The sequence below is a fragment of the Elephas maximus genome, chromosome 27, assembly GCF_024166365.1.
Source record: "Elephas maximus indicus isolate mEleMax1 chromosome 27, mEleMax1 primary haplotype, whole genome shotgun sequence".
NCBI lineage: Eukaryota > Metazoa > Chordata > Mammalia > Proboscidea > Elephantidae > Elephas > Elephas maximus.
Window position 1 is genome coordinate 1802006 of NC_064845.1, and position 119125 is coordinate 1921130.

At 48.2% G+C, this 119125-nt stretch overlaps 2 protein-coding genes across 5 annotated transcripts; both read right to left on the reverse strand.

The window, feature by feature from the left end:
- Positions 1-1025: 1025 nt before the first annotated feature.
- XYLB (xylulokinase) lies at positions 1026-70309 on the reverse strand. 4 transcript variants are annotated; one of them, XM_049870883.1, is made up of 19 exons: positions 70202-70309; positions 68743-68825; positions 63702-63771; positions 61961-62041; positions 59907-59993; positions 59199-59327; positions 57988-58053; positions 54389-54461; positions 49942-50060; positions 46326-46407; positions 42216-42256; positions 41520-41635; positions 40407-40522; positions 39648-39721; positions 36476-36572; positions 14290-14348; positions 11239-11326; positions 8367-8461; positions 1026-1489 (listed from the first exon to the last, which is right to left on the reverse strand). In XM_049870883.1, exons 1-19 carry the CDS (start codon positions 70253-70255, stop codon positions 1412-1414), a joined length of 1608 nt encoding a protein of 535 aa, XP_049726840.1. In that variant the 5' UTR covers positions 70256-70309; the 3' UTR covers positions 1026-1411. The 4 variants fall into 4 exon arrangements, with proteins under 4 accessions (XP_049726840.1, XP_049726838.1, XP_049726839.1 ...); XM_049870881.1 differs by lacking the exon at positions 1026-1489 and adding an exon at positions 3776-4710; XM_049870884.1 differs by lacking the exon at positions 1026-1489 and adding an exon at positions 6013-6547.
- A 15725-nt stretch (positions 70310-86034) lies between these two features.
- SLC22A14 (solute carrier family 22 member 14) lies at positions 86035-101537 on the reverse strand. The gene is made up of 11 exons (XM_049870688.1): positions 101414-101537; positions 100386-100886; positions 99604-99707; positions 99289-99443; positions 97821-97989; positions 91821-91941; positions 91456-91553; positions 90995-91209; positions 88767-88920; positions 87978-88187; positions 86035-86212 (listed from the first exon to the last, which is right to left on the reverse strand). The coding sequence occupies exons 2-11, from the start codon at positions 100884-100886 to the stop codon at positions 86035-86037; spliced, it is 1905 nt and encodes a 634-aa protein (XP_049726645.1). The 5' UTR covers positions 101414-101537.
- Between the last annotated feature and the right edge of the window lie 17588 nt (positions 101538-119125).

Here is a 119125-nt window from a genome sequence, read left to right on the forward strand (position 1 = left end):
AGAGTGGGGACATGGGGGGTGTCAGGCTGTGTGAAAGGCAGCTGGGGGATACGGTGGGAGTGGAGGGACGGGGGTGTTTGGCGTGTGGGTGACTGTGGGCCAGAGCTTGGGAAGTGATGGTCAGAGTCAGGGTTGGAGAAGGGGGTGGGCTGGGGTCAGGGTATGGAGGGATGGCTGATGGGGTCAGGGTATGGAGGAGGGATGGCTGATGGGGTCAGGGTATGGAGGAGGGATGGCTGATGGGGTCAGGGTATGGAGGAGGGATGGCTGATGGGATCAGGGTGTGGGGGAGGGATGGCTGATGGGGTCAGGGTGTGGGGGAGGAATGGCTGATGGGGTCAGGGTGTGGAGGAGGGATGGCTGATGGGGTCAGGGTGTGGGGGAGGGATGGCTGATGGGGTCAGGGTGTGGGGGAGGGATGGCTGATGGGGTCAGGGTATGGAGGAGGGATGGCTGATGGGGTCGGGGTGTAGGGGAGGGATGGCTGATGGATTCGGGGTGTGGGGGAGGGATGGCTGATGGGGTCAGGGTATGGAGGAGGGATGGCTGATGGGGTCACGGTATGGGGGAGGGATAGCTGATGGGGTTGGGATGTGGGGGAGGGATGGCTGATGGGGTCAGGGAGTGGAAGAGGGTGGCTGATGGGGTCAGGGTGTGGGGGAGAGATGGCTGATGGGGTCAGGGTGTGGAGGAGGGATGGCTGATGGTGTCAGGGTGTGGAGGAGGGATGGCTGATGGGGTCAGGGTGTGGAGGGGGGATGGCTGATGGGGTCAGGGTATGGAGGAGGGTGGCTGATGGGGTCGGGGTGTAGGGGAGGGATGGCTGATGGGTTCGGGGTGTAGGGGAGGGATGGCTGATGGGTTCGGGGTGTGGGGGAGGGATGGCTAATGGGGTTGGGGTATGGAGGAGGGATGGCTGACGGGGTCACGGTGTGGGGGAGGGCTAGCTGATGGGGTTGGGGTGTAGGAGAGGGATGGCTGATGGGGTTGGGATGTGGGGGAGGGATGGCTGATGGGGTCAGGGAGTGGAGGAGGGTGGCTGATGGGGTCAGGGCATGGGGGAGGGCTGTCTCCCTCCATTCTAATATCTCTGTATTTGCCTTAATTCTGCCTTCTGAAAGGGGAAATGGCACAATTTTTATTGGATGTATCTCAGACTCAGCAGTGCCCTGCCTCCTGGAATAAGACAGGAAAAGAGAGCTGCTTTCCTGCCCTGGGGCATGAGGGCACAGGGCAAAGGCAGCCCGTCTGTCTTCAGGAAGACGCGCTAAGGCCAGGTTCCAGGTGCTCCTGGCCAGGGCTGGGGCACTGGAGGAGTCAGCACGGGCAGGCAGCGCCCCAGAACAGGGATGGTCTCTGCCGTCCAGGGCCACGTCTCCACGTGGGCTCAGTGAGTCTGGGCAGGCAGAATTTACTCAGGGGGCCCCCGGGTCTGGGACAAGATTCTCTGCTCCAGTTTGGCGTACTGTGGGAGGAGGGCCTCATAGACCTGGAGGGCAGAAAGAGCAGGTTAGAAGGGAGGGGACATGCCTCCCGCATCTGTTTGCAACTTAAAATTTTAAAATTTTACATCCCATTTACTTGCAATTTAATCTTTTTGCTGGCCCAAAGAAAGGAAACATCGATTCACAAAAAAGGCAATAACAGTAGATCTCAAACCTGTAGTGTAAAAACCCTCTTTTTAAACAATGCAAATTACAACAAGAAACCCATTTTTGTTATCGAATCCACAAAGGTTAAAAAATATTCCAGCGGTCGTGCAACGGTGATGGAGTTGGTGGTGCAGCCCTTCTGGAAATGAACTTGACTTTATGTCTGTCTGTGTTGTTTCTGTACCGTTGTCAGCTGCCATTCAACTGGCCCCCGCTCATAATGACTCCATGCACAACAGGACTGGACAGTTGTGGTCCACAGGGTTTTCACTGGCTGGCTTTCAGAAGCAGATTGCCAGGCCTTTCTTCCTAGTCTGTCTTAGTCTGGAAGCTCCACTGAACAGCATCATCGCAACAAGCAAGCCTCCACTGGCAGGTGGTGGTAAGTGTGCGTGAGGTGCACTGGCCAGGAATTGAACCCAGGTCTCCCACATGGAGGGCAAGAATTCCACCACTGACCCACCGCTGCCATCACACCTGTTACAAGGGGATTGAAAACATCCTTTGACCCAGTTATTCTACTTCTGTGAAGCTCTCCTAAGGAAATAATCCTAAATGTAGGCTGTCTTGTCCACCAGGGGTCTTCTTAAACTCCACTCAACATTCAGACTCAAGACTATCATGGACTCCAGACCTTGGTCCTCAGGACACACTCTACAAACAGCCTGTGGGCAGGGTGGCTGCAGGCGCATCTCTTCAATGGAGACCACCTAGCAGTCCAAACAGCCGTGCACACAGCTGTCCAGGAGTGTGTTTCTGACTCCCTGCCTTCCTCCTTTCCCCCCAGGTTACAGCTCAGGTGCAAAGCAGGGCTTCAAACCGGTTTGTTACGGTTTGAACCCCTGCTGAGAATTTGCATGTCCACCCAGATACACTGAATCAGAATCTACACCTGAACCAGACCCCCAGGTGATTTGTATGTATAATACATTCTGAGAACCACTGCTCTACCAGTGACTCTCAGAACTGGTCCCTCACCAGCAGCATCAGCGTCGCCTGGGAACCTGTTAGAGATGCAAATTTTCAGCAGGTGCTCGAAGCCCTCATGCAAAGTGAGGAGACCCACATCCAGGTGCAAGACCCACCGTGGCTTCCAAACGTCGTCGTGCCCTACAGGAGTATCTTTGTAACAACTCCACAGGCAAGAGACATGCCCATTATGAGGCAGCGTACTCAGGGAAGCCTTCAGCATGACTTCCCATCAGGTGTTTATAATGTTCCCAGTGTAGGTGCAGTTTTCCAATCAAAGCCCATTTCTACATAAGCCACGTTGCCTAGAAATACTTCTCACATTCCATTCATATCAGGTCTCCAGGGAGATAAGAGCTAGACAGTTAACCAAAGGTCAAATTCTCAGGCAGACTAGGAAAGGGTTTTGTTAAACTTTTACTCACATGGGGTTAGTTGCAATAATTGAAAAATGAGAAGCAACTGGGAAGACTTGGGAAATGGTCAAGTACATGATGGTTCCATTCACCAGACAGAATATTATGTAGTCATTAAAAGTAACGTTAGTGGTTGCCGGAGTGGGCAGGAGGGAAGGGGTTAAGGAGACTCACTGTTTAGGAGACACTGAGCTTCTGTTTAGGGTGATGGAAAAAGGTAGAAATGGATAATGGTGACAGATGCACACAATAAACAACGTCACTAAATGGTGAACGTGAAGAACGCTGAAATGCGAAATGTTTTGCTGCACACATATGTACCACAATTTATAAAAATAAATAGACTGGACTACAAGACATAAGATGATACTTGTGAAGACCTAGTTCAAGCAGATGCATGAGACTAAACGGGCAGCTCCCGTCCAGAGCCGAGATGAGACGGCAGAAAGGGACAGGAGCTGGTTGGACACGGGAAACCCGGGGTGGAAAGGAGGCGCGTGGGGTCACATCATAGGGAGAGCAACTGGGGCCCCATAACAACGTGTGTATAAAGTTTTGTATGAGAAATCAACTTGGGCTATAAACCTTCACCTAAAGCATAACTAAAAAACAAAAATACAGAAAAAAATAATGTACGTGTGTATGATAATATTTATGTTGTAATGTTGAATTGGAAAAAAAAAGCAGGCTACAAAATTATATACACAGCATGCTGTGTAATAAACCCAAACCTCAGAAACCACCACAGGAAAAAGGCTCAGAAAGAAACACAGCCCCACAGTCTTCCTCTTCCTGCCCCTTGTTTTAAGTGGTTTTTGCCCGTGGCTCTGTGAGTGTTGCCTCAGAAGGTTACACAACCAGGTGAGCACACGCTGTATTCAACACCAAACAAAAAACCCACTGCCATCAAGTTGATTCTGACTCACAGGGACTCCCCAGGGTTTCCAAGGCTGTAAATCTCTGCCGGAGCAGACTGCCACACTGTTCCCTCACACAGCTGCTGGTGGTTTCAAACCGCTGACCCTTCCGTTCGCAGTTGACCGCTTTAACCACTGCGCCACCAGCGCTCCTCGTATTAAAGACAAATGGTACTTGAGACCAAGGAACCCAGATTTTTTGCCCCACCGTGGGACTCACAGGTTAACAGCAGTAGTAACTCATGATAATCCCATTCCTCCTTAATCTGACTGAATTAGCTCCAGCCAGTTCTAATAACTGATTATGGAGCAAGGGCCTGATCTTGTGCAGCTGGGGCAGCTGTCAGCGGACGGCTCAGGAAAGGCCTCGCAGGCGATCAGACCCAGGGAGGAGGTGCCTGCTGGCGTCCAAAGCCGTGAAGAGTCTGAGCTGCCGGGGGGGCCTGGAGAAATAACCCCGTTGTTCCCCCAAACGGAGATGACACAAGTGAGGTTTTGATCCTGGACGTCCACCTGTGAGGTATGCTGAAATCTCCCAGAAAAACGGACTCCATGGGTAAAATAACGCAAAGGATAACAGCTGGCCCTTCGTGACGAGGCCCCCAGGAGAGGCGTCTTAAGGCCGAAGATGAAGGAGTCAAAAGAATAAAGTTGAGGGGGCTTTGGTTTCTTCCCCGTGGAGGCAAGTGCAACGTTCAGCTGAGCCAAGGAGTAAATGCTGTTACTGTTTGCGTTTCCACGTGAGCACAAGCACAGCTGTAGGTGAGATAAAAGAGAACAAGACATGGTTCTGCTCACAAGGAGCTTACAATCCAGTCCACACACAGGTCACTGTGCCAGCAATCGCAGGCTGGCACCGATTACAGCCCGGTGTTGGGAAGGATTCTGAGCTTACACTGGGGTTCAATGGTAGAGTTCCATGAACTATGAGTCATTCTTGTCGTGGGCAGGACAGGAAGGGTGCGGTGCACACACCGAGTAACCAGGCAGGTGGAACTGTTGGCTACCCTAAAGCTTTGCCAACTACCTTCTTTGTTGCTGGCCTCTAGAGAGCGGAAGAGTCAGACTCCTCCCCAGCCTTTCCTATAGTGAGGGCTGACCCTGTGACCAGGTGGCAGTCTGGTGGGGGCTTTGGAAGGAACAGACATGTATTTCTCTCCCTGATAAGCAAGAAGAGAATCTCTGCTCAAACCAACGAACAAAAAAAAAGTTGCCATTGGGTCAATTCTGACTCATGGCGACCTTGTGTGTTTCAGAGTAGAACTGTGCTCTACAGGGTTTTCAATGGCTATAATCTTTTGGAGGAAACCCTGGCGGCGTAGTGGTTAAGTGTTATGGCTGCTAACCAAAGGGTTGGCAGTTCGAATCCACGAGGCACTCCTTGGAAACTCTACGGGGCAGTTCTACTCTGTCCTACAGGCTCGCTATGAGTTGAAATTGACTCGATGGCACTGGTTTTGGTATTTCTTTTTTTTTTTTTGGAATCTTTTGGAAGAGCCCTGGTGGCACAGTGGTTAAGAGCTACGGCTGCTAACCAAGAGGTCAGCAGTTTGAATCCACCAGCCCTACTCTATCCTATAGGGTCGCTATGAGTCATGATCAACTCGACAGCAATGAGGATGGTTTTTTGCTATTTTAAATCTTTCTGAAGTAGATCACCAGGCTTATTCTTCCAAGGTGCCTCTGCACGGATTTGAACCGCTAACCTTTTAGTTAGCAGCCATGCACGTAACTGTTTGGGTTACCCGGGGTCTCCTTCTCTGCCCAGAGCCACCCTCTAATTTCTGCCGTTGAGTGCTGATTGTGTTGTGTGAGGACGTGATGTCCGGAGCAGCTGCAGACATCCTGTGACCACCCAGAGAACATCCAGAGTTGCACGTGTGTCTCTGAGCAGCTGGAGTGCATCTAGCGTGTAACTACAACATGCACACCAGATTTCAAACACTTTCAAAATAAAAAAGCATCACATTAATAATTTTTCATACCGCTTACATATTGAAATGACACCTTTTGGGTCTACTGGATTCAATAAAACATTATTAAAACTAATTTCACCTATCTCTATTTTTACTTTTTTAAAACACGAGACCACCAGAAAATGTTTACATCTGTGGGTCACACTAGGTTTCCACTGGACACCGTTAACGTGGAGAAGCAGCTCAGGGAGAAGACCCAGAGCCAGACGTGCTGAACCACTGAGCCAACGCTGGCACCACCTGCAGGCTTCCTGTTGTGTGAGAACTCTTTCTACTGCAGAGCCGAGGATTCTGCTTGTTTGTTTTTTTTTCTTTGGTGGCTGAAGGCATTCCCATCTGACCCACGTGATGTGGTAAAAAAGCCAACCCTGACAGCTGCCGTCTCCAGCTTGTACCCGCCTTCATGTTTACAAAGCACTTTTGCCCTCACCGTCCATTTCAGCCTCCCCATCAGTGGGTTAAAGGCGGCAGAACAGATGTTGGGTACACTTCACAGGCTCAGAGATGAGGAGTGTTGCTCAAGGTCACGTGAAGGTCACATGGTAAGGGACAGGCAGGAGGAGGAAGAGAACTCACACATCCTTGGTCACAATGCTGGGTCTCCCCACCGCATCCAGCTGCCTCTCAAACATAAAAAAGAACAAACCAAACCCATAGAGTTGATTCCGACTCATAGCGACCCTGCAGGACAGAGCAGAACTTCCCCGTGTGGTTTCCAAGGCTGCACTCTTTACAAACCACCGACCTCTTGGTTAGCAGCCATAGCTCTTAACCACTACACCACCAGGGTTTCCCTCTCAGACATGAGAACCCCAAACCAAACCAAACTCACTGCTGCAGCGTCAATTCTGGCTCGTGGCGACCTTGCAGGGCAGAGCAGAACTGCCCCGTAGGGTTTCCAAGGCTGTCATCTTTACAGAAGCACACGGCCACATCTTTCGCCCACAGAGCAGCTGGTGGGATTGAACCGCCGACCTTTCAGTTAGCAGCTGAGCTCTTAACCACTGCACCACTAGGGCTCCTTAAACATGAAGACACAACAGGGAACAGGAGCTCAGGCACCGCTACAAGTGTGGGTGTCTGGTCACTGATAAGTATGAGTAGCTGCTTCCAAGGTGTGTTGGCAGACAATTCTCCAGGGCGTGTCTGGAGACAGCTGTTGTTTCAGGCCATCTTGTCAAGGCTGTCTGTAAGCAAACAGCCTCAGAAGATAGAAGGAGTCTCCCTCTGGGGCAGAGGGCAGATCTGTTTGCTGTCCAGGAAAATAAAGACAACGTCTCCTTTGGGGGCAAAGGTCGGGCAGGTTTGCATGCAGCTCCTTTGTATGGCTTCCTGAGCTTGGGGGCCCTCACCTGGGACGCAGACACACTGTGTACACAGTCCGCACCTGCGTCCACTTCACACCACCCCATGGGGCTTAGGGGACAAGGGGAGCCAGTGAGGGCACCAAGCTCATGCAGCCTGCTGGGCTGTGAGAAAGTCCTTGTCTCCGACCCAGGAGTCTTATGTCTTCTGCCAGCAGCTAGGAAACTGTGCAGGCTCATTTGTTAGCTTGCAGGTAGAGTGGACTCTCAGACCCTCCGTGGTTCCTGACAAGGTGCATCCACCCTGCTCCTGGGCAGCGAGAACCTTCAGGTGTGGTGGAGGCTATGGTGCACCGCCCAGACGCTCCTTCAGGAATGAAGCACTTCTCTCAGCTCCTGGGAGCGCTGCTGGCAGACAGCCCTCAGCTGTCAGCCCCCTTTGGGGATTGCTTTGGCTATAGAGAGCTGCCTCACCCCATCCTGGGGAGGCCCACATGCAGTGACTGGTTGACATGAAGTAAAAAGGTCTAGCCCCCTACCCGAACTGGGTAAAACCCAGCTTCAGAATTGGCTGAAGGTACCACTGAGATGGCACGGCAGCTGGCCTTCTCCCTCTTCTCCGCCTTCTCCCTTCCACAGGTGTGGATCCCAAGAGCACCTCCAATGAACCTCCCACATCCTAACTGACATCTCAGGACCTGCTCTCCGGGGAACCTAACCGGTGACAAGTAGGGTCTGTCTTCACTCCCGGCCTGGGTCACTGCACGGCTATCTTGGATCCAGGTTTGAGATTTGAGTGTTAGGAGCCCAGCATATGTTGTGCCTAGGTGACAGCCTTTCAGTGGCTCCTGTCACCTGGTGAGGTGGGGGGGTCCATCCTGAGGGACACAGAATAATGACGATATGCCCAGCAATCGATCTGACCCTGGGCTGAAAGATCACCGATATTCATGAATCCGATCTTGTCTTCTTTTGCTCAGTTTTCTTGATCATCTCAAAAAGGAAGGACTGCCCCTTTAGCACATCAAGTTAAATGTGCTGACAAAGAAAAACTGACCTTTTGGGGGAAAAAAAAAAACCCAGTCGGCTTTCACAATGCAAATGCTTTGACCAGAGTCCGGTGGTCTCTCACCTGAGCGGCTCCTGGGGTCGGGGTCACAGCTAACCTGGGCTGTGGAGCTAACTTCACCACGTCTGCAAAGGGCACCGCTGCTCCAGCTGCAAGGCCTGGAAGGGAAGGCTCATGTCACATGGCTCTCATTCCACAGGAAGACGTCAAGGCAGGAAGCAGGACAAAGGAGCTCACTGGGGGTGAAAGGGCACTAAGACTGGATTAAGGTGAAGGTCGCATGACTTGGTGAGTTTACTAAAAACCACTCAATTGTTCATGTAAAATGGGTAAATTTCACATCTTGCAAATTATATCTCGATAAGGTTGTGTGGTGCAATTAATTACTTTTGTGTGTGGACTGTCTAGCCCTGGTCTTGTAACCCCAACCCAGGTGACTGGGCGGGACTGTGTGACAGGGTAATTGCAGCCCACCAAGGGGATGGGTCAGTTTTGCCTTAAAAGAAAGCCAATTCCAGAGCAGAGAGGAGGAGCCTACCACCACCAAGGAAGGAGAACGGGAAAGCTGAGTGCCTTTGGGCAGAGACTGAGGACCAGGGAGAAGCCTACACCTGACCCACGAATTTGGGACTTGCCAGCTCCACAACCTCATGAGCCATTTCCTTTATATGGTCCATGAGCTCTGTTAGACGTTGCACGAAGTTAGGAAACCCAAAGACAGGAGAGGGAGCGGTTGATTTTAGAGATGATGGAGTGGACAGCAGCTTGGAAAGGTTAGACATTTGGGACGCCTTTAACCTCAGCCTCGTAGGAACCAGCTTTGTGCTGATCCTTATAAAAGACATTATTCATCTAGTTGTTCAGAAAAAGAAAAAAAAATTCAAGCCCAGGTGTCTCTTTGTTGTTAGGTACCATTGAGCTGGTTCGGACTCACAGTGACCCCACGTGACAGAGCAGAGCTGCCCCATAGGGTTTCCTTGGCTGTAATCTTTACGGAAGCAGATTGCCAGGTCCTTCTTCCACAGAGCCGCTGGGTGGGTTAGAACCACCAACCTTTCAATTAGCAGCAGGTGCTTAACCATCTACACCACCAGGGCTCCCCAGGCCTCTCTTTAGTAGGGGCCTAGTTTGTCTTGCTCACTGTGGTAACGACTTTCACAGAACAGGCCAGTTAACCCCAGAAGGAGAAGGAGCACATGCCACCCTCCCGGTTACCCGCCACGTTCGAGCCACCCTGGTCTTTTCAATTCGTTCTGCCTCAGAGCTTTTCACCATATGGAATGTTCTGCTTTCGATGGCCTGTTTCTTTCCCCTCCTGTAAAGATGCACCTAAAAATACCACTTGTTCAGGAGGCTCCTCCTGACCTGCCAGCCCTAAGTACCATCTACTTTTCCTCAGTGTCCTTTTCACAATCTGTGGCCACATACTTGTACGACTGTTTACAGGCCCTTCTTTGCTGAACTGTAAGCTCCATGAGGCCAGGGACTGCGTCTCCCTGGGTCACCTCCCCAGTGCCAATGCCCAGCACATCGCCTGGCACACAGAGGCCCTTGATAAACACCCACTGCTGTCAAGTTGATTCTGACTCATAGTGACCCTACAGGACAGAGCTGAACTGCCCCATAGGGTTTCCAAGGAGCGGCTGGTGGATTGGAACTGCTGACTTTTTGGCGAGCAGCCGAGCTCTTAACCACTGACCACCAGGGCTCCTGGACATATATATGGCCTCAGAAAATTATCGTCTACCAAACTCCTGGTTAAAAATTAATGTAGGTTGTATATTCTAAACAACTAGCACAGAAACAAAGGAGAAAAAATTGAGGGGAGAAAAAAAACAGAAACATTCATAGTTAAGTGCAAATAAAAGCCAATGATATAAAATATAATTAAAAACATAACCACCTGGAAATAAATTCCCCACGTGATCTTGATATAGAAGGTGGCGTGAGGTGGAGGGAGGCGCACAGGTAGGGAGGCAGAAGAGGAAGAGGTTAACCCAACTTAGAGAAGGAGACATACGTTCACTGATTAATTTTCAACGTTGAAAAAAATACCTCAGTTTAAATGCGTGTGTTAAGAAGTCAAGACTCTGGGCAACACTTGCCCCAAAGCAAAGATGAAAAGACAGGAAGGGACAGAGAAAGTGCATGAATGGACATAGGGAACCTGGGGCAGATGGGGAAAGGGGGAGTCCGGATGCATTGCGGGGACGGCACCCATGTCACAACTTGTGTATAAATTTTTGAATGAAAAACAAATTTGTGCTGTAAGCTTTCAATTAAAATGCAATAAAATAAAAAAGATGTCAAGAGTAAACCACTCTAAGAGTGCAAGCACTAGAGAGAAAGGACAAAAACCCTGAGGTACGTGGCAGCCTGAGGGGCTCCCGGAGCGGGCAGCGGACACAGCAAATGGGTCCAAACTGGAGGAAGGATGCCCTTGAGGGCAAGCGCCCTCCCTGGGGAACTCCCGTAGGCGGGGCGATTCCCTTAACATCTGAAGTTCTGGGGAGGCCGTCGTGAGAACAAAAGGCCTCTGTGGAGCTGTCCAGGGTCCTGGACTGTTTGGGTCTGAAGCCTTCAGCTCCGTCTCAGCTTCCTGCTGAAAAGACTGCTCCCGACTTCGCCGCCTTCCCTCCCAGCAGCTGTGAAGCCCATGCCTGGGTGCTCTCAAGCTTGTCCACGTCCTTTTCCAATATCTGCTGAGCCTGACTCTGACCAGGCCTCGTTCTGGACAGGTCCTTTCCCCCTTTGCCAAGGTATGTGGAGAATAAAGGAACAGAGGGTTTGGGTTGGTTTTGGCCTCGGGGGAGGGAGACAAATGAAGCCAAAGCCCCAAAGACTGCAACAGCCTATCCTTACCCTTCCACCCTCCTCAGCCCAGCCAGTGCCCCAAGGCCTTGCAGAGGCAGCTGTCCCCCAGCCATCGACCTACCGTGAAAAGCTCGGTACGCGGAGCCCACACAGGCCGAGTTGGCAGTGTCTGTGACATACACCGGGGCATCAAACACATCTGCGAGCACCTGGAGAGGACACGCTGGTTTTTACTGTCCTGAGTCATTCTCAGAAGGAACGTGGACATTTTGGGGTGTGTTTTCCAGACTCCCCTTCCCCATATGTCTTCCTATCCCTTCCATTCCACCTCTACTGCTTTAAAAGTGTGCTTGGCCACGCCGCCAGATCCCACCACACTGGTGACAATAAGGCCAGGATGACCTGGGGGAGATCCTGGAGGGAGAATGCCTCAACATTTGTGAGGTTCTGATGACGACAGGACACAACACAACGATCTCCGGACAGATGAAGGGCAGGACTCTGTTACTTACAGCTCCAAAGGCTGTCACGTGGGGGCACGCTGGGGGTCCTAACCAGGGGACAGGGAATAGCGAGCTGGAGCTGTGGAGGGGGGGCTTATGTGTGGAAAGTGGGGTGGGGTTAGCTAGGTTTCAAAGGATTCCCAAGGATTGGGTATTTTGAATGATTCTGGAGACCCAAGGATCTACAATCAACGCCCACGGAAGCAGCAGTCAAGAAATCAAACAACGTAATTGCACTGGGCAAATCTGCTGCAAAAGATCTCTTTAAAATGTTAAAAAGCAAAGATGTCGCTTTGAGGATTGAGGTGTGCCTGACCCAAGCCATGGTATTTTCTATCACTTCATATGCATGAGAAAGCTGGACAATGAACAAGGAAGACGGAAGAAGAATTGGTGCCTCTGGATTATGATGCCGGCAAAGAATGTTGAATATACCGTAGACTACCAGAACAACAAACAAATGCGTACTGGAAGAAGTACACCCAGAATGCTCCTGAGAAGCAAGGCTTCATCTTATGTATTTTGGACATGGTATGGGAAGGGACCAGTCCCTGGAGACCGACATCATGCTCAGTAAAGTAGAGGGTAGGCAAAAAAGAGGAAGACCCTCAACAAGATGGACTGACACGGTAGGTACAACAATGGTGTTATGGATTGAACTGTGTCCCCCCAAAACGTACACCAACTTAGCTAGGCCATGCTTCCCAGTATTGTGTGACTGTCCACCATTTTGTCATCTGATATGATTTTCCTGTGTATTGCAAATCCTCCATGATGTTAATGAGGTGGGATTAGCAGCAGTTATGTTAATGAGGCAGGACTCAATCTACAAGATTAGGTTGTGTCTTAAATCAATCTCTTTTGAGATATAAAAGAGAAAAGCAAGCAGAGAGACACGGGACCTCATACCACCAAGAAAGAAAAGCCAGGAGAATAGCAAGTCCTTTGGACTTGGGGCGCCTGCGCTGAGAAGCTCCTTAACCAGGGAAGATTGATGACAAGGACCTTCCCCAGAGCCAACAGGGAGAGAAAGCCTTCCCCTGGAGCTGGCACCCTGAATTCGGACTTCTAGCCTCCTAGACTGTGAGAGAATAAATTTTTCTTTGTTAAAGTCATCTACTTGCGGTATTTCTGTTACAGCAGCACTAGGTGACTAAGACAAATGGGCTCAAACACAACAATGATTGTGAGGAAGGTGCAGGACCAGGTAGTGTTCCATTCTGCTGTATGTAGGGTCGTTGTAAGTTGGAGCAGACCCGACAGCACCTAACAACAAGAAGGAAGAAGGGGCCGTCCCTGGTGATGGGCATCTGGGGGCCTCTAGCAGTTGGGTGTGTATTTTGCAGCCCAGGCGTGTTACAGAGTCTGATTAAGGAAGTGGTTGGGGTGTGGGCTTAGCAAACTACCCGTGAACGGGAACCTAAAACTGTTCAAGACAGCACTCGTGAAGTATATCGCAGAGGGCCACAGCACTCCCGCTGTCCCTGCGCTGTTTTACTGTTTTATTAAAAATAGGATGAAGACTCAGTATGTTTAATAAACGGTCTAGAGCTGGGAACGGTAGAGTATCAGGCTAATATTAACAAGCTCAAACCAATTCAAATGAAAAACGGTATGTTTCATAGGGATAAAAATAAATTTTCCATCCAAGTCTGAAAGTTCTATCACATAAATGTAGAATGGGAAAGACTTGGGGGTCCTGGCTGAGCAGGGGGATTGCAGGAGGTGGCACTGTTGTCCTGTCCAGACCCCCTACTCCGAGACAGGTGCGCGTCCTTCCCCAGCTGCTGTGAGCACTGGCTGTGAGCGGCTCAGAGCTGCCCCTCCTGGAGAGAACTGCCCTCTGCTGAGCAGTGGCCACCTCTCACAGGAGGCTGTGCCCATCCCTCTCCACGGCAGCCAGCTGGTTCTCTTGACCCAAGGCAACCCTGTGGAGTCATTCATGCTCCAAGGCTCCCCATGGGATCAGGCCAAAGCAGACTCCCACCAAGACCATATCCCTCCTTTTCCTTCTTCGGCTGACCTATCCCAATACCCTCATTGCCATTCTCCTGGAAGCATTCTGAAATCACTTCCTGAGAATTCTCATTCCAGACTCTGCCTCTAGAGGACCTTACACAGGACAGGTATATGACAAGCCAACAGCTGATGCAGTCACTCCAACAGCTGGGGCAGCCTCGGGCTGTATCTAAAACACGGGATGTCCCAGTGAGAACACACACACGATGTGACGGCCCTGAGTGTCAGATATCTACAGGCTGAGTCCACGTTTGGTCATGTATTTCTAGCATGATGGAGGATCAGAAGGACAGTGACAATGTCTGGCAACTGTGTTACAAGAGGAATGACTGGCAGATAACCAGAGATGTTCACAGTGGAAGGGAGGGGAATGGAGGAAGACAAGAGCGCTGATGTTAAACGCCAGAAGGTTTGCTACTTGGAAGGAAGGGTACTTTCCATGTGACTCCAGAGGGCAGCACTGGTGTCAGAGCGCAGACCCACAGGGCAGCAGATATCACCTGAGTGTAAGACAGAACCTGCTTACACTGTGAAATGCAACTGAGCTGGCTTCCTGGGAGTCTGGGAACAGCGGTGGCCCTTCCTTTCGAGTTGGTGGCTCCTCCAAGTAACAGGTGGAAGACGCCACAGGGCCTGCTACCCGCACTTACCTGCAAGATGTCTCTGTTGTGAGACGCTCCCCCAGTGGCCAGAATCTTTGTCTTAGGCACTGCAAGGCAAAAAGACACAAATGAATGGCTGTGGCTATTCCCCAAGGGAGAAAGAAGAAAGGGCTATTTTCCAGAATTGTTCAGCCACACAGGGCTTGGGGTGGGCTAACGCCTCCTGTGTACGACACAGACTGGGGGGCTGGAGGGGGGGATCCAAAGCTCGCCTCTGTCCATGCAGGCCTGTCAGACATTATCTGCTTGTGAGGCTGTTGCAGAGGACTGCCCCATTTGCCTCTTATTAATAATAATAATAAAATTCTCAATGAACCAGGAATAGAGAGGAGCTCCTTAAACTGAAAAGGGTCATATACCCAAAGCTTACAACCAACACCACTCTTACGGAGACATGTAGAAGCTTTCTCTGTGTCTGAAGTGTGTCCCTCAAAAAGACATGCAGGCGTTCTAACTCCTGGTACCTGTGAATGCGACCTTGTTTGGAAATAGGGTCTGTGAAGATGTTATCAGTTAATAGGAAGTCATGCTGCAGAAGGGTGGGTCCTAACCCCATCTGAATAGTGTCCTATAAAAGAGAAGAGACACAGACAGACAGAGGAAAGATGGCTGTTATGGTCTGAATTGTGTCCCCCCAAAATGGGTGTCGACTTGGCTAGGCCATGATTCCCAATATTGTGTGTCTGTCCACCATTTTGTGATCTGATGTGATTATCCTGTATGTTGTAAATCCCGACCTCTGTGATGTTAACAAGGCCGAATTAGCGCCAGTTACGTCAATGAGGCAGGACTCAATCTACAGGATTAGGTTGTGATCTAAGTCAATCTCTTTTGAGATGTAACACAGGGAAGCAAGCAGAGAGGAAAGAAACCTAATTACCACCAAGAAAGAAGAGCCAGGAGCAGAGCACGTTCTTTGGACCCAGAGTTCCTACGCGGAGAAGCTCCTAGACCAGGAGAAGACTGATGAGAAGGACCTTCCCCTGGAACTGATAGAGAAAGCCTTTCCCCGGAGCTGGCGTCCTGAATTCAGACTTCTAGCCTCCTAGACTGTGAGAAATATACTTCTGTTTGTCAAAGCCATCCGCTTGTGGTACTTCTATTATAGCAGCACTAGGTAACTAAGACACAGCCACCTACATGACAAGATACGCCGGGGGCTACTAGAAGCTGAGACAGACAAGAAAGGATCTTTCCCTACAGCCCGCAGAGAGAACAGGGCTCTGCTGACTCCCTGAATTCAGACCACTAACTTCCAGAACTGTGAGACAATAAATTTCTATTGTTAAAGTCACCCACCTGACTGTATTTTGTTATAGCAGCCCTGTGAAAGTAATACAGATTTTGGCACCGGGAAGTCTGACGTGTAACAAACACCTGAAAATGTAGAAGTGGCTTTGGAATTGGATAAGCAGAAGATGGAAGAATTTTAAGGTGCTTGATAGTAAAAGCCTAGATTGCTTTAAAGACCAAAACCAAAACTCATTGCCCTCGAGTCAATTTCGACTCATAGCGACCCTATAGGACAGAGTAGAACTTTCCCCATAGGGATTCCAAGGAGTGGCTCGTGGATTTGAACTGCTGATCTTTTGGTTAGCAGCCAAGCTCTTAACCACTGAGCCACCAGGGCTCCACGCTAAAGACATTGTCGGTAGGACTGTGGATATTAAAGGCAATTCTGATGACAGCTCAGAAAGAAGAGAGGAGAGTCGTAGAGAAAGTTTCTATCACCATGAACAGAATGTTGCTAAAAACATGGACAGTAAATGTGCTTCTGGTGAGGCCTTAGGGGGAAATGATGAACACGTCACTGGACACCAGGGGAAAGGCGATCCTTGTTATCAAGAGGCAAAAAACTTGGCTGAATTACGTGCAATCGTTTTCTGGGAAGTAGAACTTGAAGATTCGGAACATTCTCAGCCTATCCATATCGTAAAAACTGATAAAGCGCGCTCTGAAGAGGACACCACGGCTGTGGCTGGATCTTCCCCGGCACACTCTGGGAGAACATGGCCCTACCGGGGTTTTGTTACAGTGGTAGTAGGAAAGTCAGACAACTGATATGTCAGCCAGATCTAAGATGCCCTCAAGTGATCCCTGCCTCCCGTTCTTCGCGCCCTATTGTAGCCCCTTCTCTCATTTGATAGAGTTGACTCGTATAACCAGTAGGCTATTGTGTAAATAATGGTGTGTGAATTCCAAGACTAAGTCATAAAGGTCTTGGAATTCACACACCATTGTTTTCCAAGACTAACTCATAACAGGGAGCTTTGGTGGTGCAGGGGTTAAGAGCTCAGCTGCTAATCAAAATTCAGGCCGTTTGAATCTACCAGCCACTCCTTGGAAACCCTGTGGGGCAGCTCTACTTTCTCCTATAGGTCGCTATGAGTTGGAATCGGCTCGAGGGCAACAGGAAAAAAAAGTCATAAGACACTGAGGTTTCTATCTGCTCTCTCATAAATCACTCTCTCTCGGCTGTCAGTTTACTAACAGTGCCTATTAAGAGGCAAAAAGATGGAACGAAGAAAAATCACCCAAAGACATTTACAAAATTATTCATAGCAGCACTGTTTATAATAGCAATGGCTATCACCGTAGATTGGATAAATAAATCCTGGCATAATCACGTAATGCAATACTACACTGCGATGGAAGTTAACTCCTAATAGCTAGGCTATTTAACATGGATGAACTCATAACACAACATTTAGTTAAAAAAGCAAGTCACACAAGAACACACACAGTATTATTCCATGAATTATGAAGTTCAGAGGAAGGCAAAACAAAACAAGGTAAGGCTGGGGATGCATACAAAGCTGGCAAAAGTATTAAGAACCCCTGAAGAATGATAACACAAAATCAGGATAGAAATTACCCCACGGGGGATGAGGATGCAACGGAGGAGGTACACACAGAAGTTCTGTGGTTCTGGCAGTGTTCTTTCTTCACCAGAGTGCTGGATAAACAGGTATTGGACTTATTAATAGCTTTACGATTAGCCATATGATGTATAAACTGTACGCATGATATTTTTCACAATAAAAAATATTAAATCTCAACCTACTAAAAGATATATAGTTCAGATTCTGGTTAAGACAGAGTTGGTCAAGAAAGAATACCACTTGTGCTGTAACAATGACAGAATGCTGAATAAACAAAAATATCCATATTTTAATTAAAGCTATCAAAAAGTTGTGGATGTACAATTGGTCTCAACCCACCTGGATCAAAGGAGAATGAAGAGCACCAAGGACACAAGGCGATTACAAGCCCAAGAGACAGAAAGGGCCACATGAACCAGCGACTACATCATCCTGAGACCAGAAGAATTAGATGGTGCCCAGCTACAACCGATGACTGCCCTGACAGGGAGCACAACAGAGAACCCCTGAGGGAGCAGGAGGACAGTGGGATGCAGACCCCAAATTCTCATAAGACCAGACTTAATGGTCTGACTGAGACTAGAAGGACCCCAGTGGTCATGGCCCCCAGACCTTCTGTTGGCCCAGGACAGGAACCATTCCTGAAGCCAACTCCTCAGACATGGATTGGACTGGACAGTGGGTTGGAGAGGGATGCTGGTGAGGAGTGAGCTTCTTGGATCAGGCGGACACTTGACACTATGTTGGCATCTCCTGCCTGGAGGGGAGATGAGAGAGTGGAGGGGGTTAGAAGCTGGTGAAATGGACATGAAAAGAGAGAGTGGAGGGAGAGAGCAGGCTGTCTCATTAGGGGGAGAGTAACTGGGAGTATGTAGCAAGGTGTATATGGATTTTTGTGTGAGAGACTAACTTGATTTGTAAACTTTCACTTAAGGCACAAAAAAAATTATTAAAAAAAAAATTTGTGGATGTAGTCCAAAGGACTAATGGACCACAACTACCACAGCCTCCACCAGACTGAGCCCAGAACTAGATGGTGCTCAATTCCACCACCAACTGCTCTGGCAGGGATCACAACAGAGGGTCCCGGACAGAGTGGGAGAAAAATGTAGAACAAAATTAAAAAAAAAAAAAAACAGGCCTGCCAGACTGACAAAGACTGGAGAAACCCTACAAGTATGTCCCTTGGACACCCTTTTAAATCAGTACTGAAGTAGCTCCTGAGGTTCGCTCTTCAGTCAAAGATTAGACAGGTTTATAGGGTCAACAATGATACACGTGAGGAACGTGCTTCACAGTTCAATCGTGTATACGAGACCAAAGGGCACAGCAGCCCCAAAACAAAGACGAGAAGGCAGGAAAGGACAGGAAAACTGGACGAATGGAAACAGAGCCTGGGGTGGAGACGGGGAGACTGTTGACACATCGAGGAGTTGGCAACCAGTATCACAAAACAATTTATTAACTGTTTAACGAGAAACTAAATTGCTCTGTAAACTTTCACCTAAATCACACACTAAATAGCTGTGAATCCAGGTAAGACTAAATAAACTATCACAGAATGAGATGAGCCCTTACGTGCTGATTCATCCCTGTAGTATGGAAGGGGTCGGGGAGTAAGTCTCCAAAGGCAGAGAAACTCCACCCAGGATAAGAAGAAACCCGTCAGACATTGAACAACTGCGTTTCCGTTGGTGTGGCAGACTGGAATCTCCAGGAGATTCTCTCTCAAATGTAGAGCTACGTCTCCCCACCCATCAATTCTCCCATAGACATCTACTGTTTAAGTGTGATGTGGAAACTAGGGGCAGGGTTGGAAAGCAGAAAGAGATTTCTATAACATCACAGTGCTTAGATCCCAAAGACCTGATTGAGAAGGGGGCCTGATCCCAACCTCAAGACATTGTAACCACTGGTGAACTAAAACTAAGTAAAGTGGCAATACTATGTTGACCCAACTCACAGTTAGATTTAGAAAGACCACACTCTCACCCTAGCAGGCTGAAGAAGAACAAGCAAAACCTTTCTACAGTTAAATGCCGTATTTTTACACAAAGAACGTGTGCCTTCTACATTTGCCAACTGCACCCTCCCCGTGAGGTATTTTTGTAAGCGTCATGATGCCAACGTTTTTACATGTTGCTGTAAAAGATTAGCGTAGCGCACTTATGAAAACACCTCTCGAAGGAAGGTGAGGTTGACAAACAACCACAGATGGTGCGCATTATTTGCATAAAAATACCGTATTAGACACTTATTACAACTAAATGTGAATCTATAATTATCTCAAAGTGAAAGGTTTTGAAAGTAAAAAAAAAAAACTAACTACTTCAGTTACCACTGTACTTTAAATACAATGTCCAGCATTTAATCAAAACCACATGACATTTTAAGAAGCAGGAAACAGGGGCAAAATAGTCAATAGAGGCAGGCTCTCAGCTGAATTAGCAGATAAGAACTTCACAGTAATTATAAAAATTCAGAGGAAAAGATGGATAATATGGCTAAAATATGGGCAACTTCAGCAGAGAAATAAGAAACTATAAAAGAACCAGATGAAAATTCTAGAACTGGAAAAAAACACAGTATCTAAAATGAAGAATTTGTTAGATGGGCATAACAGCACGTTGTCTACATCAGGAGAACGGGTTAGTAAACAGGAAGAGCCAATGGAAATTATCCACACTGAAGAAGGGAGATAAAAAGAGAAAACAGAGAGCCAAAGGCCTATGGGACAATAACAAATGTGTAATTTACGTCCAGAAGAAAAGAAAAGAGGTAACAGAGGGACAGAAATATTTCAAGAGACAATGGCTAAGAATTTTCCAAAACGGGTAAAAGATATCAACCTACACATTCAAAAAGCTGAGTAAACCACAAGTAGGACAAATACAAAGGAAACCATATGTAAACCCAGTGCCGTCGAGTAGATTGTGATTCATAGCGACCCTACAGGACAGAGTAGAACTGCCCCATAGAGTGTCCAAGGAGCGCGTGGCGGATTTGAACTGCCAACCCTTTGGTTAGCAGCCATAGCACTTAACCACTATGCCACCAGGGCTTCCAAAACCATATGTAGGGATGCCATAATCAAACAGTCAAAAATCAGAGATAAAAAGAGGGGGCGGAGCCAAGATGGCGGACTAGGCAGACGCTACCTCGGATCCCTCTTACAACAAAGACACGGAAAAACAAGTGAATCGATCACATACATAACAATCTACGAACCCTGAACAACAAACACAGATTTAGAAACGGAGAACGAACTAATACGGGGAAGCAGCGATTGTTTCCAGAGCCTGGAGCCAGCGCACCAGTCAGGTACGGCACGAGCACAGAGAGCTGCTCCACCCCCATGAACTAACCCCGGGAGGGGGACCAGCCGGTTCCGCGGGCGGCGTGGGACGCAGCCGGTAGGAGAAGTCCCCGGGAGGCAGTGACTGGTCTCAGAGCAGGAAGAGCAGTGTCCCAGCCAGGCAACCGTCCCGCCGGGATTTGGACTGGACGCAGCGGATTTTCTGGAAAAACTAGTTTCCCAGTGATGGCTCGGAGACAACAATCCATATCAAACCACTTAAAGAAGCAGACCATGACAGCTTCTCCAACCCCCCAAACAAAAGAATCAAAATCTTTCCCAAATGAAGATACAATCCTGGAATTATCAGATACAGAATATAAAAAACTAATTTACAGAATGCTTAAAGATATCACAACTGAAATTAGGATAACTGCAGAAAAAGCCAAGGAACACACCGATAAAACTGTTGAAGAACTCAAAAAGATTATTCAAGAACATAGTGGAAAAATTAATAAGTTGCAAGAATCCATAGAGAGACAACATGTAGAAATCCAAAAGATTAACAATAAAATTACCAAATTAGACAACGCAATAGGAAGTCAGAGGAGCAGACTCGAGCAATTAGAATGCAGACTGGGACATCTGGAGGACCAGGGAATCAATACCAACATAGCTGAAAAAAAATCAGATAAAAGAATTAAAAAAAATGAAGAAACCCTAAGAATTATGTGGGACTCTATCAAGAAGGATAACCTGCAGGTGACAGGAGTCCCAGAACAGGGAGGGGGGACAGAAAACACAGAGAAAATAGTTGAAGAACTCCTGACACAAAACTTCCCTGACATCATGAAAGACGAAAGGATATCTATCCAAGATGCTCATCGAACCCCATTTAAGATTGATCCAAAAAGAAAAACACCAAGACATATTATCATCAAACTCACCAAAACCAAAGATAAATAGAAAATTTTAAAAGCAGCCAGGGAGAAAAGAAAGGTTTCCTTCAAGGGAGAATCAATAAGAATAAGTTCAGACTACTCAGCAGAAACCATGCAGGCAAGAAGGGAATGGGACGACATATACAGAACACTGAAGGAGAAAAACTGCCAGCCAAGGATCATATATCCAGCAAAACTCTCTCTGAAATATGAAGGAGAAATTAAGATATTTACAGACAAACACAAGTTTAGAGAATTTGCAAAAACCAAACCAAAGCTACAAGAAATACTAAAGGATATTGTTTGGTCAGAGAACCAATAATATCAGATATCAACACAACAAAAGGTCACAAAACAGAACGTCCTGATATCAACTCAAATAGGGAAATCACAAAAACAAACAAATTAAGATTAATTAAAAAAAAAATACACATAACAGGGAATCATGGAACTCAATAGGTAAAAGATCACAATAATAAAAAAGAGGGACTAAATACAGGTGGCATAGAACTGCCATATGGAGAGTGATACAAGGCGATATAGAACAATACAAGTTAGGTTTTTACTTAGAAAAATAGGGGTAAATAATAAGGTAACCACAAAAAGGTATAACAACTCTATAACTCAAGATAAAAGCCAAGAAAAACGTAACGACTCAACTAACATAAAGTCAAACACTATGAAAATGAGGATCTCACAATTTACTAAGAAAAACGCCTCAGCACAAAAAAGTATGTGGAAAAATGAAATTGTCAACAACACACATAAAAAGGCATCAAAATGACAGCACTAAAAACTTATTTATCTATAATTACCCTGAATGTAAATGGACTAAATGCACCAATAAAGAGACAGAGAGTCACAGACTGGATAAAGAAACACGATCCATCTATATGCTGCCTACAAGAGACACACCTTAGACTTAGAGACACAAACAAACTAAACTCAAAGGATGGAAAAAAGTATATCCAGCAAACAATAAGCAAAAAAGAAGAGGAGTAGCAATATTAATTTCTGACAAAATAGACTTTAGACTTAAATCCACCACAAAGGATAAAGAAGGACACTATATAATGATAAAAGAGACAATTGATCAGGAAGACATAACCATATTAAATATTTATGCACCCAATGACAGGGTTGCAAGATACATAAATCAAATTTTAACAGAATTGAAAAGTGAGATAGATACCGCCACAATTATAGTAGGAGACTTCAACACACCACTTTCGGAGAAGGACAGGACATCCAGTAAGAAGCTCAATAGAGACACGGAAGATCTAATTACAACAATCAACCAACTTGACCTCATTGACTTATACAGAACTCTCCATCCAACTGCTGCAAAATATAATTTTTTTTCTAGCACACATGGAACATTCTCTAGAATAGACCACATATTAGGTCATAAAACAAACCTTTGCAGAGTCCAAAACATCGAAATATTACAAAGCATCTTCTCAGACCACAAGGCAATAAAACTAGAGATCAATAACTAGGGAAAAGAAATCAAATACTTGGAAAATGAACAATACCCTCCTGAAAAAAGACTGGGTTATAGAAGACATCAAGGAGGGAATAAGGAAATTCATAGAAAGCAACGAGAATGAAAATACTTCCTATCAAAACCTCTGGGACACAGCAAAAGCAGTGCTCAGAGGCCAATTTATATCGATAAATGCACACATACAAAAAGAAGAAGGAGCCAAAATCAGAGAACTGTCCCTACAACTTGAACAAATAGAAAGTGAGCAACAAAAGAATCCATCAGGCACCAGAAGAAAACAAATAATAAAAATTAGAGCTGAACTAAATGAATTAGAGAACAGAAAAACAATTGAAAGAATTAACAAAGCCAAAAGCTGGTTCGTTGAAAAAATTAACAAAATTGATAAACCATTGGCTAGACTGACTAAAGAAATACAGGAAAGGAAACAAATAACCCGAATAAGAAACGAGAAGGACCACATCACAACAGAACCAAATGAAATTAAAAGAATCATTTCAGATTATTATGAAAAATTGTACTCTAACAAATTTGAAAACCTAGAAGAAATGGATGAATTCCTGGAAAAACACTACCTACCTAAACTAACACATTCAGAAGTAGAACAACTAAATAGACCCATAACAAAAAAAGAGATTGAAACGGTAATCAAAAAACTCCCAACAAAAAAAAGCCCTGGCCCGGACGGCTTCACTGCAGAGTTCTACCAAACTTTCAGAGAAGACTTAACACCACTACTTCTGAAGGTATTCCAAAGCATAGAAAATGACGGAATACTACCCAACTCATTCTATGAAGCCACCATATCCCTGATACCAAAACCAGGTAAAGACATTACAAAAAAAGAAAATTATAGACCTATATCCCTCATGAAAATTGATGCAAAAATCCTCAACAAAATTCTAGCCAATAGAATCCAACAACACATCAAAAAAATAATTCACCCTGATCAAGTGGGATTTATACCAGGTATGCAAGGCTGGTTTAATATCAGAAAAACCATTAATGTAATCCATCACATAAATAAAACAAAAGACAAAAACCACATGATCTTATCAATTGATGCAGAAAAGGCATTTGACAAAGTCCAACACCCATTTATGATAAAAACTCTTACCAAAATAGGAATTGAAGGAAAATTCCTCAACATAATAAAGGGCATCTATACAAACCCAACAGCCAATATCACTCTAAATGGAGAGAACCTGAAAGCATTTCCCTTGAGAACGGGAACCAGACAAGGATGCCCTTTATCACCACTCTTATTCAACATCGTGCTGGAAGTCCTAGCCAGGGCAATTAGGCTAGACAAAGAAATAAAGGGTATCCGGATTGGCAAGGAGGAAGTAAAGCTATCACTATTTGCAGATGACATGATTATATACACAGAAAACCCTACGGAATCCTCCAGAAAACTACTGAAACTAATAGAAGAGTTTGACAGAGTCTCAGGTTATAAAATAAACATACAAAAATCACTTGGATTCCTCTACATCAACAAAAAGAACACCGAAGAGGAAATAACCAAATCAATACCATTCACAGTAGCCCGCAAGAAGATAAGATACTTAGGAATAAATCTTACCAAGGATGTAAAAGACCTATACAAAGAAAACTACAAAGCTCTACTACAAGAAATTCAAAAGGACATACTTAAGTGGAAAAACATACCTTGCTCATGGATAGGAAGACTTAACATAGTAAAAATGTCTATTCTACCAAAAGCCATCTATACATTTAACGCACTTCCGATCCAAATTCCAATGTCATATTTTAAGGGGATAGAGAAACAAATCACCAATTTCATATGGAAGGGAAAGAAGCCCCGGATAAGCAAAGCACTACTGAAAAAGAAGAAGAAAGTGGGAGGCCTCATTTTACCTGACTTCAGAACCTATTATACAGCCACAGTAGTCAAAACAGCCTGGTACTGGTACAACAACAGGCACAGAGACCAATGGAACAGAATTGAGAACCCAGACATAGATCCATCCACGTATGAGCAGCTGATATTTGACAAAGGACCAGTGTCAATTAATTGGGGAAAAGATAGCCTTTTTAACAAATGGTGCTGGCATAACTGGATATCCATTTGCAAAAAAATGAAACAGGACCCATACCTCACACCATGCACAAAAACTAACTCCAAGTGGATCAAAGACCTAAACATAAAGACTAAAACGATAAAGATCATGGAAGAAAAAATTGGGAGAACCCTAGGAGCCCTAATACAAGGCATAAACAGAATACAAAACATTACCAAAAATGATGAAGAGAAACCCGATAACTGGGAGCTCCTAAAAATCAAACACCTATGCTCATCTAAAGACTTCTCCAAAAGAGTAAAAAGACCACCTACAGATTGGGAAAGAATTTTCAGCTATGACATCTCCGACCAGCGCCTGATCTCTAAAATCTACATGATTCTGTCAAAACTCAACCACAAAAAGACAAACAACCCAATCAAGAAGTGGGCAAAGGATATGAACACACATTTCACTAAAGAAGATATTCAGGCAGCCAACAGATACATGAGAAAATGCTCTCGATCATTAGCCATTAGAGAAATGCAAATTAAAACTACGATGAGATTCCATCTCACTCCAACAAGGCTGGCATTAATCCAAAAAACACAAAATAATAAATGTTGGAGAGGCTGCGGAGAGATTGGAACTCTCATACACTGCTGGTGGGAATGTAAAATGGTACAACCACTTTGGAAATCTATCTGGCGTTATCTTAAACAGTTAGAAATAGAACTACCATACAACCCAGAAATCCCACTCCTGGGAATATACCCTAGAGATACAAGAGCCTTCATACAAACAGATATATGCACACCCATGTTTACTGCAGCTCTGTTTACAATAGCAAAAAGTTGGAAGCAACCAAGGTGTCCATCAACGGATGAATGGGTAAATAAATTGTGGTATATTCACACAATGGAATACTACGCATCAATAAAGAACAGTGACGAATCTCTGAAACATTTCATAACATGGAGGAACCTGGAAGGCATTATGCTGAGCGAAATGAGTCAGAGGCAAAAGGACAAATATTGTATAAGACCACTATTATAAGATCTTGAGAAATAGTAAACCTGAGAAGAACACATACTTTTGTGGTTACGAGGCGGGGAGGGAGGGAGGATGGGAGAGGGTTTTTTATTGATTAATCAGTAGATAAGAACTGCTTTAGGTGAAGGGAAAGACAACACTCAATACATGGAAGGTCACCTTAATTAGACTGGACCAAAAGCAAAGAAGTTTCCGGGATAAAATGAATGCTTCAAAGGTCAGCGGAGCAAGCGCGGGGGTCTGGGGAACATGGTTTGCGGGGACTTCTAAGTCAATTGGCAAAATAATTCTATTATGACAACATTCTGCATCCCACTTTGAAATGTGGCATCTGGGGTCTTAAATGCTAACATGCGGCCATCTAAGATGCAGCAATTGGTCTCAACCCACCTGGAGCAAAGGAAAATGAAGAACACCAAGGCCACACGACAACTAAGAGCCCAAGAGACAGAAAGGGCCACATGAACCAGAGACCTACATCATCGTGAGACCAGAAGAACTAGTTGGTGCCCGGCCACAATCGATGACTGCCCTGACAGGGAGCACAGCAGAGGACCCCTGAGGGAGCAGGGATCAGTGGGATGCAGACCCCAAATTCTCATAAAAAGACCAAACTTAATGGTCTGACTGAGACTAGAGGAATCCCGGCGGCCATGCTCCCCAGACCTTCTGTTGGCCCAGGACAGGAACCATCCCCGAAGACAACTCATCAGACATGAAAGGGACTGGTCAGCGGGTGGGAGAGAGATGCTGATGAAGAGTGAACTAATTATATCAGGTGGACACTTGAGAGTGTGTTGGCAACTCTTGTCTGGAGGGGGGATGGGAGGATAGAGAGAGAGGGAAGCCGGCAAAATTGTCAAGAAAGGAGAGACTGAAAGGGCTGACTCAAGAGGGGGAGAGCAAGTGGGAGTAGGGAGTGAGATGTATGTAAACTTACATGTGACAGACTGATTGGATTTGTAAACGTTCACTTGAAGCTTAATAAAAGTTATAAAAAAAAAAAAAAAAGATTACAGCCTAGAAAACCCCACGGGGCAGTTCTACTCTGTCACATAGGGTCACTACGAGCCGGAATCAACTCAACGGCACCTACCAACAACAGTATTTTTCTTGGAGATAATATATGTGAACTATCTATAAGTAATCAGAATGGACCTAGTTTTAACTATTATAGTTTTTATGTTACTTAAAATATTTAGCCAGATCTGTCATTTGGAAATTACTGAGTGCATTGGTAGGAGAGCGTGCTTGTTGAGAGAAAGAATGTAGGTTTTAGGCAGGTGTTTGGAGAAAGGGAAGAAATGAATCACTACAGTAAGTTTATAAAACCAAGTCAGATGCAGAAGTTTTGCAGAGGATTAGTCCTCAGATAATATTGCCTTTTTACGACCTATAATAAAGAGAATATAAATTTAAAAAAAAAAAAATCAGAGATAAATAGAAATATTTTACATCAGCCAGAGAAGAAAACTATATTATATTCAGGGGACCAGCTCTAAGAATGACAGCTGTCTCTCATCTCGAACATTACTAGGCCAGAAGACACTGTAATGACATTTTGAAAGCGCTAAAAGAAAAAGTGTCAACCTAGAATTCTGTAGCTAAAAACAACAGGAAAATAAATATTCTTTTGGACGTGAAAATAAATACATTTTCAAACAAACAGAAACTGCGAGAACCCACTGCCAACATATCTGCACTCTTAGAGTTGCTCTATATTTTTCCTAAAGATCTGACTTTCCATCTGGTATGATTTTTCCCATTTGCCTGAAAAAAACTTCCTTTAGTCTTTCTTCTAGTGCAAGAGTACTGGTAACAAATTCAAGAGTATAACATTAATTAAGGTAGACTGTTTTAAGGACTTCACTTTAAAACTTATTACAAAGAAGCGTAGCTAAAAGGGAAAAAAAAGAAATACTAAAAATTACTCAGTTAATTCAAAAGAAGGCTAAACTAAAAAGGAAGTGTGCCTTTGTCCAGCCTAGCTCGATGCATATATTTGATGGTGTCTGTAAACATCGAGAGAGCCATCATTCCTTAAACAGAGCAGATTGGCCCAGAGGTTAAGAACCAGGAGTCTAGGGACAAGTTGGCTTGGTTCAGATCCCAGTTCTGCCGAACTTGAGCAAGTCACTTAACTGCCACGAGACTCGTTTCCTACTTTGTGAAGTGAGAGCAATAACAGTACCTACACCTCAAAGGACTGGTTAATAAGGATGACAGGCTTAGGAACAAGGCCAGGCACACAGCAGGCGCTCACTAAATGTTGGCTGTATTATCACTCATGAGTTCCTGGGTGGTGCTCGACTACTAGTAGAAAGTTTGGTGGTTCCAACCCACCCAGAGGCACCTCAGAAGACAGGCCTGGCGATCTGCTTCCAAAGATCACAGCCTTGACAACCCCGCAGAGAACAGTTCTACTCCATACACATGGGAATGACAAATAACAACAACAAATTATTAGTACTATCAACAATCTTCGTGAATTACACCTCAACATACAAAAAAACAGAAATCCTCACAGCTGGACCTATAAACGACATTATGATAAATGGAGAAAATACTGACGTTTTCAAGGATTTCATTTTACTTGGATCCACAATCAACACTGGCAAAGGCAGCAGTCAAGAAATCAAACGACGCACTGCGTAGGGAAAATCTGCTGCAAAAGACCTCTTTAAAGGGTTAAAACGCAAAGATGTCACTTAACGGACTACGCTGTACCTGACCCAAGCCATGGTCTTTTCAATCGCCTCATGTGCAAGTGAAAGCTGGACAATGAATAAGGAAGACCGAAGAAGAATTGATGCCTTTGAATTATGGTGATGGCGAAGAATATCGAATATACCATGGAGTGCTGGAAGAACGAACAAATCTGTCCAGGAGGAAGTGCAGCCAGAGTGCTCCTTAGGAACAAGGATGGCTAGACTCTGTCTCATGTGCTTTGGACACGTTATCAGGAGAGACCAGTCCATGGAGAAGGACATCACGCTTGGTAGAGTAGAGGGTCGGTGAAAAAGAGGAAGACCCTCAATGGGATGGGTGGACACAGTGGCTGCAACAATGGGCTCAAGCGTAATGACTGTGAGGACGGCGCAGGACAGGGCAGTGCTTTGTTCTGCTGTACACGGGGTCGCTGTAAGTAAGAACATTATCACCATTCTTAAGGAGCTCTGGTGGCACAGTGGTTAAGTGCTTGGCTGCTAACCGAAAGGCTGGAGGTTCGAACCCATCCAGTGGCTTCATGGGAGAAAGATGTGACAGTCTGCTTCTGTAAAATTACAGCCTTGGAAACCCTATGGGGCAGTTCTACTCTGTCCTACAGGGTCACTGAGTTGGAACTGACTGGATGGCAACAGGTTATCATTGTTCTTATGTAAAGTGCCTTTTTATCCTTTTTAGACACTCATAAAACAGAGTAAGATTATGATCAACCACGAACAAAACAAGAGCTGGTCAACGCACGTATGTGCCCTCGTGTAGGTCTTTGTATATGGTCTCGTACGTATTTTCTCATGTACATCTTTGGTGAACACACGCATGCATTTCTGCTGGACACTGACCTAGCAGTGAGGCCGTTGGGTAGGTGTATATTCAGCTTTAGTAGATGCTGCCCATAAGGTTTTCAAAAAGGTTTACCTAATGCATATTTTTATAGTATTCTCTTTTTTTTTTTAATAACTTTTATTAAGCTTCAAGTGAACGTTTACAAATCCAATCAGTGTGTCACATATAAGTTTACATACATCTCACTCCCTACTCCCACTTGCTCTCCCCCTCTTGAGTCAGCCCTTTCAGTCTCTCCTTTCTTGACAATTTTGCCGGCTTCCCTCTCTCTCTATCCTCCCATCCCCCCTCCAGACAAGAGTTGCCAACACACTCTCAAGTGTCCACCTGATATAATTAGTTCACTCTTCATCAGCATCTCTCTCCCACCCGCTGACCAGTCCCTTTCATGTCTGATGAGTTGTCTTCGGGGATGGTTCCTGTCCTGGGCCAACAGAAGGTCTGGGGAGCATGGCCGCCGGGATTCCTCTAGTCGCAGTCAGACCATTAAGTTTGGTCTTTTTATGAGAATTTGGGGTCTGTATCCCACTGATCTCCTGCTCCCTCAGGGGTTCTCTGCTGTGCTCCCTGTCAGGGCAGTCACTGGTTGTGGCCGGGCACCAACTAGTTCTTCTGGTCTCACGATGATGTAGGTCTCTGGTTCATGTGGCCCTTTCTGTCTCTTGGGCTCTTAGTTGTCGTGTGGCCTTGGTGTTCTTCATTTTCCTTTGCTCCAGGTGGGTTGAGACAAATTGATGCATCTTAGATGGCCGCTTGTTAGCATTTAAGACCCCAGACGCCACATTTCAAAGTGGGATGCAGAATGATTTCATAATAGAATTATTTTGCCAATTGACTTAGAAGTCCCCGCAAACCATGTTCCCCAGACCCCCGCGCTTGCTCCGCTGACCTTTGAAGCATTCATTTTATCCCGGAAACTTCTTTGCTTTTGGTCCAGTCCAGTTGAGCTGACCTTCCATGTATTGAGTGTTGTCTTTCCCTTCACCTAAAGCAGTTCTTATCTACTGATTAATCAATAAAAAAACCCTCTCCCACCCTCCCTCCCTCCCCCCCTCGTAACCACAAAAGTATGTGTTCTTCTCAGGTTTACTATTTCTCAAGATCTTATAATAGTGGTCTTATACAATATTTGTCCTTTTGCCTCTGACTCATTTCGCTCAGCATAATGCCTTCCAGGTTCCTCCATGTTATGAAATGTTTCAGAGATTCGTCACTGTTCTTTATTGATGCGTAGTATTCCATTGTGTGAATATACCACAATTTATTTACCCATTCATCCGTTGATGGACACCTTGGTTGCTTCCAACTTTTTGCTATTGTAAACAGAGCTGCAATAAACATGGGTGTGCATATATCTGTTTGTATGAAGGCTCTTGTATCTCTAGGGTATATTCCCAGGAGTGGGATTTCTGGGTTGTATGGTAGTTCTATTTCTAACTGTTTAAGATAACGCCAGATAGATTTCCAAAGTGGTTGTACCATTTTACATTCCCACCAGCAGTGTATGAGAGTTCCAATCTCTCCGCAGCCTCTCCAACATTTATTATTTTGTGTTTTTTGGATTAATGCCAGCCTTGCTGGTGTGAGATGGAATCTCATCGTAGTTTTAATTTGCATTTCTCTAATGGCTAATGATCGAGAGCATTTTCTCATGTATCTGTTGGCTGCCTGAATATCTTCTTTAGTGAAATGTGTGTTCATATCCTTTGCCCACTTCTTGATTGGGTTGTTTGTCTTTTTGTGGTTGAGTTTTGACAGAATCATGTAGATTTTAGAGATCAGGCGCTGGTCGGAGATGTCATAGCTGAAAATTCTTTCCCAATCTGTAGGTGGTCTTTTTACTCTTTTGGAGAAGTCTTTAGATGAGCATAGGTGTTTGATTTTTAGGAGCTCCCAGTTATCGGGTTTCTCTTCATCATTTTTGGTAATGTTTTGTATTCTGTTTATGCCTTGTATTAGGGCTCCTAGGGTTCTCCCAATTTTTTCTTCCATGATCTTTATCGTTTTAGTCTTTATGTTTAGGTCTTTGATCCACTTGGAGTTAGTTTTTGTGCATGGTGTGAGGTATGGGTCCTGTTTCATTTTTTTGCAAATGGATATCCAGTTATGCCAGCACCACTTGTTAAAAAGGCTATCTTTTCCCCAATTAATTGACACTGGTCCTTTGTCAAATATCAGCTGCTCATACGTGGATGGATCTATGTCTGGGTTCTCAATTCTGTTCATTGGTCTCTGTGCCTGTTGTTGTACCAGTACCAGGCTGTTTTGACTACTGTGGCTGTATAATAGGTTCTGAAGTCAGGTAAAGTGGGGCCTCCCACTTTCTTCTTCTTTTTCAGTAGTGCTTTGCTTATCCGGGGCTTCTTTCCCTTCCATATGAAATTGGTGATTTGTTTCTCTATCCCCTTAAAATATGACATTGGAGTTTGGATCGGAAGTGCGTTAAATGTATAGATGGCTTTTGGTAGAATAGACATTTTTACTATGTTAAGTCTTCCTATCCATGAGCAAGGTATGTTTTTCCACTTAAGTATGTCCTTTTGAATTTCTTGTAGTAGCACTTTGTAGTTTTCTTTGTATAGGTCTTTTACATCCTTGGTAAGATTTATTCCTAAGTATCTTATCTTCTTGCGGGCTACTGTGAATGGTATTGATTTGGTTATTTCCTCTTCGGTGTTCTTTTTGTTGATGTAGAGGAATCCAAGTGATTTTTGTATGTTTATTTTATAACCTGAGACTCTGTCAAACTCTTCTATTAGTTTCAGTAGTTTTCTGGAGGATTCCTTAGGGTTTTCTGTGTATATAATCATGTCATCTGCAAATAGTGATAACTTTACTTCTTCCTTGCCAATCCGGATACCTTTTATTTCTTTGTCTAGCCTAATTGCCCTGGCTAAGACTTCTAGCACGATGTTGAATAAGAGCGGTGATAAAGGGCATCCTTGTCTGGTTCCCGTTCTCAAGGGAAATGCTTTCAGGTTCTCTCCATTTAGAGTGATATTGGCTGTTGGCTTTGCATAGATGCCCTTTATTATGTTGAGGAATTTTCCTTCAATTCCTATTTTGGTAAGAGTTTTTATCATAAATGGGTGTTGGACTTTGTCAAATGCCTTTTCTGCATCTATTGATAAGATCATGTGGTTTTTGTCTTTTGTTTTATTTATGTGATGGATTACATTAGTGGTTTTTCTGATATTAAACCAGCCTTGCATACCTGGTATAAATCCCACTTGATCAGGGTGAATTATTTTTTTGATGTGTTGTTGGATTCTATTGGCTAGAATTTTGTTGAGGATTTTTGCATCTATGTTCATGAGGGATATAGGTCTATAATTTTCTTTTTTTGTAATGTCTTTACCTGGTTTTGGTATCAGGGAGATGGTGGCTTCATAGAATGAGTTGGGTAGTATTCCGTCATTTTCTATGCTTTGGAATACCTTCAGAAGTAGTGGTGTTAAGCCTTCTCTGAAAGTTTCGTAGAACTCTTCAGTGAAGCCGTCCGGGCCAGGGCATTTTTTTGTTGGGAGTTTTTTGATTACCGTTTCAATCTCTTTTCTTGTTATGGGTCTATTTAGTTGTTCTACTTCTGAATGTGTTAGTTTAGGTAGGTAGTGTTTTTCCAGGAATTCATCCATTTCTTCTAGGTTTTCAGATTTGTTAGAGTACAATTTTTCATAATAATCTGAAATGATTCTTTTAATTTCATTTGGTTCTGTTGTGATGTGGTCCTTCTCGTTTCTTATTCGGGTTATTTGTTTCCTTTCCTGTATTTCTTTAGTCAGTCTAGCCAATGGTTTATCAATTTTGTTAATTTTTTCAACGAACCAGCTTTTGGCTTTGTTAATTCTTTCAATTGTTTTTCTGTTCTCTAATTCATTTAGTTCAGCTCTAATTTTTATTATTTGTTTTCTTCTGGTGCCTGATGGATTCTTTTGTTGCTCACTTTCTATTTGTTCAAGTTGTAGGGACAGTTCTCTGATTTTGGCTCTTTCTTCTTTTTGTATGTGTGCATTTATCGATATAAATTGGCCTCTGAGCACTGCTTTTGCTGTGTCCCAGAGGTTTTGATAGGAAGTATTTTCATTCTCATTGCTTTCTATGAATTTCCTTATTCCCTCCTTGATGTCTTCTATAACCCAGTCTTTTTTCAGGAGGGTATTGTTCATTTTCCAAGTATTTGATTTCTTTTCCCTAGTTTTTCTGTTATTGATCTCTAGTTTTATTGCCTTGTGGTCTGAGAAGATGCTTTGTAATATTTCGATGTTTTGGACTCTGCAAAGGTTTGTTTTATGACCTAATATGTGGTCTATTCTAGAGAATGTTCCATGTGCGCTAGAAAAAAAATTATATTTTGCAGCAGTTGGGTGGAGAGTTCTGTATAAGTCAATGAGGTCAAGTTGGTTGACTGTTGTAATTAGATCTTCCGTGTCTCTATTGAGCTTCTTACTGGATGTCCTGGCCTTCTCCGAAAGTGGTGTGTTGAAGTCTCCTACTATAATTGTGGAGGTATCTATCTCACTTTTCAATTCTGTTAAAATTTGATTTATGTATCTTGCTGCCCTGTCATTGGGTGCATAAATATTTAATATGGTTATGTCTTCCTGATCAATTGTCTCTTTTATCATTATATAGTGTCATTCTTTATCCTTTGTGGTAGATTTAAGTCTAAAGTCTATTTTGTCAGAAATTAATATTGCTACTCCTCTTCTTTTTTGCTTATTGTTTGCTTGATATACTTTTTTCCATCCTTTGAGTTTTAGTTTGTTTGTGTCTCTAAGTCTAAGGTGTGTCTCTTGTAGGCAGCATATAGATGGATCGTGTTTTTTTATCCAGTCTGTGACTCTCTGTCTCTTTATTGGTGCATTTAGTCCATTTACATTCAGGGTAATTGTAGATAAATAAGTTTTTAGTGCTGTCATTTTGATGCCTTTTTATGTGTGTTGTTGACAATTTCATTTTTCCACATACTTTTTTGTGCTGAGGCGTTTTTCTTAGTAAATTGTGAGATCCTCATTTTCATAGTGTTTGACTTTATGTTAGTTGAGTCGTTACGTTTTTCTTGGCTTTTATCTTGAGTTATAGAGTTGTTATACCTTTTTGTGGTTACCTTATTATTTATCCCTGTTTTTCTAAGTAAAAACCTAACTTGTATTGTTCTATATCGCCTTGTATCACTCTCCATATGGCAGTTCAATGCCTCCTGTATTTAGTCCCTCTTTTTGATTATTGTGATCTTTTACCTATTGACTTCCGTGATTCCCTGTTATGTGTATTTTTTTTTTAATTAATCTTAATTTGTTTGTTTTTGTGATTTCCCTATTTGAGTTGATATCAGGACGTCTGTTTTGTGACCTTGTGTTGTGTTGATATCTGATATTATTGGTTCTCTGACCAAACAATATCCTTTAGTATTTCTTGTAGCTTTGGTTTGGTTTTTGCAAATTCTCTAAACTTGTGTTTGTCTGTAAATATCTTAATTTCTCCTTCATATTTCAGAGAGAGTTTTGCTGGATATATGATCCTTGGCTGGCAGTTTTTCTCCTTCAGTGTTCTGTATATGTCGTCCCATTCCCTTCTTGCCTGCATGGTTTCTGCTGAGTAGTCTGAACTTATTCTTATTGATTCTCCCTTGAAGGAAACCTTTCTTTTCTCCCTGGCTGCTTTTAAAATTTTCTGTTTATCTTTGGTTTTGGTGAGTTTGATGATAATATGTCTTGGTGTTTTTCTTTTTGGATCAATCTTAAATGGGGTTCGATGAGCGTCTTGGATAGATATCCTTTCGTCTTTCATGATGTCAGGGAAGTTTTGTGTCAGGAGTTCTTCAACTATTTTCTCTGTGTTTTCTGTCCCCCCTCCCTGTTCTGGGACTCCAGTCATCCGCAGGTTATCCTTCTTGATAGAGTCCCACATGATTCTTAGGGTTTCTTCATTTTTTTTAATTCTTTTATCTGATTTTTTTTCAGCTATGTTGGTGTTGATTCCCTGGTCCTCCAGATGTCCCAGTCTGCATTCTAATTGCTCGAGTATTCTCTTTCTTGATTGGTTCAAAGATGTAAAGCATATAGAACATGGGTTGTCCACAAAAGTATCGCAAGCAAGCCCTCAAGAACGAGACTTCTGAGTTTTTCCATCTTCTCTAGTGACATCAGCTGCTACCCAGAGGGACAAACACCTCTTAGAAATACATCTGGGAGTCTATGGCCCATCAGTTCAACCTCCTTACAGACCATCCATTCCAACGCCATCAGTAAAGGGAGTTCACTGACCTCCTAAAGCTGTCCGTTCCACAGCTCAGGTTCTTAGAAATCCCCTTCTCCGCCTTATCTGCCTCCCCATGGCCCCAGTTCTACCCTCTCAGCCCCTTCTCTGATGCAGTCTTCTGAGTTTTGACAGAGGTAACATATCCTCAGTCTTCCCTGCTCCAAGCTGAAAGGCCCAGGATTGTCTCCATAAGGAAATAGGGCCTGGCTGGGCTAGAAGGCCAAGGTCCAGCCATGGCTCCAGACCAGACTCCTCCCACTTACATGGCCACACTGCCCATGTCCTCAGGGTCCGGAGCTTGGGACATTTAGTCTAGGGCTTGGAGCTTGGGGTTGCAGAAAGACCTCTCCAAGTCCCACCGCGCTGGCTAGGAGATCTGGCTACGGGGGGGGGACAGGAGAGAAGCAGGAACAAGCTGCCTCCCAGTCCAGGCCTGACCACAGGTACTCGCTGACTCACTCACCCCACCACTAGGGGCCAGGCTCCATCTCCCTCTAGCATGAAGCCCCCTGTAACAGAGCCTCAATGGACCCTGCTCTGCCAGCCCAGGCCTGGAGGATGAGAAACACTCAAGCACCTCAGGGTATGAGCCAGGTCCTGGGACCCAACCCCAGAAGAGATCTTGCCAGCAGCTCACTTACTGACTCGGTAGCCCAGGCCCTCGGCATGAATCCTCTTGGCCATGAATTGTCCTTCGATCAGTGCTCGAATCTCCACATGCCTGGGGAATGCTGAGACCTATGTCCAGGAGAAGGGGCACAGGGTTAGGACTCAGGTTGTCCACTGACGTGTGTGTGTGCCATCTTTTTAAACCATGACCCAGACTGGGAACTCCAGTGAGCTCCAAATGTAGTCGGGCTCTTTAGGCACTAACTTTGCCTGTCTCTCTCTCTCATGCACACACCCAGTTACACTCACACACATCTCATACACCCACACATCACAACCACATTCACACACACCTCACACACACACTCACACCTCACACACACACCTCATACAACCACATCTCACAACCGTACCACACTCACATGCACCACACACACACCTCACACACAAACCTCACTCACCTCACACACACTTGTCCTTCACACGCCTCACACACAACGCCACACACACCTCACACACACACCTCATACCTCATGCACGCTCACCACTCACACACCACTCACCACACACACACCTCACACTACACGCACACACCTCACACTACACACACACACTCACATCTCACACAACATACCTCACACACCACACATACCTCATACACACACCACACACACTACACACACACCTCACACTCACACCTCACACCACACACTCACCACACACAAATACACACACACCTCACACACACCACACACACACCACACACAAATACACACTTCACACCTCAAACACACCACATACACACTACACACATACCTCACACACACACACCTCACACACACTCACACCTCACACTACACACACACCTCACACACATCACACGCACACCTCACACACACCACACACCTCACACACTATACACACACCTCACACACACCTCACAGACACCTCACACTACACACACCTCACACTACACACACCTCACACTACACACACCTCACACTACACACACCTCACACACACACTCACACCTCACGCACACACCTCACACTACACACACACCTCACACTACACACCTCACACACACCTCACACACACACCTCACACTACATACACACCTCACACTACACACACCTCACACACACCTCACACACACACACCTCACACACACTCACACCTCACACACACTCACACCTCACACTACACACACACCTCACACACATGCACACACCTCACAGATGCATCACTCTGGGGAGTGACAGGCATCGTGGAGCTCAGTTTCCTCAGTCAGGCAGTCGTGGGTCCAAGTTCTGACTGCAGGTCCTCTCTGTGACCCTGGACACTCACATCCAGCTGTGACTGCCTTGGTTTCTTTCTTAATCCTTTCTTACAGACTGTCATGATGATCACTTTGGACAACAGGGCCTCGTGTATGTGGCTGGTACTCAATAGGTGGAGCTTGTGCTAGGACAGCCACAGCTGTGGAGAGGCCATCACGCTAACTGGAGGCTCAGCCGTTTCTCCAGCCCCCGAGGCCCACCACTCTCCCCTCACGAAGGCTCTAACCATACTGGCCCACTTTTAGTCCCTCAAGCTGTTCCCTCTACCTGAACTCTGTCCCCACCTTCCATGGCGGGATCCTTCCCAACCCTCAAGTCTCAACCTATAGGCCACCTCTGCAGAGATGCTGCCCCGATCACCCTCTAGACCAAGCCCCCAGCCTGTCATTTCTCCTGCGGCATTTGTTCTTTTCCTGCCACATCGCCCATTGTACTCGCTTGTGTGCTTGTCCACTTGTTCGCTGTCTGTCTCCCTCCTAGACTGGGCTCCACGGAGCAGGGACCATGTGTGTCTCGTTCTCCTGAGCCCCCAGTGCTTGGCACCAACCACATATACTTATCTATCGAGTGAGTGAACAGATGGAGACCATCTTCTCCTTGACAAATCTGAACAGATTTGCACAAATGAACAGGCATACCTCCTCTCTGTGGGCAACAGGGACCAAACTGATCCTCCTTCACAAAACTGGAATTAACTCCCCAAATGTGACATAAAGCTTTCCATTCGTAATCCAGTGGGTAACGCTATCGTGAGGCGCTCAGTCCAACGCCGACTCTGGCTGTCACGGTTACTAGCTAGGGCGTCTTACCGCACAGTCCAGCGCCGACTCTGGCTGTCAGGGTTACTAGCTAGGGCATCTTACCACACAGTCCAATGCTGACTCTGGCTGTCACGGTTACTAGCTGGGGCGTCTTACTCAAGCTCCCCAGACATTTATCAGTTTCGGAAACATCTCTCAGGTCTGACCCGTAGTGTGACGATGTCTCTGGTAACTAGCTGAAGGGTCAGCTCATAGCAGCAAGTACTGCCTGGGTCCTTCCTGCGGGAAGGCAGGTGGTGGTGGTGTGGGCAGGGGGCACCAGCTTCGGACCCAGAAGACTGGGTCTGAGTTCCCTCCGCTACCAATGACCTTGTGACTTTGGGCAAGTTATGTAACCTCTCTGACCCGCAATTTCTCCATCTGTAAAGTGGGTAGTAATGCCCACCTCAGAGTTGCTTTGAGAAATGAGATGTAGAAACCCACCAGCACAGTGCCTAGAACCAAATCACACTCAGTAGAAGTTTATGCCTCCACCTGCCAGGAGGCTCCTTCAGTCAGAAAGAAACTCATGACCTCACGGTCAGTGTACCAGGGCTTTGAACTCCTTCACTCAGGTTTGAACCCCTGCTGAGAACTTGCATTTCTAACAAGTTCCCCGGCAATTGCTAATGCTAATGCTGCTGGTGAGGGAACAGTTCTAAGAACCACAAGTAGAGCAACTAAACCAAAACCCGCTGCTGTCCACTTGATTCCGACTCATAGCGACCCTGTAGGACAGAGCAGAACTGCCCCATAGGGTTTCCAAGGAGTGGCCGGTGGATTTGAACTGCCGGCCTTTTGGTTAGCAGCCAAGCTCTAAACCACTACACCACTCCATTCACTGAGGCAAGCCCTTGGGTTTTCTGTGCTCTCTCTGAAGGACAGGATGGTGCCTGTCTTGGGCCCTGCTGACTCCACAGTATCTAGAATGCGCCCCACAGGGCCCACCCAAAACGTCTGTAGAAGCAACGGACGTGCAAATGAATGAAGTCTCTAAAGTTAGTATAATTTGATGGGTGATTATTAAATTTAATACTCAGCTCCGACACTAATAACACACGTACCTCGCGGTTTTCTGCATTAAACCTGTGGCGCCCAATAATTTCTGGGGTGATCTCCATTACGTCAAAGTAAAAACCTGAAACAAGGCCAGAAGGAGATGAGCCGTCAGAGGTCAGGGAGCAAACAGCAGCTTCTCAACAGCCTTAGACAAGAGGACAACAAAAGGACCCCACGTCCTGGCGTCCCCAGGCCCCTCTGGCCCCCAGACCTTGGGATACTCTCAGTTCTTCTTTCCAACAGGATAGAGGGGACTGGAAAGGCCTAGGCTAGCTTTTCTTTGTGAAAAACTTCCTACTTTCACTTGGGAGCCCAGATCAGAAAGAAGCTGCCCAGCACCGAGAATACCAGCCAGGTTCTGATCCAGGGAGCCTCACCCTTTCCCTGCTCAGAAGGCTGCCCCAGGCGCTGGGCACTTTTCCCAACAGAATGTGGTGTCTGGGGCAGAAAGCTGTGAACAGGGCTACACCAGGTAGAGCAGGTGTTTCAGCTGCCACCTCTGATGCTGTCACTAGGGGCTTCAAGGGGAATAGAAGACACAGCCATGGAGTGATTCACACTCTGTACAGACAGAGGCAGCCAAGGGATCCTTGGGGCCCTACCCGCACCCACACCATGGGGTCCCACACCATCTCGTAAGGCCTGCAGAGCAGACGTGCAGACAGACAGGGCCCTCCTCTCCCCCCACCTATGGGAGCCCAGGCCCTGGCCCTCCATCAGGCAGCAGCTGCCCTTCGCAGGCCGGGCATCACCGAGCAGCCTACCCAGGTTTCCGCCGTTCCCCATCTCCGTGGCCCGCAGCGCCTTAGAGAACTCACTCCAGGAGCAGGAGGCTGACTCATCTCGGATCCTCTCTCTCATCAGGGAACCATTTTTAAAGCTGCAGAAACACAGGCACCAGCTCTGGGGGAGGGACTCAGCGCTTACTGACAGAACCATACCCATCGGTAAAGAGTCCTGGGCAGAGGGGCTGCAGGTCAGGCTGGACCCCCAGCCAGTACACACAGGTGCCCTGAACCACCCTCCTTCAGGTCTCAGGCCCCAGCGAGACGCACCTGGCTTGGGTTCTGTTTACAGAGGAGGCTGCCATGAAGGAGCCCCAGGTAGACACAGGCAGCTGAGGTTTCCGCATGTTGTATCACTTGTACAACACACAGGGCTGATTAGATTTACAAGTGCCCGGGTGGTGCAAACAGTTAAAGTGCTAGGCTGCTAACTGGAAGGCTGGAGGTTCCAGTCCACCCAGAGGTGCCTCAGAAGAAAGGCCTGGCAACTGACGTCTGAAAAATCAGCCACTGAAAACCGTACGGAGCACAGCTCTTCTCTGACACACGTTGGGTCACCACGAGTCAGAGTTGACTCAAGGATGACTTTTGGTAGCAGGTGCTGTGGACATACTCTCCCGTGGTTTTGGGGGGCTCAGAAGGCTGAGAAACCTTCTCCCGTGGTGGCCTCTGACAGGTGTCCAAAGGTCTACAGTCAGACTGCAGAGCAGGCCCTTCTGTGAGCGTGGCCAGGAAGCAGGTGTCTCACTCCACGTAGGACGAGCCTGCCGTTAGACACTTGTGAGGCGTCAGGGGTTACAACACGTGAAGTAAACACTCTGGCTCTCTCCACTTTAAGAGAGGGAAGTGGGGCTCGGATATGTCAAGGGGTTTGCTGAAGGCCACACAGGACATGGGTGGTGGGTCAGGATTTGAGTTCAGGACTGGGGACTCCCCACCCAGCTCTGTGGTCAGCAGGAACCCATGGGTGCTGGGGTCTGAGCTCCCACACGAGCCTGCTTCATGGAAAGACTAGGGGTGCTCAAGATGGCTTGGTCTGCCGCGTCTCCTTCCTCCCCACCCCGGGAGTGGGGCACCAATGCCCGAGCCTACCACAGGAGGGCCATGTAGTGCTGGGGGTCAACCGGGTTGCAGAAGATGTGGCCTTCCAGGGAGGGCGTGGGCTCCCGGAGCCAGAGAAACAGGGTGTCGCTGGTGCCCAGGCTGACCTGGGGCAAGATGGGTAGAGGGGAGGGGCGTCAGGCTGCTCCTGGCCTCTGTGTGCACACAGATGGCCCTCTGTAGAGAGCCCTCTATGCTCAGCACCCTGACCCCAGCACTACACGCCTTACACTGCAGCCCTTCAGTTCAATTCCCCTTCCTCCAGAAACCTGTTCTGACCCTCCCATACCAGACAAGTTCATGGTCAGCACTCATTGAGCCTGTGTGCTGGCCTTCCAGAATCTCTACCTAAACTATGCTTTGAGTAATGACTGGTTCCCCAAACTTTCCCACCAGGCCCTGGAGGGACCAAGTCACTTCTCCCTCATTCATCCGGGGAGCTCATAGCCTCTGCCCAACACATGACCCTTCTACCACTGTGCCCCCAAGCCTGGCCACTTAGCAAAGGGCAATAACTTTCTCAGAAAGGAGATGTGGGCAGGGCAAGTCCTGGGCCTCCCCACTGCCTCCCTCAGCTGCCTTCTGGGGTTGGCAGACCCTCTGCTAAGTGAAAAAGATGCTGCTAAAACCCAGCCCCTTCTCCCCCAGGGCAGAAGGAGCTGTGGGTGTGAGGAGAAGTCACCTTACCGCAATGTCCCCTTCCTCAAGCCGCATGCCTGCCAGAGACGCTGAGAAAGGGAGCGGAGCCTCTGGTTAGCTGGAGGCCACACAGGAGTCACAAGGCAACCACAGCCTCCCTTCAGATGCAGGCTCAACCCACTCTCACCCAACCCACCCCCCAGGGAGGAGGGTGAGCAGAGGCCTCAGGGGGCCCTGAGAGGAGATGGGCTCAGGGGCCGGGAGGTGGGGCCTGTGTGCCAGGGCCTCTTATTTGGGTGGGGAAGCATCTTCCCTAAAGGGGTCCAAACCCTCCACACCTGGCAGGTGTTCCCAGAAACCAAGGGGCTTTGACAGACACACAAAGCAAAGGCAGGAGTGAGAGGGGCCTCACCCCATCTCAGCAGTGTGGGAAATAAGGGGCTGAGGTCATGTTTACCATGTGTGTCCCCCACTTAGACACGAGGCCCCAAACAGAGGTGCCTTGGAAGAAAGTCCTGGCCATCTACTTCTGAAAAACCAGCCCCTGAAAACGTATGGAGCACAGTTCTAGCACGACACACGCGGGGTCTCCATGAGAAACTACCATGGCACACACGGGGTCTCCATGAGGAACTACCATGGCACACACGGGGTCTCCAGGAGGAACTACCATGACACACACGGGGTCTCCAGGAGGAACTACCATGACACACACGGGGTCTCCATGAGGAACTACCATGGCACACACGGGGTCTCCATGAGGAACTACCATGGCACACACGGGGTCTCCAGGAGGAACTACCATGACACACACGGGGTCTCCATGAGGAACTACCATGGCACACACGGGGTCTCCATGAGGCACAGCTCTACCACGGCACACACGGGGTCTCCATGAGGCACAGCTCTACCACGACACACACGGGGTCTCCATGAGGAACTACCATGGCACACACGGGGTCTCCATGAGGCACAGTTCTACCACGACACACACGGGGTCTCCATGAGGAACTACCATGGCACACACGGGGTCTCCATGAGGCACAGTTCTACCACGACACACACGGGGTCTCCATGAGGAACTACCATGGTACACACGGGGTCTCAATGAGGCACAGCTCTACCACGACACACACGGGGTCTCCATGAGGAACTACCACGACACACACGGGGTCTCCATGAGGAACTACCATGGCACACACGGGGTCTCCAGGAGGAACTACCATGACACACACGGGGTCTCCATGAGGAACTACCATGGCACACACGGGGTCTCCATGAGGCACAGCTCTACCACGGCACACACGGGGTCTCCATGAGGCACAGCTCTACCACGACACACACGGGGTCTCCATGAGGAACTACCATGGCACACACGGGGTCTCCATGAGGCACAGTTCTACCACGACACACACGGGGTCTCCATGAGGAACTACCATGGCACACACGGGGTCTCCATGAGGCACAGTTCTACCACGACACACACGGGGTCTCCATGAGGAACTACCATGGCACACACGGGGTCTCAATGAGGCACAGCTCTACCACGACACACACGGGGTCTCCATGAGGAACTACCACGACACACACGGGGTCTCCATGAGGAACTACCATGGCACACACGGAGTCTCCATGAGGTACAGCTCTACCACGACACACACGGGGTCTCCATGAGGAACTACCATGGTACACACGGGGTCTCCATGAGGTACAGCTCTACCACGACACACACGGGGTCTCCATGAGGAACTACCACGGCACACACAGGGTCTCCATGAGGCACAGTTCTACCACGACACACACGGGGTCTCCATGAGGAACTACCACGGCACACACAGGGTCTCCACGAGGCACAGTTCTACCACGGCACACACGGGGTCTCCGTGAGGCATAGCTCTACCACGGCACACACGGGGTCTCCATGAGGAACTACCACGGCACACACGGGGTCTCCATGAGGAACTACCACAGCACACACGGGGTCTCCATGAGGAACTACCACGGCACACACGGGGTCTCCATGAGGCACAGCTCTACCACGGCACACACGGGGTCTCCATGAGGCATAGCTCTACCACGGCACACACGGGGTCTCCGTGAGCCTCTGTTCTACCACGGCACACACGGGGTCTCCATGAGGCACAGCTCTACCACGGCACACACGGGGTCTCCATGAGCTGAAACTTACTCGACAGCAACCGTTTTTTAATTATTATTATTATACATGAATTTTAACAAAGCCCTTCAGCTCTATTTCTAGGCATACGACCCACTTCCAGACGTATGTGTCTCTCTCTTTACATTTTTCTTTTTTTTGTCCATTTCCTTCTCATCTGTACAACTACTAAGAGGTAAGTGCAAGGAAGCTAATAAATGGGTATGGAAACCCCCAAGACTATGGTCCCTGGACACCCTGCTAACTCAGAACCGAAGCCACTCCCGAAGTCCACCTCTCCACCAAAGAGCAGACAGGCCTATAAAACAAACAATAACACATGCGAGGAACGTGCTCCTCGGTTCAGTCAAGTGTATGAGACCGAATGGCAACACCTGCCCAAAAGCAAAGACAAGAAGGCAGGAAAGGATAGGAAAACTGGACGAATGGACACGGGGAACCTGGGGTGGAAAGGGAAAGGGGGAGAGTGCTGACACGTTGTTGGGGTTAAGCCAACATCGCAAAACAATTTGCGTACACATTTTTTTGAATGAAAAACTACTCCGATCTGTAAACTTTCACCTAAAGCACAATAAAATAAAAAAATGGGTATGAAGACCAGGAGGACATCAGAAAATAACTGAAAAGAGAATTTTTGAAGAGGAGGAGACAAAAGAAGAGTGAGCCACACGCCCTGACCCCAAGAGAGGCAGCAGTGGTTCTAAGGGGACGTCAGGCTCCCTCGCCATGCAGCCCCCAGGGACCCCCCCCCACGTGGCTGTGCTGCATCCTGTGATCCTGTCACCTCCCCCTACCACACACAAACACCTGGACCAGGAGCGGCTACTCAGGAAGGCGGCGGGGCAGAGTTACCAGAGAAAATACAGGACACACAGTTAAGTTCGCGTTTCAGATAAACAGTATTTGGAACATAGCAAAAGAAAAAAACAAAAACAAACCCACTGCCATCAAGTCGATTCCAAGTCACAGTGACCCTATAGGACAGAGTAGAACTGGCCCATAGGGTTTCCAAGGAGCAGGTGGTGCATTCGAATTGCCGAACTTTTGGTTAGCAGTCAAGCTCTTAACCACTGCCCACCAGGGCTCCACCTGAGAAATACTTACACTAAAAAAATGATTTGTCATTTACCTGAAACTTAAAATTTAGCTTGGTGACCCATGTTTTTATTTACTAAACCTAGCCACCCTGATGTGGTGGCTTATTAAGTATAGTGTTGTTGGTCAGTGTGGCCCACCCTGGTCTTTGTTCAGCTGGTCCCTCGAGGAGGAGTGGGTCTCAGGACCCCGTGGAAAAAAGGAGAAGAGGACGAGAGGCTGGAGGAGACAAAGGATGCAGATTACAAGGACGTGAGGACAACAAGCCGCCATACCTACAGCATACCTACAGCACGCCTACAGCATGCCTACAGCGTGCCTACAGCATACCTACAGCGCGCCTACAGCATACCTACAGCACGCCTACAGCATACCTACAGCACGCCTATAGCGTGCCTACAGCATACCTACAGCACGCCTACAGCATGCCTACAGCGTGCCTACAGCATACCTACAGCGCGCCTACAGCGCGCCTACAGCATGCCTACAGCGCGCCTACAGCGCGCCTACAGCATACCTACAGCGCAATGACAGGGCGGAGATGCAAAGCCACTCCACAGAGGAAAGGCTGGAGGAACTGGAATGCTCGGCTTGGAACAGAATAGGCAGAGTGGTGGAAGAGTGAGCATGCTGCCTAATTTAATGTCCTGATCAGTTTTTACCTGGAGGGGGCAGACGGCTGTGCCTGAGTGGCTCCAGAGGGCAGAGTTAGGGCCCAGGTGGGGGCAGGTACAAGAAGTCACCTTTCAGGCCAGGAGCAGACTGCCAGGGAGGGAGGGAGGGAGGCCCACAAGAGAAGGCTTCACCAAGATGCCCGACTTGAATTCTCAAATGTCCAGCCTGGACCCGGTCAGGCTACCTGGAGAGTGAAGTACCCCGGTACTCACCTGGGTTGTCCCCAGTGAAGGCCACCACTTGGCATCCTGGGTGGAATCCATAGCGCTGGACGTAGTAGGAAGAAATGGTGCCCTGTGGAGAAGGAGCACACTCTGTGAGGTAAAGCCCACCTCCCCAGTCAGCGGTGGTCACACCCCACGGACGTTCTCACCCCAGGCCACAGTTACCTCAGGCTCCAGGTCACTGGAGCTGAAGGAATTGTTTGTGGTGCCTCCTGTCACTTCACTCTGTCACAGACCAGGGATGTCCCTCCTGTCCACAAACACCAGAGGAGCCCGGTGGGGATTCGGGACCACAAACACGAGGACAGCTCTCTCGGGCTCCAGGCATCTCACTGCCTTGAAGACCACTTGATTTTGAGATTCAAGTAGCTAGAACAAGCCAGTCCCCAACTTGTATCTGTTTTGTGAGCCCCAAATAAATAAGCCCTTGTGGCACAGTGGTTAAGAGCTTGGTTCCTAACAACCAAAATGTCGGCAGTTCGAGTCCACCAGCCGGTCCTGGGAAATCCTCGGGGCAGCTCTACTCTCGTATAGAGCCACTATGAGTTGGAACTGACTTGAGGGCACCTAACAACAAATAAATTAACAACAGAACACCAGTAAGCAAACTCACGGGAGTAGATACAGCCTCACCCCACCCCTCATCAGTGGATAACGGGACAAGCGAGTGCAGAGGCCAAAGCTGTAAAGCAAACAAACCAAAAGAGGCAGGCCCTGGGGAGGGGGTTCAACCAGGAACCACAGCCCTCAGGGCTCCTCCACAAGAGCCTGTGAAGTCAGAGGACAGAGACACCCTCTGGGTGGATCTCTAGTCTTTAGAAAGCACAATTATAAATAAAAAAAAAAATTTTTTTTTTAATTTCCCTGACTTTATCTTAGTTGCAAATATTTAGAATAAACGAGGGGATTTTTGGGTGTCTGAGAAAGAAATTTTGCTCCAAAATTTCAGATTTACGCCAGAATAGCCATCTCTCAGGAAAATAAATGTTTTGGCCTCAGCTGCTGCAGAAAACAGAGCAGGAGACAAGGCGTGGTGTGCAGGGGGTTTGTTTGTGGGCGTGATCTCAAGAAACAGGAGCGGGAACCAGGAAGAAGGAACCAGGAGGAGGAAAAGCCAGCCCAGGGTGTCTTGTAAGCTTGTCACCACACGGAAAACTGCAGCTCAATCCACTGGAAATCTCTGAGAGCTGTGTGAAATGCACCACAGGACTGTCCACCCGGGGTCGGGAGGGGCAGGGCCGTCCACCTCCTATGGGTGAAGGATGCCCCAGGGGTGGGATGAACCCTGTGCACCCCCAGGTTTGTAGAGCAGATGTGGAGGCAGAGAAGGCCATGGTGGAAGGTGAGAGAAATGTGCAGCAAATAAGGCAGGGTGCTGCCAGGTGACACCTGGGTAAAGCCACACAGGTGGGGTAAACGGTAGGCTGACAGAGCATGTCTCCAGGTATCTTCCTATAGAAAACTCACTCTCACATTAACTAAAAGCCATGCATGGAGAACTTCAAATGACATCTGGGGGCCCTTCCTTTGTCTTTCTGATCGACATCAGAGTGTCTGGGCCCCAGCTTCGGGGGGGCAGCACACGCTTCCCTAAGCTCCGTAGGTAATCACACCTGGCGTACGTAACCACAAACGACACATGGCCTCATGCGTGCTCTGGATGATGTGGGCTGGCTTTCAGATCTGCCTCACAGTGCTGAAGGCTGTTTCCAGAATGTCAGCCTTAATCTGAGAACAGGGGCATTTCTGTGGGTGAAATCCAGCTTCAGCTTTGACAGGGAGTCCCAATGTGGAGTGCTTTCAATGGCCATTGCTCCTTGGGGCCCATCCTCCCAGCTCCACCTCTCCCCAGGCCTCCGGGTCCTCCTTCTCCTTCCCGCACACACAACACTCCGTCTCACCTGGGTGTTCTGGTTGTCCTGGCTGCGTGCCTGTGCTACCCACCAGGGATCCACTAAAACCAAACCCACTGCAGTCAACTCAACTCAAAGCAACCCCGTGGGGTTTCCAAGGCTGTATCTGTCTACAGGAAACCCTGGTGGCATAGTGGCTAAGTGCTGCAGCTGCTAACCAAAGGGTCGGCAGTTTGAGTCTGCCAGGCGCTCCCTGGAAACTCTATGGGGCAGTTCTACTCCGTCCTATAGGGTCGCTATGAGTCACAATCAACTCGACGGCACTGGGTTTGGTTTTGGTTTGGTTATACATCTACAAAGCACACTGCCACATCTTTCTCCCATGTAGCTGCTGCGGGGTTCCAACGGCCCACCTTTTGGTTAGAAGTCGATCACTTTACCCACTGTGCTACCAGGGCTCCTAAAAGACTCTCCAGCCAGGACCCAGGCCTCTCTACTTCATTCACCTAACAGGACAGACAAGAACAGGGCTGGCCAACTCAGGCACCCACGGGCGTTCACAGCCAGCATCTATTCTGAATGGATGGTGTCACATTGACGGTGTGTATTTTTAATATTAACGTTACCTCTGGGACCAAGCACTCTCCTAAGCACTTTAAATGCATTAAGTCATTTAACCCACAGAACAGCCCCAGGAGGTAGACAGTCTTATTCCCCTTGTTCTAGATAAGAAACTAAGGCACAGGTTAGAGTCACAAGCTGGCTAGTGGTACAGCCGGGATTCAGCCCCAGGCAGCAGGGCATCAGGGTCTGTGCTCCTAAAATTACACTCCATCAAGCTCAGTGTCTTTTCTGTTTCTTTCCCCCGAGACTGCCTACTTCAAGCTTCAGTGGTGGTCCCTAGAATTTCAGGATTCTGTGCATGTTTTTCCTCAGGTGTGCAATCACCCAGAAATTATGCCTTCAGTTTTTTCCCCTATACTAATAAATTTCTAGTGGAACTTTCCAAAGTTTCCCTCGCCTTCAGTCACAAAAAAAAAAAAAAAAATCCGTTGCCCTCAAGTTGATTCGGACAGAGGAGAACTGCCCCATAGGGTTTCCAAGGAGCAGCTGGTGGATTCGAACCACGGACCTTTTGGTTAGCAGTTACGATCTTAACCACTACACCACCAGGGCTCTACCCCTGCCCCCACCCCCAACCTTGGCTGCAGGCCATAAGGTCGGCAGTTTGAATCCACCAGCTGCTCCCTGAAAACCTTATGGTGGGTTCCAACCGCCTCCTCCAAATAGCTCTCCCAGACTCAAACACCACAGGTAGCCCGAGAGCTGCTGCTCCAAGTCCTGGTCAGAGGTGGGGGCCTATCCGCAAAATGTCTCTGTGGTTCAAAGTATCTACTCAGAGACGGCCCTGGTGCTGAATGTGGGTCAGCCCCCAGGGATTTCCCCATCACACCTAACTTTTCCAGGGATGCTCAGACTCCTCTCCTCAGACAGCTCTACTCTGTCCTACAGGGTCACTACAAACTGGAATTGACTAGGCAGCCATGGGCCCCCCGCCAGGAGGCGGTACTTTATGTATGCAGTTAAGTGCCTATCATGGGCAAGGCACTGACACCGACACTTGTCTCACAGCAGACTGAAAATCCCGTCTGCGCGCCTGTGTGTAAACTAAAGACGTGTACGTGTATTGTACGTATTGCCCAGTAGCTGCTAGCTCTTAAATGAGCCATCTCCCTGGCAAAGGCACCTACCACAACTGAAGACGAAGGCACAGGCCGTCCGAGCTTCTCCTCTAAATCAGGGGCACAGGCACTAAGACAGGCCTGGGACCAGACTTTGTCACAAATCTGCAACAGGTTCATCCCAGAACCTAAGGAAGGGAGGAAATGAAAAACAAAAGGACACAAACCAGGCTCATTCGTTCACAGCAAACCTGCCCCTGGAGCTCTTCCCTAATGGAATGCCTGAGTCCTTCTGGAACCAGAGAACCAGAACACCAGCAGGCAGGGCCCTTGGAAATGCCTGGCACCTCCACCTCCTCCAAATTCCCTCACAGACTCAAACACCATAGTTAGCCCAGAGAGCTGCTGCTCCGTGTCCTGGCCAGGGGAGAGGGCCTATCGGCAGGCAATGTGTCCCTGCGGTCCAAAGCGTCTACCCAGAGGCAGCCCTGGTCCGAATGTGGGTCAGCCCCTGGGGATTTCCCAATCACACCTAACTTTCCAGGGATGCTCAGACTCCTCCATGCACCTGATGCTGGTCACTGAGATCAGCTCTCTAAACCCTCCCTAAAACAATCTACTCCCTCGAGGCTTCCCTGAGGGTGGGAGCAGGGAGTGAACCCACAGCCCAGGTGGAGAGACCTCTTCCTCCACTGGGCAAAGCCAAGGGAGACTGGGATGCTGACAATGCCACCTGTCTAGGTAAATCAGGTGATTTCTTAGGTGAGTGATGGGATCAGTGTGGAGGCTCCAGCTGAGGTTGGAGAATGTGAACCTTGGAAAGCCTACTGGGGAGGTGGTGTGGCTTTCTCCAGCGGTGCTCAACCACCTCAGGAGAACTGTGTTGAGAACATGGGTGGACGCTCAGGCTGTTCCAAGCTGAGGGCTCTGCCAGTCTGAGTTCAGTGGCTATGGCCTTAAGGAACCTTGTCTTCCCGTCTAGACTGTGAGCGAAGCTTGGGGACTACGCCTTAATCACCTGCTTTTCCTCCCTGAAAGCCAGAATAATGTCTGGTACACATCAGCATTCAAAATCCTTCAGACGGATTCCCACAAGGCTCGAGCATTCAGGGTTCCTTTCTACAGCCTCTTTCATAGGTCTGGGTTCTTGCTTTGCGTTCTCCTTCCATCTTCTGTCCACATTCCTCTTGGTCTAGCCTCATCGTGAGTCCCTGCAGCAACCTCCTCCCAGCTTCCTGGAACTCCTCACTGGCATCGTCTGCATTTATTTTTGTCAGAGTTTTGATTCCGGAAGCTCACAGCTCTCATGAGTTCCCCCAAAATGAATGAAAACTCTAATAAATAACCCCTTATCGTTTTATCGTAGCCAACCTCCCAGATGGTGACCATTGATCCACTTCCTGGTATTCACACTCTTGTGTAGTCTCTCCCTATGCTGGGTTGATCTGTGTGACCGATAACAGAGAAGGGACAGTAGGTCACATCCAAGACTAGGTTATAAAAAGACTCTGCAGCTTCTGTTGGGCCATTCTCTCTCTCGCCACATGCTTGGGGGGAATCCAGCTGCAATGCCATTCAAAGCCTTAAGGGGCAGCCTCCACGAAGAGGAACTGAGGCCTCCTGCCCATGGTCGTGTGAATGACCTAGAAGTGGATCCCCCAGTCCTGGTCAAGCCTTTATACGCATGCAGCTGTGACCAACAGCTTGACTACAACCTCATGAGAGATTCTGAGCCAGAATCACCCAGCTAAGTCACTCTGAGATGCCTGACCCTCAGAATTATGTGAGACTGAGAATAAATGTTTGTGGTCTTCAGCTGCTAAGTGCTGGGGTCATTTTTTAGGCAGCAAAAGGTAACAAATGCCCTTCTTGGTTGGCAACAGATGACAGGGGTAAAGGTTGGCACCTGCCCAGGCTGCATGAGGCTCACACTGCCTGCCCACATGCTGCCTGCCACCGTGCTGCCTGCCTCTGTGCTGCCCGCCCACATGCTGCCTGCCCACGTTACCTGCCCCCGTGCTGCCTGCCACATGCTACCTGCCCCCGTGCTGCCTGCCACATGCTGCCTGCCCACGTTACCTGCCCCCATGCTTCCTGCCCACATGCTGCCTGCCCCCATGCTGCCTGCCTCCGTGCTGCCTGCCCCCATGCTGCCTGCCCACGTTACCTGCCTCCGTGCTGCCTGCCACATGCTACCTGCCCACGTTACCTGCCCCCGTGCTGCCTGCCACATGCTACCTGCCCCCGTGCTGCCTGCCACATGCTGCCTGCCCACGTTACCTGCCCCCATGCTTCCTGCCCACATGCTGCCTGCCCCCATGCTGCCTGCCTCCGTGCTGCCTGCCCCCATGCTGCCTGCCCACGTTACCTGCCTCCGTGCTGCCTGCCCCCGTGCTGCCTGCCCACGTTACCTGCCCCCGTGCTGCCTGCCACATGCTACCTGCCCTGGTGCTGCCTGCCACATGCTTCCTGCCCACATGCTGCCTGCCACAGTGCTGCCTGCACACATGTTACCTGCCCCGTACTGCCTGCCACATGCTTCCTGCCCACATGCTGCCTCCCACGTGCTGCCTGCCCACATGCTGCCCGCCCACATGCTGCCCGCCACCGTGCTGCCCGCCCACATGCTGCCCGCCACCGTGCTACCCGCCCACATGCTGCCCGCCGTGCTGCCCGCCCACATGCTGCCTGCCACCGTGCTGCCTGCCCACATGCTGCCTGCCCATATGCTGCCCGCCCACATGCTGCTCGCCATGTGCTGCCTGCCCACATGCTGCCCGCCACTGTGCTGCCCGCCCACATGCTGCCTGCGCACATGCTGCTCGCCATGTGCTGCCTGCCCACATGCTGCCTGTGCTGCCTGCCCACATGCTGCCTGCCACCGTGCTGCCTGCCCACATGCTGCCTGCCCATATGCTGCCCGCCCACATGCTGCCCGCCACTGTGCTGCCCGCCCACATGCTGCCTGCCACTGTGCTGCCCGCCCACATGCTGCCCGCCCACATGCTGCCCGCCACTGTGCTGCCCGCCCACATGCTGCCTGCCCACATGCTGTTCGCCATGTGCTGCCTGCCCACATGCTGCCTGCCCACATGCTGCCTGCCCACATGCAGCCTGCCACCGTGCTGCCTGCCCACATGCTGCCTGCCCATATGCTGCCCGCCCACATGCTGCTCACCATGTGCTGCCTGCCCACATGCTGCCTGCCACTGTGCTGCCCACCCACATGCTGCCTGCCACCGTGCTGCCTGCCCACATGCTGCCTGCCCATATGCTGCCCGCCCACATGCTGCTCGCCATGTGCTGCCTGCCCACATGCTGCCCGCCCACATGCTGCTCACCATGTGCTGCCTGCCCACATGCTGCCTGCCACCGTGCTGCCCGCCCACATGCTGCCTGCCACCGTGCTGCCTGCCCACATGCTGCCTGCCACCGTGCTGCCTCCCACGTGCTGCCTGCCCATATGCTGCCCGCCCACATGCTGCTCGCCATGTGCTGCCTGCCCACATGCTGCCCGCCACTGTGCTGCCCGCCCACATGCTGCCTGCCCACATGCTGCTCGCCACCGTGCTGCCTGCCCACATTCTGCCTGCCACCGTGCTGCCTGCCCACATGCTGCCTGCCACCGTGCTGCCTGCCCACATGCTGCCTGCCCATATGCTGCCCGCCCACATGCTGCTCGCCATGTGCTGCCCGCCCACATGCTGCCCGCCACCGTGCTGCCCGCCCACATGCTGCCTGCCACCGTGCTGCCTGCCCACATGCTGCCTGCCCATATGCTGCCCTCCCACATGCTGCTCGCCATGTGCTGCCCGCCCACATGCTGCCCGCCACTGTGCTGCCCGCCCACATGCTGCTCGCCATGTGTGGCCTGCCCACATGCTGCCTGCCACCGTACTGCCCGCCCACATGCTGCCTGCCACCGTGCTGCCCGCCCACATGCTGCCTGCCACCGTGCTGCCTGCCCACATGCTGCCTGCCACCGTGCTGCCTCCCACGTGCTGCCTGCCCATATGCTGCCCGCCCACATGCTGCTCGCCATGTGCTGCCTGCCCACATGCTGCCTGCCACTGTGCTGCCCGCCCACATGCTGCCTGCCACCGTGCTGCCTGCCCACATGCTGCCTGCCCATATGCTGCCCGCCCACATGCTGCTCGCCATGTGCTGCCTGCCCACATGCTGCCTGCCACTGTGCTGCCCGCCCACATGCTGCCCGCCCACATGCTGCCTGCCCACATGCTGCTCACCATGTGCTGCCTGCCCACATGCTGCCTGCCACCGTACTGCCCGCCCACATGCTGCCTGCCACCGTGCTGCCCGCCCACATGCTGCCTGCCACCGTGCTGCCTGCCCACATGCTGCCTGCCACCGTGCTGCCTCCCACGTGCTGCCTGCCCACATGCTGCCTGCCCACTTGCTGCCTGCCCCCCGCCCCCGCTGCTGCCTGCCCACATGTTATGTGCCCACATGCTGCCTGCACATCAGACAGGCTCACACCAGGTCTTGGAAGGCTTACCATCGCTGTAGTCAATAGAGGAGTAAGACCCAAGGAACAGGGAAGCAGCAAAGCTACTGACCAACGAAATCCTCTGTAAGACAAAGAAGCACGGTGAGACATGACTCATTTCCACGTACTCTAGCACACGCACAAGATGAGAAGGGTTTTAACTTGTGGAAGGAAGTTGAAACTTGGAGTAAGATGCCCAAGTAATGGAGAAGACTAACCATCCCAGCTAAGAGTAGCTGGAATTCCTACAGAACAATCCTGATCCAAAGGGGGAAGCATGTAAAACAGAATTTCAAATTCTCAATGGAATCCAGACTTTATGGAGCCACTGAGGCTGGATGAACCCCTGAAACTACTGTCTTAAAATAATCTTTAAACTTTAAACCAAAACTGTCCCCTGAAGTCTTCTTTGAACCAAAAAAGAGTTTATCTTAATAAGTAAAGTATGTTTGACTGGACCATTGTGGGTTTTATTTTTTGCCAGTTAATTACTACGTTACTACTTAGATCAGTAAATATATTTTGTGTGTTTTTTCTTTTAATGTTTTGTTTAAGGTGAAAGTTTACACAGCAAGTTAGATCCCATTTAACAATTTTTATACAAATTGTTCTGATACTGGTTACAGTTTCCACAATGTGTCAGCATTCTTAATATTTTCAGGCTGTTTGTTCTGTTTCCATTGATCTAGCTTCCCTTCCCCTCCTTGCTGTCTTATCTTTGCTTCTGGGTAAATGTTGACCATTTGTTCTCATACAGTTGATTGTTTAACGGAGACCATTACTCATGGGTGATACTGATTATTTTATAAGCCAATCTGTTATTTGGTTGAAAGGGAACCTCCAGGAGTAGCTTCGCTACCAAGTTCAAAGGGTATCTTAGGGTGACAGTCTCAGGGGTTCCTCTAAATCTCTATTGGTCCAGTGGGTCTGGCAATTTTTAAGAACTTGTGTTTGGTTCTACCTTTTCCTCCCATTCTATCTGGGACCTTCTATTGTGTCCCTGGTTGGAATGGTTGTTAGTGGTAGACGGGCACCATCTAGTTCTTCTGGTCTCAGGCTAGAAGCGGCCATGGTTTGTGTGGGCTATTAGTCCTGTGGACTAGTTTCTTCTTTGAGTCTTTGGTTTCCTTCATTCCCTTTTGCTCCAGATGAGTAGAGACCAATAGTTGTATCTTAGATGGCCTCTCGCAAGCTTTTAAGACTCCAGACACTACTCACCAAACTAGAGTGTAAAATATTATCTTTATGAACTATATTATGCCAATTGACTAAGCTGGATCAATTAGCATAATACAGCTCTCTGATCCTAAGCCTTTTAACCCAGTAAGCCAATCCCATGAGTTGTTTGGATATGTCTGGGAAGTCTCTGTAACTGTGCCCCCATGTGCCTTACTATATTAAAAAATAAATAAATAAATACATGGGTATATATGCAACACACACAAACGTGCATTTACATACACCTACGGATACACCTGGAGCCCTGGTGGGCAGTGGTTAAGAGCTTGGCCACTAACCAAAAGGTCAGCAGTTCAAACCCACCACCTACTCCTTGGAAACCCTATGGCGCAGTTCTACTCTGTCCTACAGGGTCACTACGAGTCAGAATTGACTTGACGGCAACAGGCCTGGTTTTTGTTTTTTGGTACTATCTGGAAAGTGATTCCACCTCCCTCCTCTTCCCATCCCTGGTAACCAATCAAAGAGTTTTGCTTTCTGTGTGTACATCTATCCCTGACTTTTTATAACAGTGGAACCATACGATATTTGTCCCTTTATAATTGACTTATTTCACTCAGCATAATGTCCTCCAGATTCTTCCATGTTTTAAGACGTTCCGTAGACTCCTCATTATTCTTTATAGCACTGTGCTCTCTCAAAGAATCATCTAAGTGAAATCAAATTGACAACAGCAACTCGAAATCTTAGACGAGGAGCTTGTGGGGGGCAGTGAGTTTAAGTCAACCGTGGTGGAACGATCTGGAGAAGGACGGCGAGGATGATGTCTTCAAGAATGTAATCAATGTCACTGAGCTGTAATGTAGAAATTGTTGAAATGGTGTATGACTGTATATTTTCACCAAAAAAAAAAAAAAAAAAAAGGGTAGCTGTAATCCCAAGAACTGACTCCTCAGGACAACACCCCACTCTCTGCAACTTCTTAATCTGCCAAAAACAAAAAGCCCTGTGAAAAAGCCATACTTCAGGAAATAGGGTTTCCACCCGGAGTTCAAAGCCTGGGGAATGTGGTGCCCTGATTTCCTCCCTCTGCTTCTCTGGTCTTTTCATCTGGTCACAGGGAAGTGGGATGTGTGGTCACCAGACTCAGAATAACAGAAACACTTGCAGGGTTCCCACTAAGTGAAAGTTGGCCCCGCAGAAGCCACAGACCCTAAACAACAGCTGGAGAAACTATGTTGATATTGTCGTTAGCTGCTGTCAATTCGTCTCTGACTCGTGGCAACCTTACGTATCACAGAACGAAACGCCCAGCCCTGTGCCATCTTCATGATCACTGGTGTGTTTGAGTCACCGCATCTCAATGAGGGTCCCCTCGTTTACACAGACCCTCCAGGAGGAACTACTATGAATTTTAAATGTCAGCCTGGGGTCTCTGTTTCCACACAGGAATCACAGGCTCTTGGTGTCATTTGCTTCCCCCACCAAGTCCACCCTGTTCCACACACAGAACGTGGGGAGGTTTTTTATCCCCCACCTGCAGTCTACATAAACGGCTAATGCTATAGAGTAATCTGTAACCTAAAAAAAAAAAAAAAAACCTAAAGCCATTAAAAAATAAACTGTATGCTAATCTTACTTTGAGGACTAAGGTGCACCTGGCCCAAACCATGGTATTTTCAATCAGGGACACAAAGGTCCAACTTTACACATTTCCAAAGAAAACACTGAGCCCCCGCCAATCAAGTGAGTGGTGGCCATCCTCATTTATAGTACAGGACACTGAGTGGGCACAGCCTAAAGGGCTCCCAGATCTCCTAATCAGATGGTCACAGGGAGACACCAGTCCCACTGCCCCCACCCTGACACTGGCCTCACCCCATCTCCCGTGAGAGCCCCTGACTCTTCACCCTTCCGTTCTTTTCTTCCTCTTCAGAAAGAGCCCAAGGATGGAAAAAAAAGCAAATTGAATGCGCTCTTAAATGTCTGCTATTCAATGTTTTTAGCCAATGCACACAATGGGTTTATGCTAAAGGTAAAGTACTGTAAAAGAAAATCAGCCGCGACCTTCAATCACATATGAAGGTTTAATTATGCTGAGTGAAATTTAAGTCCGTCGCAAAAGAACAAAAAGGACAAATACTGTATGATCTCCTCCTGTGAAACAGGCAAACATTGTTGTCATTGAAGCCATTGGTGGTCACCGGGGTGGGAGTGAGGGGGAAAGAGGTAGTCGCCGCTTAGAGGGCGCTGAGCTCCGGTTAACGGTGGCGGAATAATTCGGAAAAGAATAGTGGTAATGGCCGCACAACACGAAGGATATAACCCAGGCCACTGAATGACATACACAAAAACTGGTGAAATGTCAAAGGCTTTGTTTTGTCTATTTTTACCACAATACAAAACATATTTATGAATGTTTAACCCACCTCCGTGAGGGAGTAGGCCTCAGGGCTCTCCTGGAATATCTTTGCGATTTGGTTTCCTGTAAAACGCTGGAAAAGGAGTGCAAATCTTAGAAACCCCAATACACACAGGATGCAGGATCAGTTCCCTACAGTGAGTTCACCATGGTACACTCTGGATATTAGTATCACGGGAGCTTTTAAGAGGCCCCAGATCTGAAAAACCCTTGACATCTGTGGGGCACCCAAGGCAACGGGATTTTGGCCTTTGAGTCCTTGCTCTTGGTAATCTAATGCCCGGGCACTTAGCAATTGCTCAGCACACACAGGCGCAGGGATGCTGATGAGTTAACTCCTCAGGCCTTCCCAGGAGGGCTTCTCTCATGGCAGGACCCAACAATTCCTAGTGGATAATCCTTGCTCTGCACCCAGCAGGATAACCGCCCTAACCGAGGGCGCCAGTGCAGAGCACTCATGTATTTTTCCCTGCCCATTTTTTTCTTATTTCACGTGGCCCAAGTAAGGTTGGGAAACCCTGGGTGGTACAAACAGTTAACACCCTAGGCTGCTAACTGAAAGTTTGGAGGTGTAAGTCCACCCAAAGGCACCTCAGGAGAAAGGCCTGGCAATCTACTTCTGAAAAATCAACCAACGAAAATGCCATGGAGCATAGCTCTACCCTGACACATACGGGTCACCCTGAGTCGGAATCAACTCAACAGCAACTGGCTAGGAAGGGCTGGCCCTATCCCAAAACTCTACTCCAGTGGGAGCTGTGTGACCCAGCCAGGCCAGCCATGGCCACCCCGGGACTATTGCTGAGGCCAGCAGTAAAGGCTCTCTTCTTTTTTACTCTTCCAGGCACTGCATAGAGGTCTTACATGTACCAATTCCTTTCAACCTCTACATAACCCCAAAGGAAGTCCTACTTTTATCTCCAGTTTACAAGGCTGACACGATTTCCCATTGTCACCCCCATCCTGTTCACACCTCAGCTCTGACCTGGGAACAACAGAGAGGGGGCCTGCCCTTGCTCCCCAGGTACCACAGGGGGGCAGGGGGGCCCTGGCAGAGCCCAGGCCCAGAGTGCCCAGGCCTGACTCCACAGAGCTGGCACACACACACACACACAGCCTCGTGGGATCCCCACAGAGGCAGGCCACCCAGCTCTGTCCTCCTAGACACCCAGGGGTGGGGTCACAGCCAGCCCCCAGCCCATCCCAGGCACTGCCCACCTCATAGGCGCGGGACCCCGTGAGGCAGCTGAGAGCCTGCGCCCCACCCATGGTGGCCTCCAGCTGGCGGCACTGGGCTGTGGTGCTGGAGTCCATCCACACCGGAGAGTCGCTGATGGAGAAGCAGGCCTGGAAAAGAGAGGTGAACACACAGGCTTCAGCTCTGTCTGCCGGCTCTGGAGCCACACCAGCTCTGGCAATCACACGCCCAGCACTGCAGCTGTGGGCACCTCTTGCCCGATGCGGCCTTAGAAACCCAAGGACAAGCCCTGCCCCAAAGCTCAGCCAGGCCCACGGAGTCCCTCCCCAGAAAGCCTGAGGCAGAAAAGTTCCCCAGTGAGGGCACAGGGGCACTGCAAGCAGCAAGAAACGGGCACAGTGGGGAGCTGCAGCTGCAGTCAAGGGCAGGCTCCAGATCCAGGAGAAAAGGAGGCGCCAAAGCTCCTGACCTCCCAGCAGCATCACCAGGAGGCACCAGGCACCAAGGGGAGATTCTGGGTGGAGAAGCGACCCAGGGCGGTGGTGGGCAGGAGAGGCCCCCATAATGAGGGTTAGCCCAGGCCCTCTGACCAGACTTGGGAGGCAGGGCAGAACAGGCATAAAAGCCCCAGACTTCAGGGCTCACAGGGTGTGGAAGCCTCCTTCTCCTCCCCAGTGAAATGTTTCCTCTGGAACAGGTTCTCAATCTCCTGCCACATGGGCAGTTACCTCCAGCTGCTGGTGTAATGGGAGGTCTGGTGACAGGCTTGTCAGTGCCCGGCTGGCCCCGGCCTTCCAGTATACACTTCCGTGTTGCTGTCAGGAGAAAACCCAGACATGGGCTCACGCAGCTGCACACACCACGCCACAGCTTTCTGGAGGCTCGGAAGAACCCCCAGAGCACACAACAAAGAACTGGGTTCCAAGTCTGCCTGGCCACTTCTTCATCTCATGGCCGGCTGCCCTTAAGAGACTCAGTTTTCATTCCTATAAATGGGAGGAATCCCACCCCGTCCATTTCAAAATTTGTGGGAAACCAAACCCATTGCTGTCGAAGTCGACTCCAACTCACAGTGACCCTATAGGACAGGCAGAACTGCCCCGTAGGGTTTCCGAGGTGCGGCTGGTAGATTCGAACTGCTGACCTTTTGGTTAGCAGCTGAGCTCTGAACCACTGCACCACCAGGGCTCCACATGTGGCCCAGTGTAGACAGGGAGAAATCCCTGAGAAAGAGACCCAAAAAAAGAGGTCTGAGGGAAGATGGAGCACTCAGTTTGGGACACGGTAAGTTTGAGGTGGAGCCCTGGTGGCGCAGTGGTTAAGAGCTCGGTGAGTGGGGAGCCAGGCAGTGCCTAGGAGGCAGATGAGCATCCAGGCCTGAGGTTCTGGTGCAAGACGTGGACAAGACGACCCAGGGAATCTCTTCAGTTTAAGGAGGACCGAACAGCAAACTACTGTTGGGTTTGAGATCAGGCAAGGGCATAAGACTTCAGAAAAACCAGTGAACGCTCTCAACTGAGGATGTGAAAACATGGTCATCTGGTGCGGTGTGACGTGATTCCAGCAAAGCAAAGTGATCCAGGGGACGAGACGGGGCTGGGTGCTGGCTCCCCTTTCCCTCCATGTGACCTTGGGCAAGTGACGTCGCCTCTCTGTGCCTCAGTTTCCCCAGGTAAATGGCAACAATAACAAAAACAGTAGGTAAAACTTAAATAGGGTTCGTTAGGTACCAGGTTCTGCTCTGTGCACTTAACACGGGCAATGGTCCTACAGCATACGGTGTTACCAGAGGCTGGGTAACTTGCCCCAGGTCACTGCTTGTAAACGGCAGAGCCAGGAATCAAACCCAGGCAGTCTTCCCAGAACCCCTGTGCTAACCACTCCACAGTACCACATCATAGAGTCATTATGGAGCAGGTCTACTCTGTCCTGTGGGGTCGCTGTGAGTTGGAATCGACTCGACGGCAATGGCTTAGAAGCAGTATAAGGATTAAGTTAGACAATGTATGTGAAGCAGGGCTCAGTAAATGTTCTCTCTGCTCTGATTATTACTGCTATTCCTACCACTAAAACGACTATCATTATTAGTATAATTTCTTTCATTTTATTTCCGAGAAATATAAAAGCAATTTTAATGCCCTCAACAGCCCCAATAAATTCATATCAACACTTTCTCCATTTCCTTTGCTGCTGTCGTCAGCGGCCGCCAAGCTGGCACCCAACTCACAGTACCCCATACACAATGGGATCAGACTGTTGCGATCCAGCAGGATTTTCACTGGCTGATTTTTTGGAAGTAGATCTCCAGACCTTTCTTCCTAGTCCATTTTAGTCTGGAAGCTCCACTGAAACCCGTTCAGTGTCACAACAACACAGGTGGTGGCCGCGCAGGAGGCACACTGGCTGGGAATTGAACCCGGGTCTCCTGCACAGAAGGTGAGAACTCTAACACAGAACCACCACTGCCCCCATTCTATCCCCTGGGTTGTTGTCAACTGCCATTGAGTCAATTCCGACTCACGGCACCCCATATGTTCCGAGAACCTCTATTTGGTTTTTTTAACCAAGTGTCCTGTTTTATATAACGCTTAATTGTAAGAATTGTCTCAGATCCTTCTGGAAGGAGCTAAGTTACTCGGCCACCAAGGTAAAACAGCTGTAGAGATTTTAACTAACAAAATGTGTGCAGCGGCTATTGGGAACGAGCATCTTCCTTCCTGGGGCGCCATCGCCTCAGCACCCACACTGTTGCCCACAAGCCATAAATGAGCCATAAACGAACCTGGCCTGCCCCCGACAAGGCGAGGATTTGAGAGAAGTCAAAGCCTGAAGCCTTCATCTTCTCCAAGATGATATCCAGAGCCTGAGAAGAAAAACAGAATCCACCGTGACTACAATAAACCAGTGAGTTAGGCAAATACGCAAACCTCCAAAAGGAAACATAAGCGCCTGCCATTATACACAAGAGCTCCAGGACAGAAGATGAAGTAACTGATGACTCGGGATTTTTAGGCACTAGAATAAACTAATTAAACAAGTCGTGTCAACCAAATAAAAAGGTGAACTACGCTAAAAAACGTTTTAAATAAGCAGAAGCATAAACCGCCAATCCTCAACTTATTCTCCAATTTAGGACTTAGGAGCACTCAGAAAAAGCAAAAAACAGGGAGGCACACATTTTGTTTTCTTTTATTTGCATTTCCAACCCACCGTATCAAGATCTATCTTGTAATAGAGACTTTCCTGAAGACCAAGGTGGGGCCCCATCAGAGCAAGGCTCCGGGGCCAACTCCCGTGTCCAGGAGTACAAGGTGGAGTGTCGGGGGGGCAGTGGGTGGAGACGGTGGCCATTTGTCCCAATCCCCCATCCACCCTCCACCATCTGGATGGCATCTTCTTTCTAGAAAGACCCCATGGGTGGGATGGGTGGTGGTGCCCAGCACAGCCCCACATTTTACCTAAGATTTCAGAGGAGGAAGTTAGAGACTCACCTGGGCTTCTGTGTCTCCTAGAGGGTAGAGAAGCCAGTATCCCCTCCAGCTTTTGCTCACCCAGTGCCCCTACCCTATGTTTGCAGGGCTCCTTTCAGTCCTGCCTGTGGCTGGCTGCCAACTCAAGCAGCGGGTGCACACAGCTGGAATAGGGACCGGTCCTGGGGGGCTGTTCAGAATTAGAAATCGCCCTGGTCCTCTAGCCCCCAACTTGCCTCCCTGCGTTAAGGCTTTGGCCTACCAAATGTCCTTGACATCATCACTGGGACCCCCCCAGACACTGACCATCGCCTGTAACCCACTACCACCACTGCCCTGTGATCTGTGTGTCCCCTGAAGTGTATCCCTACCTGCCTGTCTGGCTGAAAACCACCTTTACCCTAACCCTCCAATATCTCAGTCAGGGTCAGGCTGACAAAAAAACAGCCCTTACTAGTTATTTTAACAGAACGAATTTAATACAGGGAATTGGCGAAATGGGTACCGGAGGACTGAAAAAAGCTCTGGCAGATACACTAATGCTGACTTTGGCTGGCATCCAGGTTCAGGGAATCAGGCCCCTTGTTGTATACGAGGCAGCTCCTACCATGCCTGCCTGTGTGGTCCTCACCCCATGGCCCACCCAGATCTCGTTGGTCCTGGACAGGCAGGCCTGGCTTGGGATGGATCTAGCCTGATCTAGCCTGGAAGCTGACAGGCCTGGGGGCTAGGCACTAAGGGCTGTGTTTGGATGTGAGGGTGGAAGGGAGGGCACAGGGCCAGACTGCAGAGTGGTCAGGGAGGATGTGTCCTGTGGTGTTTTGCAGATGGCACTGGAGGACCTGCCAGTAACTGTCCTCTCAGCCAGGGAGTGCTGAGCGCCAGCTGAGCCTAAGCCTACCCCAGAACCATGCAGACTCCACTCTCCCCTGAGGACCTCGTCCCAACAGACACTTTCATGAGCTGCCACCTTTGGGCTTCCCAGCAAATCACCAAGCCTGCCAGGCGAGACAGGCTGGGAGACATAAGAAGGACAGGAATCCCCGTGCTTACCTGGACCCACATCAGGACGGGAGAAGTGACCGTCAGCCCGTCCTTGTGGATATGCACACCACCCTGGGTCCTACAAGGAGAACAAAAAATTGGTGGTTCGAACCCACCGAACGGGAGAAAAGACCTGGCAATCTGCTCCCATAAAGATTACAGCCTACGAAATCCTATGGGACAGTTCTACTCTGTCACATGGGGCCGCTTTGAGTCAAAAAAACAACTCGACAGCACCCAACAACATAGCTCACTCTTGCCTATCTGAAGCTCTAAAATGTCACAGTCAAAAAAAAGTTAAAAAATGTAAAGCAGGCACAGAGCTACCCAGGTCCCCCGAAAGACACCAGACCCAAATACCTTCACAGAAAAATTCTACCAAACACTTAAGAACAAATACTTCCAATACTACTTAAATTGTGACAGAAACAAGGAAAACTTACCACTTATTTTTATGGAATAAACATAAAGTTTATGAAGTAAACCTAAAACCAAGGAAAACCTCCCAATTCTTTTTATGAAGTAATATAAAATTGACACTCAAATCTGACAAGCACTGCACAAAAAGGATAAGCAACAAAAGAACACATAAACTGGATTTTATCAAGATTAAAAACCCTTGTCTTCCAAAAGATGCCATCAGGAAAGGGAAGAGAAAACCCGCAGAATGGGAGGAGAGTTTTGAAACCGTATACCCCCACTTCTCATTATCCCAGTCTATAAAGGAACCGTGGACAACGAGTCAGCGAATACAGAACGTCTACTCACAGGTGAAATACAGGCTCGGGACCCTGTGAGCCTCGGTCACGTTTTCATCGACCTATCAACCCACAACCCTGTTTTACGAGTGTTTCTGTTTAAAGACTCCTTATTTATGTATATTGTCGATTCATCAACGTTGAGCTCCTGGCCAGCAGCTCTGTAACTCACGCCTGAAGGAAGCTGACCTAACACGCGTATTTTCTCCACAAGGCCCATCACAGCCCTCTTGTGCCTAAGAACTCTAGGTAGCACTTCAGCAGTAGGCTTGGGGACCTCTTTAAACTGCAAAATCGTCAACAAAAAGCACAAAAACATGAAAAACATGGCGCCAAACAGACCATGAAAAGGACACTTGTTTACAGTGTGAAAGCCAAGATAAGCAGGCAGGGCGCTGTCACCTGGTTCAACTTTAGCTGGGAATGTGTGTGTCAGGGGACTCGAATTTTCTGCCACTCTGTGCATTGATGGGGAAGCATAATCAATAATAAAATCTCCTGCCAAGCCAGACAAACTTGCCACGAAAGTCGAAGAGGAAGAAAACAATTTTACTATTGAGTAAGCATTAAACCAGATGATGTACATCACAGGCGAGCCACCGAGGGGACAGAAAGGAATTCTATCCTTTTATATAGCCAAGCAGAGCCCTGGTGGAGCAATGGTTAAGAGCTTGGCTGCTAACAACCATAAGGTTGGCAGTTCAAATCCGCTAGCCCCTCCTTGCAAACCCTATGGGGCAGTTCTTCTCTGTCCTACAGGGTAGCGATGAGTCGGAATCAACTTGATGGCCATGGGTTTACACAGCCAAGCAAATGCAACGGATTTCACACATGCCCTCAAGACAAATGGTAACCAGTCCTCAAGAAGGAGGACTTGGCAGCACCATTTGTCCTACATAGAACCCCACTGCTGTCAAGTCAATTCCGTCTCATCACGACCCCTATAGGACAGAGCAGAACTGCCCCACAGGCACCTAAGGCACGATAAAATAAATAAAGGGATGGAGAAAGATATACCACGTTAACAGAAATCAAAAGAAGCTGGAGTAGCTATATTTATTTCAGACAAAGCAGACTTTGGAATAAGGAAAATTATCCAGAATAAAGAGGGGTGTTTCATCCTGATAAATTCACCCAAAAAACATTAAACCTGTTGCCACGGAGGCATCTGGGGTCTTAAATGCTTAGCAACCGGCCATCTAAGATGCATCAACTGGTCTCAACCCACGTGGATCAAAGGAGAATGAAGAACACCAAGGACACAAGGTAATTACAAGCCCAAGAGTCAGAAAGGGCCACATAAACCAGAGACTACGTCATCCTGAGACCAGAAGAACTAAATGGTGCCCAGATACAACCGATGACTGCCCTGACAGGGAACACAACAGAGAACCCCTGAGGGAGCGGGACAGCAGTGGGATGCAGACCCCAAATTCTCGTAAAAACACCAGACTTCATGGTCTGACTGAGACTAGAAGGACCCTGGTGGTCATGGCCCCCAGACCTTCTGTTGGCCCGGGACAGGAACCATTCCCAAAGCCAAATCTTCAGACACGGATTGGACTGGACAATGGGTTGGAGAGGGATGCTGGCGAGGAGTGAGCTTCTTGGATCAGGTGGACACTTGAGACTATGTTGGCATCTCCTGCCTGGAGGGGAGATGAGAGGGTGGAGGGGGTTAGAAGCTGGCAAAATGGACGTGAGCAGAGAGAGTGGAGGAAGGGAGCGGGCTATCTCATTAGGGGGAGAGTAATTGGGAGTGTGTAGCAAGGCGTATATAAGTTTTTGTATGAGAGACTCACTTGATTTGTAAACTTTCACTTAAAGCACGATAAAAATTAAAAACACAAAAAACCTGTTGCCACCGAGTTGACGCCAACTCACAGCAACCCCGTGTGTTACAAGGCGGAACTGCTCCCCAGGCTCTTCTTGACCGTCGTCTTCACAGGAGCCCCGGGCCGCACAAACACTTAGGCGCTCAGCTACCAGCCAAAAGGTTGGCGGTTCAAACCCACCCAGAAGGGCCTCAAAAGACAGGCCCCGTGATCTGCTTTCAAAAGGTCACAGCGTTGAAAACCATACCCCACACACATGAGATCACCCTAAGTCAGAGGCTACTCGACAGCAACTAACAACAATCTTTAGAGATGCAGACTGCCAGGCCTCTCTCCCGTGGTGCCACTGGGTGGGCTCGAACCTCCAACCTTTAGGTTAGCAGCTGACTGCAAACTGCCTGCACCACCCAGGGACCTCTTCATACTGATAAAGGCGTCAATTCTCCAAGAAGACATAAGATTTTAAAGGTGAATACATCTACAACACACCATCAAAATATTTAAGGGAAAAACTGATGGAACGGAAGGAGAAATGGACTCACCCACGGTCATAACTGGAGACATCACCCCTCACAGCTCAAGGAGCAACAAAGCAGCACCATCAATCAACTTGATCTAATCGACATTTACAGAATACTTTAACCAAAAGGTCGGCAGTTTGAATCCACCAGCCACTCCTTGGAAACCCCACGGGCAAGTTCTACTCTGTCCTGGAGGGTCGCTATGAGTCGGAATCAACTCGATGGCAACAAGTTTGTTTTGTGTTTTATTCGACAACAGCACACTTTGCATTCTTCTCAAGCTCACATGGAACATTCACCAAGAGAGACCACATTCTGGTCCATAAAACACACCTTAACACATTTAAAGGCACAGAAATCACACAATGTTTTCAGACAACAATGGAAGGAAACTAGAAATTAATAACAGAAAGATAGACAATCACCAGATATTTGGAGATTAAACAACATACTTTTAACCATGGGTCACAGAAATCTCAAAGAGAAATTTAAAAATATTTTGAATGAAATGAAAATACAATGTATCAAAATTTGTGGGATGCAGCAAAAGCAGTACTTAGAGGAAAACTTATAGCATTAAATGCATGTATTAGAGAAGAAGAAAGATCTCCAATCAATGATCTAAGCTTCCACCTCAGAAAGTAGAGAACATCAACTCCTGCCACACACCCTCAATTATTCTCCCACTGTACCCAGGGGCATCTTTTCAAAGCACAAATGCAATGTGTCACACACATAGACTTCAGTGGCTATCCATGGCCTTCAGGATAAAGACAAAATCCATACCATGGCCTATATGGCCCAGCCCAGCTTCCACCTCCCTCTCAGCTCCCTAGCCACGTTCTTTGCTGACACAGAACCTTGGTACTTGCTGTCCTTCTACCTAGAATGCCCTCTCCCTTCCATCAGGTGACTGATCGTCCTCACTCAAATCTCAGCTTAAGCAATACTCTCCTAGGAATGCTCCCTAATTCCACCTCTCCCCCGCCCAAACTATGGAGTGACTCCTTTATAATAAGCACTCGGAAAAGTGAGTTCTTTTCCTTCAGAGGCCTTCTCTGAGTTTATAACGAAATACTCTTTTGTGAGTTTCTTTGATATCAGCCTTCCTCACTGTCATGAACTGCACTGTGTCCCCAAAAAATATGTGCATCAACTTGGCTAGACCATGATTTCCAGTACTGTGTGAATGTCCACCATTCTGTCATCTGATGTGATTTTCCTATGTGTTATAAATCCTGTCCCTATATGTCTACGATGTTAATGAGATGGGATTGGTGGCAGTTACGTTAATGAGGCAGGACTCAATCTACAAGATTAGATAGTGTCTTAAGCCAGTCTGTTTTGAGACATAAAAGAGAAAAGCAAGGAGAGAGACATGTGGGGACCTCATACCACCAAGAAAGTAGTGCCAAGACAAGAGCGCATCCTTTGGACCTAGGGTCCCCGTGCTGAGAAGCTCCTAGATCGGGGAAGATTGATGACAAGGACCTTCCTCCAGAGCCAACAGAGAGAGAAAGCCTTCCCTTGGAGTTGACGCCCTGAATCTGGACTTCTAGCCTACTAGACTGTGAGAGAATAAACTTCTGTTAAAGCCAACCACTTGTGGTACTTCTGTTATAGCAGCACTGGATGACTAAGACACTCACTCAATGGGAAGTTTTTGGTTCACTATCAAATCTGCAGCACCTATCACAGTACCTGGAACAAAGTAAGTTTCAATTGACCTATGAATGAATGAAAAGAAGGAAGAAAAGAATTGGGACGGGATGGGGGAGAACACTCAGGCCTAGGAAAAGAGACTCTGAGGGCTCTACCAAGATGACCACTGCTGCAGTTGTATAACAAAGCCACAACAGTGTGATCTGAGAATGCAAGAGATTAGGGGAGGACCCCAAAACTGACCGCCCGCTCCACATGCACACCACATACATACCCAAATTGTGGAAGGTCTCTGTCAAAATGCACACTGTCCTCATAGAAGACATTCAGGTCTGCACCAACAGCAACAACTTTCACCTGGAAGGCATTTTAGGAAGTGGCATGTAGTGTTTCCCCAGCTTCTACACTGGTATAAGGGGGTACTCACGTCACCAGGGGAGGCCCAGCACCCCAGGAGGAGCTTGGCCTGGAGACCTCATGCCCACAGAAGGGCCTCGTGTGGGGGGACACACCCAAAGATTTTAGTAAAATGAGGAAGCTGAGGCTAAGTGGAAACACCCCAGTATCTCAAGGAAACTATACCCCAAACAGTCAACGCCCAGACTTTCTAGAGGTGGATGATCACAGATAAGCTGGTTCCTGTGCCTGGCAAGCAGGCCAAAACCCAAAACCGAAGCAAACCCATTGCTCAGTCAATTCTGACACACAGAGACCCTACAGGGCAGAGTAGAATGGCCCCATAGGGCTTCCAAGCCTGGAATCTTTACGGAGGCAGACTGCCACATCTTTCTATCAAAGAGCGGCTGGTGGGTTCCATCCGCACACCTTTTGGTTAGCAACTGAACTCTTAACCACCACACCACCACCAGGGCCCCTTAAGCAGACCCAAGAGAGTCCTAAAAGGGAAAGAATGGGAGGCAGGGCTTGGAGTCGTCTTTGGGGGTCCACACCTGCGGTGGTCTGTGGGACCAGGCCAGGCCTGTGAGCTATTTCTACAGACCACGATCACATGATGTTTCAGTGTGGCGAGTGGACGGCCAAGCTCAGGAGTACGACTCCTTTCCTGGGCAAATGGGGAAAGTGAGGTCTAGCAAAGCAAACCAGTTCGTCGAGGGAACTGCAGAACGTTCAGGTCCCGGACTGGCCAAAGGCTGCCTCTCATAACTCATTTGAGGACAGAGGTTTGACTTTTCAAAAAAAGGAGCCATTCTAGCCCACCACGTTTTGATTCTGCTCCCCTGTCTCTGGGGTCTTGGGAGCAGCACCGCCCGCCCTTGGGCCAGAAGTCCTCGGCCCGCTGACCCTGGCACGCTGGGGCCAACCGAGGGCTGTCACATGGAGAGGAAAGTCCATTTGTGCGTTGTGTCCGCTGCACTTTAAAAAAAAAACAAAGTTTCTAGGGTGATCTGGTTCCAGGTCACTGGGTGCGGCACGTGTGCGCTCTCCCCGCCCATCTGCTCTCCAGCCTCACTGCAGCAGCGCCCTCGGGGCCCACCCACCACGGCGCGCGAGCCCGGGGGCTCCCCGCGCCCCTCTGGGCACCTCCCCACCACGTGCCCGGGGACCCAACGGGGGCGCCCGGCGTTTCCGGGGGCCGGCGTCTGCACCCCGGGCGGCACCGGCAGGCACCCCGGGGGTGCGCGCGCCCGGCTCGGCCCAGCCCGCCCGGCTCGGCCCAGCCCGCCCGGGGTCGCGGAGAGGCCCACCCGCCGGCCGAGCCCCCGTGACCGGACCTGCTGCGTGCTGAAGTCCCAGCCCAGGCAGCAGCGGCGCGCCGGCCCAGCCATGGCTGCAGCGGGTCCGGCCCGCGCCCGCCGCCGTCGCTCCCGGGCCTGAGTGTCGCCCCAGCGCCCCGACGCGCCCCAGCGCCGCGCGGCGCCGCGCCCGCCCCTCGTCCCGCCCGCTGGACCCTGCACCCGGGTCACGAGGCCGGGCCTGCGCTCTGGCGCCGTCTGCCGGGCACACGGGCGCAGCCGCCGCCGGCTGCAAGGCCGGGGCTCTGCACCCGTGAACTGGGGCGCCCCCTGCAAGGCCGGGGCTCTGCACCCGTGAACTGGGGCGCCCCCTGCAAGGCCGGGGCTCTGCACCCGTGAACTGGGGCGCCCCCTGCAAGGCCGGGGCTCTGCACCCGTGAACTGGGGCGCCCCCTGCAAGGCCGGGGCTCTGCACCCGTGAACTGGGGCGCCCCCTGCAAGGCCGGGGCTCTGCACCCGTGAACTGGGGCGCCCCCTGCAAGGCCGGGGCTCTGCACCTGTGAACTGGGGTGCCCCCGGCGCAGCCGCTCGTCCCCCAAGCCACCCCTCACCTCCCCACCCTGCAATCTGCGGTCGGTTTCCCGGGAGGACGCCTGGGCCAGAGGCTTCACCTTTACCCTGGGCTTGTCCCTGCCTGTCCCTTTGGTGCCCCTGGGCCTGGACACACCCAAGTTGCCTCTTGAGTACTGGAGCAGCTGCCCACCCATAGCGTGACTCGGGGCTCAGGGAGAATGCGGCCTGGAGTTGGAGGTGTTGGGCTCTGACAGGCCCTGTCTTCACCCGGGGTGTCTGAATCAGGGCTTTGAATTGGTTTGGTTCGACCCCCTGCTGAGAATTTGCATTTACACCCCTAGATACACTGAATCAGAATCTACATTTTAACGTTGAAAGGCAACAGGAGTGGCTTAGATTGTGCAGAAGGGCTCTGGAGAGCCCCGGAGGGAACTGTGCCAGGTTAGCAAAGACGCAGGTGAGGGGGCGGTGGGTGCACCACATTAGAGGAGCTCTTCTGGGAGACGGGGTCGGCAGGGTCAAATGCTGCATAGAAACCCCGCCACCGGTTCAGCGGTGAAGAGCGGGGTCAGAATGCCGAGCCGCATAGGCCTTACTTTGTTCAGTGCTGTTTTTATTCACCACTGGTTTTAAGATTTATTCATAGTGTTATCCGTGTATTTAATTATGTGATTCCCAAACTGTGCCAGGGTGTTTTGGGAAGCTGCAGTGAACTCATAGGAGTGGCAGGGATGAGCAAGGTGAAAGAAGAAAGGGTGGCAGTGTCCAGTCTGATTCCAAGATCTGAGGAGTTTGTGCAGTGCCCAACAGGCGCACACATCCTTTTAGGAAGTGATCCTGGTTATTTAAGAATGAAATTAAATATGATTTTCTCTTTTGATTTATGTGTGTTTTTTTTTTAGGACATACATATGGATGAAGCCATATACATACTACTTAACAAACACAAGAGTTGGACACTTCTTTTGCCCTAGGAGCACCGTAAGGGGCAGTAATGGTTTAGTGGTAGAATTCTCCCCTTCCGGGAAGGAGACCCAGGTTTGATTCCCGGGCAGTACACCTCATGCGCAGCCACCACCTGTCCGTCAATGGAAGCTTTGGTGTTGCTGTAACGCTGAACAGGTTTCAGGAGAGCTTCCAGACTAAGACGAGGAAGAAGGGGCTGGTGATCTGCTCCCAAATCAGCCAGTGAGAGCCCTGTGGACCACAGTGACCTGATCCAGGACCCATCAAGGTGACAGTGCAGGACCAGGCAGCGTTGTGTTCCCCTTGCATGGGGCCACCGTGAGTTGGGGGCCGACTGAGTGGCAACTAACAGCGACAACAGGAGCAGCATAAAAGCTGGGACAGTAGGGGTGCTGTACAATGAGAACGCTGGGAAACCTGTGATCCGGTTTGCTGCCTCTAGCTGCTCCGTCACGTCCGCTAGTGTCCAGACACCGCAGTGTACTCTCTGGCCTACCAGGGGGTGACGGTTAGGTGTACTCCAGTTCCCCACTAATACCGACACCTTCGTGGAACGTCCTCATCCGCGGCCCTGTGGACCTGTGTGAGAACATGTCTCTGGGCTTTATATCCGGGACTGATACTGTGTGGGCATAACTAACTGGACCGAAGAGAGCTCGACTGCTCTTGAGGATGGCTGCGTCAGCCTTTGCTCCCACCTGCAGTGCACCAGGGTGCGTCTCCCTACATCCTATAGGGCTTAGCATTCTCCGTCTCTCTGAGTCCCAGGTGCTGCAACAGTTAACATGCTCAGCTGCTAACCAAGCGGTTGGCAGTTCGAGTCCACCCAGCAGGGCCTTGGAAAAAAGGTCTGGCCATCTGCTTCCAACAAATCAGCCATTAAAAACCCCGTGGAGCACAGTTCTACCCTGAGACACATGGGGTCACGAGTCAGTCCTATGGCAACTGGCAAACGGGAGGAGTGATTTCTCACTGTCGTTCCAATTCGCATTTTTCCCATTGCTGATGACACTCAATAACCATATACCCTTTGCTCATTTGCCAGTTGGATATTTTTGCCTTTTTGTGTGTGTGTGTGGATTTGTGGAAGTTTCTCACATTTCAAGATACAAGTCCCCTGTTTGTTTGAGATATTTCAAACATCTTCTTCCAATACATCATTAGTCGCCTAGCTTTTTCCGTCTTGCCCTTTGTTGCCTGGAAATCTCTAATCTGAATATAATAAAATCCATCAAATTTTCACATTGTCCGTGCTATTTCGTCTTGTTTAGGAAGTCCTTCCCCACCCCCGGGTCACAAAAGCATTATCCTACATTTTCTACAAAGATGTTAGCGTATATTCTCTTCTATTAGCAAGGTTTTTGATTTTTTAATCATTAATTTTTGTTTGACTCTGTTTTTTCAGCTGAATAAATTACATAACACACAGACATCAGCAAAATCTAATCCATTGGAAGGCAAACACAAGATGCTTCTTTTTAGAAAAAGAAAAAACAAACTTTCCATTTGGTAATAATAATAATGAAAACTCATTATAAAACAGCAGAACTGAGACAGATACAAATTGGGCTCTCTGGTCTCACTCAGCACCAGCGTCTCTCTTCCTTCTTTGACGTTCTCAGCCACCTGCAACATGGCTTTTCTCAAAAAAAAAAAAAAATCCTGAAGAAAATATGCTTTCTTCAGAAAGATGCCTTCTCTTAAATTCCAGTATGTTTTAACTTCTTAATGTAAAAATACCAGTCCGGTCGACGCTTTTATCCCACCCAGCCGAAACCTGTATTCCTGAATGTTGATGACTGCTGAAACCAGGCAGGCTTATATAGTTTTTTCTAAACAAGTAGTTTTAAAAGGGAAAAGTTGGGAGTGTATCAGTAGCTTTAATTACGGTGTCTTTTACTTCCAAGATAAAGGCAAGAAATCACTGAATCAAACATAATCAGAAATTAGGGAATGAAATGGACAAATCAGTTACCCAGATTCACAGATTTATTGAATCTATCTGAAATTTTATAATGAATACACACACAGAAGATTTCATTTTGAAACATGTTGGAAATTATTCTGTCTGTCGTATCTCAGAAATAGTAAAAATCTATAATTCTTTGTAAGATCATTGGGAAGCTGTAATTTAAAGACTAGTGTTGAACTACGGTCCCTAGCAGGGCAAACAAGATTTGTTTGTCCACGTTCGAGGGTCGGGTAGAACTTGCCTCCAGCTAAATAAGTAACTTAGCTGAGGTGAAGACCTTTTTTTAAGCTGATTTTATTTTTATATCTGGAGAAAAGTGTGATGGACTTTGCCGTTTAAGCAAACCGGTTCTGAAGAGCTCAAAGGAGAAGGTACCTACTGCCACTGAGTGTGAATATACCTGCTGTCTAGGTGTTTGTCCTCATCCGAGAAACTGATTGGGTTTGTTGTTGTTGTCGTCGTTAGGTGCCGTCGAGTTGGTTCACGGAGCTGGTTTCGACTCACAGCGACCCGATGTACAACAGCACGAAACACTGCCCGCTTTAGGAAAATTGAATGTTGTTTGTGCAAATCGTCAACGTTCCTGGTTTTACTGCATTCACCCTGGGGCCCTGCCCTTCCCGGCCCCAGGAGGAGCAGCTGAGCAGGTAATGAAGCTGAATATTCCTGTATACCTGGAAGAAAGGCCTGAAGAGATACAGGCCAAGTTCTCAACAGCAAGCATCCCTGGGAGTGGGATTTAGAAGCCGATGGTGAAGGAATGACAAGTGCATTGTTATTTACTCTTTATTGCTGAACTTTTAACCTTTGGACTAAAAGAATAAAGAGAAACAGCCCAAAACAATAGCATTAATTGGGGCAGAGGGGAATCTCAGACTGCTTAGAGCTTTTGACTGATTCTCTTAAATAATCTGAGGGTCGAAAAGAAGGTAAAAATACAACACACTGTTTAGAAAGCTGGAAAATAAAAGTTCTTATCAGAACCTTTGGAATGTACACAGAGGTGAATGGGTATCCTGGAATGCGTTCACTAAATAAAAAGATAATAAAAAAAGATAATAGGGAGGGTGAAATAACTAACCCCGGACACAACGCAGGGAAGTTTTGAGAAAGAAAAAGGCAGCGTCGGCAGGGAGGCCGGAAGAAGGCAAAAAAGGACAAAAGTCATGAGAAAACAGCAAAAAGCACAAAAATGATCAGTAATTTCAAGAACTGGTCTTAGAATCCAGAGAAAAACGCAAACCTCTTGAAAAACAAAATCAGAAAGAAATTAAAAAATAACGAAAGCACGATATTGAACTCTGCCTCAGCCCAGCCTCTGCAGCCCTCAGGCCCGCTCACAGGTGCGTCTGTAGAGGGGACATGCTGGGTTCCTGTTTGGCTGCAGAATCAAGTCCAAAGCGACGGTGACCTCAGGCTTCCAGGACACGGCTCACCAGGCCCTACCAAGGCCCCAGACAGTGGGGCAGCACCCTGAGGTTACGCCGACTCTCCAGGAGTGAGCCTGGGTCCAGCGTGTGAGGATTCACGTTCACCTCTTCATCCAGGACAGGCTTTAAAGCGCTCAGAGGAGGAACTTCATGATGGCGCCCGTGGAAGTACGGCTCTTTGCCCTCTCCTCCAATGGCCTTTGCCTCATTCCCACTTTAGCTCTTTGCTCTTAGACCTCTGAATTCTAACCCTCTCTGCCCCACGTGTTCTCTGCTTCCCACCCTCCCACTCCTACTAAGTTCTAAAACCTCATCCAGACCTATCTACCTTACCCTTCACCCCACTCACTCTCTTTTGGCTCCATTTATTCTCCTAACTTTCCCATCACTTTACCCACTGTCTGGACCTTACACTCAATTCTTGGCACCTTATACCCAGTGGAGAAGCCTCAACCCTGGATTAACCCAGCTGGGCTTCCCTCTCTAGGAGCCGGGGCTGCTGGGTAATGTTGAAGAAAATTGTACGTTCTTGGCCTCCAGCATCATCTGGGCCTTGGGGCAGCTCCGTAAGTCTTCTGTGAGCTCCTGGTCAGATTCTCCCATTCCCCACAGCACCTCTTTCAAGCCTTCACCACCAGCCTCAACCCTACTCAACGCTGCAAGCCTTCACCACCAGCCTCAACCCTACCAAACTCTGCAAGCCTTCACCACCAGCCTCAACCCTACCAAACTCTGCAAGCCTTCGCCACCAGCCTCAACCCTACTCAACTCTGCAAGCCTTCACCACCAGCCTCAACCCTACTCAACTCTGCAAGCCTTCACCACCAGCCTCAACCCTACTCAACTCTGCAAGCCTTCACCACCAGCCTCAACCCTACCAAACTCTGCAAGCCTTCGCCACCAGCCTCAACCCTACTCGACTCTGCAAGCCTTCGCCACCAGCCTCAACCCTACTCGACTCTGCAAGCCTTCGCCACCAGCCTCGACCCTACTCGACTCTGCAAGCCTTCGCCACCAGCCTCGACCCTACTCGACTCTGCAAGCCTTCGCCACCAGCCTCGACCCTACTCGACTCTGCAAGCCTTCACCACCAGCCTCAACCCTACTCTGCCCCACCAGGCTCAGCAGGAGAATTGCTTCTTCTCAGGAAAAAATGGAGGCTATCAAATTCCCCACATCCTCCCGACAAACCTATGGGCATCGATACTCAACCACGGTTAGGAAACCTAAAAGAAAATTTAATACAATTCCTTAATAGTATCAAGTCAGTATTGACATTTCAATTGTCTCTTAACCGCTGTAAATGCTTGTGTGAATCTAGATCCAAAAATGTCCACAAATTTGATTGGCGGTTATGGCTTTTAAAAAAGCAAACCAAACCAAATGCATTGCCATAGAGTGGATTCCAACTCCTAGCAATCCTATACCACAGAGTAGAACTGCCCCATAGGGTTTCCAAGGCGCGGCTGGTGGGTTCGAACTGCTGACCTTTTGGTTAGCAGCTGAGGTCTTAACCACTGCACCACATGTCTTTTAAAACCCTCTTAATCGATAGGGTCTCCTTCCATCTTTTTTTTCCCCTGCAGTTTATTTGTTGAGAAAAATGGGTTGTTTGTTCTGTAGAGTTTCTCGGAGTATGGATTTTGCTGATTGTGCCCCGGTGCGTAGTTTAACACACTCCACTGTTCGTCTTTCCCATCAACTGATAATTTTATATCTAGAGGTCTGATCAGATACAGGTTTGATTCTTTTTTTTTTTTTTTTTTTTGGCAAGACCACTTCATGGTGGTTGTCTTCAGGTTTTTTTTTTTTTTTAATAACTTTTATTAAGCTTCAAGTGAACATTTACAAATCCAATCAGTTTGTCACATATAAGTTTACGTACATCTCACTCCCTACTCCCACTTGCTCTCCCCCTCTTGAGTCAGCCCTTTCAGTCTCTCCTTTCTTGACAATTTTGCCGGCTTCCCTCTCTCTCTATCCTCCCATCCCCCCTCCAGACAAGAGTTGCCAACACAATCTCAAGTGTCCACCTGATATAATTAGCTCACTCTTCATCAGCGTCTCTCTCCCACCCGCTGACCAGTCCCTTTCATGTCTGATGAGTTGTCTTCGGGGATGGTTCCTGTCCTGTGTCAACAGAAGGTCTGGGGAGCATGGCCGCCGGGATTCCTCCAGTCTCAGTCAGACCATTAAGTTTGGTCTTTTTATGAGAATTTGGGGTCTGTATCCCACTGATCTCCTGCTCCCTCAGGGGTCCTCTGCTGTGCTCCCTGTCAGGGCAGTCATCGATTGTGGCCGAGCACCAACTAGTTCTTCTGGTCTCAGGATGATGTAGGTCTCTGGTTCATGTGGCCCTTTCTGTCTCTTGGGCTCTTAGTTGTCGTGTGGCCTTGGTGTTCTTCATTTTCCTTTGCTCCAGGTGGGTTGAGACCAATTGATGCATCTTAGATGGCCGCTTGTTAGCATTTAAGACCCCAGACGCCACATTTCAAAGTGAGATGCAGAATGATTTCATAATAGAATTATTTTGCCAATTGACTTAGAAGTCCCCGCAAACCATGTTCCCCAGACCCCCGCACTTGCTCCCCTGACCTTTGAAGCATTCATTTTATCCCGGAAACTTCTTTGCTTTTGGTCCAGTCCAATTGAGCTGACCTTCCATGTATTGAGTGTTGTCTTTCCCTTCACCTAAAGCAGTTCTTATCTACTGATTAATCAATAAAAAACCCTCTCCCACCCTCCCTCCCTCCCCACCTCGTAACCACAAAAGTATGTGTTCTTCTCAGGTTTTCTATTTCTCAAGATCTTATAATAGTGGTCTTATACAATATTTGTCCTTTTGCCTCTGACTAATTTCGCTCAGCATAATGCCTTCCAGGTTCCTCCATGTTATGAAATGTTTCAGAGATTCGTCACTGTTCTTTATCGATGCATAGTATTCCATTGTGTGAATATACCACAATTTATTTACCCATTCATCCGTTGATGGACACCTTGGTTGCTTCCAGCTTTTTGCTATTGTAAACAGAGCTGCAATAAACATGGGTGTGCATATATCTGTTTGTATGAAGGCTCTTGTATCTCTAGGGTATATTCCTAGGAGTGGGATTTCTGGGTTGTATGGTAGTTCTATTTTTTTGAAAGATCACTCTGGCTGCTAAGTGGAAAGTGAATTAAAGAGAGAAGGAGAGAATGGAGGCAGCGATAAAAGCCATGAAGGTGTCACAGGTGAGGGGTGATGGTGTCCTGAACCAGGGAAGTGGCAATGAAAATGGAAGAATAGGTCAGATGCAAAAGATATCCTGGAAGAATCAGCAGGCCTTGGAGACGGAATGTGGGAACACAAGGGTCTTTATTTTGTGCCTTGAAATTTGGGGACCTCTTCTCACACTCCATGGAGACCTGGTGGTAGAGTGGTTAAGAGCTCGGCTGCTAACCAAAAGGCCGGCAGTTCGAATCCACCAGCTGCTCCTTGGAAACACTCTGGGGCAGTTCTACCCTGCCCTATAGGGTCGTTATGAGTCGGAATCCATTCGATGGGTTTGGTTTCCTCACACTCTATGCCCCTCCTGAAGCTCTCTGGTAAAAACAGTGTACGAGGCTGGATATACGAATGGACAATGGCCAGACCACCTGTGACAACAGGACTCTGTCCCACTGTCTGCAGCAACCAGTCCCTGAACCCAAACCACAACCTCTGTGATCAGCCCAGGACAGTTGGGGCTTGGTCAGTGACTGCCAGCTTCCCTGGTTTTTGCTTCTGCTTCCAGCTCAGGGCCAACCAGAGAAAGCCAAATATGCTCCCTAAATCAATTACACAGGACACCCTGCTTCTAGTTAGCCCACCTCCAGCTCGCCTGTGCCAACAACCTCTGACCAGGGCACAGCGGAGATCAGCTGCCATCCGGTCGGCTCCGACTCGTGGGACCCCAGGTAGTCTTCCCCTCTTCCCACCATAAAGCTTCCCGCTCCCCTGCCTGCCTTTGTGTCTCTGCCAAATGCAGGTCCTGGTGACCGACTTCAGGCCCTGAATAAATAGCCCTTACTTCTTCTCATTTGGGTGGTCTGCATGTTTATTTTCAAAACTTCTTGGCGTTGTCTTCTGGTGTAAAGCCAGCTCCTTAACCCGGGTATTAATATGGACCTGGACATGGAAAGAGTCTTGCCTCCTTGGCTAACACATTCCAAAGAACTACACGAGTGGTGTGAATTTGGGCTGAAAACCTGCTTGAAGACCGATGTATAGTTATGATTGCTAAAGAGATATTTTATTCTTCTACCCAGTGCCGAAGCCGAGTTAAGGTAAGCTGCTTTGATTCCACCTTCTGCCTGGGAAGGTTTACCTGTTTATTCATCCTCACACCTAGGCCAGACGTCTTGGAGTCCCAGATGTGTACGTACAGAGGTCTCTTACTGGGTCTTTATTGTGGGAAAACCCTAGATGAGTTCTTAACCTTTTCTCTGCTGTGGACCCCTCTTTTGAGAAGGATGTTGATAAATGCATAAAATACAATATTTAGGATTATAAGGAAATCAATTATATTGAAATGTAGTTATAAAGATATTAAAAACCAAATTATGGTATAATAATATATGAATTTCCTTATTAACACATCCACCAACAAGATCTAGGGAGCGTCTAATTAGCATAATTTGGAAGTAGTAATAAGCACAATGATGCTTCAAGGGAGCTGCAGTCACGGAGACGATCGATACCCGCCGTTTCAGCTGGGGATTGAGTTACGGGTCTTGCTAGAACTGCTGCGGGGTGTTGCCCGCATTTATAATTAAAGAACATGTTAAAAGCCATTTAAATGTTAGTGAAAATAAAGATGTAGTTTTTCCCCCCCAAGTTTACGGACCTCCTGAATCCTATCCACATACCGTCTGGGAGGTCCACGGACACCAGGCTAAGTCCTGCCATCATAGACTGTCTCCCGCCTCTGTGCTCTGCTCAGCCACCCAGGCGGAAGCGCAAGGTCATCGAGATGTTGCAGAAATCCTCAAGGTACAAGCTGACTTTGAAGCTCTCTTACTCCCCCCTGTTCTTTCTTTTGCTTTGTTTTGGGCTTCTGAGGGTTCTTTGCTTTTATGCCAGCTCAGCAATGTATTCACAATCTATTTTTAAAATATTTTATTGGAGATTTTAGTGGTTTTAACTGGGGAGGTCATGCAGTGTATCTTCTCTGCTGAAGTCCTTCATTAAGGCAGATTAGCATTAAAAATAGAGAAAAGTCAAAAACAGCCTTAATACCACCAGTAGAGGTCACTAGTTTTCACACCAAGTAATCAATACAATGTGTGACAAAGCCCTGTATTTAATTACGTGAAAAGATGCCCAGGACACACTGTTGGGAGAGGTAAGCAGCTGATAGACTCTCAGGGGCAACGTGTGCCAGCAACGTGAGATTTAGGCATTTGTTGACACGTGAAGATGTCCAAAAGGTCGCACATTAAAAATGTGAACGGGGTTTCCACTGGGTAGAGAGTTTGAAGAAATTTTTTTTTTTTAACTTTCTTATTTGTATTTTTCTGTAATGTTGACGTTAAAAAAAAAAAAGGTGTATCATGTTTACAAAGACATTTAAGGCTGTTCCCAAAGGCAGGAGCCCTGGTGGCGAAGCGGTTAAGTGCTCGGCTGCTCACCGAAAAATAAATTTAAAGGCAAGTTCTACTGTCTAGCTAAGAAATGTATAAACCAAACCTAAACAATACTTTCCAGAAAATAGTTCTGAACTAATTTATGAGGGTTTTATCATTGATAAGCCTTGATTTAAATTAAAAAAAAAAAAAATCCAAGCCAAGTCGATTCTGACTCATGGTGATCCAACGTGTTACAAGGTAGAACTGCTCCACAGGGTTTTCTTGACTGAAATCTTTATGGTAGCAGATAGTCAAGCCTCTGTTCCGTGGTGCTGCTGGGTGAATTCGAATCACCAACCTTTAGGTTAGATTAGTCCAGTGCAAAACATTTGCACCACCCAGGGACGTTTTATTATTATAATTGAAGTTAGGACAGCTCTAAAAAAGACGTAGATCAAGGCCACTCATGAACATTGCTGTAAAAATCCTAAGCAGCATACCACAAACCAAATCCAGCAAAATAAAAAAAAAAAGGGGATTTTGACCAAGTTTATTCCTAAAATGTAAGGTTGGTTTAAGATTAGAAAATAGATTAATATATTTAACCACATTAACAGATTTTAAAATTATCACCTAAAATTTCAACATGTTTGCTGGTTTAAAAAAGCTTTGTAGCAATCTAGCTCAATTGGCATAATGTAGTTTATAAAGAAAATGTTCTACGTCCTACTTTGGGGAGTGGCATCTGCAGTCCTAAGAGCTTGTGAGTGGCCATCTAAGATACTCCGCTGGTCCTACCCCACCTGGAGCAAGGGAGGACGAAGAAAACCAAAGACACGAGGGAAAGATGAGTCCAAAGGACGAACGGACCACAACTACCACAGCCTCCACCAGACCGAGTGCAGCACACCTAGATGGTGCCTGGCTGCCACCGCTGACGGCTCTGACAGGGATCACGGTAGAGGGTCCGAGACAGAGCTGGAGAAAAATGTAGAATAAAATTCTAACTCACACACACACAAAAAGATCAGACTTACTAGTCTGACAGAGACTGGGGAAACCCGGAGAGCATGGCCCCCAGAAACCCTTTTAACTGAAGTCACCCCTGAGGTTCACCCTTCAGCCAAAGATTAGACAGGCCCATAAAACAAAAGGAGACTAAATGGGCACACCAGCCCAGGGGCAAGGATGGGAAGGCAGAAGGGGACAGGAAAGCTGGTTACAGAGAACCCAAGGTCAGGAAGGGGAGAGTGTTGACATGTTGTGGAGTTGGCAACCGATGTCACAAAACAATATATGTATTAATTGTTTAATGAGAAACTAATTTGCTCTGTAAGACTTCGTCTAAGGCACAATTAAACAAAAACTCGTAGTGAAAATTTAAGAATGAGAGAATTTATTCAACTTAATAAAGGGCATCTATAAAATTATACAGCAAAGTTTATACTTAATGTTAAAATGTTGAAAGCATTTCTTCTGAGATCAGGAAATCTGCATTCTAACTACCTGTCTTCAGCATGTCTAACATTCCAGCCAGCGCCGTAAGATCAGAAAAATAAATGAAGTGTGAGGATTTGGCAGGAAGATAAAAAATTTATCATTATAATGGCAGACAATATAACGGCCCATGTAAAAAATCCAGAAAACTCTGTGAAAAAATTAGATGAGTGATAGAATTTGGCAAGATTTCTGGATATAAAAATCGATTTTCAAAAGTCAATTGTGAAGGTGTATATAAGTTTTTGTGTGAGAAGCTAACTTGATTTGTAAACTTTTACTTAAAGCACATTAAAAAAAAAGTTTATCGTGTTTCTTCCATATACCAGCAAAAATCTGTTAGAAAATGTAATTTTTGTAAGTTATATATTTTAAAAGTAACGTCAATCACTGTATTGTTCATTTCTAGGGTTTATGTGTGTCTTTATCCAAGTTCCTGTCTTAGGGGTTTTGATAGTTCAGCTCTTTGAACGTTTTAAATAAAATGTAAAGTCCTTTTCAGAGAGCTCCGTCACCGCTGGCTCATTGGTGGTTTACTGTTTCTACTTGTTTCGTCTGTTTCCTCAGTAATTTTTGCTTGCGAGTTCATTCTCAATAAGATTCGTCTTCCTGGAAAGCCATATGAGTCCTGTGTTGTGGCAACAGCACTGTGAATGGGTACAGCGTTCGCATCTGCCGCCACCTTACAGGATTCACACGTTTTTAAGTTAGCTTCCGGGCTTGAGACTTGCAGTTACGGGGCTGTTTTCCATCCAGGGCCCAGGGGTGTAGCCCAGTCCTGAGCTGCTTCACCCTCAGGGCACACAGCCCTGCCTTTAGCTCTTTGGTAAATTGTGAGTGGCGATCGTGTCAGGGGCAGGGAGGAACCCGAAAGGGGAGGGGTAACCTACAGTAAGGGGCTGGGTCCCACATTTAAGTCAACGCCCAGGCAGTGGGAGAAACATCTCAAAGGCTGAAAGATACAGATTCTCGCATCTGTGGTCCGTGACCGGGAAGATGAGAGCAATTCCCAAGCCTGGGAGTAACATCTTAAGTTTTGGAATCGACTTGACAGCAGTGGGTTTGTTGTTTCTTTTTGTTTATCTTCCTAAACAGGGAGAATCTTGCTGACATCTATGATACATACTATTGTAGCATAAAGGCATTGGGTTTGTGGGAAAGAGAATTTATCACCAACATGTACTTTCATGCAATTTTGGCATTTCATTTTCAATATTACACTAAGAAGCCTGTATGATCACAGTGCTGTGTGAAATCAATAAAAGGGACCCTGTGGCCTAGTGCTGTCTAGTGGAAATACAACGGGAGCCACAAGTGCAAGCCACATGTGTGATTTAAAAATACCCGGCAGTCACATTTGTAAACATTTAAAACGACAGGTGAAGATATCAATTTTATTAATTCAGTATATCCAAAATATCATTTCTACATGTAATCCATATAAAAACATGAATGAGCTCTTTTACCATTTTTTTTTTTTTGTACGAAGTCTTCAAAATCCAGTGTGTATTTTAAAGTTACAGCATGTGTCACTTCGGGCCAGCAGCCACATCATGGGCTTGGTAGCCACAACTGGCTAGTGGCTACCGTATGGGACAGCATAGATCTAGTCTGTCAAAATATATAATGTCAAACTCTGGGTAATATGAACAAGGCATCCCTTGGTGGTGCAAATAGTTAATGAGCTCAGCTGCTACCAAAAGGTTGGAGGTTCAAATCCACCCAGAGACACCTAGGTAGGAAGGCCTGGTGACCTGCTTCTGAAATCAGCCAATGAAAACCCTGTGTAGCACAGTTCCACTCTGACGCACACGGGGTTGCCACGAGTTGGAGCACAGCAACCGGTCGGCTAGGCAAACAAACCTGCTAAGTCCTATCTGGAACTGACTGGCCAGTCCTGGCCTCCTAAGAAAAATCTGAAGGTCACGTAGGATGCAGCAGGCCCTGCGGACAGCCACATCCTGCAGCCTCCAGCTCCTTCCACACTCACACTGTCCCATCAGTTTTCTGACCAATCCCTCTCCCTGTTCCCTGCAGCACCGGCTGAATTCTGGCAAAGGGATTTGAGGCCTAGTGCTTAATCATGAAGGAGCCCTGGTAGCACAGTGGTTAAGCACTTGGCTGCTAACTGAAAGGTTTGAGTCCAGCAGCTGAACTGTGGGAAGAAGACATGGCGGCCTGTTTCCGTAAAGACTGCTGCCTTGGAAACCCAAGAGAGCGGTGCTGCTCTGTCATACAGGGTTGCTATGAGTTGGAATCGACTTGACAGCAACGGGCTTTGGTTTTGGGCTTAATCATGGCTTATATGTTGGCCCTCCCAGCTCAGACAGGCCTCCCCAGAAAGGGTGGTAAGAGATGGAAAACTTTAAAGCATCCTGGGCATTCCTGGGTGGCACAAACGGTTAAGTGTTCGGCTCTTTGGAGGTTCGAATGCACCCAGAGGTGCCTTGGAAGAAAGGCCTGGCAATCTACTTCCAAAAAATTGCCATGAGTCAGGCAGGATGGACTCGACAGCAACTGGTCAGTGTTGTGTGAGTGGGTGCTTCGCGAGACCCTTTCTGGGCTCCTCAAGCCCCACTTTGGAGGCAGTCCCAGGAAGCTTGGTAAGGAACCAAGGGGCCGGAAATCGAAACTGAAAGGGGAAGGGGGGGGACCTGCTTCTCTACGTCTGAAGCTTAGAGAGCACACCCCAAGCTGTGTGCTCACCCGGGGAGCCTGAAGTGCTGAGGCTGCTTTCTGCTTCGTGGCACGTCCGCCCGCCCCAGAGACCCCGGGCCTGTCTGCCTGTGCTCCGTGACAGCTGCTGTTCTTCTGAGCCCTCCTTCCCACAGAAGCCCTGGGTGTTAGATCACGGCTACGCCCTGCAAGCTTATGGCCTTGCAGCAAACCGGGTGCCAGCAGAGAAGACCCAGGCCCACCCTCAGGACCTCCCCTCCCAGGGACAGAGGAGGACAGGGCCTGTCCCCAGGGCCTCCCCACTCCGGCTAAAGGATGAGGTATCCTGAGCCTCCCTGGGGGAACCTCAAAGCTGGCTGGGAAGGCAGGGTGAGCTGGGGTGTGGGGGCTCCTTATCAGGATGGAGGAGGTCAGAGGTCAGCTAGGCAGGAGCCAAGAGGCAAGGCATCCCCAAGGATGAGGACTGAGCGGGGTCATCCCCAAGGACATTCTTATGTGGAAGTATCCAAGGAAAAACGAGTGCGAAAGCCCTGTGCAGTGGTGCAAATGGGACAAGTTCTCATTAATCCTCTGTCGTCTACCTCTGCCTTGACCAGTGCATAAAGGTGGGATTTGAAATGTGCCCCAGCCTGTGCTGGAGCTGAGAGCCCACCCCCTAGCAACGCTGGGATAGGGGCATGGTCGGCCTGGGGATGCAATCCTGCCCGGACCCTCCCCTCCCAGAGAGCTCCTCCAGCGTCCCCAAGAGTTTGGCCAAGGACACTGGCACAAACAGTTAAGTGCTTATCTATCTGGAGGTTTGAACCCACCCAGAGGCACCTTGGAAGAAAGGCCTGGCAATCTACTTGCAAAAATTACCATAAGCCAGGCAGAGTTGACTCGACAGCGACTGGTTCTGGTTAGTGTTGTGTGAGTGGGTACTTTGCAAGACCCACAGGCCAGGACCACTGGGTTCTCTGGACATAGCCAGTTTTGACCCGAGTCATCTCAAGACCAACACGGCAGCTTTATTGGAACATATACTACACTAGCTCCCCCAAAAGGGGTATTTTGCACCTCAAGGGCTAGCCTTGGAGTAGGACTGGCCCTGCCTCCGAAGCTGGACTGGGCCCCAGTCACTTAACTGCAGAATGAGACCCTCGGGGACCTGGCCTCGGAGGTCCTGTGTCTGCTCACTCTCTGGGCTGCTGCAGCCTGGTGACAAAGACTTTGGAGTCCACCTTCTGAACCATAGTGTTGAGAATTGCATTCTTGGCCGCCTCCTCACTCACATCCTCAGATGATGTGTCCTCAGTGAGGGCCTCAGAAGGGTCTTCGAACCACGAGTCCTGGCTCGCCTCTTTCTGTAAGCTGAGCAAAGCAGGGACTCTGAGGCCCTGCAGCCATGGCTGGCTCTGCTTTTGCCTCAAGGCAGGGTCTTCCCACATCTGGAGATCTCAGCCAAGCTTCTCCATGGGCCCGTGAGCAACCCTCGCCTCCAGGGTCAGTCCTGTTCTATCTCCCAACCCTGGCCAGACCCTTTATGCTTCCATGTCTCGAGGTTTCTGTCTACCACCTTCATTGCTGAGAACTTGCTAACTTGCTACATGCCAGGCACTGTGCCAGCTGCAACATGTGGGCTCAATCCTCCCACAAACTCGACGGGAGAGGAAGGCTGGGCTATGTGGCTTTACGTCTCTGTACCTCTGTTTGCTCATCTATATAACGGGGGATTAACGATAGGACCTACCTCACATGTGGTTTTTGTGAGGACTAAGTGCGATGAGAAAACCCTGGTGGTGCAGTGGGCAAGTGCTACGGCTGCCAACCAAAGCGTCGGCAGTTCAAATCCGCCAGGTGCTCCTTGGAAACTCTATGGGGCAGTTCTACTGTCTTATAGGGTCGCTATGAGTCGGAATCGACTCGATGGCAATGGGTTTGGTTTGGTTTTTTTGGAAGTGTGATGAGGCATGTATAGGCCAGGATCTGACACACGGTACATGCTCAGTCAGTGTTAGCTGTTGTTATTACTATGTTATCCTTTTTGCAAATGAAGAAACTGAGTTTCAGAGGTATCAGGTAATGGTACGGCAGAAACAGAAATCCAGGCCCTTTGGCTCCAGTGCCTGTGTTCTTAACCATTATGCCCTTTACTCTGTTGCATTGTACTTCTCTCTATCCTGGGGCAAACTCCTATTCACCCTTCAAAGCCCTACTCAAATGTCACTTCCTCTGAAGCCTGCACTGGCTGTCCACACTGAAGCTGCTTCCTTCTTGGGCTCCTATAGGTCTTGCACATCCCTCTGTTAGAGCCCACTGGTGTTAACTCTTTGCACATGGCTTCCTCAAGGGTGGAGTCCTCTTACCTCTTACAGTACAGCCCCTGGCACAATGCCTAGCCCAGGGTTTGCGGGGCAGGGAGGGAGGGAGGAGAAGAATGGTGAGAGGTCAGAGGCAGCGTGCTCTGGTACAGAGCAGAGGGCACTGCGGGACCTCAGGCAACCTCTGCGCCTCACTGGTCCTCAGGTTCTCTGAGGTCTGGGCAAGTGTCACGGGCTCCGTTGGCCCAAATCCCAAGAGGGGTGGTTCTACCAAGCATGACAACTCCCCTCCAGAGGCCAACAGTGCCCACAGAGGGCCTGGGTGGAATTCGGTTCCCAAATGTAGCTACTGGAGCCAAGGCCAGAGTTGTGAATGAACCTGGGTCAGTAAGAGGACTAGGCGTCAGACAGGAAAGGAGAGCTACTCAGAGAGCTGGTTCCACGCTGGTCCCCTGTGCTCTGGGAAGGAAGGGAGGTCAGGCCACCATGGAGCACCCCTGCGGGTATCTCCAAGGGCAGTGCCCAGCCCAGACAGGCAGGCAGCTGCCTCTTGGTCAGGAGGAGGGAACAGAGGGGACCTGGCCAGGCTGGATCAGGAGAGCCAGGCAGAGAGGGAGCTGCAAGAGGCTGGGCTGGAGCCTAGGAAGCAGGCAGGCATCCAGGAGAACTAGGAGGCTTCTGTAGCCGCGGCCGGCCCTCATGTTGCTGGGCCTCTGACAAAGCAGCAGCAGTGGATGGTGTCTGACATACGCTCAGAGACAAGGGCTTGGGGAGCAGGCTCCATGCTGGCTGGAGCCAGGGCCTTGCACACGCACCTTAACTGTGAGGATATGTGCTCTATAGTGTCAGCGAGGGGCAGGTCTTGTGTTTCCGGCAGCAGGGAGCAGAGATACAAGGCCAGGACAGCTGAGGCGCAGGACAGACAGGTGGGCAGGATGGAGGGGCTCTGGCTGATGCGCAAGATCGTCAGGGACGAGATGGCTCCAGCCGCAAACGCCAGAGACACCAGCCCCAGACCTGTCGCCCTGGAAGGAGGAGTGAAAGATCATCTGGGAGGCCCTCTAGGCCTGGAGGCTGGGGAGGAGGGCAGGAGGAAGCAGTTCCTGCAGCCCCACAGCCTCCATTCTCCACCCAGTCCTCATTCGTTGTGTAACATTGGAGAATTGTGGGAAACAACTTCTGGGTCTGCTTGTGGGGGCAGGTGGTCATGAGAGGGAGAAATGAACCCATTCAGTGTTGTCTGGGTGTAAGAGACACCAGGTGGGCAGGGACCACTGCTGTCTTCAGTGAGGGGCCCAAGGGTCTGAGCTCAGGGGGCCCAAACACTTTCCACGAGTGTGTGCGCAGGGCTCTGGAGTCAGACTGCCTGGGCTACGTCTGAGTTACAACAAGGGCCTTCGTCTCTCTGATTTTCTCGTCTGCGATAGGGTTTATGATAGCATTTGGGGGATTCTGGTCAGGGTTAAAAGAGGAAACCCACGTAAAGTGCTTAGCACAGTGCCTGTCACCAGGGAAGCGCCTAGGAAATTCAGCTGCCCTTGTTGATGTGGCTACTGGCCATCCCCCTACGGCCCACCACCCCTGCCCACTGCCAGGCCCAGTACCTGAGAACAGTGGGGAGGAGCTCGGCAGTGTAGATGAAGAGCAGGGTGACTGAGCCGGCCAGGCTGAACTCTCCCAGCAGGATCACCAAGACCACCGTGAATTTCAACTCTGTGGCCAGCCAACATGGCCACCTGAGTCTGGGCCCATCCTCCCCTGGGCGGGTGGGGGAAGCCTGCCCGTGGACCCTCCCTCGGTCCCTCCCGGAAGGCATCTGAACAGTCCATCCCCACCACCTGGTCAGTGGGTTAGCAGACTCAAGCATTCGGCCAGAGGAGAGTCAGCATGCCTGAGGCCCAGCCAGGCTGTGAATTAGTACATCTGCAGTGGGAGAGCTGGTCAGCAGGCATGGGGGTTCCATTGGGACCCCGCTGGCCTCGCAGGCTACCATCTACCAGGCTGGACCCAGCCCTCATACACCCCTTCCTCTTCTCTTCCAAATCCTCACCAGCTGCAGCTTCCCCCACCCTATCTCACCTCACTCGCCCACTCTCTCCTTGGGCATCCACTTGGTTCCTGGCCTACTCAGCAAACTCCCCGGTGTCCAGTGGACCAGGCTCCCTGACCTAGGCCCTGCTCTCAACCCTCCCCTTCATCCACGCTGGGGTGGACAAGGGCAGCTGGGGCCTGAACAGCTGGGACTGGAGTTAGGCCTTCCAGGATGCCCAGTTTTGGGCAGGTGGACATGTACGTTGAAGGAGAAAGAAAACAGCCAGTATCTGGGGAACCTCGCTCCGGGGGCGTGGTGAAGCTGGGGGCTGCAGACCCCACCCACAGGCTGGAGCTGGGCAGTTGGCAGCTCCCCCCTCTCAGCCTCTGCTGGACCCTGCCCCAACCCCACGCCCAGCTCTGGCCCCAGGATGCAGCTGGAGATCCAGTTTATCTTTGGGAATTCTACTGCAAGTTTCTTTCATGTTTGAGAGTTTAAAATATCTCTGCTTGACTCACTTACAAAGACCAACTATTAATAATAAATTTGTTTTCCCAACTGCCAGTCAACACTGCCAACATCTAGGAGAGTAGAGCCCCTTCAGACATACACAAGTCCAGGGCCCTGATAAAGGGGGAGCCCCTGAGGCCGATCCTAGACATGGCTAAGAGGGCTCTCACAGACAGCAATCCTAAGTGGGTATGTGCTGACCTCCTCACGTCCGAACTCTAGCCTTGCCAGTCTTCAGCTCTGTGACCTGGGGCCTGTCCATTGTCTTGGGGCTCTCTGAAATGGCCAAGATAATTGCCAGCCCTGCCCTGCTTCCTTCTCCAGCTCCGAGCCCTGTGGCAAGCAGGGCACTGAGCCCGGAAACAGATAGCTTCATGTAAGAACTGGGCCTGAGAGCTTAGCCTAACCTTACACTCAGTTTCCAGCAGGCGGGTTATGTTTCCTGGTGAAGTTACAGACCAAAACCAAAAACCAAACCCATGACCGTGGAGTCAATTCTGACTTACAGCAACCCCATGTGTTACAGAGTAGAGCTGCTCTGTAGGGCTTTCTTGGGAGTCCCTGAGTAGTGCAAATGGTTAGATGCTGGACTACTGGCCGAAAGGTTGGTGGTTCAAACCCACCTAGAGGTGCCTCAGAAGACAGGCCTGGAGATCTACTTCTGAGAGGTCACAGCCTTGACAACCCTCTAGAGCAGTTCAACTCCGCACACACACGGTTGCCGGGAGTCAGAATCAACTCTTTGGCAACGAAAAACCACAATCTTTATGGAAGCAGGTCGCCAGGTCTTCCTTTTGTGGTGAACCACCGACCTGCAGGTTAGTAGTTGAGTGGAAACTGTGCCACCCAGTGTCCTTTGAATTTACCAAACAGGCTTTCCCAATGACAGATGAGAGACAGGGCCTGGGGTGGCAGTTGGGCAAACATTTTGCCATCATATGCTCACATTTAGCCGTCAGACCTGCTTCTGACAGGCTTCCATTCAGGTGGAAGAAGGACGGCCACTCTCCCGAACAAGGACAATTGCTCTGGGCAGCATGCTGGCCTCTCTCGGGCCTCAGAGAGTGTGCGTGTGCCCTGTTTGGGCCCCCCCCCCGCCAGGAGGCAGGCAGTGCCCCAGTGACGGAGCCTGCTCCCAAGGTGCACCCTCCTCAGTGTGGGTGGGCTGTGGGTGCAGGAGGCCAGCTCCCAGGTGTATCAGGTTGCTGGGCTGGGCAGGTGAACTCAGGGAGGGTCAGAGGGAGGAGGAAGGCTGGGTGGAGAGGGGTGCCACCCCCTGGCGAGCTGTACCTTGGGGAAGGAGAAGGACAAGCAAGCATACAAGGGAGGCTTGGAGGAGGGTCAGAGCCAGGGTCCACTTCCTCCCAAGGTGCTCCAGGAGCAAGACACAGCACAACCGGGCAGGCACCTCCATGAGGCTGGGGATCACCTGCCGGGTGTAGGGGTTCACACCAAAATCCTTCACCTTGAGGCTCAGTGTCAAGTAGGTGTAACTGATGGTAAACCTGGAATGCAGCCAGGAGAGAGACAGACAGACACACAGAGCAAGGCATACAGGCAGAAGACAGCAGGGGAAGGGTGGGGATGGGGGCAGAAATACACGCTGAGGCCTGTGACCTATGGGCCAAGCTGGCGTCCTTCAGGCCGCACCCCTTGGCCCCTGCCCCTTGCTCCCCTGGCAGCCTGGCCACCCCACCCCTCCAAGTCCCTGGCTTCCATATGCCCGTCTGCAGCCAGCTCTGAGCACTCACCACAGGCAGCCCATGACCAAGGTCACCTTGCGGAGGTACCTATTGCCATAGAAGTCCAGGACAGAGGTCTTAACTGGCTTCTTTCCAGACAGGTGCATCTATAGGACAAGCAGGACCAGCCAGAGGTGGGGCCAAGACCCCAGCTTGCTCTCCCCCCACAGGACCCAGGAGGCCTGCCTGCCCCCCACAGTGCCCGCTTAGCTTCTGGCCTTCCCCCAGCAGGGTTCAATTTTGCTGTTCCCACTCCCCTCAAGCAGTGGGCTGGGGACACCCCCTGGGCTGAGGCCCCACGTGAAAGGATGACGAGGGAAGAGGCCCTTCTACAGCCTGCTGCCCTGCCCCACTCCAAGCCTGAGGACTCTTACCTGGGTCAGCAGATTTAAAGGAATGACCTTCTTATTCACGGAAGCTGCACGGCACAGAATCTGCTTGGCCTCCTCCACCTTCCCTCTCAGCATCAGCCATCGTGGGGACTCCGGGAGAACCCTGTGTGACACACCCCTCTCTCATTTCATCCTTCCAGGGTGCTCCCAAGACCCAAGTCGGCCCCGCCCCAGCCTCGCCCGTGCCCATCCTGTCCCAACAGGAGGTGGTGTAGACTCTGGAGGCCTTGAAGACCACCACCACCCTGGGGATGCCCTCTGTCCCTCCCTTGCCCAAGCCACACAGCCCTAAGCCCTGCTTCTCTACCACTACAGCCTCCTCACTCGCAGGCCCTCCATAGGAATGCTCTCCTTCCTTCTCTACCTCAGGGGATGTCCTCGGGGCACCATCCCCCAAGCCCACGCCTTCTGTGAGAACCCCGGTTCCACAGCTGGGATTTTTCTTGCTCTGTCTCTGTCTCCCTGACAGCACAGAAAGTATGGGGGGAGAGACGCCAACTCCGACCCAGGCCCAGCACCCTGCCTGGGTGAACGGAGGGCGAACAAATGTCCCCCACCCCCCACCTCGGCTCATCTCCTCCCCTGCCACATCCCCCACTGCCTTTGATCTCAGAGCAACTCTATCCCCTCCGTGTGTTCCAATCCTCCGAGGCTGTCAGGATCCACACAGACAGACACATACAAGCACATGTTATACCAGAAGTTGTGCTTGGTACCCTTACACACGTGGTCTTGTTTAATTCTCCCCGTGATTCCCAGCCTCAGGGAGTAGGGACCTGCCCAAGGTCACAGAAGTTGACCGGGTAGGAGCCTGGCATCCCAGGTAAGGCACTCTTTAGGAAACTGTCATCAGCCCTGCTGATTTCACATGCCACCACCCCGCCTCTGCCTGAACTTTGTGGCTGGTCACCATAAACATATGCTCAAGATGCTACAGACAAACTCATCCCCCAGCCTGCCCGTGCCTTTGCCCCCACCCCAGGGGCCAGCAAGCAGTAATCCTTTTCCACTCTAAGGCTGCAGACGTCTCAAAAAGAAAGTCATCACACTGGGACTTCCTCAAAAGATGGGGGATTGACCGCATGTCCTCTAAAAAATCTTGTTGTGAGTTGCCGTCAAGTCGATCCCAACTTCTGGCGACCCCCTGTGTGCAGAGTAGAGCTGCTCCATGGGGTTTTCAAGGCTGTGACCTTTCGAAAGCAGGTCACCCAGCCTGTCTTCTGAGGCAACTCTGGGTGAGGTTGAACTACCAACCTTTTGGCTAATAGTTGAGCTTAGCTATTTGCATCAACCAGCCACCATCCTTTATAAAATAAACCAAATCAAACCATACCCATTGCTATCAAGTCAATTCTGACTCATAGCGACCCTATACAACAGAGTAGAGCTGCCACATAGGGTTTCCAGGGAGTGACTGTGAGTTCGAACTGCTGACCTTTTGGTTAGCAGCCAAGCTCTTAGCCACTCTACCACCAGGGCACAGAGAAACAAGAAAAGATACAAACTCTCGCAAACAAAGAGAATGGGAGCAAGAACACAGTGGGAGAGGTTGAGACATTACTGAAGCCCTGGAGGGGTGGAGGGTCCTGCTGACTGAGCCAGGTCTGCAGAGGGAGGTGGGGGGAACTGGACAGAGCACCCCAGTGCTCAGAGATGGGACCCCACCAGCTCCCTCTGCAGTTTCCACCTGGAGCACAGGGACAGCAGGGACATCTGGGGCAAGGGCTGAGGCTAAACCCAGGAGAAGTGAGCAGAAGTCCTATAAAGATGACAAGATGCCCTACCTTCACTCCCACCAGGGAGCAAGACAGCCTGAGCCGGGCAACTACCTGGCTTTTGTTGGGGGGGCCCTCAGGGAAAAGGCGCTGGCCACTGATCACCGAAGAGCAGTGGTTCTCAAAGTGTGTGGAAACCCTGCTGGCACAGTGGTTAAGAGCTATAGCTGCTAACCAAAAGATTGGCAGTTCGAATCCATCAGGAGCTCCTTGGAAACCGGTGGGGCAGTTCTATTCTGGCTATAGGGTTGCTATGAGTCGGAATCTACTTGACGGCAATGGGTTTGGTTTGGTTTTGGTTTCGAAGTGTGGTCACGGACCAGCAGCATAAACGTCAGCATCCCCTGGGAATTTGCTAGAAAATCACACCCTTGGGCCCCACCCCAGACCTGTTAAATAAATGCTGGGGGTTTTGATAGGCTGGCAGGGGATTCCGGTGCCCGTTACAATCTGAGAACCACTGCCCTAAAGGGTTACCTGACAGTCAGTCAGCTGACTCTCACTCAGAGTTGCCTGTTAGCCCCTCAGTGACCCACTCTTCAATATGAAAGGATGACCATAGACCCCTAGCTATTGAAGACAACCTTCCAGATGCAAGAGAGTCCTCAACAAACAAACCAGACCCCAGAGGGCACAGATAGTGCCTAAGGGAACAGGAGGGAAAAGGAAAGAAACGAAATAAGACAAAACTCTTACTTGTATCCTCAAAAACATTTGAGAATGTTTAGTCATTTTATATTCATAAAACAAGATCCAAGCGCTACTGAAGAAAAAAAAAATCAGAGAATAAGGAATAGCAGTGTAACAGAATGTTAAGTGGGATTTTTTGTTTTGTTTTGTTTTGAATGTCCTGGAATTTCAGCTGAAGCCCCAAAGCTGGTGACAGTGAGTGATAACCACACCTTCTAAAGAGAAGCCTTACCAGTTCAGAGCAGGATTAGTAAACTAAAAAAAAAAACAAACAAAAAACCAGCAAAACAGCCCAGGGGCCACCTCCCCCAGCCACCTCTATAACCAAAACCAAACCAAACCTAGTACCGTCAAGTTGGTTCCAACTCATAGCAACCCTATAGGACAGAGTAGAACTGCCCCGTAGGGTTTCCAAGGAGCGCCTGAGGGATGTGAACTGCCAACCCTTTGGCTAGCAGCCATAGCACTTAACCACTATGCCACCAGGGTTTCCGCCACCTCTATAGGCTGGAAATATTCAATTCGTGGAAGTGAGAGGGTCTTGAATCTCTTTCCTTCCTCCCTGGAGCAAGCCAAGTGTGGGGACACCAAGCAAACTCCTTAGATAGATTGGGGGCTGCCTTTGAGAAATGGGGTCTGGCCCCCATTCCTTGGCTGGGGCTCGCAGACTCAGACACTTGAGGGCCTGATACTCCAGAGTTTATGGAAGAAGTCTTCTGAACTTTGAGGGCCTACACAGACCCAGAGACGGGCGCCCTCTCTCACTTGGGCCTGATAAAGGCGGGAGGTTGGCGGGAGAAGCCCACAATGGCAGGATGCGGGCTGGGGGGCAGTGAGCATATCACATCTGGATGTTGAGTTTTTTTGGCCAGGTGGACCTTGCTGTGTTGAAGGCACACATGTACTAGGGTGAGAAGACCTGCACGTGTGGGGTGAGCTGCCAAGGGCAGGGGCTGGGGGGGAGTCATGAAGAGGTTGGCCAGAGGGCCCCTGTGCCTCAGGAGACTATGGACTCAGAAGGCCGGCCAGTGTGCTCTGAGACAATGGGATTTGAACGCCCCCCCACAGGGGGCACTGACAGGCAGACTCTATCTGCCCCTGTTACTCTATCTGCCCTCTTTTCTCTGATGCCCTCATCCTCTTCCCCACAATAGCATCAGAACAGGCCTCATCCTCTCCGCACACTGCAGGTCGAGATGGGGCCTTGGCTAGGGGTCAGGAGAAGCTGTGAATTGGGTGTAAGACTCAAGTTTTAAATGGGGCTGCTCTGGATTTTTTAATCCTGAAAGCCAGTCTTAATTATCAAAACTGAGACTTATTCTTACAACTAAAAATGACTGGGAAGAGATGGAATCTGCTCAAGATACTGTCAAGTGTCAGGGAAGAGACAGCCGATGGGGCATGTCTGAAGGCAGTGGCTAAAGAAAAATGTACCCCAGTGTGTTCAGCCCATCAATAACTGTCTTTTCATTTTACATAGAACGACAGAGACATCTATCAGGAGAAAGAGCTGAGAGAGCTCAGTGTGATGGCTTCTGGGAAAGGAACTGGGGGCTAGGGTGGTGGGAGAGACTTATTTTCATCACAAACCTTTTGGCACTATTTAATGTTTAACCATATGAATCTATTACATTAATAATATTAAAGAATATTTGAAGTTCAGGCCATGAAACTCTATTTCCCAGCTACAAGACAAAGTCATGTCTTCTGGCTGGATGGGTCCCCACACTCACTTGGGTACCTCAAGGGCTGTCAAGGCTGCTCTCCAGCTTCTGCATAATTTAGAAAGTCTCCAAGCCATCTGGAGCCCTGGTGGTGCAGTGGTTAAGAGCTTGGGTGCTAATCAAAAGGTCGGAAGTTCGAATCCACCAGCTGCTCCTTGGAAACCTTACGGGGCAGTTCTACTCTGTCCTACAGGGCAGCTAAATCCTACAAGCCCTCCGACTATGAGTTGAAATTGATTTGACAACAATGGGTTTCTGGTTTTCCAAGCCACCTACATGTCCTCTCTTAGCTGGTAGCCCCATCTCCCATAGTCCATGCTGTGTATGGGGCACTGGTTAGAGTGCAGGGGCTCTGAGCCAGACAAGCTGGGTTCAAATCCCAGCTCCACCACTTTCCAGCTGTGTGACCTTGGGTAACAGCATTATGTAGACTCTCTGAAGCCTCAGTTTTCCCCCCACCATCCCCGACCCCATAACATGGGACTTGCATGGCCTATTTTTTAAGGTTGTAAAGATGAAATATAATTTCAAGATTCAATATGATAATTTCTTCATGCAGAACTGCCTAGCCCTTAACAAATGAGTAGCCTCCCTCCCTCTGCCTTCCCTCCTGTTCATCTCCTCTTCCCACCCATTCCTCTCCTCTTCCCACCTCTTCTTTTCCTATTCCCACCTCTTCCTCTCCTCTTCCCACCTGTACCTCTCCTCTTCCCACCCGTTCCTCTCCTCTTCCCACCTGTTCCTCTCCTCTTCCCTCCTCTTCCCACTTCTTCCTCTCCTCTTCCCACCTCTTCCTCTCTTCTTCCCACCTCTTCTTCTCCTCTTCCCTCCTCTGCCTCTCCTCTTCCCACCCGTTCCTCTCCTCTTCCCACCTGTTCCTCTCCTCTTCCCTCCTCTTCCCACCTCTTCCTCTCCTCTTCCCACCTCTTCCTCTCTTCTTCCCACCTCTTCTTCTCCTCTTCCCACCTCTTCCTCTCCTCTTCCCACCTGTTCCTCTCCTCTTCCTACCTCTTCCCACCTGTTCCTCTCCCCTTCCCACCTGTTCCTGTCCTCTTCCCACCTTTTCCTTTCCTCTTTCCACCTGTTCCTCTCCTCTTGCCAACTGTTCCTCTCCTCTTCCTACCTCTTCCCACCTGTTCCTCTCCCCTTCCCACCTGTTCCTGTCCTCTTCCCACCTTTTCCTTTCCTCTTTCCACCTGTTCCTCTCCTCTTGCCAACTGTTCCTCTCCTCTTTCCACCCATTCCTCTCCTCTTCCCTCCCGTTCCTCACTTCTTCCTACCATCCCACTCTTGTTCCCATCCGCTCCTTTAACACCTCCGAGTTTTGCTCATCGGCTGCTCCTTCGCTGCTCAATCTCTCGTGTCTGTTACCCCTCTCCAAGTGAACACATCAGCTCCCAGACCAGTCATCACATCCCTGCTCACCTCAGCTCAACACCATGAAAGAGGCATCTCCTGCATGGCACCCTTCCTCAGCTCCTCATCACTCCTCAACTCTCTGCCACTCCACCAAAGCCACCTGAGAAGGTCACCAGGGCAAAAAGACCCTTCCCCAGCCTCACTTTCTTGCCTTCAAGCCTGACCATTCCCTTCTCCTTGAACCTCACCTTTCCTCTCCTCCTCCTGACTGACCACATCCCCGACATCTCTGAGTTCCGGGGTCTTAGCCCTGGGCTTCTTTTCAGCTCACCCCAGGGGAACCTCACCTACTCCCACAGCTTGGGGACCCTCCACACCCCCGATCTCCAGCCCATCAGACCCTTCTCGTGCACGTCTAGCACTCGCTTGCTCACCAGATGTAGGGGATGACACAGAACACGGGTGCCCCACCCACCAGAAACAGCAGCCGCCAGTGGGGGATGCTGTAGGCAAGGCCGGACAGTATCAGGATCCCAGCGGTGAAATAGCAGTGTGAGACGATGATGGCCCGGGCCCGGTGCACGCCCACTAGCCACTCAGTGACTGTACAGAGTCCAGAAAACAAAACCACAGTCGGCTCAGGTCCCCAGGACTGTCCCTGTACCCAGCCCCTGAGAAGCCCCAACCCTGCCCTGGGCAGCTGAGACTGGGCAAAGGATCTTCTGCCTGCTAGTAGCCTGTCCCAGGTCGAGACAGCCCCTCAAAGCCAGGCAGAGTTGCTTTGTGCTCCCTAGGGCACACGCACCCGAGGCCTCTTGTCTGACCCCCCAATCAAGTACCAGTCCCTTCTCAACCTCGCTGCTCCTTCCAAACACCTCCTCCTGACCACACACCTCTCACAGAGAAGGCCTGGCCTGTGGCCCAAGGCAAGGAGTCACAGACCCCGCTCTGAGCACACTGGTGCTTTGGCCAGCGAGGTCTAGGGCTCTGTGGGGAGCCCAGTTCCCTCCGGGGTAGCTGGGGCAAGCTCCCAACAAGGAGAGGGTTCCTGACAGGGACCCTGAGCACACCAGGCCGTGCCAATCAGGCCACTGCAGGTGTAATGCTGTGAGCGCATATGGGGCTTTGGGATGGTATTCCTCCTCCTTCACTTAATAGCTGTGCAAGTTGCTAACTTCTCTGAGGTGCAAGTATCCTTCTCGAAATGATAAAACAGCGTCTACTGAATAGAGTGTGGTAGGACGAAACGAGACAATGCATATAAAGGACTTAGCAGCTCGTCCGTCCCTCCTAAGAGCGCAGTAAACGTAAGCCATGCGCGGGGGTTCGCAAGGGGCACGTGGGGAGAACGCGTGGGGCCCGAGGGGCTGGGGCGGGGCCCGAGGGTGGAAGGGCAGGCTAGGCACTGACTCGGGCGCATTCAGGCAGCCGGGGGCCGAGGCTGCTTCCCTCGCTGCCTGCCCGAGCAGCCCTGGCTCTGCCCTGCGGAACCGGGGAGGGGGCCCCGGCCCATCCTGGCCCCGCCCCCAGGCCCAGCCCCAGCCCAGATCCAGCCCCGCCCCAGACCCCGCCCCCACATCAGACCCAGACCCCACCCCAGACCCACCCCCCCTCATGCTCTGCCCCACCCCCACGCTCTGTCCCACCCGAACGCCCGATCCCACACCCCACACTCTTCCCCACCCCCACACCAGGCCCCTCCCCACCCCACCCACCACACCTGGCCTTGCCCCACACCTGGCTCTGGCCCTCCCCATGACAGCCCCACCCACTCTCCCACCCCCCCACCTGGCCCGCCCACTCCCCACCACACCCACACCTGGCCCCACCCATTCCCCGCCCCACCCACACCTGGCCCCGCCCCACCCACACCTGGCCCCGCCCCTTGCGGCTGGCCCTTACCTAAAGACATGCTGCTGATACCGTAGCCCGCCACGGCCTGAGCGACACTGAAGCGGAAGAACAGGTAGCTCTCCATGCTGTTGACGAAGGCCGTCCCGAAGCCGAAGATGGTTAGCCCCAGCAGCGACACTAGGATGGTGGGGTAGCGGCCCAGCCTGCGGGCGTCGACAGACCTCCTTGGCTGCTCCCTGGCCCCAAGCCCTTCCCGGTTCTCGGGGTGCCTCCACCTGTACCTCCCCCAGCCTAAGAGGCTTCAACTCTGAGTGTCCACGAGGAAGGTGGGGCATCCCAGGGGCTAGTGAAACTCAGACTCACCTGTCACACAAGAACCCGAAGGTGACCGATCCTATCAGGAAGCCCGCCATGTACACGGTCATCGCCAGTTCCCAGTTGAACTCTTTGCCACACACCAGGTCGAACTGCAGGTGAGACGCAGCCATTGGCCACAGGCGCCCCCCCCACCCCGGGTCAGCTTTGTGGGTCCAGAGACTGAGCCTTCCCTCAGGGTGGGGCCTTTAAGGAGAAAGCCTGGGAGGAGGTAACTGTGTGCAGCAGGCCCTGGCTGTTACCTGGGCCTCGCACCTGCACCTGGCTCACCTGGGAGCTAGGCCTGTATAGCATGGGGTGGGGCGGTAAAAGGGCACGGGCTGGATCACTGAGGACTCTCCTAAATACAAATGCTGGGCCCAGCCTGGAGAGTCAAGTTGGACAGGTGTGTGTAGGGCCCAGACGGCAGCTCTGGTTGGGAAGCCCTGCGAGAGGTACCAGATTGAAGTAGCTTCTTGCCCATTTCTTATTTTCTGTGGGTTCAGAGGGCAGAGCCACAATGACAAAAGCAACTTCCTGTGAAGATGGCGAACCCTGTGGTCCAGTATCCAGCCCTCCCCCCAGATCCTTCCACCTTCCTGGGTAAGGTAGGCGGGGCTGGGACTGGGTAGAAGGAATTCGAGGTTTCTTTCCTGGCCCATCCTCTGCAGGGTGACCTCAGGTCAACTGCTTCCTCTTTCTGGGCATCAGTTTCCCCTCCTGTTCAGTGAGGGTGGGAGCATCTATCTGGGCCCTTGAGGAGCCTACAGACAACCCAGAACAAGACACACCTCATCTGTCAGCATTCGCTTCTTGGACTTGGGATAGATCCACCCATCCTGGCACATCTCTGTGCGGTTGAGGCCAAATTGGATGATGGAATCCAGATTCCAGTCCACAGGTGAGTACATGAGACATGTCAGGAAGCTGCCGTTGGATTCTCGGGGCAGGGTCAGATTCATCTGCTCAGCCTCTGACAAGTTGGGGTACATTGCTAGGATCCAGCTGGTGTTGCAATAGGCCTTCTGGGCTGTGAACACTAGGGAGTCAGCAAACATGAAGAAGGCTGCCAGGATGTTGGGGATGAAGGTGAGGGCCACCAGCCTTCTCTGGAATGGTCCAAACTCCCCCACTGCGTCCAGGATGCTGGCAAGCTTGTCCTCCTCCTCCTTGGATTTGATGGCTCTCAGTCTGTTTAACAGCATCTCCATAGACCGAGAACGGGAACTTAAGGCCCTGGAAGAGCGCTGGGATTCCATCCGCTTCACAGTGGGGTCGATTTCTGTCACCATCTGTTCAAAGAAAGGATGCAGCTCGGTCTGTCCTGATACCACTCCCCAGATGTCAGAGGTCAGCACAGGAGACACTGACCAGACAGTGGTCTCTCTGGCTTGGAACAGCATGCATTCCAATCTCGATGTTCTCTGTACTTCCCTTCTCTGCTCCTGACGTTTCCTGGTTAGCATCATTTGCCCCTCATCGACCCCCGCCCCAATTCTGCTGTCCGGTGACTGAGTTTTTAGGAACTCTTCTGCAGCTGTCATACAACAGACACTCTGTTCACACACACATTGAGGCATAGGTAGGAGGGGTTTCTAGGGACAAGTCCTTCAAAAAAACAAACCCAAAAGATCTGTTGTCAGGAGTGGCCAGGAGCTGGGGCCAAGGTGGGGTGGCTGGAAGCCTTGGCCACAGAGGTGGGAGCCAGGGCTGGTGCCGTGGGTCTAGAATAGTAGGACGGCTTACAGTGGCAGGGAGCCAAACTGGAAAGGCAAGTAAGAGAGAGAAGTAAGGTGGCAGTACTGACTAAGGCTATTACCTTGGAGCAGCAGTAGGTGGGGAAGCTAAGCGTAGTGCTCTCCTTTCAGCCAGGATCCTTGGCAGAGCTGAAGAGGCCGTGGTTGGGGCAACCCTGGGTACCAGCAGAAGGAAAAGCCTCTGAACGAAAATGTCTCCAAATTAAGCCTGCAGAACTCTCACAGGTTCAAGTCATGCAATGAGCTCAAAACCAAGATTACCAAACACCCAAGACAACCCCTTCTGAGAGTCAGCAAGAACAAGAAACAATAGACTTGAGTTGCAGATGTTGGGAACTGTCAGATACAGAAAATAAGCAGCTATCGTATGAACTTTTTAAAGAAACAAAAGGCACAACGACAAAGATGAACTTAAAACAGGAAGCTACTGGGGAGACACTGAACTTCTAAAAACGAAAACTATACTTGCTGAAATGAAAATTCCAAAAGGAAGGTTAAATAGAGTAAGACACAAAGAAAGCAGTGGACTAGAATACACAACTGAATTGTGACAGAGAGCTAAAGGACATGGAAGATAGACTTGGAAGTTTTGTGTGTGTGTGTGTGCTTTAGGTGAAAGTTTACAAATCCAGTCAGTCTCTCATACAAAAAGCCATACCCACCCCGCGGTGCACTCCCAGCTGCTCTCCCCCTAATGTGACACCACACTCCCCCCTCCACCTTGTATTCCCCATGTCAACAGCTCCTGTCCCCCTCTTCCTTCTCATCTCACCAGCAGACAGGAGTTGCCCACATAGACTCAAGTGTCAACCTGAGCCAAGAAGCTCACTCCTCACCAGTATCATTATCTATCCTATAGTCCAATCCAATCCCTGTCTGAAGAGTTGGCTTCAGGAATGGTTCCTGTCTTGGGCTAACAAAGGGGTCTGGGTACCATGACCATCAGGGTCCCTCCAGTCTCAGTCAGGCCATTAAGCCTGGTCTTTTTACAAGAATTTGAGACCTGCATCCCCCTGCTCTCCTGCTCTCTCAGGGGTTCTCTGTTGTGTTCTCTGTCAGTACAGTGATCGGTGGTAGCCAGGCACCATCTAGTTCTTCTGATCTCAGGCTGATGGAGTCTCTGGTTTATGTGGCCCTTTCTGTCTCGTTGGCTCATCTTTACCATATGTCTTTGGTGTTCTTCATTCTCCTTTGCTCCAGGTGGGTTGAGACCAGCTGATGTATCTCAGATGGCTGCTTGCTAGTGTTGAAGACCCCAGATGGCTCTCACCAAAGGGGGATGCAGAACATTTTCTTAATACATTTCATTATGCCAGTTGACCTAGATGTACCCTGAAATCATGGTCCCCCGACTCCCATCCCTGCTACTTTGGCCTTCAAAGCATTTGGCTGTATTCAGGAAAATTCTTTGCTTTTGGTTTACAGACTCAGAAGATTTAACATACATCTATGTAATTGGAAGGCAGAAGGAGAAATGGAGAAGCAATATTCAAAGAGAGAGAACAGCAATAAATTTTCCAAAACTTGAAAAGCATGAATCCTTAGATTCAGGAAACACAACACATCCCAAAAAAGATAAACAAGGAGGCGGGGCCAAGATGGCGGACTAGGTGGATGCTACCGCGGATCCCTCTTGCAACAAAGACTCAGAAAAACAAGTGAATCGATCACATACATAACAATCTACGAACTCTGAACAACAAACACAGATTTAGAGACGCAGAACGAACAAATACGGGGAGACAGCGATTGTTTTCAGAGCCAGGAGCCAGCGTACCAGGCAGGTGACCTTCGGAGCCCAATTTGGGGCAGAGCCCAGGGCGGGCAGACGGCACAGACAAGGGGCCCAGCCCTAGCCCCCAAACTCATCCTGGGAGGGAGCCCAGCCAGTTGGCGCGGGCGGCGTGGCGGCGCAGCCGGAGGGAGAAGTCCCCGGGAGGCAGTGACTGGTCTTGGAGCGGGGAGAGCAGCGTCCCAGCCGGGGAGCCGTCCCACCGGGAGTTTGGTGGGGAGCTGGCGTGGCACGAGTGCGGGGACCAGCTACATTCCCCTGAATTGACCCCGGGGGGGCCCAGTCGTTCCTGCGGGCGGCGCCCGCCCAGTTCGCGCGAGCGGCGCGGTGCGCTGGAGGGAGAAGTCCCCGGGAGGAAGTGACTGGTCTTGGAGCGGGGAGAGCAGCGTCCAAGCCGGGGAGCCGTCCCGCCGGGATATTGGCGGGCGCGGGTGGGGTGTGAGCATGGGGATCAGCTACATTTCCCTGAATTGACCCCGGGGCGGTCCCAACCGGTTCGCGCGGGCCCAGCTGGCTCGCGCGGGCAGCGTGGCGGAGCAGCCGGTGGAAGAAGTCCCCGGGAGGCAGTGGCTGGTCCTGGAGCGGGGAGAGCGGCATCCCAGCCGGGATGCGCAGTCGCGACTCAGGCACGGGGAGCTGCCCTGCTCTCCTGAGCTGACCCCGGCGGGGGGAGCCCACCCGGTTCGCGGGTGCGGTGCGCGACGCGGCTGGCAGGACGGAGAGTCCCCGGGAGGCAGCCACTGATTTTGGAGACGGGAGTGCGCCGTCCCAGTAGGGGAGCCTTAACCTTGGGGATGGGGCTGACAGCGGAGGATCTGACCGTGACGCCAGCGGGCCAGACCCCCCGGGGGGCAATCTCCACACAACCAGTACACGTAGGTGACGCGCCCCACGGAAATCTCAGATATAAGAGTCATTCCAAGTAAGACAAAGAACTCTGGCTATATTCTGAGGTGCTACACTCCTAGCTCTCTGGTCCCTCCCCCACCCTCCCCAGGCGGCTCCATTAACATCTGAATAGCCTGAGCCAGAGGGAGAACTCTGATAGGGACCTGACTGCATTTTTTTTTTAGCGGATTTTCTGGAAAAACTAGTTTCCCAGTGATGGCTTGGAGACAGCAGTCCATATCAAACCACATAAAGAAGCAGACCATGACAGCTTCTCCAACCCCCCAAACAAAAGAATCAAAATCTTTCCCAAATGAAGATACAATCCTGGAATTATCAGATACAGAATATAAAAAACTAATTTACAGAATGCTTAAAGACATCACAAATGAAATTAGGCTAACTGCACAAAAAGCCAAGGAACACACTGATAAAACTGTTGAAGAACTCAAAAAGATTATTCAAGAACATAGTGGAAAAATTAAGAAGTTGCAAAAATCCATAGAGAGACAACATGTAGAAATCCAAAAGATTAACAATAAAATTACAGAATTAGACAACGCAATAGGAAGTCAGAGGAGCAGACTCGAGCAATTAGAATGTAGACTGGGACATCTGGAGAACCAGGGAATCAACACCAACATAGCTGAAAAAAAAATCGGATAAAAGAATTAAAAAAAATGAAGAAACCCTAAGAATCATGTGGGACTCTATCAAGAAGGATAACGTGAGAGTGATTGGAGTCCCAGAACAGGGAGGGGGGACAGAAAACACAGAGAAAATAGTTGAAGAACTCCTGACACAAAACTTCCCCGACATCATGAAAGACGAAAGGATATCTATCCAAGATGCTCATCGAACCCCATTTAAGTTTGATCCAAAAAGAAAAACACCAAGACATATTATCATCAAACTCGGCAAAACCAAAGATAAACAGAAAATTTTAAAAGCAGCCAGGGAGAAAAGAAAGGTTTCCTTCAAGGGAGAATCAATAAGAATAAGTTCAGACTACTCAGCAGAAACCATGCAGGCAAGAAGGGAATGGGACGACATATACAGAGCACTGAAGGAGAAAAACTGCCAACCAAGGATCATATATCCAGCAAGACTCTCTCTGAAATATGAAGGAGAAATTAAGATATTTACAGATAAACACAAGTTTAGAGAATTTGCAAAAACCAAACCAAGGCTACAAGAAATGCTAAAGGAGATTGTTTGGTCAGATGACCAATAATATCAGGTACCAGCACAATACAAGGTCACGAAACAGAACGTCCTGATATCAACTCAAATAGGGAAATCACAAAAACAAACAAATTAAGATTAATTAAAAAAAAAATACACATAACAGGGAATCATGGAAGTCAATAGGTAAAAGATCACAATAATCAAAAAGAGGGACTAAATACAGGAGGCATTGAACTGCCATATGGAGAGTGATACAAGGCGATATAGAACAATACAAGTTAGGTTTTTACTTAGAAAAATAGGGGTAAATAATAAGGTAACCACAAAAAGGTATAACAACTCTATAACTCAAGATAAAAACCAAGAAAAACGTAACGAGTCAACTAACATAAAGTCAAGCACTATGAAAATGAGGATCTCACAATTTACTAAGAAAAACGCCTCAGCACAAAAAAGTATGTGGAAAAATGAAATTGTCAACAACACACATAAAAAGGCATCAAAATGACAGCACTAAAAACTTATTTATCTATAATTACCCTGAATGTAAATGGACTAAATGCACCAATAAAGAGACAGAGAGTCACAGACTGGATAAAGAAACACGATCCATCTATATGCTGCCTACAAGAGACACACCTTAGACTTAGAGACACAAACAAACTAAAACTCAAAGGATGGAAAAAAATATATCAAGCAAACAATAAGCAAAAAAGAAGAGGAGTAGCAATATTAATTTCTGACAAAATAGACTTTAGACTTAAATCCACCACAAAGGATAAAGAAGGACACTATATAATGATAAAAGGGACAATTGATCAGGAAGACATAACCATATTAAATATTTATGCACCCAATGACAGGGCTGCAAGATACATAAATCAAATTTTAACAGAAGTGAAAAGTGAGATAGACACCTCCACATTTATAGTAGGAGACTTCAACACACCACTTTCGGAGAAGGACAGGACATCCAGTAAGAAGCTCAATAGAGACACGGAAGACCTACTTACAACAATCAACCAACTTGACCTCATTGACTTATACAGAACTCTCCACCCAACTGCTGCAAAATATACTTTTTTTTCTAGTGCACATGGAACATTCTCTAGAATAGACCACATATTAGGTCATAAAACAAATCTTTGCAGAGTCCAAAACATCGAAATATTACAAAGCATCTTCTCAGACCACAAGGCAATGAAACTAGAAATCAATAACAGAAAAACTAGGGAAAAGAAATCAAATACTTGGAAAATGAACAATACCCTCCTGAAAAAAGACTGGGTTATAGAAGACATCAAGGAGGGAAAAAGGAAATTCATAGAATGCAACGAGAATGAAAATACTTTCTATCAAAACCTCTGGGACACAGCAAAAGCAGTGCTCAGAGGCCAATTTATATCTATAAATGCACACATACAAAAAGAAGAAAGAGCCAAAATCAGAGAACTGTCCCTACAACTTGAACAAATAGAAAGTGAGCAACAAAAGAACCCATCAGGCACCAGAAGAAAACAAATAATAAAAATTAGAGCTGAACTAAATGAATTAGAGAACAGAAAAACAATTGAAAGAATTAACAAAGCCAAAAGATGGTTCTTTGAAAAAATTAACAAAAATTGATAAACCATTGGCTAGACTGACTAAAGAAATACAGGAAAGGAAACAAATAACCCGAATAAGAAACGAGAAGGACCACATCACAACAGAGCCAAATGAAATTAAAAGAATCATTTCAGATTACTACGAAAAATTGTACTCTAACAAATTTGAAAACCTAGAAGAAATGGATAAATTCTTGGAAAAACACTACCTACCTAAACTAACACATTCAGAAGTAGAACAACTAAATAGACCCATAACAAAAAAAGAGATTGAATCGGTAATCAAAAAACTTCCAACAAAAAAAGTCCTGGCCCGGCTGGCTTCACTGCAGAGTTCTACCAAACCTTCAGAGAAGACTTAACACCACTACTACTGAAGGTATTTCAAAGCATAGAAAAAGACGGAATACTACCCAACTCATTCTATGAAGCTACCATCTTCCTGATACCAAAACCAGGTAAAGACATTACAAAAAAAGAAAATTATAGACCTATATCCCTCATGAACATTGATGCAAAAATCCTCAACAAAATTCTAGCCAATAGAATCCAACAACACATCAAAAAAATAATTCACCCTGATCAAGTGGGATTTATACCAGGTATGCAAGGCTGGTTTAATATCAGAAAAACCATTAATGTAATCCATCACATAAATAAAACAAAGGATAAAAACCGCATGATCTTATCAATAGATGCAGAAAAGGCATTTGACAAAGTTCAACACCCATTTATGATAAAAACTCTTACCAAAATAGGAATTGAAGGAAAATTCCTCAACATAATAAAGGGCATCTATGCAAAGCCAACAGCCAATATCACTCTAAATGGAGAGAACCTGAAAGCATTTCCCTTGAGAACGGGAACCAGACAAGGATGCCCTTTATCACCGCTCTTATTCAACATCGTACTTGAAGTCCTAGCCAGGGCAATTAGGCTAGACAAAGAAATAAAGGGTATCCGGATTGGCAAGGAGGAAGTAAAGCTATCACTATTTGCAGATGACATGATCGTATACACGGAAAATCCTAAGGAATCCTCCAGAAAACTACTGAAACTAATAGAAGAGTTTGGCAGAGTCTCAGGTTATAAAATAAACATACAAAAATCACTTGGATTCCTCTACATCAACAAAAAGAACACCGAAGAGGAAATCACCAAATCAATACCATTCACAGTAGCCCCCAAGAAGATAAAATACTTAGGAATAAATCTTACCAAGGATGTAAAAGTTATACAAAGAAAACTACAAAGCTCTACTACAAGAAATTCAAAAGGACATACTTAAGTGGAAAAACATACCCTGCTCATGGATAGGAAGACTTAACATAGTAAAAATGTCTATTCTACCAAAAGCCATCTATACATTTAACGCACTTCCGATCCAAATTCCAATGTCATATTTTAAGGGGATAGAGAAACAAATCACCAATTTCATATGGAAGGGAAAAAAACCCCGGATAAGCAAAGCATTACTGAAAAAGAAGAAGAAAGTGGGAGGCCTCACTCTACCTGATTTCAGAACCTATTATACAGCTACAGTAGTCAAAACAGCCTGGTACTGGTACAAAAACAGGCACATAGACCAATAGAACAGAATTGAGAACCCAGATATAAATCCATCCATGTATGAGCAGCTGATATTTGACAAAGGCCCAGTGTCAGTTAATTGGGGAAAAGATAGTCTTTTTAACAAATGGTGCTGGCATAACTGGATATCCATTTGCAAAAGAATGAAACAGGACCCATACCTCACACCATGCACAAAAACTAACTCCAAGTGGATCAAAGACCTAAACATAAAGACTAAAACGATAAAGATCATGGAAGAAAAAATAGGGACAACCCTAGGAGCCCTAATACAGGGCATAAACAGAATACAAAACATTACCAAAAATGATGAAGAGAAACCAGATAACTGGGAGATCCTAAAAATCAAACACCTATGCGCATCTAAAGACTTCACCAAAAGAGTAAAAAGACCACCTACAGATTGGGAAAGAATTTTCAGCTATGACATCTCAGACCAGCGCCTGATCTCTAAAATCTACATGATTCTGTCAAAACTCAACCACAAAAAGACAAACAACCCAATCAAGAAGTGGGCAAAGGATATGAACACACATTTCACTAAAGAAGATATTCAGGCAGCCAACAGATACATGAGAAAATGCTCTCGATCATTAGCCATTAGAGAAATGCAAATTAAAACTACGATGAGATTCCATCTCACACCAACTAGACTGGCATTAATCCAAAAAACACAAAATAATAAATGTTGGAGAGGCTGCGGAGAGACTGGAACTCTCATACACTGCTGGTGGGAATGTAAAATGGTACAACCACTTTGGAAATCTATCTGGTGTTATCTTAAACAGTTAGAAATAGAACTACCATACAACCCAGAAATCCCATTCCTCGGAATATACCCTAGAGAAATAAGAGCCTTCACACGAACAGGTATATGCACACCCGTGTTTATTGCGGCTCTGTTTACAATAGCAAAAAGCTGGAAGCAACCAAGGTGTCCGTCAACAGATGAATGGGTAAATAAATTGTGGTATATTCACACAATGGAATACTACGCATCGATAAAGAACAGTGACGAATCTCTGAAACAATTCATAACATGGAGGAATCTGGAAGGCATTATGCTGAGTGAAATGAGTCAGAGGCAAAAGGACAAATATTGTATAAGACCACTATTATAAGATCTTGAGAAATAGAAAAAACTGAGAAGAACACATACTTTTGTGGTTACGAAGGGGGGAGGGAGGGAGGGAGAGGGTTTTTTATTGATCAGTCAGTAGATAAGAACTGCTTTGGGTGAAGGGAAAGACAACACTCAATACAAGGAAGGTCAGCCCAATTGGACTGGACTAAAAGCTAAGAGGTTTCCGGGATAAAATGAAAGCTTCAAAGGTCAGTGGAGCAGGGGCTGGGGTCTGGGGAACATGGTTTGAGGGGACTTCTAAGTCAACGGGCAAAATAATTCTATTATGAAAACATTCTGCATCCCACTTTGAAATGTGGCGTCTGGGGTCCTAAATGCTAACATGCGGCCATCTAAGATGCATCAATTGGTCTCAACCCACCTGGAGCAAAGGAAAATGAAGAACACCAATGCCACACGACAACTAAGAACCCAAGAGACAGAAAGGGCCACATGAACCAGAGACCTACATCATCCTGAGACCAGAAGAACTAGATGGTGCCCGGCCACAATCGATGACTGCCCTGACAGGGAGCGCAATAGAGAACCCCTGAGGGAGCAGGAGATCAGTGGGATGCAGACCCCAAATTCTCATAAAAAGACCAAACTTAATGGTCTGACTGAGACTAGAGGAATCCCGGCGGCCATGCTCCCCAGACCTTCTGTTGGCACAGGACAGGAACCATCCCCGAAGACAACTCATCAGACATGAAAGGGACTGGTCAGCTGGGGGGAGAGAGATGCTGATGAAGAGTGAGCTAATTAAATCAGGTGAGCACTGGAGAGTGTGTTGGCAACTCTTGACTGGAGGGGGGATGGGAAGATAGAGAGAGAGGGAAGACAGCAAAATTGGCACGAAACGAGAGACTGAAAGGGCTGACTCAATAGGGGGAGAGCAAGTGGGAGAAGGGAGTAAGATGTATGTAAACTTATATGTGACAGACTGATTGTAATTGTAAATGTTCACTGAAGCTTAATAAAAGTTAATTAAAAAAAAAAAAGATAAACAAGAAACCCATGTCTAGGTGCACTGTAATGAACCTGTAGAACACTAATGACCAAAAAGATCCTGAGAAACAGCTAGACAGAAAACTGACAAGTGGAGAATCAGCTGTCTTCTAGACAGCGACAGGGAACCAACAACAATGGAAAGAGGGAAGAATATTCTTCAAAATGTTGACAGAAAATCACGCCAAGCTGGAACTGTTGACTCAGCCAAGTGATCTGGCAGGAACTGTGATAAAGACCGTTACAGATAATAAAAAACTGACGAAGCTTACAAGCAAGAGACCTCCTTGAATGGAACTTCTGAAGAAGAAGGGAAATTATCTCAGAAGGATGGCTTCAAATACATTAATGAGGAATCAAAATAGTAAACATGTAAGCAAATCCAAACATGAATTTGTACTAAATAATACAAATACTGTCTCATTTGCAGCGTTAAAAAAGAAGAAAAAAAGATAAAGTGATGGACACCACTAATATGTACGTCAGGAGAGGGACTAGCAGAGCCGAAGCACCCTAAAGTCTTTCTATTGTTCAGGGTGGGGGGAGGGAGGTACAATTCAAAGTTATATTTGCACGATGCAATTTTTAACAAGAATAACTGCTGCAATAACATATAAGTAGAAAATAGTAGTAGAAAAAAGTAGACTAAAGGGAAAAACAAAAATACTTCCATCCAGAAAAAGTCAAGGAAAGAGCCTGTGATAATTATGGTGGGAGAAATGAATCAAGGTATACTGATGATCATTGGTTGAAAGACAGAGGTGGCTGGAGTTCAATATTTTTAGTCAAAATAATATGCTTTTTAAAAATAGGGAGACTAATATTCCCCAAAACATACCCATTTATGCCTGCTGTGCTGGTACAATTACTCATACTCTTCCCTTTCCTTCTCAGACGTGTCTTGATTTGGGCGACGATTCGGTCACCCTATAAGGTGGGCGACGATTCGGTCACCCTATAAGGTGGGCGACGATTCGGTCACCCTATAAGGTGGGCGACGATTCGGTCACCCTATAAGGTGGGCGACGATTCGGTCACCCTATAAGGTGCGCGACGATTTGGATACCTTATAAGGTGGGTGACGATTTGGATACCCTATAAGGTGGGTGACGATTTGGTTACCCTATAAGATGACACACTTACTTAAAACATAAGGACATGAGTAAAAGGATGGAGTAATATTGGGCCAACAATCAAAAGAAAGCTGAGGTAGCAACACTGGTACGAAAGAAAACAGGCATTAAGTCAAAACATCATCTGAAGAGAGAGGTTCACTGTCTAAAGATAAAAGGTGGGCACACACTCACACACCAAATAATTAATTCTAAATATATATGCACCTAATAAATGTCTTCAAATATATGAAACAATAATGGCTAGAACTCACAGGAGAGACTGGCAGCCCCAACATCGTAATGAGAAATTTCAGCGCATCGCTTTCAATAGATCACATATACAAAAATTTAGCAAAGATATTGATGATTTGAATAACACAGTGAAGCTGTATCTAATGGCCATCCATAAAACTTTGCATCTAACAAAGAAAACACATTTTTCAAGCCTTTGGAGCATCGGCAGCAACAAAGCAAGTCTCAACAAATTTCAGAGTATCCCGTAGACCTGGTCTTCTGACTACAGGACAATTAAATGCAAAGACAATAACAATTTATAGCTTACTTTAAAATTCTGATATATTTTTCATACATCTGTAATACAGTTACATCCTTTTGTCACAGTCTGCATTCCATCCTGGGTTTCCTGAATCTCCTAAATTACTTTTTTTCAATTTACATACGTTAGGTTCAGTCTGGAAACGCTGGTGGTGTAGTGGTTAAGTGCTACAGCTGCTCACCAAAAGGTCCGCAGTTGAAATCCGCCAGGTGCTCCTTGGAAACTCCATGGAGCAGTTCTACTCGGTTCTATAGGGTCGCTATGAGTCGGAATCGACTCGACGGCAGTGGGTTTTTGGGTAGGTTCGCTCTTTGTGGTGTAAAGCTCTATTTTTCAATTGTAGTAAAATATGTATCACAAAAGATTTTCTGTTCTGACTAGTCTTGAGTCTGCTGTTCAGTGTCATTAATCGCATTCACCGTGCTATGCAACCATTATCACTAAGCATATCCCCAAAACTTTATCCTCCCAAACAGAAACCTAGTACCCCGTAAGCAACAACGTCCAATTTCCCCTTCCCCTCATTCCCTGGTAAACTTGTCTCTATGCATTTCCTGTTCTAGATATTTCATGTAAGTGGAATCACACAGAATTTGTCCTTTTCAAACCCACCCGTATTATACCATGTAATAGAACTTCGTTTCTCCTTTTGTGGCCGAGTAGTATTTTGTTGTGTGCATGGACCTCATTCGGTTTATCCAGTTATCTCTTGATGGACATTTGGGTTGTTTCCACCTTTCGGCTATTGTCAATGATGCTGTGATTGTGTGATTGGTGCACAAATAATCTGTTTGAGTCTCTGCTTTCAAGTCTTTTGGGCATACACCTATGAGTGAAATTGCTGGATCATACAGTAATTCTGTTTAATTTTTTGAGGAATTGCCAGACTGTTTTCTCCAGCCACTGCACCATTTTACAATCCAGTGGAGGAGGGTTCCTGTTCTTCCACATCCTCTCCCAGCCTTGTTTTTAATTCTTCTGATAATTGCCATCCTAGTGGGTGTGAAGTGGCATCTCATTGTGGTTTTGATTTGCACTCTCTAACGACTAATGACATTAAACGTCTTTTTATGTGTTTGTTGGCCATTCACATAGCTTCCTTGGAGAAATGTTTATTTAAGCCCTTGGCCCATTTTTGCCTTTTTACTGTTGAAGGGTAAATGTTCCTTATATATTCTGTGTATTAAACTCTTATCGGATATTAAGTTACCAAGTATTTTCTCCCATTCTGTAGGTTGCCTTTTTGTTGGTAAAGTCCTTTGATGCACAAAAAGTTCTCAATTTTGATGACATGATGGTGTCATGCCTAAGACTCCATTGTTAAAAACTAGGTCCCGAAGCATTACCTCAATGTCTTCTTCTAAAAGTTTTATGCATTTTCCCTCTTTTTTCTTTGTCAATCTCGCTAAAGGTTTCTTGATTTTATTGATCTTTTCAAAGAACCAACTTCTGGTTTTGTTGATGCTCTCTATTGTTTTTTAATTCTCTATTTCATTTATCTCTGCTCTGATCTTTGCTATTTCCTTCCTTCTGGTAGCTTTGGACTCAGTTTGATCTTCATTTTCTATTTCTTCAAGTTGTAAAGTTAGGCTATTGATTTGAGATCTTCTTTTTTAATGCAGGTGTTTACAGCTGTATATTTCCCTCTGAGCACTGCCTTTATCGCATCACGTAAGTTTTGGTATGTTAGTGCCACGGACTGAATTGTGTCTCCCAAAAATATGTGTCAACTTGGTCAGGCCATGTGCGGTTGTCCTCCATTTTGTGATTTTCCTGTGATATAAATCATAATCTCTGCCTGTGGTTACAAGGATTACTCGGGTCAACTCCCTGATCCAAAAGGGAGTTTCCCTGGGGTGTGGCCTGCAACACCTTTTATCTCTCAAGAGATAAAAGAAAAGGAAAGCAAGCAGAGAGTTGGGGACCTCATACCACCAAGAAAGAAGCACCAGAAGCAGAGCACATCCTTTGGACCTGGGGTCCCTACACCTGAGAAGCTCTTTGGCTAGGGCAAGATTGAGGACAAGGGTCTTCCTCCAGAGCAGACTGAGAGAGAAAGCCTGGAGCCGACGCCCTGAATTTAAACTTGTAACCTACTAGACTGTGAGAAAATTTCTCTTTGTTAAAGCCATCCACTTGTGGTATTTTCTGTTACAGCAGCACTAGATGACTAAGACAGTTGTGCTTTCATTTTCATTCATCTCTAAGTATTTACTGATTTACATTTTGATTTCTTCTTTGACCCATTGGTTGTTTAATAGTGTGCTGTTTAAGTTCCACATATTTATGTAATCTATGTAATAATGGAATAACAATTGAGATGTTTCAACAAATGGATGCAACGCAGGAAGCACTCACTTATCTGTACCAAAAAATTTGGAAGACAGCTACCTGGCCAACCTACTGGCAGAGATCCATATTTGTGCTCATTCCAAAGAAAGGTGATCCAACAGAATGCGGAAATTACTGGACAATATCATGAACATCGCATATAATAAAAATTCTGCTGAAGATAATTAAAAAATGGTTGCAGCAGTACCTCAACAAGCAACTGCCAGAAATTCAAGCCAGATTCAGAAGAAGACATGGAATGACGGGTATCATTGCTGATGTCACATGGATCCTGGCTGAAAGCAGGGAATATCAGAAAGATGTTTATCTGTTTTACTGACTATGCAAAGGCATTCAACTGTGTGTGCATCATAACAAATTATGGATAACGTCGCAAAGGATGGGAATCCTGGGACCCTTAATTGTGCTCATGAGGAACCTGTACATAGACCAAGAGGCAGTCATCCAAACAGTGCGAGGGAATAGTGTGTGGTTTAAAACCAGGAAAGGTGTGTGTCAGGGTTGTATCCTTGCACCATACTTGTTCAATTTGTATGCTGAGCAAATAATTCCAGAAGATGGACTAAATGAGGAATGTGGGATCAGGATTGGAGGAAGACTCATTAACAACCTGCAATATGCAGATGACACAAACTTTCTTGCTGAAAGCAAAAAGGACTTGAAGCATTTATTGAAAGACTACAGCCTTCAGTATGAACTATACCTCAACATAAAGAAAAATTTTCACAACTGGACCAATAAGCAAAATCATGATAAATGGAGAAAATATTGAAGCTGTCAAGAATTTTGTCCTACTTCAATCCACAATCAACGCCCATGGACGCAGCAATCAGGAAACCAAATGACGTATTGCATTGGGAAAATCTAAAAAGACCTCTTTAAAGTGCTGAAAACCAAAGATGTCAATTTGAGGATTAAGATATGCCTGACCCAAGCCATGGTATTTTTAATTGCTTCACATGCATGCGAAAGCTGGACAATGAATAAGAAAGACTGAAGAAGAATTGATGCCTTTGAATTATGGTGTTGATGAAGAATATTGAATAGACCACAGACTGCCAGAAGAATGAACGAATCTATCTTGGAAGAAGTACAACCAGAATGCTCCTTAAAAGCAAGGATGGCAAGGCTTCAGCTCATGTACTTTGGACACATTATCAGGAGGTACCAGTCCCTGAAGAAGGACATCATGCTTGGTAAAGAAGAGGTCATCAAAAAAGAGGAAGACCCTCAATGAGATGGACTGACACAGCGGCTGCAACAATGGGCTCAAACATAGCAATGATTGTGAGGATGGTGCAGGACCAGGCAGTGTGTTGTTCCATTGTACATAGGGTCACTATGAGTTGGAACTGACTCAATAGCACCTAACAACAACAGGGCACAATAACTAGAGTTATAGACCAAAAACACCATAAAATTGGCTATCTTAATTACCTAGTGCTGCCATAACAGGAATACAACAAGTGGGTGGCTTTGAAGAACAGAAATTTTCTCAGAGTTCAGGAGACTAGAAGTCCAAATTCAGGGTGTGGCTCTTGGGAGAGGACCTTCCTTGCCTTTTTAGCTTCTAGTAGTTGCCAGCAATCCTTGGCATTCCTAGGCTTGTCTGAAACCAAAACCAAACCCAGTGCCATCGAGTCGATTCCAACTCATAGCGACCCTATAGGACAGAGTAGAACTGCCCCATAGAGTTTCCAAAGAGCGCCTAGAGGATTCGAACTGCCGACCCTTTGGTTAGCAGCCATAGCACTTAAACACTACACCACCAGGGTTTCCTCCTAGGCCTGTAGATGCATTTATTTCCGTCATGTCTTCCTCTTCCCCCTGTGTGTGTTTCTGTGTCTGTTCTACTCTTTTTATATCTCAGACATGTTTAGGTTTAGGACCTACTCTGGTGTGAATTCATTAACATAACAAAAGAAACACCCTATTTACATAATAGGTCCTATTTATAGGTACAGGGGTTAGGATTTGAACACATATTTGGAGGATACAATTCAATCCATAACATTGACTTTTATATCTTCCCATGAAATTACCTTTACCAGAATCTTATTTTTATTCATACAATTTAGAGCTGCTGTTTAGTGTCCTTTCCTTTCAACTGAAGGAATCCCTTTAGCATTTCTTTTCGGGCAGGTCTGGTCATAATGAACTCCCTCATCTTTTGAAGAATAGTTCACCCTCATTTTTTGAAGGACAGTTTTGCAAGATGTAAAATTCTTCGTTGAGAGTACTTTTCTTTCAGCACTCTAAGTATGTCATCCCACTGCCTTCTGGCTTCCATGGTTCCTGAGGAGAAACTGGCACTTACTCTTATTGAGGATCCCTTGCATGTGTCAATTGCTTCTCTCTGGTTGCTTTCAGGATTTTCTATTTATCTGTGGTCTTGAAGAGTTTGATTATAATATGTCTCAGTGTGAATCTCTTTTGGTTTATCCTACTTGGAGTTTGTTGAGATACTTGGGTTTGTAGATTCATGTCTTTTGTCAAATCTGTAAGAATTTTTGCCATTATTGTTTCAAATATTCTTTCTGTCCCTTTCTCTCTTCTCCTTCTGGGATTCTCATGATGCATATGTTAGTTTGCTTTATGGTGTCCCACAATTCCATTAAACTTTGCTCAGTTTTCTTTATCCTTTTCTCTTCAGACTCAATAGTTTTGATTGTTTTATCCTCTAGTTCACTGATTCTTTTGCTAGCTCAAATCTTCTGTTGAGTCCCTTCATTGAATTTTTCATTTCAGCTATTATATTTTTCAGCTCCAATAATGTTTGGTTCTTTCTAATAGTTTCTATCTCTTTATTGAAATTCTCATTTTGTTCCTGTATTGTTTTCCTGATTTCCTTTAGTTCATTGTCTGTATTTTCCTTTCGTTCTTTGAGCATATTTTAATATTGCTGTTTTAAAGTCTTCTTTTAGTCTGTCCATTATCTAGGCTTCCATAGAGACAACTTCTGACACTTGTTTTGTTCTTTTGATTGGGCCATCCTTTACTTTTTTTTGTATGCCTTGTGGTTTTTTGTTGAAACTGCAACATTTGAATATTATAATGTGATAACTCTGGAACTCATATTCTTTCCCTTCCCTAGGGCTTGCAGCTTTTTAAGCACTGAAGGTTATAACAGTACATCTGCTCAGCAACCTCCCCTGTTTATGAAAGACTGCCCCCCAAGATGCACACGGACATCAAGGATTCTATCACACAGCTTGGGCCCAGCTAGTGCTTCAAAATAAATTTTCTAGTACTCCCAGGAAAAAAATAAAAGGCAAAAAAAAAAAAAAAAAAAATCTGATTCTCTCACTTCTATGGCTATTGTTACTTGATGAAGGCTGCAATTGACCATTTAGTGACTTTTCCAAACTCTTTTTGCAAAGGGTGTATTCCAATTCTGTTATCTCTTCAGTCAGTCAGTGGCCTAACAGATTTCAACAACAACCTCAAAAAGAAAATAAGAAAACAAAGAAAGAAGAAAAAGGAAAATAAAAAGATGGATTGGCCCTTTAAATTGCTGCCCCTAGGAAAAGCCACAACTGCAAGAGGGCTGAAACTACCACAATCATCTGGTCCCATCTCTCAGAGCACTGCCAGACCAGCTCAGCTTTGCAAACTGTGGAAGCCCAAATCCTGTGAGGACAAGGTCCCACTGCCTTCCCTGGCTCCAGCCATCCACTCCAGGAACACAGGTTGTTATCTCGACCACTGCAACAGGGCCAAGAATGGGGAATGGCAGCCAGGTGGCACACATGACTCACCCAGAAAACAGTAGTCTTTCCCACCATCTGGCACTTCCTGTTTGGCTTCCAGACCAGGTTCCAGAGTTCCAAAATTGTTGGTTCCTATTGCACTTTCTAGTTCAGCTGTTGTGTTGTGGAGGGACTGACCACTAGAGCTCCACTATCCTGTGCGACATCCTCTATCAGTTTTGACTGAATGCATAGTGTCATAAATCCTCCACTAGAGTATCATACAGAAGGTTTCACTGCCCTAAAAAAATCCCCTGTACTCTGCCTTCTCCATCTTGAGACCAGAAGAACAAGATGGTGCCCAGGTACCACTACTCAGTGTTCTGATCAGGAACACAATAGATGGATCCTGATAAACAGGGAGAAAAATGTGGAACAGAACTCTAAATTCTTAAAGAATCCAGACTTGCTGGACCTATTGAGGCTGGAGGAGTCCCCATTACTATGGCCCTGAGTTGCTCTGCAAACCTTGAATTGAATCTATTCCCTGAAGTCATTTTTAAACTAACAGTTTAGCCCAAAGAGTAAAGATTGTCACCTTTGAGTATTGTGTGTGTGTTTTTTAATTGTATATTTAAGACCAAAGGGTCAACAACTATTTCAAAGCATAGATGAGAAGGTTGAGGGGCAGGGATATTAAGTGAATGGAAGTGAAACCACTAGAACAGAAATAATGAGAACATTGACATAATGTGAAGAAGAGAACAATGTCATTGGTCTAGGAACTGAAAAATGGGAGTGGGTTTTACTGTGTGTATTATCACCAAAAATTAAATTGAATTTAAAAGATCACCTGTACTCCACCT

What these genes read in the sequence shown, in the direction of transcription:
- XYLB (XM_049870881.1), bottom strand. Translation starts at nt 70,255, where the DNA reads ATGGCTGGGCCGGCGCGCCGCTGCTGCCTGGGCTGGGACTTCAGCACG. An exon ending in CTCTATTGACTACAGCGATG is followed by an intron (nt 50,061 to 54,388) that starts GTAAGCCTTCCA and finishes TCCCTTCCTTAG; the next exon opens with GTTCTGGGATGAACCTGTTG. An exon ending in CACTACATGGCCCTCCTGTG is followed by an intron (nt 40,523 to 41,519) that starts GTAGGCTCGGGC and finishes GTGTTTCTGCAG; the next exon opens with CTTTAAAAATGGTTCCCTGA.
- SLC22A14 (XM_049870688.1), bottom strand. Translation starts at nt 100,886, where the DNA reads ATGGTGACAGAAATCGACCCCACTGTGAAGCGGATGGAATCCCAGCGC. An exon ending in TGTCCTTCTCCTTCCCCAAG is followed by an intron (nt 88,921 to 90,994) that starts GTACAGCTCGCC and finishes CCACCCGCCCAG; the next exon opens with GGGAGGATGGGCCCAGACTC. An exon ending in CACATATCCTCACAGTTAAG is followed by an intron (nt 86,213 to 87,977) that starts GTGCGTGTGCAA and finishes TGCTTTGCTCAG; the next exon opens with CTTACAGAAAGAGGCGAGCC.